The sequence below is a fragment of the Pleurodeles waltl genome, chromosome 7 (genome assembly GCF_031143425.1).
Source record: "Pleurodeles waltl isolate 20211129_DDA chromosome 7, aPleWal1.hap1.20221129, whole genome shotgun sequence".
NCBI lineage: Eukaryota > Metazoa > Chordata > Amphibia > Caudata > Salamandridae > Pleurodeles > Pleurodeles waltl.
The window spans coordinates 203,494,879-203,639,057 of record NC_090446.1 but is presented as its reverse complement, the minus strand read 5'-3'; the positions used below and the strand labels follow the sequence as shown (position 1 = coordinate 203,639,057).

Here is a 144,179-nt window from a genome sequence, read left to right as displayed (position 1 = left end):
AGAATGGGAAATTGTCACTTCTTTGAAGACGAAAATTAAATTTGGATGTTTTCACTTTTTGGAAGATAAAGGTTGACATTTTTTATAAGTCCCCATTAGGAATGGGACTTTGTGACTTTTTTGAAGAAATGTATTGAATTTGGATTTTTTTCACTTTTTGGATGAAAAAAGTAGAAATTTTTTCTAAGTGCCAACTCAGAATGGGACTTTGTGACTTTTTTGAAGAAAAAAATTGAAATTTGTTTTTTTACACTTTTGGGACTAAAAGGATGAAATTTTGATTTTTTCACTTTTTGGATGAAAAAAGTTGATTTTTTTTTCCAAGTGCCCACTCAGAATGGAACTTTTTCACTTTTTTGAAAAAAAAAATCGAAATATGATTTTTTTCTCTTTTGGGACAAAAAAAGATGAAATTTGGATTTTTTCACTTTTTGGATGAAAAAAGTTGACATTTTTTCCAAGTGCCCACTCAGAATGGGACTTTGTCACTTTTTTCACAAAAACTATGAATTTGCACTTTTCACTATTTGGATCAAAAAAGGTTATCTTTCCATCCAATAAGTCAAAATGTCTCATTCTGATATGGGAAGCGGCACGTATGTCAACTTAGAAAAAAGTTGAATATTTTTCTAAGTCCCATCTCATAATGAGATGGGACTTAGAAAAAAATTCAACTTTTGAGAAAAGTCAAAAGAGCTTCCAAGCCCCGTGTCAGAATGGGAATTGTTACTTCTTTGAAGAGGAAAATAAAATTTGGATGTTTCACTTTTTGGACGATAAAGGTTGAAATTTTTTATAAGACCCCATTAAGAATGGGACTTTGTGACTTTTTTTGAAGAAATGTATTGAATTTGGATTTTTTCACTTTTTGGATGAAGAAAGTAGAATTTTTTTCTAAGTGCCCACTCAGAATGGAACTTTGTCACTTTTTTAACAAAAACTATGAATTTGCACTTTTTCACTATTTGGATCAAAAAAGTTTATCTTTCCATCCAATAAGTCAAAATGTCCCATTCTGACATGGGAAGTGACACATATGTCAAATTAGACAAAAGTTGAATATTTTTCTAAGTCCCATCTCATAATGAGATGGGACATGGAAAAAAATTCAACTTTTGAGAAAAGTCAAAAGAGCTTCCTAGTCCCTTGTCAGAATGGGAATTGTTACTTCTTTGAAGAAGAAAATTCAATTTGGATGTTTTCACTTTTTGGACGATAAAGGTTGACATTTATTCTAAGTCCCCATTCAGAATGGGACTTTGTGACTTTTTTGAAGAAATGTATTGAATTTGGATTTTTTCACTTTTTGGATGAAAAAAGTAGAATTTTTTTCTAAGTGCCAACTCAGAATGGGACTTTGTCACTTTTTTGAAGAAAAAAATTAAAATTTCATTTTTTCACTTTTGGGACTAAAAAAGATGAAATTTTGAATTTTTCACTTTTTGGATGAAAAAAGTTGAAATATATTCTAAGTGACCGCACAGAACCGGACTTTGTCGCTTTTTTGAAGAAAAAAATTGAAATTTGAATTTTTCACTTTTGGGACTAAAAAGATGAAATTTGGATTTTTTCACTTTTTAGATGAAAAAAGTTGAAAGTTTTTCCAAGTGCCCACTCAGAATGCAATTATTTTCACTTTTTTGAAGAAAAAAATTAGAATTAGAGTTTTTCACTTTTGGGACTAAAAAAGATGAAATTTTGATTTTTTCACTTTTAGGATGAAAAAAGTTGAATTTTTTTCCAAGATCCCAATCAGAATGGAAGTTTTTCACTTTTTTGAAGAAAAATAAAGAAATTTGATTTTTTCACTTTTGGGACTAAAAAGGATGAAATTTGGATTTTTTCACTTTTTGGATGAGAAAAGTTGATTTTTTTTCCAAGTGCCCACTCAGAATGGGACTTTGTCACTCTTTTGACAAAAACTATGAATTTGCACTTTTTCACTATTTGGATCAAAAAAGTTTATCTTTCCATCCACTAAGTCAAAATGTCCCATTCTGACATGGGAAGCGGCACACATGCCAACTTATACAAAAGTTGAATATTTTTCTAAGTCCCATCTCATAATGAAATGGGACTTAGAAAAACAATCAACTTTTGAAAAAACTCAAAAGAGCTTCCAAGTCCCTTGTCAGAATGGGAAATTGTCACTTCTTTGAAGAGGAAAATTAAATTTGGATGTTTCACTTTTTGGACGATAAAGGTTGAAATTTTTTATAAGACCCCATTAAGAATAGGACTTTGTGACTTTTTTGAAGAAATGTATTGAATTTGGATTTTTTCACTTTTTGGATGAAGAAGGTAGAAAATTTTTCTAAGTGCCCACTCAGAATGGGACTTTGTCACTTTTTTAACAAAAACTATGAATTTGCACTTTTTCACTATTCGGATCAAAAAAGTTTATCTTTCCATCCAATAAGTCAAAATGTCCCATTCTGACATGGGAAGCGGCACATATGTCAACTTAGACAAAAGTTGAATATTTTTCTAAGTCCCATCTCAGAATGAGTTGGGACTTAGAAAAAAATTCAACTTTTGAAAAAACTCAAAAGAGCTTCCAAGTCCCTTGTCAGAATGGGAAATTGTCACTTCTTTGAAGACGAAAATTAAATTTGGATGTTTTCACTTTTTGGAAGATAAAGGTTGACATTTTTTATAAGTCCCCATTAGGAATGGGACTTTGTGACTTTTTTGAAGAAATGTATTGAATTTGGATTTTTTTCACTTTTTGGATGAAAAAAGTAGAAATTTTTTCTAAGTGCCAACTCAGAATGGGACTTTGTGACTTTTTTGAAGAAAAAAATTGAAATTTGTTTTTTTACACTTTTGGGACTAAAAGGATGAAATTTTGATTTTTTCACTTTTTGGATGAAAAAAGTTGATTTTTTTTCCAAGTGCCCACTCAGAATGGAACTTTTTCACTTTTTTGAAAAAAAAAATCGAAATATGATTTTTTTCTCTTTTGGGACAAAAAAAGATGAAATTTTGATTTTTTCACTTTTTGGATGAAAAAAGTTGACATTTTTTCCAAGTGCCCACTCAGAATGGGACTTTGTCACTTTTTTCACAAAAACTATGAATTTGCACTTTTTCACTATTTGGATCAAAAAAGGTTATCTTTCCATCCAATAAGTCAAAATGTCTCATTCTGACATGGGAAGCGGCACACATGTCAACTTAGACAAAAGTTGAATATTTTTCTAAGTCCCATCTCATAATGAAATGGGACTTAGAAAAACATTCAACTTTTGAAAAAACTCAAAAGAGCTTCCAAGTCCCTTGTCAGAATGGGAAATTGTCACTTCTTTGAAGAGGAAAATTAAATTTGGATGTTTCACTTTTTGGACGATAAAGGTTGAAATTTTTTATAAGACCCCATTAAGAATGGGACTTTGTGACTTTTTTTGAAGAAATGTATTGAATTTGGATTTTTTCACTTTTTGGATGAAGAAAGTAGAATTTTTTTCTAAGTGCCCACTCAGAATGGAACTTAGTCACTTTTTTAACAAAAACTATGAATTTGCACTTTTTCACTATTTGGATCAAAAAAGTTTATCTTTCCATCCAATAAGTCAAAATGTCCCATTCTGACATGGGAAGTGACACATATGTCAAATTAGACAAAAGTTGAATATTTTTCGAAGTCCCATCTCATAATGAGATGGGACTTGGAAAAAAATTCAACTTTTGAGAAAAGTCAAAAGAGCTTCCAAGTCCCTTGTCAGAATGGGAATTGTTACTTCTTTGAAGAAGAAAATTCAATTTGGATGTTTTCACTTTTTGGACGATAAAGGTTGACATTTATTCTAAGTCCCCATTCAGAATGGGACTTTGTGACTTTTTTGAAGAAATGTATTGAATTTGGATTTTTTCACTTTTTGGATGAAAAAAGTAGAATTTTTTTCTAAGTGCCAACTCAGAATGGGACTTTGTCACTTTTTTGAAGAAAAAAATTAAAATTTCATTTTTTCACTTTTGGGACTAAAAAAGATGAAATTTTGAATTTTTCACTTTTTGGATGAAAAAAGTTGAAATATATTCTAAGTGACCGCACAGAACCGGACTTTGTCGCTTTTTTGAAGAAAAAAATTGAAATTTGAATTTTTCACTTTTGGGACTAAAAAGATGAAATTTGGATTTTTTCACTTTTTAGATGAAAAAAGTTGAAAGTTTTTCCAAGTGCCCACTCAGAATGCAATTATTTTCACTTTTTTGAAGAAAAAAATTAGAATTAGAGTTTTTCACTTTTGGGACTAAAAAAGATGAAATTTTGATTTTTTCACTTTTAGGATGAAAAAAGTTGAATTTTTTTCCAAGATCCCAATCAGAATGGAAGTTTTTCACTTTTTTGAAGAAAAATAAAGAAATTTGATTTTTTCACTTTTGGGACTAAAAAGGATGAAATTTGGATTTTTTCACTTTTTGGATGAGAAAAGTTGATTTTTTTTCCAAGTGCCCACTCAGAATGGGACTTTGTCACTTTTTTGACAAAAACTATGAATTTGCACTTTTTCACTATTTGGATCAAAAAAGTTTATCTTTCCATCCACTAAGTCAAAATGTCCCATTCTGACATGGGAAGCGGCACACATGCCAACTTATACAAAAGTTGAATATTTTTCTAAGTCCCATCTCATAATGAAATGGGACTTAGAAAAACAATCAACTTTTGAAAAAACTCAAAAGAGCTTCCAAGTCCCTTGTCAGAATGGGAAATTGTCACTTCTTTGAAGAGGAAAATTAAATTTGGATGTTTCACTTTTTGGACGATAAAGGTTGAAATTTTTTATAAGACCCCATTAAGAATGGGACTTTGTGACTTTTTTGAAGAAATTTATTGAATTTGGATTTTTTCACTTTTTGGATGAAGAAGGTAGAAATTTTTTCTAAGTGCCCACTCAGAATGGGACTTTGTCACTTTTTTAACAAAAACTATGAATTTGCACTTTTTCACTATTTGGATCAAAAAAGTTTATCTTTCCATCCAATAAGTCAAAATGTCCCATTCAGACATGGGAAGCGGCACATATGTCAACTTAGACAAAAGTTGAATATTTTTCTAAGTCCCATCTCATAATGAGGTGGGACTTAGAAAAAAATTAAACTTTTGAGAAAAGTCAAAAGAGCTTCCAAGTCCCTTGTCAGAATTGGAATTGTTACTTCTTTGAAGAAGAAAATTAAATTTGGATGTTTTCACTGTTTGGACGATAAAGGTTGAATTTTATTTTAAGTCCCCATTCAGAATGGGACTTTGTGACTTTTTTGAAGAAATGTATTGAATTTGGATTTTTTCACTTTTTGGACGATAAAGGTTGACATTTTTTCTAAGTCCCCATTCAGAATGGGACTTTGTCACTTTTTTGAAGAAAAAAATTGAAATTTGAATTTTTCACTTTTGGGACTAAAAAGATGAAATTTTGATTTTTTCACTTTTTGGATGAAAAAAGTTGAAATTTTTTCCAAGTGCCCACTCAGAATGGAACTTTTTTCACTTTTTTGAAGAAAAAAAAATAAATTTGATTTTTTCACTTTTAGGATTAAAAAAGATGACATTTTGATTTTTTCACTTTTTTGGTGAAAAAAGTTGAATTTTTTTCCAAGTGCCCAATTAGAATGGGATTTTATCACTTTTTTGAAGAAAAAAATTGGAACTTGATTTTTTCACTTTTGGGACTAAAAAGATGAAATTTGGATTTTTTTATTTTTTGGATGAAAAAAGTTGACATTTTTTCCAAGTGCCCACTCAGAATGGGACTTTGTCACTTTTTTGACAAAAACTATGAGTTTGCAGTTTTTCACTATTTGGATCAAAAAAGTTTATCTTTCCATCCACTAAGTCAAAATGTCCCATTCTGACATGGGAAGCTGCACACATGTCAACTTAGACAAAAGTTGAATATTTTTCTAAGTCCCATCTCAGAATGAGATGGGACTTAGAAAAAAAATCAACTTTTGAAAAAACTCAAAAGAGCTTCCAAGTCCTTTGTCAGAATGGGAAATTGTCACTTCTTTGAAGAAGAAAATTAAATTTGGATGTTTTCACTTTTTGGACGATAAAGGTTGACATTTTTTATAAGTCCCCATTAGGAATGGGACTTGGTGACTTTTTTGAAGAAATGTATTGAATTTGGATTTTTTCACTTTTTGGATCAAGAAAGTAGAAATTTTTTCTAAGTGCCAACTCAGAATGGGACTTTGTCACTTTTTTGAAGAAAAAAATTGAAATTTGTTTTTTTTCACTTTTGAGACTAAAAGGATGAAATTTTGATTTTTTCACTTTTTGGATTAAAAAAGATGAATTTTTTTCCAAGTGCCCACTCAGAATGGAACTTTTTCGATTTTTTGAAGAAAAAAATTTAAATTTGATTTTTTCACTTTTGGTACTAAAAAAGATGAAATTTGGATTTTTTCACTTTTTCGATGAAAAAAGTTGAATTTTTTTCCAAGTGCCCACTCAGAATGGGACTTTGTCACTTTTTTGACAAAAACTTTGAATTTGCACTTTTTCACTATTTGGATCAAAAAAAGTTTATCTTTCCATCCACTAAGTCAAAATGTCCCATTCTGACATGGGAAGTGACACATATGTCAAATTAGACAAAAGTTGAATATTTTTCTAAGTCCCATCTCATAATGAGATGGGACTTAGAAAAAAATTCAACTTTTGAGAAAAGTCAAAAGAGCTTCCAAGTCCCTTGTCAGAATGGGAATTGTTACTTCTTTGAAGAAGAAAATTAAATTTGGATGTTTTCACTTTTTGGACGATAAAGGTTGACATTTTTTCTAAGTCCCCTTTCAGAATGGGACTTTGTGACTTTTTTGAAGAAATGTATTGAATTTGGATTTTTTCACTTTTTGGATGAAAAAAGTAGAAATTTTTTCTAAGTGCCAACTCAGAATAGGACTTTGTCACTTTTTTGAAGAAAAAAATTAAAAGTTGATTTTTTCACTTTTGGGACAAAAAAAAATGAAATTTGGATTTTTTCACTTTTTGGATGAAAAAAGTTGAAATATTTTCTAAGTGACCACTCAGAACCGGACTTTGTCACTTTTTTGAAGAAAAAAATTGAAATTTGATTTTTTCACTTTTGGGACTAAAAAAGATGAAATTTGGATTTTTTCACTTTTTGGATGAATAAAGTTGAAATTTTTTCCAGGTGCCCACTTAGAATGATTTTGTTTTCACTTTTTTGAAGAAAAAAATTGAAATTAGATTTTTTCACTTTTGGGACTAAAAAAGATGAAATTTGGATTTTTTCACTTTTTGGATGAAAAAAGTTGAATTTTTTTCCAAGTGCCCACTCAGAATGGGATTTTGTCACTTTTTTGAAGAAAAAAATTGAAATATGATTTTTTCACTTTTGGCACTAAAAAAGATGAAATTTGGATTTTTTCATTTTTTGGAGGAAAAAAGTTGACATTTTTTTCAAGAGCCCAATCAGAATGGAAGTTCTTCACTTTTTTGAAGAAAAAAAATTACATTTGATATTTTCACTTTTGGGACTAAAAAAGATGACATTTTGATTTTTTCACTTTTTAGATGAAAAAAGTTGAAATTTTTTTCAAGTGCCCACTCAGAATGGGACTTTGTTACTTTTTTGACAAAAACTATGAATTTGCACTTTTTCACTATTTGGATCAAAAAAGTTTATCTTTGCATCCACTAAGTCAAAATGTCCCATTCTGACATGGGAAGCGGCACACATGTCAACTTAGACAAAAGTTGAATCTTTTTCTAAGTCCCATCTCATAATGAGATGGGACTTGGAAAAAAATTCAACTTTTGAGAAAAGTCAAAAGAGCTTCCAACTCCCTTGTCAGAATGGGAATTGTTATTCTTTGAAGAAGAAAATTAAATTTGGATGTTTTCACTTTTTGGAGGATAAAGGTTGACATTTTTTCTAAGTCCCCATTCAGAATGGACTTTGTCACTTTTTTGAAGAAATGTATAGAATTTGGATTTTTTCACTTTTTGATGCAAAAAGTTGAAATGTTTTCCAAGTGCCCACACAGAATGGGACTTTGTCACTTTTTTGAAGAAAAAAATTGAAATTTGAATTTTTCACTTTTGGGACTAAAAAGATGAAATTTGGATTTTTTCACTTTTTGGATTAAAAAAGTAGAATTTTTTTCCAAGTGCCCACTCAGAATGGAACTTTTTTCACTTTTTTGAAGAAAAAAAATTAAATTTGATTTTTTCACTTTTGGGATTAAAAAAGATGACATTTTGATTTTTTCACTTTTTTGGTGAAAAAAGTTGAAATTTTTTCCAAGTGCCCAATTAGAATGGGATTTTATCACTTTTTTTAAGAAAAAAATTGAAATGAGTTTTTTTCACTTTTGGGACTAAAAAAGAGGAAATTTGGATTTTTTCATATTTTGGATGAAAAAAGTTGACATTTTTTCCAAGTGCCCACTCAGAATGCAACTTTTTCACTTTTTTGAAGAAAAAAATTGAAATTCGATTTTTTCACTTTTGGGACTAAAAAAGATGAAATTTGGATTTCACTTTTTGGATAAAAAAAGTTGAAATTTTTTCCAAGTGCCCACTCAGAATTGGAGTTTATCACTTTTTTGAAGAAAAAAATTGAAATTAGATTTTTTCACTTTTGGGACTAAAAAAGATGACATTTGGATTTTTTCACTTTTTGGATGAAAAAAGTTGATTTTTTTTCCAAGTGCCCACTCAGAATGGGATTTTGTCACTTTTGTGAAGAAAAAAATTGAAATTTGATTTGTTCACTTTTGGGATTAAAAAAGATGAAATTTGGATGTTTTCATTTTTTGGATGAAAAAAGTTGAAACTTTTTCCAACTGCCCAATCAGAATGGAACTTTTTCACTTTTTTGAAGAAAAAAAATGAAATTTGATTTTTCCACTTTTGGGACTAAAAAAGATGAAATTTGGATTTTTTCACTTTTTGGATGAAAAAAGTTGAAATTTTTTCCAAGTGCCCACTCAGAATGGGACTTTGTCACTTTTTTGACAAAAACTATGAATTTGCACTTTTTCACTATTTGGATAAAAAAAGTTTATCGTTCCATCCAATAAGTCAAAATGGACTTTGTCACTTGCGAGAGAGAAAGGGGCAACAGGTCCCCATGAAGTGGGTCTCCGGAAGTAGCAGTATATCAGGGACATGGCGGTGGGCAAATGCAAAGACGGTGGTGTGCTTTACATGGTCCAACAGACCATTAAAGTTCCAGGGCATTATATTAAAAACCATCTGGATTTGTGGTTGCTATGCCTGATAGATATCATAGAGAGGGGCCCACCAGGGACCCCAGTTCAGGGATAGGGCTCATTGTCCCCATGCTGCATGACAACAGAGATCTTAAATCGCACCTCAGGTGAGTATTGGAGTGTGTGTCACAACTTGAAGTAGAAGAAAACTGCAAAATATGCATCAGGTGCATAATACATCCAAAAATAAACATCAACACGTACGCAAATCCCCACCCCCCCAACTCTCACCCCACCCTATACTTCTACCCCAGAAGCATTTGTCGCCCGGTAACAAAAGAGGTTAAAACAGGTAATTGATACTTCATTACAGAAACGTCAGATTAGGGGGGAGCACCCCTTCAGAACTAAGCAAACTTATCAAGGCACTTCATATACCACCGCTAGTTTCGGGATACCACTTGTTGTGGAAGACTCACAACGGCCCATTTTGTTATACTTAGGTTAGTCCCAGGGATAAGGATGTTCTCTGTGGTGATGGGGGGTTTGCAAAATTACAGAGTCTGGGAGGTATTGAGTTCAGGAGACCGGGCTGTGTGAAAGATCTGTGTCCTCATGGGGGTCTACCATAATTGATGATGGAGAGTTTCTGCATCCAACCGCAGCCATATCCTTGCTTTCTCTGTCCGAGACCAGCCTCGGTTCAGAGCGGTGCGGCGGAGATGTCTGACCCTGAGTAGACCGAGGTAGGGACTCTGACCGGACGCTTCTTTGTCTCCTCTGAGACTGGTTGTGTTTCCTACTTTGGTTGGGTGGTAGTGTCAGTTTTTTTGGCTCGTTTGCGACCAATTGATTTGGTGGAAAGACGGACAATCCCCGGAGCGGGCAGTCCTCAGTGAGCCATAGACAGGCCTCCTTTGGGTCATCCGAAAAGTGGGACTTGTTGGCATGGACGACCCACAGCTGGCCCAGAAATAACTGTCGGCATTGAAGCCCCATGGCTCTAAGCTTTTGCTTAACGTCTGTGTACGATTTGCGCGGCACCTCTCAGGTGTAATCAGGAAATAGAACTTTGGTGCTGCCATAGCATAGGTCTGGCTGTTGCGGTTCTCCCCCAGGAGCGTGTCTCGATCTCTATAATTGAGGATGCGTGCAATGATGGGTCTAGGAGGGGCACCAGGAGGAGGACTTGGGTTCAATGCTCGATTATCTTTTTCCACCGCAAACCAGGGTGACATGTGGTCCGGGAGCATCCAGGACCTGATCCATTTTTTCACAAAATCTGCTGACCTCCATGTGTCGGCGCCCTCGACCCCCCCTAGAGGGCCCATCACACACAGGTTATTGCGCTGGGATCAATTCTTAGCATCTTCAGTCCACCTGTGAAGTTCAGCAGTGTGGGTAAGTAGCAAGGATACCTGAGATTTAAGGGTCGAGACATCATCTTCCACCATTGAAATGTGGGATTCTGTTTCAGCAATGCGTGCAGTGGCGTTTCGGAGATCTTGATGTAACATTGCCACATCTAAGCTCACTTTTCTGATCTTCATTTCCACCACAGCCTGTGATGACTGGATGGCCTGGAGTAGGGCAGTGAGGTCACTGGAGTGGGAGGCCATTGTGTCCCTTGTAGTCAGGGCAGGGGGCAACAGGTAGAGCCGGTGGTGTACTGATCAATGCATGTTTAGGACGTGGTGGAATGGGTATGTCTGTCCTTGCACATTGCAGTGAAGGCCCTGAGCTCACATTATGACCCTCAGAATGGGGGAGGGTCCACTAGCACAATCCCGGATAGGGTCACCTAGTCCAACAGTCCCTCCCATGACCGCACAACGACTCTAGGGTGGCATGGATCACATTCCCGGAGACTTAGGCTCCAGGTCTATACTTGGGGAGCCCAAGCCCCCTTCGGCACTCAACCCAGTCATCGATGAGCAGTGGGCCCTGTCCACAGGGGCAGAGCATTGACTGGTGTGAAGCAATTTTCACTCCTCCCTTGTATCACACTATGGGGGAAAAAGGGGGAGACCCCCTTCAAAGCCAGAAGCATTATGTGGTAGAAGGAACTCAGAGGTCTAAACAGAGGTAAAGTCTAGCTGTTGTAGATCTTGGGAGGTGTGCACACGGGACCCCTGCAGTGCACGGTCAGTGCTTCTCCCTCTCCAACGTGAAGAGTCGCCAGGACCTCATGATCGGGGGTCCCCCTGCTCACACCACCAACAGTCAAGCGCACTCTCAGGCAATTGTGGGGTCCACCGAGATCTCTAGCACTCAGCGTGGGACCCTGCTGCAGCTGCTTCCGTCCTACCGGGTGCAGGAGAAAGGCAGGCTCAAGAGACTGATCCACCACTAGGCCTTGGGTGCTGCAGGTTGCCACCCACTGGACACACCGCAGGACCCAGGCTGCAATCAACCAGTATGTTAAAGCAAGACAATGTCATCTGGGCTCGCGGTTGGCGGGGAGGGGGAGGGCAGCACACTGCCAAGCACTCACCCGGTCCAACAGGGAAGGCCACGGAGCATGTCCAGGCCACGGACAGCAGGCGCTCACTGCCTCACCTCCAACGGGGAGAGGAGGCTCTGCTCATGTGTCTCCTCACTCACAGCTTGGTCTCCGCAGCTGTGGGCTACCACCCGGCGCTTCTAGCAAGAGCCCCTGTCCTCCAGCCACATTCGGGGCAGGCCGCCGAACAGGAGCAAGGCCGCCCCATGCCTCTCGGGTGCAGCCGTCACCTGCCCTCGACACACGCCTCAGGCCCTCCCGCGGCGGTCAAGGGCACCATTCTAGGGCATCTCGAGGGACGGAAGCAGCTTCAGAGAGGTCCGTAAACACTTTCCGAGCCTCAATAGCAGTTATCATACCGGATATATGATTTGGGATTACAGGAGGTTCCCAAGCGGAGCTCTAACAAACTGCGTCTGCCATGTTGGCCTCTTAAGCCACGCCCCTTATTGATTATGTTAAATGCAAAAAGAAAGAATTTGATAAACAACCCACATCCTTATTGAAGGAGATTACAACTCTGGAATACAATTATTATCATGCCAAATCTCAGATTGTTTTTCTTAACTTTATTCACGTATTATTTAGACGTAATAAATTGTCTACTGAACAAGCTTCTTCTAACCTTTGTCGTCAAAATTATAGATATTATGGGTTCAGAACTGGACGGGGAAACTTTTGGCTAATGATTTAAAAGTCAAAAAATAAAGAAAGGAAAAAGATTGAATCTGTTACAACCCCATTTCACCAAAGATGAAGATATTTGTCAACTTTCTTAAATCATCATACACTCCTGAACATACTCCTTCAAATGCACAAATTACTGCTTATTTAAATTCTACTCTAAAACCTAATATTGAGCATGTTAGCATTACCCAACTCAAAAATGAACTCTCTCTAAAAAATATCATAGATGCAGTTGAAAAACTGAAATTTGGAAAGGCACCAGGACCGGATGAATTCACATCCGAATTTTATTCCTATTTTTCTGCTCTTTTATTTCCATGACTTCTTAAACTTTATAATTACCTTACTCAGTCCCAAGGTGCATCAGGTACTTTTCAATGAGCAATTATCTGCTTCATACCCAAGGTAAATCAAAACTTACAATTATGCAGAAATACTGCCCTATATCCCTGGTGAATTATAAAGTAGTATATCTGTGCCAAATTTCTAACAGTTTGCATAGGACCTGTTTTTCCTCGTTTTACTGGGCCAGTCCAAGTTGGATCTATAAAAGGTTGTTTTCCCTCTGACAATACTGGATGTCTTTTTAATGTAATGAGTAAGGCATTGAAACTATCCCATGAATTTGCTACCATCGTTTAGATGCTGAAAAAGCATTTGACCACAATTGAATGGCAGTTTATGTTTGAATCCTTAAAAGGGTTTGGTCTGTGGTCACAAAATCTTGAATCTGATTTCTCTTCTTTATGATTCCCACAAAGAAGCTATCTTTGCTAATTGAATGAGCTCTGATTACTTTTTATTACAAAGAGGAGTAAGACAGGGATGACCACTTTCACCACTCATTTATTCTCACCTTGGAACTTTATCTAAAATGAAATGGAATATTTATATATCTGTTTTTTCATAAAATGATTCCTAAATAAAACTATCCATACATGCCAACAAGATTCTTTTCTACCTCTCCAACCCAACCAAAGTTACGGGGGACCTAGTCTGTGACAGAAAGCACTGTAAATATGTAAATCATGATTTTAAACTTGCATTATACTCAGTATTAAGAAAGGCTGCTACAAAATGTGAAAAAAGGTTTAAGGTAGGTAAAAAGGGCTTCCAAAATATAGATTTTAGTAATACCTAGACTGTACGTAGTACAATTTCTATAACTGTTCTTTAAAAGCACACACTTCACAGTTCAACTGGTAAATCCATTGCAATCCCACTCAAAAATAATGTGTTTAATTAGGAAGCTTCAAGTGATTCCATCAATTAAAGCCAATATCGGCATCCAAGCACCCTTTACATTTGCAGATTGACAATGTGTGCACAGTTACATTTCTGTCAGGCAAGCAGGCATTCGCGCAGGAAGGCTTGTTTAACTGTCTGCCCCGCCCCCTTGGTTTCACAGCACAGGAGATTCCGGGCCTTACTTTTCAGATTAATCATTTTGACTTTCAGAAGGACCTGTCCTGGGAAAGTTGCCTTTTCACAAAAAGAAGGGGAACAGTTTTTCTTAAGTAAAAAGGAATTAGCACGTCGTTCCCCACAGATACTGGCTACTTTGACCACTGATCTTTTTCTATAATGCTCCTTCCCCTCTCTCTCTCTCCTCTTCCTCATACTCCAATGCTGTGCTTTATTGAAACAATTTATTCTGACAGTTATTCTACCTTTACTTACTAAAATCAGTACATACTTGTTAATGAAAATGTGTTTATATATCTTTTGCTCATCTTCTATTTGACATTTTCATTTTGTTAATATGGTTATATTTCCTGTTTCATTTTTCCATAAAACATACTTTAACCAAAAGAAAGGTCATCCTCCTACCTTCAAAAAATACTTCAAGAACCAAGGAAGTAAAAACTTTAGTTTTTTCTTGCTCTTCCCTTGATCAAATTCCTTGATCAGGTCCATCATACAAAGGTATTTACCTCTCAATGCCTTAATGCCTGCCCCATGTCAAACAGGATTCCTTTAGAAGTCATCTCAGGTCATTTGATGATGAGGCAGCTACTGTAGAAGTCATGTTTACATCATCAGACATCATCAAGCTCTTGAAGTCATCAGCAGAGTTTAGAAACTTGAGCCTGATGACTTGAGGATGACTTAAAAATGAGTATCTGATTCCTCCACAATATGTTATTGTTCCTGATGATAAGAGGATGAGCAATTGCTTACTTCTCAAGATGAGGTGCTTTCTGATGATTTGAGAATGATTTAAACATGACTATCTGATTACTTCATAGGCACTAACAAGATTACTGGCCCTGTAGGTTTGAAGTGGACTTATACAGTACTTCAAAAGCCTTTCTCTATTTTGGTTTCATTTTTGTTAGAAACTATAGGAAATTGGGTTATTAGTTGTTTTTAAAGTGCCATCAGGGGCCCTAACTTGGGACCCCCTGCATGGTACAGGGTGCAATGGTCATGCCCAGGGGACACATGTACCCTGTGCTGGCCATTGGGGTGGTCGGCATGACTCCTGTCTTTCTGAAGACAGGAGTCATGTTTTTGGTGGTTGTGTGCCAGGAAATGGCGCTAGTCTCTTTAGAGCCATTTACTTTGCCTCTAACCAGGCTAGCGTAATTTTCTTCCCCCTCCTTCCCTACCGCCACCCACACCCAGCTAGCATCTTCCCTAAGATGCTAGCCCAAGTTTAGCGCTGGCTTGCGCCATTCAATAAAGACGGCACCTGGCTGGCATTGTTGAATGACGCGCTGGCGCTAAACTTTTTGCCGCAAAACTGTCTTTTAGCTAGTGTTGTTCTTCTGTGTGTGTGGGTACTCCTTTAACCCTTTATAGGCTTAACTCGCTACCTTTGGTTGTTCGTTGTATCCTGCCTTCCAGCCGGCCTAAGCTGTGTTCTGTGTTGTATGTACTCCCTTCAGTGACTGTCTTACCTGCCATTTAGCATCCCAAGGTAAACAGCCTGGTCTGTCACCCTGCTGTGTTCGGGAGTGGCCTTTCCATCATCCTTAAGCTCATCTCCTTTCCCCCCATGCAGCCTGGGGGCTCACGCCCGAAAGCAGTTCTCCTCAAATGTTCGGTCACTTCACTTGCAACCTGCTAGCACCTTGGCTGCCCATAGGTTGGCACAGAACACCCCCGTTCATATGCACGAAAGGTGCACCTCCCCCTGTTAAAGTATTACGTGATCAGGCAGTTCCCGATGCCCTCCCACCCGTTTGTTCTGCAGAATTTGATAAAAGCCTCATTCAATTTTTTACGATTTATCCAGGACCCCGCAAGAGCGGGCGTCCCTACTTTTCTGCAAGGGTACAGTCTATGGCCATACCAGCGTGGTGTACCTTCTTGAGCTTGGTTCTTGTTTGAGTGGTGTTGCCAAACAACCTGGCTGCCTCCGCCAGGTCGCTCCTTATGTTATCTAGCAGCTCTTTCATGCCCCACTGTGCCAGATGTTTCCCTCCAGGTGTATAACTAACAGATATGGCCTGTGATCCTGACTCTCGTGTAGTTACTTGAAGGTGGCCGCTAGTTAGTCTGAATGCATTCCAGGCAAACCAAACCATTTGATGCCCTTCTGTTGTGGGCATGCACCTGTTGTGCCCCGCCCTGTCTCCAGTTTGCCTGGAGCTTCTGGAAAAACAAGTGGTCTACCACCTAGCCCTTCTTGAGCTTGGTTTCAGCTTGCGTTAAGGACAGAAAAATATCTGCTTTGTGTTGTCTGGGACTGGGCAGGCGGGGGCAGGGAACGTGGCCTGCCTTACATTGGGTGTGCCTGGCTTACCCTCACTTAACTTCTGCATGCATTGGAGCGCCATCTGCCCACTGCCTTGATCCCTTCCACTGTGACCCTAAGCCGAGCAGTTTATGTTGCTGCCCCAACGCAAGAATGTGTGCCGAAACGGGCTGCTGGTAAGCCTGCTTTGGTCAGGGGCTTCTGTAGCCCTGCCTTAAACTGAAATGCGGTAAGGCATTCTCGGGAGCTATGTTTAAACAGTCCCCCCTCCCCAGGTGGCCTCAGTGCTCAGTATTTTTTCAGGGAGCACACCCAGAAGAAGCCAGGGTCAGAGAGGCAGTGCACCCACACTTTCGCCTCTTTCACCAGCTGGTTAATTTTAGACATCCTCAGCAGCACCTCTACCTGTGCCTAAATTTGTTGAATGTCCCACCCCGTAGGCAGGCCTCAGCCACCTCTTGCTTCAATGGGGCCACTATTTCACTGATCCTGAAGGTCCCAAAGAATGCCAGTGTGAAGGCTGCGTTGAACAGAGTAGCCTCAAAATTGCTGGAGCAGACCCAATCTAGGACTCCCCCCCATCTGCGCTAGTGTGTAAAATTCAATCAGCAGCCTTGTCTCGGGCTAAGACCCTTCCAGCCTTTGCCACCCATAGTCGTCCTTATGTAGTATGAGTTTGAGGGGTCGCCTTCTGGTGGCAAGCTTGGAGAAGTGGGCAATTGCTGCTAAGAGCACTTGAGCCCAGGATTTTGACTTCCGTTTTTCAAAGGCCCACTTTATGAACTGCTCTGCTGTCCTCGCTGCCATCTCAGGATTGTTAAAAGAAAGCCAACCCTTTTGCCCTCTTCACTGTTCCTGCATATGCTGCATACCGCTTTGATGTTTTGGGGTGCTAACACATATTCAATTAGGTGGGACAGGTCGCATCTGCCAGATGCTACAGCCTGACTGGAAATAAGGTCATCCTCTGCTCCATCTCTGGTGCAAGTTTCTTGAATTTGTCCACCTGGAAGAGATAGAGTACATCTGCTTGAACGTTATTCACCCCAAGGCATGCCTTGCCTTTAAGTCAAGGTTGCTTGCCAGAATCATTTTTACTAAGTACCTGAGCAGTTTCAACACTTGAGAACACTTTGAGGCCCCACTGCCTGGTTATCTGACCAGAGGGCCAGCTTCATATCCCTCAGCTGTTCCTTCCAGATTGTCAAAGCTACTGTTATGTGGAAGAGTTCCAGGAATGTAATGTTCTTGGTGATGCCTGCCCTGGCCCACTCCTGGGGCCATCTCCTTGCACACCACCTGTTTCCCAGGATGGCCCAAATGTCCACGCTGCCTCATGCATCAGTGTACGATGCTATCTGCGTGTCTGATACCCAGCTCTCTCTCTACATAAGGACCCATTGAACTCTAAGAAGGTCAGCCACATTCTGAGGTCGTGTTTCACCCCTGCCCCAACCCTTGCATGGTGGTGCTTCTTCTGTAGACCCTTCATCAAATGGGCGAGCCTTCTCGCTAACACCCTCCCCGCGGGGATGACCCGGGCAGCAACATTTAATTTCTGAATGATCTCCTGGTGCTCACCCAGTGTGGCTTTCTCCTTCCTTACTAGTGCCATAATGTAATTCTTCATGTCCTGTACCTTTCCCTCAGGCATGTGGGACATGCCTTCTTTGAGTCTAGCTCAATGACAGTGAAAATCAGTTTTGCCCAGGGCCCATCTTCTTGTCTAAGGGAACACCCAGCTCCACTGCCAGCTGATGAAAAGCTCTAAGTATGTACATGCACTCTGTCCACCCGGGCCGCCCAATGAACAGGAAATCGTCCAGGTAATAGAGCTTCCCCCTTTTTGGGCACCTCTTGTGTAGTGTCCATTCTAGGAAGTTGTTGAAACAGCTTTGGCAAGGCTTTATTAGAATAGGTGTCCCTTTAAGATTTGAAGCCCAGGAGGTAATAGCTGTCTGGGTGTACTGGGAGCAGACTATCTGCTGACTCTATGTTTGCATTTGCCATCTTACTCACTTTCCTGTTGTGTGCACTAGATTGATAGTGTCCTCAATAGATGCATATCTTACTACACAGTCTTCTGGGTTGATCCCGTGGTTCACTGATATCCCCCAAAGGAAATGAGAGGTGGTGGATCAACCAGAACTGGCCTTCTCTTTCTTAGGTGCTAAGTCAAGTAGTAAAATGACCAGGCCTTTTGGGTTTGTAGGGGGGCTTCCACAGTCCACTGGAGCCCCTCAGGGTGCTCAAATGCTGAATGAAGATTTTTGGGTGCCTGTGATTTGATGGATCCTTTGAGTGGAATCCTAAAACCTTGTTTGAAACCTTTTCTCAGTAACTGTGCATCCTCCTTATTGTCAAAGTCACGGGTTAGCTGCCTCATTCTATGGCTGTTTATAGGGGACTTTGCCAACGTGAAATTCCACCACGGACATTTTGCCTTGATACTCTCTGGGCTACTTCCTCTTCTCTCTCTCTTTTTTGTGGCTGGATCTTTTGCAATCTGCTACCAGGTACGCCCCTCACAAATAGAGCACACATGTCTGAACTTGCAATATGGACCTCTTGTGCATTTATCTTTGTAATAGTTATAGCAGATCACCGATGAGTCTTTCCTGCCACTGGTCCCTTCCAGGTTGTGTATGATTCTGTTTGTAGAAGGGCTTGTGGATCTCTTGCTTCCCCTTTGGGTAATTCCAGATCAAAAGGCTGCTCACCCTTGCCTGACTAGCTCCAGGTTTCCCTGGCTATCACCATCTTGTGCAGGTACTCAGACACATCTTCCTCATGGAATAGAATAGAATATAAAGTATATTTATAAAGCACAACTTACACTGCTATGGGAGCATCCGGGCACTAAGCAGGAGGCCTGACAAGAGTATGTGGAAGGGGAACATACTTAGGAAAGACAGAAAATATCAGTACTATGATCTGAAAACAAGCTTCTAAGTTACAGAAACAGAATTAATGTAAATGTGAATGGCAAAGAGCATCAGAGGCATTGAAAATCCAGGTCTTAACTGTTTTCTGTAACAAGTTTCATAATCAATAAGTCTGAGCTGCAAGGTGAGTTGGCTCCAGGCTTTGGCCCCTACAACAGCAAAGGACTTACTGCCTCTAGTTTTAAGTTTAAACTTATGAAGTTTGAGGAGATTAAAATAGGAAGATCTTAGTGCCCAAGTAGTGGTATAGTGCATACAACTCACAGTAAGATACTTAGGAACTCAGGCTCTGAAAGCTATAATAGTAAGCAAATAAAGTACCCTCTATTGGACAGGCAGCCAATGGAGAGTTTTCAGGGCAGCTGATGCGGAGGAGTGATGGGGAAGTTTCAGCATAAGCCTGGCAGCAGCATTTTGTACCACCTTTAATTTCTGAATCATTAGTTTGGTGACCCCAGCTTATACGCTGTTGCAGTAATCAAGCCTAGACGTTGTCATTGCTACTGCCAAGGTCATTCTGGCAGAAAACAGCAAACAATCCAAAGGCAGACACACAGGTTTGTCTCTGCCACCTTAAATAACTACATTTTCATTTTGTGGGCTTGATGAGCATCCTCTTCACTTACCCACCTCTTCACTTTATCAGGTGGGCCCTCGCATGCTTGTTGTTCTGGTTTACCCAGGGGCCTGTTGCCTTAAATCTCCCTAGCTTGTGCGTTGCTTGCTTGTAGAATGTGGTCTGTGGTGGGGCTTGCAGCCGCCTTAGACAACTGAGCTCTCTCTCTCCTGGGGTGTCTTCTCGCTTCTCAGTGGCCTTGGCGATGTCTTCCACCGGGTTGAACTTCTTCTTTGCCTCGTGGACCACAACAGTGCCTCTGCTAGTGTACTTGGGCACACAAATGTCCTGATTTCTATTTAAGGGTTTTATTCCAGTTTTGATCTTGATACCCCAGCATTTGAACAATATGCACTACTAAGAGGAAGGATCCTGTTTATTTATTATTCCTAGTTGGAACTAATTGGTCCACATAAGATTGAAAATTGGCCCTTCTTTATACTCTTGTCGTGATAGGTAATGTGTCAGATGGAATTTTTGTCCAGAGGAGACCCTAAAAACCCTTTAACAGGGTTGAAACACAGACAATTATATATGGGATTGTCTGTTGCACAAAGAAATGGGAAACAAGCATCTGTGAAAAATTAATGGATTGTTCTTGGAATTTCTAGACATCCCGTTTGTATATAGGCGTCACTCTACATATTGCACAATATCACATACTTGAGCACTGGGCCATCTATTTTGTATTGCATTTTATGATTGATACCTATTGTCAGAAAATAAACTCTGATTAATGATTGGTATGAAGAGGCTGAGCTATATTGACCATAAAATTTAAAAGGTCCCACTGAACCATCTTTGTCTTTCTAGTGTATGCCCTGAACCCTGGTACGGTTAAGAGGGTTAAGACCTGTATTTTTAGTATATATAGGTTTCTGAACTCTGTGCATTTTACCACTGATGACTAGTGATAGAGTGCTTGTGCTTACTCCCTAAACATGGTTTGATTGGCAGACACTAATTGGCATATTTAATGTATTTATAAGTCTCTTGTAAAGTGCTATAGCATATACACAGGGCTTGTAAATGAAATGCTACTAGTTGGCCTTCAGCACTCATTGTGCGAATAGCACTTCAAAACATGTCACAGGCCTGCCATTGCAGCCTGAATGCAGTTGTAAACTGCTGTGTTGACTTACCATTTAAACCCCCTTTGCCAAGCCTTAACCTCCCCCTTTATTACATATGTCCCTACTAAGGTAGACCCTAAGGAGCCCATAGGGCAAGGTGCTGAGTAGTTAAAAGGCTGGACATGTACTTTTAGGTTTCACATATCTTGATAGGGAAAAACTCCCAAATGTGTTTTTTACTTCTGCGAGGCCTACCCCTTCCATAGGATAATAGTGAGGATTTATTATTGCATTTAATATGGTATAGTTCCAATTAAGAGAAGCTAGATATGTCAAGTTTGGTACCTATGAAATTGGAATTTTTAACCCTCTTTAATGGTAAAGTCTGATTTTTCATAAAAATTTTGAACATGTATAAATGTGGTATTTTCCTGCACTACGCTCTTTGTGCCTGCAGCCTATCTAGGATCACATGACTGGGAGTAGCTGCCAGTCAGAATTTGCCAATTCCTCCCAGACAGTCACACAATAGAGGGATTAGGTCTGCCTCAATGGGCTATCTGCTGAGCACAGTCGCACTTACACCTGAATAGCCTGTACATTGCCTTCTCACAAAAGGCCTAAAGACTCTGTATTGCCAGGGCTTCATCCACCATCCACCTTCCAGAAAAGAAGGTGCCAGAGTATAAAAAAAAGACCTTCAGACCCACTCTTCAGGACACTTTTGGACGTGTGAATACTCTGCCAGGAAGAAGAACTGCTGTGCGGCTGAAATGACTGCCACTCTGGTGGACTGCTACTCTGAAGGGGCTACTGCTCTACTGATCTGCTGTTGGTTGCCCTCTTGCTGGGGGAAGGAAAACTGTGCCTGCAACTTCATCTTGAAATCAGAATCTCAGAGTGACTCCAAGGCTAGTCGGCTGGCTTACTGATTTGAGCCTCAGAGAAATAACAGGCTCCTAAAACAGCTCCTGGAAACTAGCTGCAGCAAGTTCCTGACCACCAAGTGGTGCCTATCAGGTCCTTGACCCTTGGTGTGGCTCAGGTTTTTGGGTTCTGTCAATGATCTCCTTGCTCCTCGTGGCCCTCACCAATAGGAATGGGACTCTTGGCACAAAACCTGAGAAGGTAAATGTCACACCTGCCAATACTTGGAACCATTCTCTGAGAGTGATAAGGGTGGAGCTCACAGAGGATGAAAACAATACCAAAGAGCAGGAAGCTGCTTGGTGTTCTAGTTGTTTTTTGGCCTGCAGTGTCCTGCTGTCACTTTCCTTTCATGCACTTCCGGTTCTTCCCTTCTGAATCTTAGCATTCCCCATTGCTGCTCCTCGATTGGACCCCTCAGCTTTTCTCTTCAATCATGGGGAATTCTTCACAAATGTACCTGAAAAAGAAAACAGAAAGATAAGAATCAAGTCATTATTTCATGGTTTTGGTAACGAGCTATCGCGCTATGCATGCATAGTAAAGACTGCCTTAATGGAGGATACTTATCTGATTATGAACTTCTGGTCCGTTACTACAAAGTAAGCATATGCTTTTCCTATTCCCTAGAAGAATCTTTGAGAAATAAACATTATTATAGATCACATGGGTTTTGATCAGTCTGAATACCAAATTAAACTTTTTCATTACCTTTTTTGGGCTTTATATTTTTTCTTTTCATTATTTTGTGTTTTTTTGACATTATTAAAATGGCTAACTACTAGGCACATGTAGTAAGCCATTGAAACAGTATTTGTGTATGCTGTTTCTCCATACATATTTTATTTTTCCATCCATTTCTCACGAGCCCATATTGTGTAGTCAGTTTTAAATATATGAGGGTTGCAGAGCTTAATGTATATGTCATATTTAGGAAACTCATTTGTGTCACCTGAGTCTTACCCACCAGATACTCTTACCTTTAGATATGTGGTATTACCAGTTGATCTTGTTATTCCAGTACTAAGACAGAAGAGGGGATTTACAGAGGTTCTGGATTCTTATGTTGTGTGTATATTCCACAGGAAGGTTAAAGGTACATCATAAATAGTTTCCTGATGCACTTTTATTCACATAGGGGGAATCCTAGATGGGTCTTGATAGTCACACCTACAACAGTTGAAGCATCGCTGAACATTCTCTTTTCTCCTTTCTTCCACTCTTTTCCATTGGTGGGACTTGACTTTGACTTCTGTTGGGTCATTTTGATAGTTGGGGAGGCTGAGACCTTACATTGTGACCACATCCTGCTCCTGTGGAAATCTCAGGTGAGATTCTGACAGTAAACTCTTGACTTTGACCCGGTCCAGGGTCACCAGATATCCCAAATTGGTACTTTGTGCTTTAAAAAATCATAACTCTGGTTCTACTGATTGGTGTTCTGACATTTTGGTGTCAAATGGTTTATCAACATTTACTCTATTTCTCTAACTTGGTATGGGATTTTTCTTGTGCTGTGTTTTCACTTTTGACTGTTTATGTACAGCATAAATATTTTACACATTGCCTCTAAACTAAGCCTGATTGTTTTTGCACCAATTTACCCAGATTTGAGCAAAGGTTAATTTAGTGACTCTTTGTGATTCACCCTGCAAGGGATGGTTGGTGTTGCTTGACAAGGGTTCACACTCTAGTCAACCAACATCCCACTTTCCCATATTGACCCATTAACAAGGTCAATAACTCAAGAATGTTTGAGATAAATAATCTGCCAGGTAAAGAGTCAACAGTCCCTAGCATAATGTCCTTATGCCATCCTGTTCCTAATTTGAATGTTTTATCAAACCTGTTATGTTTTCCAGGAGAGGTACAGGAGACCCATATCACCATTCTCCTGAACAGAGCTCTATACGATTAGGGTATGTTGAATAACCAAAAAATGCTAGACTCTTTTGGAGATTTAGCATCGAACCAAGTGTTTCTTTTAGTGTGGTTATGTACCATGGACATGCCAAAGCTGTGACATTGCTGAAGACAGGTGACAAAAATACTGGAACTTCTTTGGAAAGCATTACTAGTTTCCCAGGTACATCCATGTAGTAGGCCATAAGTGAAATCCTTGGTATCTCCTCCATGAATATTGCAGGTGCATGTAAATGTATGGGTATGTATGAGGCTATAAGTTGATCCATAACAGTAGAGACAGCCACAGATACCTATCACCTGTTTCTGGCATGACTGCTGATCTTTTCCTTTATATTTCCCTTTCCATATGGATTTTGCTGTGAAGCCAAGTCCACTGTTCGGTTCTGAATACATCTTATAATTATGGATTAATTTTTTAGTTACATACAGACCATCATAATTAGTTGCCAGATCATTACAGGATTGGTCACATACAAATGCGGACACCACTTCTCCTCTTCCGCACCTGAGATGTTGAATTCTGGAAAGAGGAACAATCCTTCAGTGAAATATAGGTGGACATTATGAACATGGCGGTAAACACCTCGTCGCCGGCAGTAGCGGTAACTACCGCCAACAGGCTGGCGGTCCGGACCGCCAAATAATGAATCATATGAAAAACAAATAGTTTCCATCCACACACCGCCATCTTTGTAGTCCCGACGAGGATGGAGGAGGCTGCCCACAGGCCGGCGGAAAGGTCCTACCCGCCCACCAAATAATGAAACACCAGACCGCCATCAGTTCTGAGGCGGGAACCACCACCAGGCAAAGTGTGGTGGAAACAAACAATATAAAAGGAAACACTCACCGGAGGCACACAGAAAACACTGATGCCGAAATGGAGCGGGAGTTGGAAATAACCCCAGTTCTGCTCCTTGCCATATTCCTCCAGGACTGTGACCGTCGACGAAAACGACGAGGGTAAGTACCGCAGCCTAGTACACATGGGAAGAAAGGGCACAGTTACACACCAACCCCACCCACCCTGCAACGCACTCCCAACCCCTCCGACATCCCAAGCCAGACATACCATAACAAAATGTACTTACCAGGCACAAGCCAACAAAGACCTGCACCAAAGTACACACATGTGCACACCACCCCCCACGCTGAACAACGTCACTATATTGTGCCAACAGCACTACTGGGCACTGAAATTTATTTACATGGAAAAAACATAGGGGGTGATTCTCACCCTGGCGGGCGGCGGAGGCCGCCCGCCAGAGTTCCCCCCTCCAAAATACCGCTCCGCGGTCGAAAGACCGCTGAGGGTATTTTGGGTTTTGCACTGGGCTGGCGGGCGACCGCCAAAAGGCCGCCCGCCAGCCCAGTGCAAAACACCCTTCCCACGAGGACGCCGGCTCAGAATTGAGCCGGCGGAGTGGGAAGGTGCGACGGGTGCAGTTGCACCCGTCGCGAATTTCAGTGTCTGCAAAGCAGACACTGAAATTCTTTTTGGGGCCCTCTTACAGGGGCCCCAGCAGTGCCCATGCCATTGGCATGGGCACTGCAGGGGCCCCCAGGGGCCCCACGACACCCCATACCGCCATCCTGTTCCTGGCGGGAGAACCGCCAGGAACAGGATGGCGGTATGGGGTGTCAGAATCCTCCATGGCGGCGCAGCTTGCTGCGCCGCCATGGAGGATTCATTTGGGCAGCGGAAAACCGGCAGGAGACCGCCGGTTTTCCACTTCTGACCGCGGCCGAACCGCCGCGGTCAGAATGCCCAGTGGGGCACCGCCAGCCTGTTGGCGGTGCCCCCGTCATTTTAGCCCTGGCGGTCTTGGACCGCCAGGGTTAGAATGACCCCCATAATGTCCAAATAAGGCTAATGGCCAGTCCATTCAAAAATCCCAGAAGGGCCAATATAGGCCGAACTTGACTCCCACATGTGCAAAGGGTACTCCACTCAAAAGGGACATCAATGGGGCAGCCAGGCACCTCAGAGAACTGGGGCAGGGGGTGACGTCGGTGGGGACTTACGTGTGGAACGGGGGGCTTGGGCTTAGGTTTGGGAGGTGGAGGCGGTTTTGGCTTGCCCTTGGAAGGAGGGGGAGTGGGCTTGGACTGTGAGGTGGCAGAAGGACCTGGGGCAACAAGGGGCCCCTTCCTCCCTGGGGAAGGGGCTCAGGAATGGGAAGGGCAGACTGGCGTGGACTTGGACAAGGAAAGAGTACACTGTGCAATGACACATTTAGGGACACGATGGGGTGGGCCAGTGGGTTCCAACAGGTCAACACATGATAGGAAAAGCTTCTTTGGTGAAGTTGGAGTGGATTTGGAGGCAGGTCTGGGAGTGGAGGTTGAGGGAGTGCTCATATCAGGTGTATGTGTGCCAGACGTGGATGCAGGTGCCTGTAAAGTATGCTTATGTGTGATGGATGTGTGTGGGGTGGATGTGTGCGAATGTTTGAGTGTTTTGGGAGGAGGGGGTGGAAACAGTGGGGAAATACAGGCTGCCAGTGTGCATGGATGTTGTCTGTGTGTCTGCAGGTCTGGTGAGTGTGCAGCAGGTGTCTGTCAATGTAGTCGTGGTGAGTGCAGGTGTGGTGCCTGGGGTGCATGTCTGGATGTCAGATGTTGTGGTTAATGCATGAATAGGGGTAGCAGCAGTGACTGAGGGTGGAGTGCATGTGGGTGTGCATGGTGAGGTGACAGACAGGGTGGTGGGGGACGTCGACACTCTGGGGGAAGTGGATGTTGTTGTGTGTGCTTTTGTATGTTGGGTGTGTGCATGTGTGTGGTGGGAAGTGTGGTGCTTGTGTTTTTCAGTGTGCTTCTTGTGTGTTGATCTGTGTGCATGGCTGTCTGTATGTGTGCTTGGGCTGGGTGAAGGGATTGGGATGCTGGAAGAGGAAGAGATGGTGGGGGGGACGGAAAGACCAGGGACACTGGCTGCCATCAAAGAGGAGGCCAGAGCCTGAAAAGATCTCTGTAGGTCAGACATGGCACAATGAATACCTTCCAGGTATGCATTGCATTGCTGCATCTGGGATGTTAGCCCCTGGATGGCATTCACAATGCTGTCTGCCCTACAGAGATGGTTCTCAGGAGGTCAATAACCTCCTCCATGAGGGCAGCAGGGCTGACTGGGGCAGGGGATGAGGTGCCTGGGGCGAAGGAGACGCCCACCCTCCTGGGTGAGCGGGCACGGGCAACTCAGTGGGGAGCAACTGGGAGGGCGACGATAGTATGGGGTGGCGGAAGATGGCAAAGAATCGGTGGGCCCAGTAGGATCTGCCACCACCAGGGGGCTGCCATCTGAGGAGGTATGAGAGTCACTACCTCCAGCAGTAGTTGCCTCCCCTGTGGTATTTCCCTCACCCTCCAACCTACTGGTCCCCTTGGCATCGCTCGACTCTGCCTCCCTGGAACCGTGGGCTGCTGCATCCCCACTCGCTGGTGCCTCAGCTCCCTCGCCAGATTATGCTAATGTACAGAAAGGACACAAGAGCACAGGGGTGGGGAAACAAAACAATGGAGAACTATGTCAAATCCTGAATATATGTGCATTTTGGCTCACACACACTCCCATCCAGGTCACGCATGCACCCTCACCACGGACAACATACGTAATGAATGTGCCCCTGACTAGTGGGCATGACCCCAGAATATACCACATAACCCTCATGATGCACGAACCTGATAAACTGTGTGGAGTACACCCATGAGAGACCATACCCAGACAATGCACTTACAAAGTCCATAAGACCACAATGAATACCAGATTATAAAAGGGTAACCCTCATAGTCCTATAGAAACTGCCAAAACTAGCCCTTACACCATCCCAAGGACTTGGAGGGGGCAAGACTGCAGGAACACACCTGTCCAAGTGCCTGGCACTACAATGCATACATACCACAGCACCCAAATACATCCATCAAAGCGTTATCACAACAGTGTTGCTACTCACCGCCTTGTGGCTGCTGTGCTGCCCTCAAGCGCCCATCCAGTCCCAGATAGGCCACCGCCAGAATGCGGGCCATCAGGGGGGTCAGGGTCTGACGGGCATCCCTTCCTCTTTGGGAGGCCTTCCCCAGCTGGGCCACTCTGGTCTTCCTGGCCCAGTGTCTCAGGTCCTACCACTGCTTCGTGAAGTGGGTGCTCTGCCGGTTGTAGACCCCCAGGGTCCGCACCTCCTTGGCGATAGCTTGCCAGAGGCCTTTCTTTTGATGAGCGCTGACCTGCATGGGACACACAGAGCAAAGAAACAGACGTCAGTATGTGAGCACCGAATACAAATGCAATGTTGTTCCATATGGAACGGCCATTGTTGACAGGCATGTTTTCAACTCATAGGCAGAACGTGTCAGACAATCTGCGGCTGGGCAGTCACACATCCAACCCACATGGATACAGGCATCAGCCACAATCGCACACATCTAAGGATGACAGATTCCAACTCACCTGCTCTTCTGGTCGACCATACAACTTTGCATACAGGGGTAGGACCCCGTCCACCGGCGTCTCCAGCTCCTCCGTGGTGAAGGCTGCAGCCTGTTCCCCTGTAACATGCGCCATCTCAGGGACCAGAGTCAGGACACAGCAGCACACGCAGTGGAGTACTATCCTTCATGGGAATCAGGAGTCAAGTGTCAAGACAAAATGGCATAGGTACAGCGGCGGTGTGCTCGGTCAATCGGCGGTGATCATGATTGGCCCAGCTTCCCCATTGACAACCATGTCATCCAATGATCAGGTGCATGGCGGTAAACACTGCCTTCCGCCATGACGACTAACACCAGCGGAATGAAGTCACTTCCACTCTGTCATACCTGGATGGCAGGAGGCTGCCATTTTGCTAACACCGCATCTACATAGCCTGGCCAGGGGCCTCATCCAGGGTCCCAATCTCTCTTCCCTTCGTCACTTGCTGACATCATTCTATAATCCTCACACGTACCCATCTTTGGAAGTGTGTACACACTGTAATGGCATTATGACAGAGTTAACTCAGCACACATTTGCCTGACGGTGTACCTCATACTTTCCATTTGTGTGTGTTACCTACGTGTCGCATTTTGAAAAATACAGTGACATCAGGGGATGCAAGTGTAAGTTGACACTCAGAATGTGTTCTCTCCTCCCCCATAGGTACAGACCCATGTGGCGAGGGAGGGCCCCATCTGTATACAGACCCCTGGTAGATCTGGAAACTATGCAGGAACGCCACATCATTATCACCTACAGACTCAATAGAGTTATAATCCATGACCTCTGTGCATTAATGGCTCCTGTTCTGAAACCGGCAAATCGAAATCAGCATGCCGTCCTAACAACTGTGCAAGTGCTATCTTTGTTCTATTTTTTGGCCACAGGCTCATTTCAGGTGACAGTGGGCATGGCTGCAGAGGTCTCATAGCCAATGGTCAACTACATCCTGTCCAAATTTCTTGATGCCTACGTTCAACACTTGCAAACATATGTCCAGTTTTCCCAAAGGTCTGAACTTCCGCCATCAAATCTGGAGTTTATGCCTTCGCTAATATCCCCCATGTCATAGGTGCCATTGATGGAACCCACATAGCTCTCATGCCCCAAGGATTGAATGAACGGGTGTGTAGGAATCGGAAGAACTATCAATCCATGAATGTACAATTGGTGTGTACTGCTGATCAGTACATATCACATGTCAATGCCAGGTTCCCAGGATCAGTACATGATTCATTTGTCCTGAGAAACAGCAGTGTGCCACACATGATTGAACAACTACAAGGGGACAGAGGTTGGCTCATGGGTGAGTGTGTATGACACTAAGGGCCAGATGTAGCAAAGGGTTTTACCCATTCTGTGTCTATGGGAAAATTTGTTGGTACATATGGCCCTAGATCAGTACATGGCTGACAGCCAGGCTGTATGCAAGTAAGCGCAGTTTGTTAAAGTCCTCTTTCGCCCACTTTTGGAAGTGATTCTGGCTACCCCAACTTGCAATGGCTCCTGACACCTGTGAGGAGTCCCATGACAGATGCAAAGAGGAATTATAATAGGCCCATGGACATACTAGAAAGTTGATTGAACGCACTATAGGTCTCCTGAAGCTAGATTTAATTGCCTCCATCTCTCTGGGGGATCCCTGTTTTATGTCCCTGACATGGTGTGTAGGATAGTGGTGGCCTGCTGCATGCTGCATGCTGCACAACTTGGCTGTGAGGAAAGCTATCCCACTTCTGGAACAGGATGGTGCTGTCCAACCAGCCCTGCAACCTCAGAGAAGGGATGAGAGTGATGGTGAGGAAGAAGAGGGAGAAGATCTCAACTCCAGGGCCCAGCTAATCCGCCTATACTTCCAGTGACTTTATGGTACTGTTCAATGATGCTAATGTATTCACTGCATAGTTTCAGTCTGACTCATGTAATAGGTACAGTAGGTACAGTGGTGTCTATTGTCAGTGACAATGCTAAATGTTGAGTGAAGTGGCATGTGCCAGGAAACCCAATATTATGTACAGTGTGACATAATTCAGACACTACAGTCCGTGGGATTCCCCTCCTGCAATAAAAGTGTGATTATGATATTAACTGGCTAATGTATATACACTCACAATTCATATCTCATGTTGACGAGGGGCATACAATTTGAGTGCATAGGTGTATTTATTGAATGGCAAAATATACATAGGTGTTGGGACAGTGAAAGGAAATGGGCACATGGTGCAAATACATACTCAGGTACATATGCTCAGCAGTTGGAAGCACTGGGTTTTGGTCCATGTGGCCATTGGAAGTTGGTGTGATGGCATGTCAACAAGGTAGCTCAGTGGCACACAAGGGAGACAGTTCAGAGCAGAGTCACTTCCTGGCGCTGGGCTTGGTCTTGGCCGGTGTTTCAGTGGCATATCTGGGTCTGAGGGCATGTTTGCAAAGGTGCAGTTGGGTTGCAGGAGTAGGGGTTCTGGTTTCCTGCGTGTCCTCTGCCAGTGCCACCAGTCCAGTAGCTGCTGCAGATGTAGATGGCAGGGCAGTGTCCTGGCTAGTAGTAGGGGCTTGCAGGTGGGTGGAGGTCTCGGACTGGTTGTGGTACTGGTGCTGCAGCACCCCTGCAATGGAAGCCATGAAGGCATTAATTTGTTTACATTGCTCCATGGCCTCCTGGTGTTGTGCTATCTGCAGCCTTTGATTCTGCTCCTGGGTGGCCAAGATCTGGCCCATCCTGTCCTGGGTATGGTGGTATGCTCCCAGGACCTCAGAAATCACCTCCTGGGCTGCTGCATCTATCCTTTGGCCACCCCCCTGGGCCACTGATGCCCTCCCACCGGCCCTAGCCCCCTGTGCCTGTGCCCCATGCACAGGTCTGGCAGTCCCACTTGCAGTTGGCCCTTCATCATCCTGCCTGTTGGTGGGTGGAGACTCTGGTCTGTGTACATGTGGGTTGCCAGTCCGAGGCCGGGAGACACTGGTGTGGGGTTGTTTGGCCAGAGCTGATGATGGTGGCCGGGTGCTAGGGGTGTCAGTGGTATCCTGGGTGGGGCTGCTGGAGGGTGACAGTCCAGGACTGTGTGATGGGCCAGGGAGTTCCTCTATTTCCAGACAACCCTCTGCACTACCCTGAGTGGGGCCTCTGTCTTCAGGTGGAGCGCTGGCACTCCTTGACATCTCCGTCCGGGTGGCATGGGTGGTGGTGCCTGTGTATGGGGAAATAGACAGGTGGGTGTCAGGTACTTTATTGGAAATTGCTGCACTGCTCAGCACTATTTGATGGTTATATTTCCCTGTTTTGGCATGCAAGGTCCCTTTGTGTACATTTAGTTGCATTTTATGTGGGGGTGGAGGTGCATCGTGGGTGCTGTAGTGTCACTGGTAATGCATGCAGGGGTAGGGGACTGTGCACAGGGGGCTGGATGGAGGTCTGTTTGTGGGATTGTGGGCATGCAGGGAACTTGGATGTGGGTGTTGTGGGCTGGGTAGGGGATGGGGTCCTGGTGGTAGTGAGAGGGGTGGGGTGATACATGCATTATAGGTGTGGTGACTGTTAAGGTATTGGAGTTGACCTACCTGAGTCCAGTCCTCCAGTGAGGCCCTCCAGGAGCCAGGACCTTCTCCTCGCATCGGTGTATTCGGGGGGAGTAGGTGGGGGACCACCACCAGTCTTCTGTACAGCGATGTTGTGCCTGGATGCCATTGAACGAACCTTCCCGCTCAGGTCATTCCACCTCTTTCGGATGTCTTCCCTTGTGTGTGGATGGTTTCCCACTGCGTTGACCTTGTTGACTTTTCCCTGCCATAGCTCCATCTTCCTGGCCACGGATGTCTGCTGCACCTATGCCCCGAATAGTTGTGGCTCGACCCTGATTATTTCGGCCACCATGGTCCTTAGCTCCCTGTCTGTGAAGCGGGGGTGCTTAGGGGGTGCCATGGTGTGTGTTGTGGGTGTATTGGTGAGGGTGCTGTTGTGTGGTTGTGTGTGTGGCTTGTAATGGTGTTTGGGGTGTTAAAATATTTTGGTGGTGTATTTGTGTGTGTGACTTGTGTGATGCTGTGTTCAGTGTATGCGTGTTGTGTTGTCAATATCTGTTGTGCTATTGGTGACGTAAAGGACTGTGGGGTGTGTATGTGTTTTATAGTGTTGTGGGTGTGTGTCAGGTGTCTGGGTTTCAAACTTGCCAATGTGTGCATTTGTTGTTAGTAGGTCTCATTGCTGGCCGCGGCGGCCCGCACCGCCAATGGTCATTTGGCATTCACTATCCACCACGCTGATTTGTGCATCATTATTTGGTGGGCGGAGGATTTGTCTGCATGGCATTATTATTCGGCGGTGTGCAGTCTACCACCACTGGCGGTCTTCTGTTCACCGTCGCCACAGCGTTCGTCGGTGATTACCGCCAAGTTCATAATGAGGGCCGTAGTCTATGTTGTTCCTCTATTGCTATGATTCTTACCTCAGTGTTACCACCACATTGTAATAGTAAGAACAAATCTTCAGTATGGTTCATCAATGACAAACTCACAGATTTTAAAGAAAGTCTTGTAATCTTCTGTAAGAGTTTGGAGAGACTCCTATGATCCGCTTAAACAAGCCAAATATAAAACAACTATTAGCCAATATCAAAACTTTTTGAAAGTCCGCTATTTCTGTGAAAGAATTCTAAATTCTTCCAACTTGCAGAAAGAACTGCAAAAAACTGACACGGGACCATCCAGCTATTACTCCCCCAAGTGTTTTTTGGATAAGAGCTCAGAGACATTTTTATCAGTAAAGTGGACAATATTAGGCAGTTTATCTCTAATTCTACCTTTTCTAGGAATTATGACATTGGCAATTTAACAGCTACCAATTGGTCAAAGTCTGCTCTCATTCCCAGTGAGGATATGGCATTGCTTATCCTACTATGTAGATCAGGGCCTAATGCAGAGGTGCTAATGGTTAACCAAATATATGATTTTGTGACGAGACTTTAACACTATCTTTGACCTGAGCAAGTCTAGATCCACAAAAATGTCCCCCTCCCCTTGTGAGTGAGGCTCACCACAAAATTAAGAATCGTCAAGCACTCTTGGATGTTTGGCATCACAAAAGACCTGTAAGTACAGACTACACATTTTACTCAACAGGCATGCATTGACTTTTTTCTTTTGGTGACAAAAGATGTCTGTACTAGATGCACAGGTATGGCTATTTTGCCTTAGATGCTGTCAAACCATTCCCTTGTCATTATCTTTCTGGTGGTGAACTCTGTTTCCAGAGGGTATCACTCAAGGGTGTTTCCCTCCAAAGCACTATTGTACAGGTTAGTTAAAGACGAGATCAGGCACAGAATAAGGTATTACTTTTTCTTAAATTATGGCGAGTGCAGTGATTCTTCTGGTGGGAATTGAAGGCCTTAGAAGTGAGGCCTTATTGAGGTCTTAGAATGTAGAGTTACAAAGACTGGTGGAGGACTATTCAAAGAATTGAGATTTTTCTAGCCTTGGCATCAGAAAGGGTAGATTTTATTAAAGACACGGAGGCAAGTATTATGCTCTTCTTTTCTTGTACTTATTACACAGCAGCCTAGAAAGACAAAAACTACATTACCTAGAAACCCTGGAAAAAGAACTACCAACATTACATCATAATGGAATAACCAATAGGACAGAGTACACCATAATAATTATCCTGGCTGACAGCAACAACTCCTCTTTTCTTGCAAGAGTCATCAAGATGAGATTCAGAGAGCAAAATTAGACAAGAACCCAAAGTTAGTATAACAGTCACCATATCCTTGTAGATATCCATGAGGAGAAGAGGAAGCATGTTCTGAAATCCTGGAATGGGGAAGGAAATCCTCAAGGAGGAATAGAGAGGAGGAGAAGCTCTGGGTGAGCTAAGTTGATTTAGTAGTACTGGTTAAAGGCATTGGGACTCCAGAAAAATAGAACCAAGGAGGGTTAATGAAGCTGTAGTGGGATAATACTTGTCTCTGTGTCTTTAATAAAATCTAGCCTTTGTGACACCAAGGCTAAATGTAATTTTTATTACAAGCCGGAGGCTCTTATTATGCTTGTTCAAAGTAATGGTATAACAGATTCAGGCGGATGAGAAATTAGTTTACAGTAAAAGGTGCTAACATTTGACCAATCAGCAGATCTGTGAATGTCATGTAAATCCACACCTTCCCAGAAAGCCCTAAAGGCCCTTGCCCCTATGGCTGAATGGGCGCCAAAGGAATGGGTTTTATTGCCAACCAAGGACACGATTCATCTAACACATTAGACCAAAGTGGGAGCAGAAACAGGCATGTGGGTTTTTGAAAGGAAATGAGATGTTGGGGCATGGAGGGAGTTCTGAGATCTGCAGTTCATGAAACGTTATTTAAACAATTACCAAAACATTACTTATGTTGAGAAGGGAAAAACGGATAATGTACTGACATTAAGTTAGTTTCAGTGTGTCTAGTAACTTGAGAATAAACACCTAGTGAAAAGTAATGAAAAGAAGATACATCTAATGCTTTAACATCAGAAACTCATTTGAACGAAACCAAACACAAAAGCATAATTAACTTTGCAGATAAATGGTTGAGCGAGAGATCAGCATTGTTTAGCCAGAAAATAAACAAATGTACAACCAAATTAACATCCTACATGGTATTATACTTGGGAACAGAAGGTTTAACAAAACATACTTCCTTTAAATGTCTACAGGCCAGAGAATGTTCTCTGCTAGGGCTTCTATCCACTCTGATCCGTAGGTTTTAATGGTAAGTTAGGCTTTTCCTTGTTAAGCCAATGAAGCTAGGAAATTAACCAGCAAACTAACATTTGCTTAAAGGGGATATGAATCCGTGTCAAACACCAGCTACAACCGACCAACCAGGCTGACTTGTAGACTTTTGCTCTGCCAGGGGACCAGGATTGTTGAATGAGCTGGATAGCACCCTCTGAAACTCCTGGGCTTCTCAAGGAAGCCCTGAAATCCTCCATGCAATGAGGAGAAGGGAACCCTCTAGAATGAGGTTGTGATGAAGACCCTGAGGGTTAAGAGGCAAATCTATAAAGGGAGGAATCCAAGCTAAAAAAAATCTGAAGTTAGCTCCAACAGTGTTGGATACCAAGCTTGAGCCTGCCAATGGGGGTAATCAGAACTAGAGATGATTTTTTTCTGTGCAGCTGTGCGAGGACTTGGGTGATGAAAAGGAAGGGGGTGAAGGCATTGAGAGGGACTGGAGAAACGCATCTGTAACAAGAGCTAAGGGATCTGGTCTACAACTGAAGAAAGAAGGCAGTTGGGATTTGAGACGGGAGGCAAAAAGGTCTACTGGCATAGTGAAGACAATTGAATACTGAAGGATGAAGCCTCCAGTTGCTTGAATCGTGAAGTTGTCTGGAAAACCAGTCGGCCATCAAATGCAACATTCTTTTGGAGACAGAATTCCCAAAGACTCTTGGTAAGAACTGCCAGAGGTTTGCAGCTTGTACCTTCTGCTTCCAAGATGGTTTATATACCTGACCGTCGACAGGTTGTCCATCCGTAAGAGGACTGTGCTTTTTGCTCTATCTTTTACAAAGGTCTGGATGGCAAAGGAACCTGCAAGCATCTCTAAACTGTTGAAGTGCAATGATGATTCCTAAATAGACCAAGTACCTCCAGTCGAGAGTTGATCATATCTTGCACCCTATCCTCTCTGACTTGCATCTGATTCTAAGACAAAATGTGTAAGCCTGGTGATGGAGAGGACTGGTAAAGATAGCCTGAATAGAGGAAGCTAGCAGACCCACCAACTGAGCTAGAGATCTGAGGGAACAGCGGGATAGAGACAGGGTGTGCTGTATCTCTCTCTTGATTGAATCAACCTTTTGTTGTGGGAGTTGGAGAACTGATAGATAGGTATCTATCATGAAACCCACAAATGACATACATTTTGAATGAATAAGGGAAGATTTTTGAAAACTGATGAGGAAACCTAGTCTTGACAGAAGGTCTTGACACAGATGCAAATGAGAAAGGAGACAGGTTTTGTCTTGATCCATGGTCAAGAAATCGTCAAGGTAAATTATGGGTCTACTCCTTGCACTCTGAGGGAAGTTACCACTGATTTGAGAAGCTTGGTAAAACACCAAGGAGCTGAATAGAAGCTGAAAGGGAGTGTTTTGAAACGGAAAAGGAATTGAAACTGAAGCTGGTGCGGAGGAAACCTGTAGGAATGAACATAGTTTGTTCAATAGCTTGCTTTGAAAGAAGCAACTTCACTTATTCTTGAACTAGAAAAAACTGTTCCTGTGAAAAATTAAGAGGGTCAGGCAGATGACGCAACCCAAAATCTGGTATAGATCTGTGCAATACCCTGATTGGTCTAAATCACCCAAGGATCTGACATGGGACACAGCGATGCATTTATACAAAAAGCCAATCTGCCTCCTACTGCTCTTACCCGGGTACTGATCACATTTGGCTCTGTATACCCTGTTCCAGAAACCTCGGGAAAGGTGGGGGTTGAAATTGGGTTTGTAGTCTTGATAATATTCTAGCTGGGAGCCTTGAATGTAGGAGCCTCTTTGAAGGGATAGACCCCTTGAGGGGTAACGGCTTGCAAAGCGTCTCCTTCCTTTGCAGGCCCTGCCAAAACCCTGAAAAGAAAATATATTTTCCAAAGAAAAATAGGCCTTGTCTATAGATGCAAAGGTAAGGACATATTTGCTCATTTCCTTGATTTTGGAGTGCCCAAATAGAAAGCCATTGGCTTGTTGACCCTCTACTTTAGTTGGAAGGCTACTCAGTTTAGGGTTTTTCTTTAGTAAAAGGCTCTTGAATCTTTCTTGAAAGATGCAACCATTAGTATTACCCAGCGTACATATTGCATGCTGTGCCCAATTAGATTGGGTGTCAGGATCAGCATATTCACCCTCCATTTTTGCCTCTTTGGCCAAATCTGGGATTCCGGTCAAGAGACCAACTAGATACAAAACTCTGTCTTGGCAATTTGACCAGGCTCTATTAATGCAACACTTTTTTGGGATATTTGCCAAATTTGGTGAAAAATAATAAGATATTAGGTTCTATAACAGGGGTATAAGCCACTTTATTGGGAAGGGACAAACAAGGACATTGAGATTTTAGTTTATTTCTAGATGTATCCAGGGCATGTCTTAAATTTTAAAAAACATAATCTGAAACATGTTCAGATGGGACCACTCCATGGAATAGGGGTGATTAATTCAGGCAAACATAGGTTCACCTGAATGATCTACTAGATCATCAGACACTGGGTGAGAAACACCATCAGAAGTAGACATTTTATGCCTTTTCTCAGAGGCCCATTAGAAGAAAGGTCAGAAATTACATCAAAATTAGACATATCATATTCCAAGACATCGTCATCATCTTTATTATCAGTGTCCTGTAAATTAATGATGAGGGAAACCCCAAAAAAGAAACCTCCTGGTGGGAAGACCAGCTTTGTTAGAAACTATTTTAGAGAGCACACTCTGAGGTGCCGCACATTTCTTTCCTTTTTTAGAAAGAACGGCAGGATGGCCAAGCAACATTTAGGAAAAGGAAGTCTCCAATGTCATTGAAACATCTATCATAGAGACAGAAACTGCCTGTTGCAATAAATCTTTAATGAAGTATTATAAATGTCCATTCATAGTCTGAGATTCATCATCCTCAGACATTGTAACCAGTGAAAACATAGAAAAACTTGTTGAAAAGGGGGGCTACAAAAGGTTAACACAGAAGAAAACGGAGCTGAAAGATTAAACTAAACCCAAAGGAGAAAGACTCTTCAGGGGGGAGATCTGACAGGAAGTAGAGGCATGTCAGGAGGCAGGCTGCAAGTTGTGGAAAACCTCACAGGCACAAATAGACTGCAGAGAGTGGAGCAACATGCTCAGATGTGGCTACAATGCAAGGGAAATCCCTGCGGGCAAGAGCAGGAAGTGCGGCCTGCAACGCTGAGGTAAAATGAAAAGGAACATGCAGAGGAGAGGAAAACCATTCAGAAACGAGCACTCGCTCAACAATGCTGTATGTTACGACAATAAATAATAAAATAACAACCAACTATAACAACAATATTTTTATAATGAACTTAATAATAATGACATACAGAGAACTTACCTTGACTGCAAGCAGCAAGAAAGAAGAATTGTTGCTTTCCGTCAGGATAATTATTATGGTGTACGACGTTCCATTGTTTGTTTCTTTATGATGTAATGTTGGTAGTTTTTTTCCCAAAGTTTCTGGGTAATGCAGTTTTTTCTTTCTTCGCTGCTGTATAGTAAATGCAAGAAATGACAAGCATTCTGTAATAGAATCAAGAGCCCCACACACTAAAGGCAATTCATAATGCATAACTACAATTTTGGGAAGAGGCTGACAGGAAGATTCAGTATGTGGGGAAATATACTAGCCCCAAACAATATTGTTAAGGTGAACACCCTTGGTGTAGCCTGGTGAGATTGTTGAATCTCTGGTGGGCTTCTCAAGACATCCTGAACATAACAAATCAAGTTTGGGACAGGTGTAATACTACACCTCTCATTTTGGATACCTTTGCAGATTTCTACATGGTTCTGTACCAGTCGGGGGAGGAGGGTCCACTAGATCAAACTTGGAGTACCAATCTGCAGCTAGAATGGCGTGGCTTGCTTGCTGGGTGGGAGGGTGGCCTCTGTATTGGATTCCTCACTGTCAAATTCTATATATATTATGCAGAGCTGTTGGTCCTTTGTTTATTAGCTGTATATGGTTAGTCTAGTCTAGAGAGAAGGGATCATTATCCCTCACACTAAGACAGCCATTATTGCAATCTTACTGAAGCTGGGCAAATCAGCGTAGTACTGTTTGTCATACCCCCCACTATCTTTAATAAATACTGTCACTGAGTACTGGCAAAAATTACCATAACTAGACTGCAGTCTATGTGAGTGGGGTGGTGCCTTCTGAACAATCAGGCTTTGTTCCTGGGAGGCTCACCAGGAATAAGTTGCACATTATTTTTTGCTTACCCATCTGTTTGACTTATACATATTCATAGTAGTGATTTTATTGGATGCCAATAAGCCCTTTGATTGCCAGTCAAGCAAATACCTGTTTGTTGTTCTAAGGCATATGGGTTTGGGCAAGGGCCTGGATGGATAGATTGAACTCCTATATTAGGATCTGAGTGCCCAATTACAGAATAATGGTTGTATTTCCCGCCCACGAACCTCTCTGATAGAGAGAGGCACTCGAAAGAGCTGTACTCTCTTGCCTCTATTGTTTGTGCTTGCCACAGAAACACTAACCAGTACCTCAAGGAGAAATATTCTTATGGAGAGCTGTGGATAGCTAGAAGAAGTTATCTAGTGCCCCTCTATCTAGTGCCCCTCTATGAGAACTATGTGCTGCTGTCTGTAAAGTACTCATCAATTAATCTGTCCTAGATAGGAAATGTATAAGGTTTGGTTGTTTTTTGGGGTTGTAATAAATCCCAGGTGATACCTATTACTCTGAACACATACAAGCTGAATATGGACTTCCTGGAGTAATGGTGCAATCATCTGGTAAGAATCAAAATATACAGATGCCTGGAAGTGGTCCTGCAAGAAAACTATGACTAAGTTATTCAGGTAATTCACAAACCGAAAGGCAGGTGGATAGAGCTTCCTCTGTCAATGGCTGTCCACAAGCACTTGTTAAGATGTTTTTCTGCCTTACCTGCTATACTTATTTAATAATATACAGCTGCTCCATACTAATACTTTTTTGATGCGCTGAGTTTTGTGTGGGCAGGTGGGTGCTGCAGGGTGTGCTGGGATGCTCTAAAGTTCCCATCCTTTTGGGGTGGGACTGGCTGTTCCCAATATGGAATTTTGAGGTGGCACAGGCTGAATATCTGTTTCATTGGCTACGACCCTAGTATAGGGTCCCACTCGGGACTGCACATGATATGTAAAGGGACGCCCAGTTAGATATCATAGCAGCCTGAAGAGTGCCGAAACCATGGTTGTGGTCTGGGTCGCTGGTGTGTATGGTCTTTGCTTGGTGTAGACAGGTCAAACTATCAGGATTGGAGAATCTGTATTTACCCATGTTTCCTCTCATTAATAATCCTCTGATGCCAGCTACATTTGAGCCAAGAGCTCAGCAGCATGTTAACTGCCAAGGACTACGGGAGACCAATTTGAGGAAGGAGAATATGTTTTCTTAGAAAGCCACAAGGGGAGAAACATCACCACCTGACACTTTCTATATTACAGACTGCAGCATACATTGAGAGAATATGTTGCTAATTTTCTGTCCATGCCCCTTCTTTTTATACTTTGGTTGTAATGCAGTTCTTTAGTTGTTTGTAAACTCTTGATAATCCTCGGTCCCATATTCTTGCTTCTCTTCTCTACCAGACCTTTTTCAGAGTCTCGAGGGGTAAAAAGGAGTTAAAATCACACATTAAGTCCAAGAGACAAGAATAAAGTTTGAATGGTTTATTACAAATTGAGAGCCAAGCTTACGTGGATGAATCTCAGAAACATACTAAATAAGTACAGAATTACCAAATGTGAAGTAAAGCTTCCAACAAAGTTGAATCTAACAAGAATAAGGCATACAAGGATCTCTGTTGATGCAATACAAAACATAAGGAACTTATCTAATGGTCAGTGTATAAATTGCAGTCATCTGGTTTAATCACTGGAAAGCTAAGTTAATCTAAATACCCTAAAGTAAGCTAAACCAAAACTTTGTAAAGTTTCAGGGAATATAGGAAATCATAGGAAAGTGTCAACATAACAGAAACCTCAGTAGAAGTTCCGATAGAGAGGTGATACTTAGTATAAAGTCACACAAGAATAAAGTAGAGAGATTTGTACCACTCCAAGATCATAGGAGAGCTGATTTCATCAAAGGCTAACGAGAATCTGCTCTCCTATAACTAGGTGAATAACAATTAAATCCACACCAGTAGTTTTCCACCTTCCTTGCACAGTCTTCCTCTTCTCAGTTCATTAGCGCTCCACTGTCCTTGCCAAAATATCCTCCCATACTTCACTATCTCAAATACACAATATGCGTTTCATTAAAAATAGACTCGGATGGGTGCACCTGCAAATAAAGAATATTGCAACACGAGCAAAATTCAGCATTGAAGGTTAGACATACAAATGAACATTTCAGGCCCTTAGTTAAGCTAACTTAATATGATACTTCAATGGAGATTTGTAACACATGATTATATGTGCATCTTTAATTATTATTTCAACAAATTATGAATAAACATAATAATATGTAAGTTCACCATAATACCATATTAAAAGTACATGAATATACATGTGCACATGTTACAATCCACCATGTTATGCAAAAAACAATCATATATGAATTAATAATCTTTTACTGTGAATGTACCTTCAATAATATGTTTAGATGCTCTACTTTTACGTTAGTAACATTAAGACACACAATATATATACTGTTGATAACATTTTTGTTTCATTCCTGAAACACATAACGGCAAAGCCAAAGGTATGCGTTCTCACCCTAATGCCTAAACTCCACATGATGGCTGCTAAATCGAGCAAACCAGGGGAGATTGGTGTACGGAAATGCTGGGATTGGGACTTGGGTGTGGAAATTGCTGAGCCACAATCAATCAATCAATCAATCACTGCATTTGTAAAGCGCGCTACATACCCGCGAGGGTCTCATGGCGCTGGGGAGGGGGGGTGCTACTGGTCGAAGAGCCAGGTCTTGAGGAGTCTTCTGAAGGCCAGCAGGTCCTGGATCAGTCGTAGGATGGTGGGGAGAGTGTTCCAGGTCTTTGCGGCGAGGTAGGAGAAGGATCTGCCGCCTGTGGTTTTTCAGATGTGGGGGACTGTGGCGAGGGCGAGGTTGGCTGAGCGGAGGCTTCGGGTGGGGGTGTGGAAGCTGAGTCGGTTGTTGAGGTAGGTGGGTCCGGTGTTGTGCAGTGCTTTGTGTGCGTGGATCAGGAGCTTGAAGGAGATCCTTTTGTTGACGGGGAGCCAGTGCAGGCCTCTCAGGTGGAGTGTGATGTGGCTGCGGCGGGGGACATCGAGGATGAGTCGGGCTGAGGCGTTCTGGATGTGTTGGAGTCGTCTCAGGAGCTTGTTTGTAGTTCCTGAGTAGAGTGCGTTCCCGTAGTCGAGTCTGTTGGTGATGAGGGCCTGGGTAACGTTTTTTCTTGTGTCGAGGGGGATCCATTTGAAGATCCTGCAGAGCATATGGAGTATGGTGAAGCAGGACGCGGAGACGACGTTGACTTGCCTGGTCATGGAGAGAGTGGAGTCGAGGATGACCCCCAGGTTGCGTGCGTGGTCCTTGGGTTCCGGGGCTGTGCCTAGTGACGTGGGCCACCAAGAGTCGTCCCAGGCTGATGGGGTGGGTCTGAGAATGAGGACCTCCATCTTGTCTGAGTTCAGCTTCAGTTTGCTGTCCTTCATCCAGTCGGCTACGGCCTTCATTCCTCTGTGGAGGTTAGCTTTGGCGGTTTGGGGATCTTCGGTGAGGGATATGATCAGCTGGGTGTCATTGGCGTAGGAGATGATGTTGAGGTTGTGTTGTCATGCGACGTGAGCGAGGGGGGCCATGTAGATGTTGAACAGTGTTGGGCTGAGGGAGGATCCCTGTGGGACGCCGCACATGATCTCGGTGGTTTTGGACCGGAAGGTTGGGAGGCGGACGCTCTGGGTTCTGCCGGAGAGGAAGGATGTGGTCCAGGCCAGGGCCTTCTCTTGGATACCGGCGTCATGGAGGCGTGCTGATAGGGTGTGGTGGCAGACCATGTCAAAGGCTGCTGATAGGTCCAGGAGGATGAGGGCGGCTGTTTCTCCTTTGTCCATCAGGGTCCGGATGTCGTCAGTGGCGGCGATGAGGGTGGTCTCAGTGCCTTGGTTCCTGCGAAAACCGGATTGGGAAGGGTCCAGGATGTTGTTGACTTCGAGGTAGCTGGTCAGCTGTTTGTTGACAATCTTCTCGGTCACTTTTGCCGGGAAAGGGAGCAGGGAGATGGGCCGGAAGTTCTTGAAGTCCTTGGGGTCCGCCTTGGGCTTCTTCAGAAGGGCGTTGATCTCGGCGTGCTTCCAGCTTTCTGGGAAGGTTGCTGTCTCGAAGGAACAGTTGATTGTTTTCCGGAGATGGGGTGCGATGGCTGCGCTGGCTTTGTTGAAGACGTGGTGAGCGCAGGGGTCCGATGGGGATCCGGAGTGGATGGAGTTCATGGTTTTGATGGTGTCTTCGTCACTGACGCTGGACCAGACGGTCAGGCGAGTGGTGCGAGTGGTAGTCGCAGGGGTGGTGGACTCGGTGGTGGGTGCGGGGGGGTCGGGGTTGAAGCTGTTGTGGATGTCGGTGATCTTGCGGTGGAAGAAGGTGGCCAAGGAGTCGCACAGGTCTTGAGATGGCGGGATGTCGTTGGTGATGGAGCTGGGGTTGGAGAGTTCTTTCACGATGCTGAAGAGCTCTTTGGTGTTGTGTGCGTTGTTGTCTAGGCTGTCCTTGAAGGTGGTCTTCTTGGCGGTCCTGATGAGTTGGGGATGTCTGCGGGTGGGGCTCTTGAGAGCTGTGTGGTTGTCTGGTGTTCAGTCGTGGAGCCATTTCTTCACCAGCTTCCGACAGGTGTGCTTGGAGATCCGGAGGTCCTCGTTGAACCAGGCGGCTTTCTTGTTGGTGTGGTTGGTTGTAGAGGTCTTGAGAGGGGCGAGGGTGTTGGCGCAGTCGTTGATCTACTGTGTGAGGTTGGTCGCGGCAGTGTCTGGGTCGGTGGGGTCGGTGGGTGGTCTCAGGATGAGGGCGTTAGTCAGTTGGTCCTTGGTGACCTTGCCCCAGAAGCGGCGTGGTAGCTGTTGGGTGCGGTGGTGTGTGGTGGGTTTTCTGAAGGTGAAGTGGACGCATCTGTGGTCGGTCCAGTGTGGTTCGGTAGTGTGGTTGAAGGAGACGTGGGGGCTTGCGGAGAAGATGGGGTCGAGCATGTGTCCAGCGGCGTGAGTGGGTGTCGTTACGAAATGTTTGAGTCCGAGGTTGGCGAGGTTGGCGATCAGGGCGGTGGAGTTGGCGTCGTTGTTGTTCTCGAAGTGGAAGTTCAGGTCCCCGAGGAGGATGTAGTCCGTGGAAGCGAGGGCGTGGGTGCTGATGAGGTCGGCGATGGTGTCACTGAACTGTGGGCGGGGTCTGGGAGGTCTGTAGATGAGAGTTCCTCTGAGGGTGGTGTTGGGGTCGGTGTGAATCTGGAAGTGCATGTGCTCGGCGGTGGTGAGGGTGTCATCGGTGTTCGTTGAGATTTTGATGGAGTCTTTGTGGATGATGGCGATTCCTCCTCCCACTCTGTTGGTGCGGTCTCTGCGGGAGATCTTGTAGCCCTGTGGGATGGCTATGGCCACTCATGCCCGATGTCAACATTCCGTGGTGGATTATTTCCATTTGTTGTGGTCCTGTCAGCAGATATAGGAGTTTTGGGGCAGGTGTTCAAGATACGATCTAGGATGGTAGCTTGCCAGATGAACCCTTCACCACTGGTGCCACTGTTGGGTAATGTGAATAGTATCCCTAAAAGCATTCACAGGTTTGTGGCTATAACTTGCATCAGGCTAAAAGGAGGGTAGCCATTTGATGGGACAGGAGTCCTGTATCTGCCATGTAGGTACAGGATGTGGATCTAATGTACATAACTGCAAGTTTCCCAGGTCAATGCGCCATGTGGTACTCGAGACAAGGTTTTCTTTTCTTTAAATTCTGTGACATGTAGTCCAGCTTCCTAATGGAGTAAACATGACTACAACATGCATGCCAACAGACCCAATTAAGACAGAAGACTCATGATTTTTTCAGCAAAAAATAACTTTATTTTGGCAGCCTTCTACAACTCCCAGAATTCAAAGAAAAAATTTGGATTGAAGCAACATATCACGCACATCCCTGGGAATCTCGGTTATTTATATTGTGATGACTCCGTTGAGGTCTGTTCCTTTGTTTTGTCTTGTACTTCCCGAACCAGAAATATTTGTGCACCAATAAGAGGGCATTTATTAGAATTGAAACGGAATTGATAAGGACAAATATTGGGGCAACAGAACCTCAAACAGAACCTGCAATGTGGGAAGGACCTTTCTGGGGCCCCTTATGTCAATAAGAAAGAGACAAGGTCAATCTGACTACCTATGTTGGCTGAGCCTGGATGAAGTACTTTAATAATGACATAGGCCTAGAGGTCTTTTGCATTTGAAAAGAGTAAATGATTGTGCTTAAGTTCACCTGCCTTTTTTAGGGAGTTTGTCATTCTTTTTTTGTATTGCCATTTTGCGTTTATGGTACTAATTTGTTAAAAAAGTAAAAATAAATAAATCAAAAAGAGACCTCTATTTAGTGCCTGAATTTCAAAGTGTGAAACTTGAAAATCTAGGATGGGTCCTAGTTTCGCTTCTTGCTCAAATTGTGTGAGCCTAAGAAAATACTTTATTTTTCAGGGCCTCCTTTTTGTTCATTATTGCATACCTTGCAATAGCTGAGTTCATTATGTGTGATGTATCTCTTGTGTTACATTTAAAAGCCTGTAATGATTCAACCTATAATATGAATCCAGCCACAAAAAGGGTATGCATGAGCTTTGACTTGCCTCTTAGTTCAGTAAAATCAATATCATCAAAGTGGGAGCAGGAAGGTTTCCCAGTTCATGCTTAGTAATGTTCACTTTTATTAGATAGTAAATATTCTGATTTACTCAAGTGAAAAGGTTCAGCATTTTAAGGAAATACATTTTCTTGCATTTTGAAGACACCTTATTTTATTCAAACATGGTCTTTGTTGCATACTAACATGCCAAATATTCAAGACTCGGCTCATGCACGGGCTCTTACAGCCTGAGCCAACCCGTAACTCAGCTCTCTGTGTTAATTTGTTGGTTGACTCTCCTCTACATTCTATGAGGCAACAAGACACTGATTGTGATTGCCAGTGCTTGATGGCCACCATGTCACTCGGTACATTTTACAGTACATTTTCCATTTCTTGTATCACACAGTATTGTCCTCGTATCGGATCAGAAGCAGAAGCTGAGTTGAACTTGCAGTGTAACCAAGGGGAGAAGAGAAGTTTTGCTGCATCGGACTCTGTGTATATTCATGCTGAGCTTACTAGAAAGGAAGAGAAATAAACATTGTTCCATTTCATCTGTTTTTTGTGGATGGCCATACAGGTGGAAGAGACCCCCAGTATGTCCGATGTGATTTTTGCCACCTCCTCACCCGCCACTTTTCGATATGCAGTGCTAAAATGTAGTACTTAATGTGGGAGAGGTGGATAGAGGACTCTGCCTCTCCTCTGTGATCTTTTAAAAATGTGTCTTTCTTCATAGAGAGGTGGAAAAAACAACCTGTGAGTTAGATTGTATGAATGTGGGGGTTTATTTGGGACAATGCTAGGGTTGCCACCTTTCAAAGACCAAGAGTAAAATAATAGCTCTTTGTTGTTCTTTTAAGAGTCTAAAAAGACCCACACGTGATACTAAATAGGACTTTAAACAATATTGTATTCATTCATTTGCAACCTGCCACTGTCTTTTATTACTCTGATTATTTGCCTCACAGTGTGACCCAATCGCTCAGCTTTTCTTTCACATCTAAGATCCCAACCTGCCCTCACTCAGAGCTCAGCCACTTGCCACACTCATTTACTGCTTCAAATGAATTCCAGTCTATGCCACTTATTATTTATAAAAGTCCTCCACAACACAACTCAATACTCATCCCCAGCAATTTATGCACTAACCCACAATCATTCAGCAACACTGGCCCTCCAAATTTCCATTCACACCCCCACCAACAATAAAGTTCACAGTTACTTGCAATAGTTCTTGAAACATTCTTGCAATCATTCACAGCACACTCACACTGCACCCAGACCCATTACACATTCACATTCCTAACGCCCTAGTCACTCACTCAGAGCATAACTGACCACCAAAAAATGCTTGCCTTCACCGTATTGAGGCTATGGCTATCATTCATGCACATCTTCATGTATTCGACCTCCCTGACACCACATACTAAGTGAAGCCACTCAAATTGTCTCGGAGCCACACAAAACACGTATTTCTCCACTCACAAGATTCATGGCCACCCACATCATTTGATTAAACTTCGCTCCCTCAGCTGCTTGTACAGCTCACAACCACAAGACCTATCACCCATCACTGCATTCTCCCTAGCCTGTCATAGAAACCCTCATTCACCACTGAACTGCAACACTTACTTCACCACTCACAAGACCACTTAGAGGCTCACTTACAGACACTCAACCACCACATACTTCTTGTGCAGTCTTCTAAATGTACAACGACTCGTTCAAGACTAGTCCTGCACTGATGATACTAACCTCTACACTTAGTCATTGTTTTAAATCTGCTGTCAACAAAATGACTTGACTGCAATGACAATGATCAAAATGAAGGAACAAGGGTGAGACAAAATTATAAAGAGTGCAATATTATTATTAGTGGGTGCCTGCTTAATGCAATAGCTTAACACGCCAGTGTTATCAGTTGCAATAGTAAAAGTGGTAATCATAGAAAACTTGTAAAGAAGTAATTGTGGAATTGTCTTGGAGTAACGTGAACATAACCTGAAGTCCTTACAGGTAGAACTGGGTATATTTCCATGGTAAGCTAAAGTATATTCCAAGCCCTCCAGGTATACCCTTTTCGGTTTCATCTTCTGCTTTCTGTGCACATGCAAAATAGTGAGAGATTTTCTTGTGTGGAACCCCTCTTTTTTGTAGGCCACCCCTGAAACAATTATTAGTGTTTTTGTAGCATTGATCTGCTCTGCCAACGACCTAATACAACTGTGGATTTCTTCACTTCCTGTGTATTTCAAACAAAGTTTACACATACGTCTTGAGATCATCCGAGAATAATACATCTGCAAATTGTAATTGGCATGCAGTAACACAGTCAGAACTCACTCTAGGGTAATGCATGTACGTTGTGAAGTTATCATTTACTAGTATAGTTCCATTCAAAAGATATTTTGGGATCATCCTTGAGTAATACAGCCTCATTCAGAATTAATCACAAAATAATTCTGTAATAATACAGCTGAACCCTGAAATACCCATAAGATCATCCTGGAGTAATATTAACCTAATCCTAAAGTCACCATGGTGTCATCCTGCAATAGGAAATGATCCTCACAAGTCTTCCATTGAAGTAATCAGGAACACATCTTGGAGGGATCATCCTGTAGAAGAAAAAGATCATCACATGTTGTATACTGAAGCAATCCTGGAGTAGTTTGTGTGCTGACTCTAGAGTCATCTCATTTGAATGTTTCCTCCTATACATATACTTTAGGATGGCTTGGGATGATTTCCTAAGATAATTACTGGAATGACTCAGCTGAAGTCATCGGATGACTTTAGAATGACTCTAAATGATATTACTTTTTGGCTTGTGTGGTGAACAAACATGCTAACAATGTGTGAATGAAATGAGAGATTTTGAAAAAGAGGGGAATTTATGTTCTTCATCGACTTACACTGACGCAGAGGATTTTAGCCAGGATACTAAAGTAAAGCCTTTTGCATTCATGCCAATTGACCTGTATCAGGCGGGAGATTCTTGATTTCATCAACCTGAAAATGTCTTAGTTTTAGCTGTCTCCTGTCCAAAATTGCCTGTGTCTCAATATAAATCAATGGGGAAATTATGTTTCCCCAGAAATTTTTTTTCAAAATGTTCCACTTTCTAGCATTAAGATGTGGGCATGTATGCTTTTGGGCTTAAACAATTGTGTATCCTGCCTGTTTCGGTTCTGTCGACATGCATTTTAAAGAATGGAACAAGTCTTGTACAGAAGTGCGTTAATTTTTATTTTCTTGGACTTAGGACTTAAAAGTCCCTGCATCTCACTTCGATCAGGCAAGCTACTGGAAGAAAAAATATATACTAACTGTACGCCTCATATGATACACAGACAAAATAGATCTTAAAATAAGTAAGAAGAAAGCCCCAGCTCCAGTGGTCAAGACTTCCTTCGGCTCCACCCAGTGAACACCACCTCTCTCCATATTAAACATTGGCGTGGAGTGGAGATTTTGTTTGCATATATAAAATTACTATTTGGATAATTACAAAGTCGTATTTCCACTTTTGTCCATTTCTTACAGGCCAACATTTTAGAAGAGGTAAGGATTAAAAAAAATAATCGGGAGAACGTATTTCTCCCGTTGATTTCTATTGGAGCACATGCAATGTCATGCTAGAGACGTTCAAATAAAAACCATTTTGAACTTAAAAAAACTCGGAGGACTCCGCCTGAATCGGGTCTATTGACATGTTATGCAATTTTGGTAGTCTTTAGTTTATTCATAAACTTTCAAGATGGCGGACACTGTAACACGTTTGTTGACTTCGCCTCAGCCTTGTCCTTCTTTTATATTAATAATTTCCTTTCAGAGTTATAAAATGGTAAAGTGAACGTTCGATTTTTCTTGGTAACGTAGACAGGGTAGCCATCTTTAAAAACACATTTATTTTAGCATTGAACGAACAATCTTGAACACAAACAGAAAACAAAGATAATAGTGTAAATCTTACATCTGAAATGAAAAGCATCGCCGGTACTGACTACGCTGATCATTAATAACATTCATTTTAAGTTGATCCTATATTGTTATGTTCAGCAAAAAGCATACTCGACTTCAAACATTCAATAATCTGAGAAGTAATCGAGAAGTCTTGAAAGGTATTGTACAATTTTTTTCAGTAAGTACCGAGTTAAGAAACGAAAACATCTATATTCCAAGGTGGCGGCTCCTCGTACTGTTGATTATAGCACGTCCTCTGCGGAAAAAGCCCTAACATCTTTGCTTGAGTTCACAGCGCAGGGCCCAGCGACGAGCGTTCACCTTCCGCCCCCGTAATGTACTCTCCTCGATAGGTACCGTTAAGTTTTTAAATACTGAAAACATGGAATAAGTATTTTTTTGTGTGCTAAACGTGGAGCTGGTCAGCTTGAGGTTGGGAATTACTTAACAAAATTAGCATACTTCTGAATTAGAAGACGTGTGCCGAGTAACATTAGCACGAGCATGCCTTCGTACTAATGAAGCATGCACGCATTTTACAGTTTGGAAAGGGAATTTAAGAACTGCTTATTTTTACATAAAAATGCGCTGGGTCACTTCGGGTTCTGCCCTCGAATAGAGTGCCATTAGATATAGAAGTAGATATACAGGCAGCACTGTGTTAAGAAAACGTCAGTGTTAAAAACAAAAACACAAACCAAGGGAGTGCTTAGTTTTATTACCACTACAACAGTGACCCCTAGTGGAAAGGAGAGAACTGGTTCTAATCTGTTTACTCGGAGGAGAGCGCCAGTTTTGAATGGTGTGGAGGGTAGCTCAGCGGCAGAGTCTCCCCCCCTTCATCCACGAGGTTGGGAGTTCGAGCATGCAAGACGTCCAAGCATGGCAGGCTGACCAGGTGCCTTCCGTGTATTACACGCTTGCTAGATCATGTAATGGATCAAGTGCTCGATTTCTGGTTTGTAGGAATTGTGGTTCCACCGGTCCATTTACATATTTTGTTATCTTGCTCTAGCATTTTTCTGAAAGACCATCGCAGCACTAATTCAAATTACAATTCATAAACATTACAAATAGGTCCGTCTGGATCCATATGCTAACATTGGGCTTTGAACACAACATGAGCTGCTTCGGAGAAAATAACAGCTACTTGTGAAATTAATCATTTGGTTTCACTTAGTATTTCTATTGCGCTAGTATAACGCATACGTTTCAACATATGGACTCTATTATGGGGTAAAAAAATAAATCTGCTTCATTATAATCACAAACTAATTCTTTCGGAGATATCATGTGTATCTACTTAAGCATTTAATAATCCGCTACAGCCAGTCATTAGCCCGGTTCTTATCTAGGTTAGCTAGTTTCAATTCCAGCCTAGCCTCTTTTTTTAACTTCTTTATTGCAAAGTGTGAGTCTGGGTACATATATAGATTTGAAGTGGCTGGCAATTTCGCATTTCACCACTCTGGTTAAAAGCATTACGATTTAGGATTTCCTGGGAGAAATCTTTAATAGATTAATTAATTATAAATAACGGAACCATGTCCTCTAGCTCTAAATCTGGGTCAACTCGTAATACTTAACTTCACCCAAAATCTTCCCTAGTTTTGTTACTGTACCGACATATGATAATGATCAGCTAAAACTGACCAACAATTGAGGGCTGTCATTCTTCTAAAATATCGCATTAATTTAAGAAGCATCATGATGAGTGGTGGAACAACCGGAAAAGTATTTTTCTATGCGTCACTGTTAAGAAAATATTATGATTTAGCAATAAACATCCTCCCAGGAGAATTGGACCATGTAAATAATGTTCTTAATCAATCTCTTAATCAGATCACTTTCTAAAGAGGTTCTTGTGCAGCTCGAGAATCATCGAATTTACTACAGAACTGTGAGTTGACTTCTGTAGACTAACTTCTTTGGAAACAAGCTTTGCTAAAGCCAATAGGTCTCTCCTATGCAAGAGCTATTGGCTTTGCCAATGTGTTTAAGGCATGTTGTACACCAATGTGACTGCTGATCAGCATGGCTAAAAGTTAATGGTGTAGAGTAGAGTGGCATGTAGTGTCGTAGAGAAGAATGGCAAAGAGTGGAGGGGCATAGAGTGTCGTCTATTGGAGCGGCACAGAGTGGAGTTGGATAGAGTAGCGTACAGTGGAGTGGCATAGAGTGGACTGATGTAGAGTGCATTGGCATAGAGTTTTGAAGAGTATAGTGGTGTAGAGTGCAGTAGCGTAGAGTACATTGGCTTAAAAGCAGTAATGGAGAGTAAATTGGTGTAAAGTTCAGTGGCGCAGAGTGCAATGCTGCAGAGTAGAGTTTTGTAGAGTGTAGTAGCGAACAGTAGAGAGGCGCAGAATGCAGTGGTGCAGAGTAGAGTGCAGTGGTATAGAGTGGTGCAGAGTGGAGTTATGCACCTTGGAGTGAAGTGGCATGGAGTGGAGCAGTGTAAAGTACATTGACGTAAAGTGGTGCACATTATAGTGACATAGAGTGCAGCGGCATAGAATTCAGCGGCCTACGATGCAGCAACGTAGATTGCAGTGGCATAGATTAGAGTGGTGCATAGTAGAGTGGAGTGGTGCAGAGCGAAGTGGCATAACATGCATTGGTGTAGACTACAATCTAGTAGAGTTCAGTAGTGCAGATTAGACTAGAGTGGCATAGAGTAGTGCAGAGTAGAGTATAGTGGCATAGAGGAGTGCTATACAGTGCTGTGGCATGATGCATAGTAGAGTGCCTTACAGTACGTACAGTAAAGTAGCATAGTGAGCAGTGGCATAGACTACAGTGGTGCATAGTAGAGTGCAGTGATGTAAAGTAATTTAGAGTGTCTTGGTGTAGAGTAGATTGCTTCAGAGTAGAGTGAAGTGGCATAGAGTGGGTGGTGCAGGATAGAGTGCAGTGGCATAGAGTAAAATGCATAAAGTAAAGTGATATAGAGTGCAGTGGTGCAGAGCTAATTAGAATGGTGTTCAATGAATTGGCGTAGAGTGCAGGGGCATAGAGTGGGTTGGGATGGAATAGAGTATAGTGTTGTTGAGTGGCATAGAGAGCATTTGTAGACTGGAGAGCAGAGTAGACTGGAGCGGACTAGACTGTAGTAATGTAGTGGCGAAGTGTGCAGTGGTGCAGAGTAGAGTAGTGTTGAGCACACTGGAATAGAGTAGATTGGTGCAGAGTAAAGGTGTAGAGTGAAGTGGTGTACAGTGAAGAGATGCAGATTAGAGTAGAGTCTAGTGGCCTGGAGTAATGTAAAGTGGAATGGTGGTAGAGTAGAATGCAGCAGCATTAAGGGTTTCAGAGTAGAGTTGAGTGGCGTAGAGTGGAGTATGCATGGTGTGGTAGCACACTGCCATTACCTACAACACATTTTCAATTGAAATGAACATTACAATTGCACAGACATAGAGTTATACTAATAAAACTATACAGCACACAAACAATAATGTGTGGAAATAGCATTACCTAGTAGATCGATTTGTTTTGATCACATTGAAATATTAGCTTCCAGCACACTTCAGAATGAACAAAAATATGCTGCATTTGTGCTTTTCTAATCCTGATACATTCTGAAATACTTGCACAGTTCATTTAAATGTTGTTGTGCTAGAAAAAACCCTTTCTTGCCTACAGTATCCAGCAATTTGTCACTTAACTCCTCACTTTGAAGTCAGAGAAAGAAAACACCAAGCGCCCTAAGAAGACAGAGCTTGACATTTGACTTCTGTTTTTGAATGCACAGCAAATGTGACAAGATAAGAACAAGATTTACAGTCCTGTTTACAGAAAGGTGCACTTGTGGAAGAATACAAGGAGAGGTAGCCGGAAAAGGCTTTGATCCATGAGAATGATGAAATTAAGCTGGGCAGCCTAAAACAAACAAAGCCAGCAAATAAAAAGGCAGAAAATGTGAGTTACAAAGCCAATGGTAAGCATCTGAATGCATCTGAGGTAAACTTTCTGAATGGCCCCAAGAATTCTTCGGCAAACCAGACTGCTGCATTGTCTGGTAGGCTTCGACCTAAGCACCGGTATGGAGGTTAAGACAGATTCTTCCCACACCCCTCTTTGGATATTATTAGTTATTTCTTTACAAAAAGCAGATGCAACTTCTTTACACAGTTACATAACAAGTGTTTTGAATTCTGTTGAATATAGATATTATTCTTTTTACGTTTTTTTGTTTTGGCAATCCTTATTTTCAAATCAAAGTCAAGTCTGTGTGCTTAATACTTTCTCCTCATTCCAAGTCCCTATTGACCAGTTTTCCTACTGCAAGGTGTTAGAAATCGGGTCTCTAGTTGGTAGTCGGTTCAAGTGGGGACCCTCACTCTAGTCAGCATAAGGGAGATACCCCGCTCAGACAACCCCTTCTAACCCCCTTGGTAGCTTGGCACAAGCAGTCAGGCTTATCTCAGAAGCCATGTGTAAAGCATTTGCTCATATCGCACAGTAATACAATGAAAACACTACAAAAGGACACCACACCAGTTTTAGAAAAATGGCCAATATTTATTTGTGTAAAACAAGACCAAACCAAGAGAAATCCATCATACAGTAGTAAAGATATTAATTTTGCAAGAATTAACTTAAAAATACAGTTTCTTGAAATCGAAATCTCCGCCTGGGGCTATCACGGTGTCGTGATCAACAAATCCAACAGTTCAGGCCGGCCACGGTGTCGCGGGCAAGCTATGGTGTCAGGAAGAACCGTAAACAGTACTTTGGAATCTAGGGCATCATTATCCTCACAATTAGATTGGGAGTGTGGCGTCGCTGGCGTCGGTTCCGGAGGTCAGTGCCAGGGTCGTCAGGCCCTTCAAGTCACATGCATTGCAGATCGAGCTCTGGGCTGATGACGAAGTCAGGAACACTGGCATGGATGGCATCGGGGCTGTTGCGAAGCGGGATGATGCAACATGCGGATCCCATAAGTCACGGTGCAGGCAGAGGCTCGGTGACGGCTTCCTATGGCGTCACTGAGACCAAGTTTGTGGTGTGAAGTGGGACGGTGTGACGTGCGGTGTCTCCAGCTTACAGTGCAGGCAGTGGCGTCATTGTTGCTGAAGCGCTGTTGTCGTAGGCCCAAGCTGGCGGTTCGGGCTCTGTGCAGTGCCCACGGGTAGCAGTGCAGACAGGGGAATCTGTTGACAACTCTGGAGCCGATATCGCTGGTGTCGGTGGACTGGGGCTGCGGTGCGGGACGGTACTTCATGAGCCTCATGAGTCGTGTTCACAGGCCACAGTGCAGCCAGCGCGTTGGTGTCAGCGTGGAGCGTTGTCAGGGATACCAGGGGCTGCGGTGTGAGCAAGGCGAGGTGAAGTGCGGGGCCCACAGATCACAGTGCAAGCAGCACCTCGGTGACGGCGTCAGGTGGCTGTGTTGGTGAGACCAGGGTTGCGGTGCGAATTGTGACGCAGCTCCTTGTTGCATCGTCAGGTCATGGTGCAGACTGCGGCGTCGTTGACGGCGCTGCAGTGGTTTTTATTCTATTGCAACACAAAGCACACAGTTCCCAGTGCAGTAGGCAGATAAAGGTGAAATCGTTGATATCCCTGAGACTTTCAACAGGAGGCAAGCTCTACTCTAAGCCCTTGGTGAAATTTCATAAGCAGGATACACAGCAAAGTCCAGACTTGCTCTCTTTAAGGCAAAAGCAGCAACTTCAGGCCAGCCCAGCAAAGCACACATAGAAAAGGGGCAGTACTCTTCCTCCAGCTCTTCTCTTTGGCAGAGGTTCCTCTTGATCCAGAAGTGTACTACAAGTCTGGGATGTTGGGTCCACTACTTATACCCAGTTCTGCCTTTGAAGTAGGCATACATCAAAGGAAAGTCTCTGTTGTTGACAAGATCTTGCCTTGCCCAGGCCTGGCCCCAATCACACACCAGGAGGTTGGAGAGTGCATTGTGTGAGGACTGGCACAGCCCTTTCAGGTGTAAGTGTCGGATCCTCCCTCCCACTATTGCCCAGGAGACTCATCAGGGTATGGAAGCTACACCTTACTCCCTTTGTGACACTGTCTAGAGGGAATTCACAACAGCCCAACTGTCAGTCTGACCCAGACATCGAGTACACAAGCAGACAGAGGCAAATAATGGCTTAAGCAAGAAAATGCCCACTTTCTAAAATTGGCATTTTCAAACTTGCAATCTAAAAACCAACTTCACCAAAAGTTAAATTGTGAGTTCAGAGACTCCAAACTCCATTTCTCTATCTGCTCCCAATGGGGTAGTGCACTTAACAGAAATTTAAAGGCAGTCCCCATGTTAACCTATGATAGAGATAGGCCTTGCAACAATTAAAACCAAATTTGGCAGTACTTCACTGACTGTTAGGACATGTAAAACACATCAGTACATGTCCTACCTTTAACATCCAGAGCACCCTGCCCATGGGGCTATGTAGGGCCTACCTTAGGGATGACTTACATGTAGTAAAAGGGAAGGGTTGGGCATGACAAGCGGGTACACTTGCCAGGTCGAATTGGCAGTTTAAAACTGCACACAGAGACACTGCAGTTTCAGTTTTGAGACATGTTCATAGGGCCACTCATGTGGGTGGTAAAGTCATTGCTGCAGGCCCTCTAGTAGCATTTGATTTACAGGCCCTGGGCATGCATAGTGCACTTTACCAGGGACTTATGAGTAAATCAAATATGCCAATCATGGATAAACCAATCACTAATACAATTTACATAGGGAGCACTTGCACTTTAGCACTGATCAGCAGTGGTAAAGTGTGCAGAGACAATAAATCAGCAAAAACAGGAGGTCAGAAGGCAAAAAAACAGGGGAAGCAGGTGAAAAGATGCCAGGTCTAACACATGTCCCCTCCAGCTGAGAGTAGAAATAACTGCCCATCCCCTTGGGAGTTCTCACTAAGGCGGAGAAACCTGGACAGACCATCAGCACTGATGTGTTCTGTGCCAAGACAGTGTTCCAACATAAAGGCCATCCCCTGTAGGGATATGGACCACCTAAATCTGCATTAACCATCTGAGGGGCCTGAGGTCGGTCTGAACCCGGAAGTGAGACCCAAACAAGTAGGGTCTTAGCTTCTTCAGCACCCAAACCACAGCAAAAGCTTCCCTTTCAATTGCACTCCACTTCTGTTCCCTGGTGAATAGTTTCCTGCTAAGGAAGACTACAGGATGGTCCAGGCCCTCTTCGTTCAGCTGTGAAAGTACCACTCCCACACCATGCTCTGAAGCATCTGCCTGTACCGCAAACTCCTTGGAGAAGTCAGGGAACAGCAGCACGGGCGCAGTGCACATGGCCTCCTTCAGGGTGTCAAATGCAGTTTGGCACGCCTCAGTCCAGATCACCTGTCTAGGCTGCTTCTTGGAAGTCAGCTCTGTCAAGGGGGCAACAATGGCGCCATACCCCTTGACAAATCTCCTGTAGTAAGTACCTGGTGAGGCCCAAGAAGGCTCTCACCTCTGCCTGGGTCTTGGGGGGTGCCCAAGCCCGAATGGCATCAATCTTGGTATGTAGGGATGCCACCAGGTGCTTCCTACCTGGTATCCCAAGTACACCACTGACCCCTGCCCTATCTGGCACTTTCCGGCCTTGGTAGTGAGGCCTGTGGCTTGCAGCGCCTTCAACACTTCCCAGAGGTGGTGCAAGTGGTCCTCCCAACTGGAGCTGAAAACAGCAATGCCGTCAAGGTACGTGGCACTGATGTTTTCAGTCCCAGCCAGGACCTGCTTGACCAACCTCTGGAAGGTGGCAGGCACGTTCTTCAACCTAAAGCGCATGACCCGGAACTGGAAGTGCCCCTCTGGCGTTGAGAATGCTGACTTGTCCTTGGCACATCGGTTAAGGCAATCTGCCAGTACCTAGACGTTAAATCAAACATGCTAAGGAACTTGGCAGCCCCCAACCGATCAATGAGCTCATCAGATCTTGGTGAAAGCCTGCAGCCCACGGTAGTCCACACAGAACGGAAGTTCTGGTGTGGCACCAGGTGCCGCAGCCTTAGTTACTAAAACCACTGGGCTGGACCAAGGGCTGCAGGAGTAGTCAGTTACCCCTAAAGTCAACATATTGGAAACCTCATCCTTAAGGCTTCACTCTGTCAGCTATCCTGTAAACTTTGTGTTTCAGAAGCAGGCTGTCCCCAGTGTCAACATCATGCATGCATATATAGGTGACACCTGGAGTGAGTGAGAACAGATGTGAAAATTGTCCCAGTAACTGGCGACAGTTCCTCTGCTGCTCTAGAGTCAGAGAAGGGGCGAGGACTACACCTTCTACTGACCCATCCTGCTCCCTGGCAGAAAGGAGGTCAGGGAGAGGTTCACTCACCTCTTCCACCTCATCTGTAACCAGAAGCATGGTTAACTTGGACCTCAATGTGGGGTTTGAGGCGGTTCACATGTAGAACCTTCAAGGAGTTCCTTGGAGTCTGCAAGTCCACCAAGTAGGTGACATCATGGTTAACTTGGAACTCAATGTGGGGTTTGAGGCGGTTCACATGTAGAACCTTCAAGGAGTTCCTTGGAGTCTGCAAGTCCACCAAGTAGGTGACATCACTCCTGTACTCCTTTACCTCAAATGGCCCTGTCCACTTGTCCTGTAGAGTACAAGGCTCTAGTGGGGTCATTAAGTACACTTTCTGGCCAGGCTGAAATAACCAGAGTGCTATTCTGGTTCGTACCAGCATTTCATGTCCTCCTGTCTTGCCTCTAGGTTCTCTTGAGCAAGCTTCCTGAAGTGGGCAGTCTGGTTTCTGAAGGCCAGCATGTAACTAAATACACCCTGGGGTAACTTTCTAGGAGTTTGCTCCCAGGCCTCTTTCACCATGCTCAGAGGTCCTATGACCGGGCGCCCATAATACAGCTCAAAAGGGCTAAAGCCAACCCCCTTCTGTGGTACTTTCCAGTAGGCAAAAAGAAGGCATGGCAAGAGGTCGTCCCACTAACGCCTAATGGAGTCTGACAGACTCCCCAATCATACATTTCAGGGTCCAGTTGAACCTCTCAACCAACCTGTTACTTTGGGAGTGGTAAGGAGTGGTGAACTTGTAGTTGACCCCACATTCCTTTCACATGGCATTTATTTACATGGGCATAAAGTTGGTACCCCAGTCAGATACCTCAGGGCCCGGGCCACAATGGGTGCCGTCACTGTCCTCAGAGGGATAGCTTCAGGGTACCTGGTGGCATGGTCCACCAATACCAGGATGAACCTGTTGCCCAGGGCTGTCTTGGGGTCCAGAGGCCCTACTATGTTAATGCCTACCCACTCAAAGGGGGTGCCGAGGACAGGAAATGGAGGGGAACTTTACAATTCCCTCCACTTTTTCCATTTGCCTGGCAATTCTGGCAGGTCCTAAAAAAAGCATCTTATGTTTTCTCATTTGGGGCCAATAGAAGTGGGAAACAAGCCTGTCAAAGGCCTTGCCCTGCTCCAAATGTCCTGCCAGAGGCACATCTTGAGCCAAACCCAGTAGGAAGGCTCTGAAGCGCTGTGGTACCACCAGCACATGGGCTGCCCCAGCAGCCTTAGGCTTTCTATCCAGGAAACCATTCTCCCAATAGATCAGGTAATCCTTGGGCCAAGCGCCAGCTGCCTAGTTCTGGGCCTGCAGCCTAAGACCTATGAGAGTAGGGCACACCTTCTGCTCTGCACTGAACTCCTCTCTTGGTGGGACCCTCTTCTTGCTGCCAATGGGTCAGCTCAGGTAGATCTCCCAGTTCGGCCACTCGTTCCCCTGTAGGTGCCGGGCATCCCCCTCGAGGTTAGCCTCCTCCTGGACCGTGGGAACTTAAGGGGCGGGTTTCCCACGCCCCTTGCCCTTTCTCTTGGCAGGCACCTGGGCCACTGTTTCAGGCCCCAGGTCACTTCTGATCACCCTGACTGGTTGCCATTGACCGAGTGGGCACACACGCCCACTCTGGCAACCCTAACATCCCCAAGTGTGACCTGAGTTCCATTTTCTTCCAGGTTCCAGGTGGAAATCTCCAGGTCGTTGCCCAGCAACAGTCAAAAGGCATGGTACGATTCACAGGTACCCTCAAGTAACCTGAGACCCCCGACCCCTGCTCAAAAGGAACCTGCACCACCTTACACTGGCGCTCTGAGTTGTCCACTGTAACTACTTGGTGGAATACACCAGGGATTATTTACTCTTCAGAGAGCTACTCATGTGGATGGCCCAATCAGTGCTGCAGGCCCACTAGTAGCATTTGATTTACAGACCCTTGGCACGCATAGTGCACTTTACTAGGGATGTATGAGTAAATCATTTATGCCAATCATGGACAAACCATTCACCAATACAGTTTACATAGGGAGCACTTGCACTTTAGTACTATCAGCAGTGGTAAAGTGCGCAGCCACAATAAACCAGCAAAACAGAGTCCAGCACATCATAAAAACAGGAGGTCAGAAGGCAAAGAGGCAGGGGAAACACACCCAAAATGCCAGGTCCAACAGAAGGCATTTAATTTCTGTAAATTTGCATACATGCCCGTATTTTCTCATTAGCTATATATAAGTAACTTCACCAATGATTCCTGCACATTTGGCACATACAGTCTTTACCTTAATGGTTAATCTTGGTTAAATACCATCCCCATTCCACTAAGCAAATCAGTTATGCAGGGTGTGCGATAAAAACAAAAAGAACTTACACAGCAAACTGCCTAATATTTTTAAATGAATAAAACATTTTTTGGAGGTTTCAAACTTTAAAAGATATAGCTCTTGAACACTGAGTGCTACAGTGATGATCCTACCTAATATTGCCTCATAAGCAGTTTATGATTCCCCTATAGTGGTTCCACATTTCTGTTTGGGGAGATAGGAATGTAGTGAAAAATCGGAACTTAAAACAAGTTGTGGTACATATAAATGATTCCAAGTATGTAGAAATCTGAAAAAGTCATGTATATAAAAAAAAAACCTATTAATTTATTTAAATATTAAAAAATTAATCATCGTATATGTATGCACTATACTAACTCTACTGAGTACTCTTCTTGCTAACACTAACATAAACGATCGTTCTAGGTGGAAGCAAGGACTTGAGAGTGATGAGGAAGACAAGCATAGGGGATGGAGAGGCTTGGACTCCATCGTCCACGAGCATCCTAATATGAGATCTGTTAAAAATGGGTTTTTTGGTTGGCAGTCAGGTTGCCCTCTGTCCAAGCAAGAACCCTCACTCTAGTCAGGGTAAGTCACACACAATCCAAAATCAGCCTGTGCCCACCCTCTGGTAGCTTGGCACGAGCAGTCAGGCTTAACTTAGAAGGCAATGTGTAAAGCATTTGTGCAATAAATCATACAATACCATAATATAGCACCACAAAAATACACCACACCGTGCTTAGAAAAATATATAATATTTACCAGGGTATTTGCAGGTCAAAACGATCAAAGATGCAATATGAATTTGTAAAGATATCACTGAAAAGTGATATAAAGTGTCTTAAGTCTTTAAAAAGCAAACAAAGTCTCTTTCAAGCACAAAGTACCTGGTTTCTGGTGAAAAATCTCCGCAAAGGGCCGCAGAAGAAGAGATACGAGGAAAAATGGTGTGTGCGTCGATTTCTCCCCAGCACACACGGACTTGTCATTATTTTTCACGCGGGGAAGTCGTGCGTCGTTTTCCGGCGCACGAACAGTCTCTTTCTATGGGTCGCGGGGATTACCAGATGTCCTGGGTCTGTGCGTGGATTCTCCTGCTTTTTTTCCGGCTGTGCGTCGTTCCTCGGGGCTGTGCGTCGAAGTTTCGATCTCACGGCAGGCGTCGCGTCAATTTCTCTTCTGGAAGTCTGGCGGCGTTGTCCTTGCGTCGAAGTTCCGGTCGTCCCGAAGGCGTCGCATCGGTGTGTGGCGTTTTTCTTGCCGCGGAACAAGCTGTGCATCGAAAATTTTGACGCACGAAGCGTCCAAGTGAAAAGAGAAGTCTTTTTGGTCCTGAGACTTCAGGGAACAGGAGGCAAGCTCTATCCAAGCCCTTGGAGAGCACATTTACAGCCAGACAAGAGTTCAGCAAGGCATCAGGCCAACAGCAAGGCAGCAGTCCTTTGGAGAAAGCAGACAGGTGAGTCCTTTGAGCAGCCAGGCAGTCCTTGGCAGGATATAGTTTCTGGTTTAGGTTTCTTCTCCAGCAAGTATCTGATGAGGTAGGGCAGAGGCCCTGTTTTATACTAAATTGTGCCTTTGAAGTGTTGGGAGGGGGGGACTTCAAAGAGTGTCTAAGAAATGCACCAGGTCCCCTTTCAGTTCAATCCTGTCTGCCAGGGTCCCAGTAGGGGGTGTGGCAGTCCTTTGTGTGAGGGCAGGCCCTCCACCCTCCCAGCCCAGGAAGACCCATTCAAAATGCAGATGTATGCAAGTGAGGCTACCCTGTGTTTGGGGTGTGTCTGAGTGAATGCACAAGGATCTGTCAACTAAACCTAGCCAGACGTGGATTGAAGGGCACAGAAAGATTTAAGTGCAAAGAAATGCTCACTTTCTAAAAGTGGCATTTCTAGAATAGTAATATTAAATCCGACTTCACCAGTCAGCAGGATTTTGTATTACCATTCTGGCCATAGTAAATATGACCTTCCTGCTCCTTTCAGATCAGGAGCTGCCACTTCAACAATGTATGAGGGCAGCCCCAATGTTAGCCTATGAAGAGAGCAGGCCTCACAGTAGTGTAAAACGAATTTAGGAGTTTTACACTACCAGGACATATAACTACACAGGTAGATGTCTTGCCTTTTACCCACATAGCACCCTGCTCTAGGGGTTACCTAGGGCACACATTAGGGGTGACTTATATGTAGAAAAAAGGGGAGTTTAGGCTTGGCAAGTACTTTTAAATGCCAAGTTGAAGTGGCAGTGAAACTGCACACACAGGCCTGGCAATGGCAGGCCTGAGACAAGGTTAAGGGGCTACTGAAGTGGGTGGCACAACCAGTGCTGCAGGTCCACTAGTAGCATTTAATCTACAGGCCCTAGGCACATATAGTGCCCTCTACTGTGGACTTACAAGTAAATTAAATAGCCAATCATGGATAAACCAATCAATAGTACAATTTACACAGAGAGCATATGCACTTTAGCACTGGTTAGCAGTGGTAAAGTGCCCAGAGGTCAAAAGCCAACAACAACAGGTCAGAAAAAATAGGAGGAAGGAGGCAAACAGTTTGGGGATGACCCTGTCAAAAAGCCAGGTCCAACAAGATCTATGTGTGGTAGTGAACAGGTAATGCTCAAAAGTTTAATTAGTCTGGACACAAGAAGGAGAGTAAGTAGAAGGAGGGACAATTAGGGGAATACCAGCAGGGCGGTGATAATCAGAGCATGACCAGGGACCCCTCATGTGGCCTTCCTTTCCTATTACATATTCAGCATTTCTACACTAAATAACCCTGCCTCTCAACCGAGTTGCTTCCAGTTCAGGCTATCTGATGGATGGGCTTCTTGACCGCAGTCTTGTTTCTGTCTTTAAAAATACTGCAACATGCAGACATATTTGAGTGGATGTCTGTTGCAAAGTGTGACTGTGAACAGCATCTCTACTCTCAATTTTTTTCTGAATCCATTTAGGAGCAACTAAATCCAAAACATGAATTCAGGAGGCTGTCTGGAACTGGTGAGCCCAATAAGGCGGCATTGGCCTTCACACTTTCTGACTTGAGTTTGTCATGGGTTCTGTGGCTTTCCTGCTCAATGTTAAGGCCGGGGAAGGCAGGGCCCAGCAGGGGAGGGTGAACCCCAGCAGAGTCTGTCATGTTTTAGAGGCCTGCCAAGGCGCTATGCACTCAAAGAAGATACACTGCTACAGTTGATTCTAATTTTGTGCGCAAAAGTATTTTTGAGCCTCTGCAGTGAGATCATCAGAGGTTCAACCATAGGTATTTTCTGTTATCCTAAGCTCTGAAAAAATGGAGTGTGCATAATTCCCAGTTTTCTAAAATGAGTAGTGGTGCTCAGCACCGACAAACAGCAGACTGAAATCTGGTTTACTATGTTGGGCCTGACTCGCATGATTTTACGTCTTTACAGCTTCCTGGTGCAGAGACAGACACTACCAAACAGAAATATATATTGCGAACATTTTGGCCCCATTGTAAAACGATGGACATTAACTGTGTAGAACATTGCCAGCCATCCTGAAAATCCACAATTTCAGGTCATTTTTCACCTCCACCATGCCTTGTTTTTATACCACAGTGGTGACTTAACATATCTTCCTGAATGGATGTAAAACTCTCAAAATGTTTGAATGAACCCGTTAGAAAATATTTTTGGCACGCTTTGCAAGACAAAAGAGGTGTAGGGTATCGGAAGGATGCTGGAAAGTGTGATGGTATAAGACAGTGAGTTGCTTATGTTTGCCGTGTCACCCAACTCTTCATTTTGGTTGGGGGCTTGCTCTGAAAATGTGTGTCCTGTTTTTTAGGCCGTCTTCACATCACTGATGGCGGGAGAGATAGAAAAGTGTTCTCTACACAGGACTGCCAGTTTTCTGAAAACTTTAAACCTTGTTAAGCAAGGAGCTGAAGCTCGTATCTACAAGGGGACCTTCCTGGGAAAAGCGACTGTTGTGAAAGAAAGGTTCACAAAAGCTTACCGACACCCTGTTTTGGATGAGAAGTTGACACACCGAAGGACAGCCCAAGAGGTCCGCTCTCTCCTTAGATGCAGGAAAGCAGGTGGGCCAGTGATTTCTAGGTGCACTAAAATGTAATTTATTTTTTTGTTACAGAGTGAAGAGTGCAAATCTCCTTACTTTACCTTAGTAGAACACACTGACCGAAGAAACATTCTCTTTAATATTTCAAAAGTGCTGCAGGAATTGATGTGCGTTAGATGCAAATAGCTGGAGTTAAAAAACAATTGTGTCTTGTATTGTGATTGTTGATTTTGCTGTCAGGCAATTCATGATTCTGTTAGGGATGCTAGTGGCATGGACTAGGCTTAAATGATATTTATTTAGTCTTACTGTTACTCTTTACTCTTACAGCAGCCTTTACCCAAACAACCTTAGCCAGAAAACTGCATGAGGTTAAGAGCTTCAGTAAGACCAACATACGACATTACCAAACCAATCATAACTGGTCATCCCTTTAATATTTACCTCGTTTCACCTCTTTCTTTCCGTTGATAACACTTTATGGCCCTGCAGCCTTCCAAATATTCCAATATACCGGACTTGATTGCCATCTTCCTTAAGAAGTCATTATTAAACTTGAAGGACACAGAAAAGACTGTGCTTATTTTAAAGCTTACTCATGTACGAGTCCAACCCTAATAATCATTTGAACCCAGTATTTTGGCTTCTGAAATCCTTGATTGATCTAGCAGTTAGCGACTGCACTCCTCATCATTGATACAATATTTTAGCAAAGTTAAATGGAATGCATTATGTGCATAAAGGACTGGGTTCTAGATCAAAAATAGACAAAAGAGCTTTTACCACAGAAAAATTTAAGGGTAATACGATTGAGCATAAGCAAATATCGCCATTAAAAGGGTAGAGAAGTAGTACAGGGAAATAATGCAAAATCACACAACATTGTTACACTTTATTCTAAACAGAAAATGTAAGTGTCTGACTCATAAGAGTAAGAGTAAGAGTACTGACAACTCACCAGAACATCTGAAAATGGCAAAGTATCCCCATCTGTGACAAAAAAAGAATAGCACATGGCCAAAATAATGATAATTTCCCCCCAAACACAAGAACTCAGAAGGTTTTATAGCAAAACCACACATTCTGTTAATTAATAGCTGCTGCAAATTCAGCAGAGCATGATCATGGTTAGGGCTGCATTTGACAAATCAGAAACAACAACGTAATTCTTAAAAATATGCAATTATTTAAACACTAACTCATTTCTTCAGGTACGAGAAATCTTCCATTGCTTCCTTAGCAGCTGCACTCTGAGAAGGATAACAAAAATGAAACATTTCTTGAACAATGGCTCATAGAAGTCACACATCTGCGGCACTTAAAGCGGAATCCCTTGATCATGATACTTTGGGTGCATCATGGAAGCCTCATTCAAAGTGCACACTTTCTAACAATACGAATCCATTTACGTCTTCTGCTTGACTCTCAGTGGAACAAGAGGAGAGATGGCTTTGCAGCGGGTCACTGATTGGGAGGGGGGAATGAGCAGGAAAACAGCATCCAGCTGTGGTCCTACTATTCATAGCATGATCTAGACTCCTGTATGACATAAACATTTCGTTTCAGTAGCAATCGCATCAATTCTTTAATTACTACACTATGCATCATTAAACCTAATGCATTACAAAAACGAATTTTCTCACAATATTTACACTTTTGACATTTTTTGAAAAATGCTATTACCCTCACTGCCAAGACGATGCCATTAATTGCTCTGAAATAAACATTTGTGAATGTTAATAACCCTGACCAGTCAGCCACCTTCAGAATATACTGCCATAACTTTGATGCCATAGTGAACTTTGAATGATGAGCGTCAAATATCTGACTGTGGGGGCAATAAGAATGTTCAAATAGTGTTCAAAGGTAGAACATCGGCTACTCTTGATTCTTACCTCTGGTAATCTTGCTTTCCTACCTCTGGTAATCTTGCTTTCTGTTAATGTTTCAGTGCATTATAATATGTGTGCCTTTAGCTCATTTGGAAAAGCCTAATAAAATTGCGCAGTGTTGTGCTCTACGTGTAAATATTGAATATGGATTAAAGACCTCGTGTGAAAATTAAATGCCTTCACATCTGGGATGGTTTAATTGAAATGAAAAACAGAAGCATGCTTTTAGCTGTTTTTCTTTAATAGGTTGTCATGTTTACGGTCTACATTTGTGAGTTTTGCTGGTAGGATTTCTGGTCAGACAGACTGTGTTAATTTTTCTGCAGACCATCTGTTTGCCCTCAGTTGTGTTATGAACCTCTGAAATTGCCGAGCTAAAATTGTTTACTGACCTGTGCATCTTACACACAGCCACCAGGTTGGCCAGAAGGTTAAGGCTTGCACTAGATCTAATGATGAGGCACAGAATATTTGACATAAAAGTTAGCACCGCCAGGTACTGAGTAGGTGTGGCCCTCACACTCCCATCCAATGAGGACCTGGACATTCCCCCTTAAGGTGACTCTTTATGTTAATGATAAGTTAGTTATTTTAAGATTCAATCAATTAATCAATCAATCAATGCATTTATAGAGCGCGCTACTCACCCGAGAGGGTCTCAAGGCGCTCGGGGGGGGGATTGGGGGGTAGGTTACTGTTGCTCGAAAAGCCATGTCTTGAGGCGCTTCCTGAAGGCGAGATGGTCCTGGGTAGTTCTTAGGTGTGTGTGGAGGGAGTTCCATGTTTTAGCTGCCAGGTAGGTGAAGGATTTTCCTCCTGCGGTGGTTCTGCGGATACGTGGGACGGTGGCGAGGGTGAGGCTGGCTGAGCAAAGCTGGCGGGTGGGTGTGTAGAACGAGAGGCGGCTGTTGAGGTATTCGGGGCCCATGTTGTGGAGAGCTTTGTGTGTGTGGGTGAGGAGCCTAAAGGTGATCCCCTTGTTGACGGGAAGCCAGTGCCGGTGTTTCAGGTGGGCGGATATGTGGCTGTGGCGCAGGATGTCGAGGATGAGGCGTGCGGAGGCATTCTGTATGCGTTGGAGACGTTTCTGTAGTTTTGCATTGGTCCCTGCGTATAGGGTGTTTCCGTAGTCCAAACGGCTTGTGACGAGGGCATGTGTAACTGTCTTTCTGGTTTTGGCGGGGATCCATCGGAAGATTTTTGGGAGCATGCGAAGGGTGTTGAAGCATGATGACGAGACGGCGTTGACTTGCTTGGTCATAGTGAGGAGGGGGTCCAGGATGAATCTGAGGTTGCGTGCGTGGTCTGAAGGGGTAGGTGAGGTGCCCAGCGCCGTGGGCCACCAGGAGTCGTCCCAGGTGGATGGGGATTGTCCGAGGATGAGGACCTCCGTCTTGTCTGAGTTCAGTTTTAGGCGGCTGAGCTTCATCCATTCCGCGACGTCTTTCATTCCTTCCTGTAGGTTGATTTTTGGCGGTGGTTGGGTCTTTGGTGAGGGAGAGTATCAGCTGGGTGTCATCGGCGTAGGAGATGATGTTGATGTTGTGTTTGCGTGCGATGGCGGCGAGGGGGCTCATGTAGATATTGAAGAGGGTTGGGCTGAGCGAGGAGCCTTGGGGTACGCCGCAGATGATCTCGGTGGGTTCTGAGCGGAAGGGCGGGAGGTAGACTCTTTGGGTTCTGTCAGAGAGGAACGAGATGATCCAGTCAAGAGCCTGTCCTAGGATTCCAGTGGAGCGGAGGCGGGTAATTAGGGTGCGATGGTACATGGTGTCGAAGGCAGCCGAGAGGTCCAGGAGGATGAGGGCAGTTGTTTCTCTGTTGTCCATCAGAGTTCTGATGTCGTCGGTGACTGCGATGAGGGCGGTTTCCGTGCTGTGGTTTGCCGAAATCCTGATTGGGAAGGGTCGAGCGAGTTGTTAGCTTCAAGAAAGTTGGTCAGCTGCTTGTTGACGGTCTTCTCGATGACCTTGGCCGGGAAGGGGAGAAGAGAGATGGGGCGGAAGGTCTTCAGGTTGTTGGGGTCAGCCGTGGGTTTTTTCAGGAGGGCGTTGACTTCCGCGTGTTTCCAGCTCTCGGGGAAGGTGGCAGATGAGAACAAGCTGTTGATGATGCTCCGGAGATAGGGGGCAATGATGGAGTCGGCTTTGTTGAAGATGTGGTGGGGGCACGGGTCCGAGGGGGAGCCGGAGTGAATGGTGTTCATGGTGATTCTGGTCTCCTCAGAGCTGATGGGGGTCCAGGCGTTGAGTGTAGTGGTGGGGGCTGTAGGTTCGGTGGTGGGCGGCGGTGTCTGGGGTCCGAAGCTGTTGTGTAGGTCTGCGATCTTCCGGTGGAAGAACGTAGCGAGGGAGTTGCAGAGTTCTTGTGAGGGCGTGCTGATGTTGGAACTGGCGTGGGTGTTTTTGTCTAGTCGCTCTTTGAATGATGGTGGAGCGGATCAGCTGGTGGTGTTCACAGGTGGCGATCTTGAGGGCTGACGTTTTCTGTGGTGCGTTCTCTGCGCCAGGTTTTTTCGAGTGTACGGCAGGATTTATTGGATTCTTTGAGGGCGTCCGTGAACCACGGGGGTTTCCTGATGCTGGTCCCGCTTGGGTGGCTTTTAAGTGGAGCGAGGTTTTCGGCACAGTTGGTGATCCACTGTGTGAGGCTGTGGGCTGCGTTGTTGGCGTCCGTGGTGATGGCTGGTGGGTTTTGGTTCAGTGTTGAGAGGACTTGCTCTGTGAAGATTTTGCTCCAGTGTCTGCGGGGGATTTGTTGTGTGCGATGGTGGTGGGTCTCCCGTTTGAAGGTGAAGTGGATGCATCTGTGGTCGGTCCATTGTAGTTCAGAGGAGTGGCTGAAGGATATGTGGTTGCTGGCGGAGAAGATGGGGTCGAGCGTGTGGCCAGCGGTGTGGGTGGGGGTGTTCACCAGTTGCTTGAGTCCGAGGTTGTCGAGCAGGGTGGCGGTGTTGTTGTCGTTTTTCTCCAGGTGGAAGTTCAAGTCCCCGAGGAGGATGTAGTCTGGTGAGGCTAGGGTGTGTGGGCTGATGGTTTCGCTGAATTGGGCGCGTGGGCCCGGGGGCCTGTAGACGAGAGTTCCTCTGAGGGTGGTTCTGGGGTCAGTGTGGATCTGGAAGTGTACGTGTTCGGCGGCGAGGGGGGTGTCTTTGGTGGTGGTCGTGATGTTGATGGAGTTCCTGTAGATGATGGTGATTCCTCCACCGGTTTGGTTGATGCGGTCCTTCCGGGTGATCTTGTAGCCGTCTGGGATGGCTATGGCGATGTCAGGAGCCGAGGAGGCGTTCATCCAGGTTTCTATGATGAAGGCGACGTCTGGTGCTGTTGTGTCTAGGAGGTCCCATAGTTCGATGGCGTGCTTGTAGACGGAGCGTGTGTTGAGAAGGATGCACTTGAGGTGGTTGTTGGTGCGAGTGCCGGTAGGAGGTCTGCAGGCTCGGTGGAATGTGTACTTGCAGGCTTGACAGGTGAAGGGTCCATGAGTACGTTTAGGGCTGGCTTGGTAGCAGGTGGCTGTTCGTCTGGGGTTGAGGGCGTTGAGGGAGGCGGCGTCGTATCTTAGTCGGGTGTTTTGAGTGCGGTGGGGGCCAGGCGTTCTGGCGCTGGGCGCGGTCCAGGCGCGGATGGGCGCAGACAGGCTTGCCTTTGGCGCGGCCGCACAGCGCCTGCCATAAGAGAGGAGGGGGGGAGGAGGGGTCAGCTGGGAGGTGGGAGGCAGGAGGGAGGACAACGAATGGGAGCAGGGGGGGTGGGGCCCACACGGGAGGCAGCAGCGGGAAAGCCGGAGGCGGGAAAGCAGGAAGCGGGAAAGCTGGAAAAGCGCAACAGGAGAGAAAAAGAAAAAGAAATTCACAATAGAAAGCGCAACAGGAAAGAAGAAGAAATTCACAATAGAAAGCGCAACAGGAAAGAAGAAAAGCGCAACAGGCAAGAAAAGGAAGTTCAGAAGAAAAGCGCAACAGACAAGAAAAGGGAAATTCACAGAAGAAAAGCGCAACAGGAGAGAAAAAGAAAAAGAAATTTGCAATAGAAAGCGCAACATGAAAGAAGAAGAGATTCACAGAAGAAAAGCGCAAAGGTAAACCTAAGACCTTCAAGAAGAGGCAGGGGCCTGGGCAGGTGGAGATGCAGCGGTGGGGAAGCGACCTACCTGAGGGTCAAGGGTCGCTGTCTCTGCCGCGCAGCGCCCGCCATAAGAGAGGAGGGGGGAGGAGGGGTCAGCTGGGAGGCAGGAGGGAGGACAACGAATGGGAGCAGGGGGAGGCGGGGCCGCACAGGAGGCAGCGGCGGGAAAGCAGGAGGCGGGAAAGCAGGAAAGCTGGAAAAGCACAACAGGAGAGAAAAAGAAAAAGAAATTCACAAAAGAAAGCGCAACAGGAAAGAAGAAGAAATTCACAATAGAAAGCGCAACAGGCAAGAAAAGGAAGTTCAGAAGAAAAGCGCAACAGGCAAGAAAAGGGAAATTCACAGAAGAAAAGCGCAACAGGAGAGATTTCCTCAGCCTGTCATTTATGTACTCTGCTACCCTGGGAATCGGGGTCCACTAGGATGATCTTGAGTGACGTCGTTTATTGAAGTTAATCACAGGTTCTCTTAAAGAGCCACCAACCTGTCTTGCACTATTTCATCGTTCTCCTTCATTGTCGTACTTTAGCCTGTTATGGCTAATAGAATGGCCAATCGCCAAGACATTGCTATAGTCTGAGATGCCGATAGGCATCTGCCTTGCCCAGTACACAAAAGTCACCCTTCTGGCTCATTTACCTTACTGCCCTTTACATGTGACTTGATGTTTTTTGTCTGAGGCGTTGCGGCTTTTTTCTTCAAAGGTATTTACCGTATTTATCGGCGTATAACACGCACTTTTTCTCCCTGAAAATAGGGGGCAAATGATGTGTGCGTGTTATACGCCGCTAAAATGTAATGTTTTTTTTTTCTGAAATTTCCTTTTAAAATGAGGTGCGTGTTATACACCGGTGCGTGTTATACGCCGATAAATACGGTACATTTTTTTTTAAGGAAGTCAGAAAGAGATTGATGACTGTTTTTTCTATATAATTTCTTCTGTCTTAGTTTAGTAACATTTGTCCCCATGGTACAATTCAATGTAAAATGTAAATTTTTTGGTGACCATTAAGCTCCCCAAGATAGGGCTGATTTTCTTAGGACTAAATGAAGGTCTGTTTATTATGGTCATCATGTTTGTATAATATCAGTGCCCTTCTTGCTAATTCTGTCTGTGGGCTGGTGCCTGTGTCTTCATTGTGAGTAAAGTAATCAAAATACGGCAGTAAGCTCTCTAGGACTTGAAATGCTGTCACGTAATACTTTCCTTCTCTGCTCATAGAATTGCCCTGCTCCTCTGCCTGAATCTTTAGCAGCCTTATGTCTTCATATATATCTCCTGCCTGCTTCTCTGCCTCTAGGATTGTACAGTAAAATGGTGGTTTCACCCTAGGTGTGAATGAAGAGCAGACCAGAACATATGCGGGATTGGGATGGTACATACGGTCTTACGCAATACTTAACTGTCCTTGAGTCTGCTGTTTTCCATTCTAACAAGGTCTATTACACATTCAGAAGAGGACTGCTTAATTCTGAGCCTGGTTTGTTCCTTGAATGATGATTGTGACCCACAGCTGTCATTTGAGCTCATTGTACAGTTATCACAGTATTTGGCTCTATCCATCCAGCCACCAGAGTCTGTCAGACTTTCTTGATCAGCTCTTAGATATCATCACTTAGCCATGAAGGTCAACTCAGCCAGCCTGCAGATCATCCCTCCAATTCAGATATCCACAAAGCACCTTTGCTAGGTCTCAGGCACTAGCCATACCCTGTAAAAGGCCCTCATTCCCTCTTTTCTGACTTTCAGAGCCCTTTAGAAACCCTCAATTAGCCACAGTTGCCTCTTTCCCACATAGCCCACCTATGATTACTGGGCAGCCAAGCCCACTAACCTGCAGCTGCTGTGGGCGCATGAACATACATTTGTGCTGAATTTCTTAAATGCCATTTTTTGTCATTGTCTTGGCGTTTAATAGCTATTTACTATTGTATGCATTCTGAACAGCACTGGCTTGTGTATAACAGGTAACGCGGTCAAATACTAAGAGGAAAAATCTATAGTGGGCCAATACATATATTTCATAGATCCAGGTTTAAACATGCAGGTCACAAGTTCTAATCCCCAGACATAGTTCAGTGGGGTAAGCCCCATCTATTTTAATCCTTTGTTCAGACTTTAATAAGATGTTGCTATGGAGTTAGAAAGTAATATCAATAAGTGCCAGAAACAACTGAGTTTCCATTGTGTGCTGTATAATTCTTGATCAACAGTATATATTTATTTATGACACAGTGCATATTCTTAGCTTGGCCCAGGTCCTTTTGCAGGTTATCATCCTGAATATTGCTTAGCTGGTGCATTCTGTGTCAGCATAGGTGCGAATCATAAGACTGACCAAACATAAACAACAGAGAAGAACAAGTCACTTATCCAGCAACACAAGTCATGATGGTAATGGTGGCTGATACTGAAGTGGCCCCAGGCACACTCAGCACAGTTTGTTGTTTTATTGTTTTCAGTGTGCTCTGTGATCATTAAATTAAAGATCAATAATTAAGCCATTTCTTAAGGTTTCCTTTATATAACTCCTTGAATTAATTATTGCATTGTAACAAATCAATTTACTTTGGGTGCCACACATTTGCTATGTATATAAACACACTGTGTTTCTGTGTTCACTAGCTCTGATGTTATATTGATGTCTGACAATAATGTCTGTAACGCCTGCATTTACTCTGAATAAGTGGTGCAAAGGTGATTTTCTTGTTGTACATTTTCGGAATCTTTCAGTATAAAATTTTACAGACCTCTAATAAAGGAAAAAGCATTACCCTCCCTCGCCTTCTTTGTTAACCAATGAAGCTCCCTTGCCTCCAATAGACCCCTCCCTCCTCTAAATAAAAACGCCCCCTTCTCGTCCTGTTATGTTTTTTGTCTCCTATGAGACTTACCTTCTTTATCTCTTCACGGTGTGCCCTGGGGGCTTCGTTTTTTAGATTTCCAATGAACGTAGCTTTGGGTGGCGGTGTTTCGTGTTTTTCACCATGGCTGTGGACAGAGTGCGGCCTGCAGACACCATGACAGAGTCTAGCGATCTTGCTGTGGCTGGGGCTGCAATTCTGGCTGGGCGCGTATCACAGGCGAGTTGAGTGAGCAGTAGGAACGGGTTTGAGCCTGGGTTTTCTGATATTGTGGACTCGTGGCGGACTGTGTTTGGTCCTCATACTTGCTCATGAAGGGAATCCCGTGCTTCACACGGTATTTTACTCAGAAGTATTTGAGTCTCTTTCTATGAGTTTTCTATTCAGTCCTGTCAAATTACAACAAACATGCGCCTACAACAACACTGACATACAGGCTTTTCCATTAGTAGTTGGCGTTTTCCTTCATTTCCGGTGCTCTAATAGTTTTTGTGGCATTCGGATTGGGCTGGGGCAGGGGTCGCCTAGTGGTTAAGGTCCCAGGCCCTTGCGCTGCAGATTGCGAGTTCCTGTCTCAGTGTGTCAGTGATCAGTTCCCTGCTTTTCAGTAGCACGTACTGTCACCTACTTCTGGCTCAGAGGATGTCCTTCTTCCCCACAACACGTCTTGTGACACTGAGTTTTGGAGGAGTGCGCCTCTTCTGTCTGGGGAGGAGTTGCGCTCATGATTGTTGTGGAAGTAGCCATTAGGCTTCCTGCATGGCCTGTTGCGATGGCCCTGACCAAGACAGTGGTGGCTGTATGTGATTCTTTAGGCGCTCCCTATTTCTTTTGTGGGGTGTTGTATTTCCCATGCGGAGTAGTGGAATATTCTGGCCCCTGTGAGGTCCTCTTGGGGTGTTCTGTGTTCTCAGGTGGCCAAGCTTGTGGGTGCGCTTGTTAACGCGCCTGGCCCTTAGTAAGTAAACTTACAAGGGGACACGTATAGGCCGATGAACCTTTTGATTCACATTGAGTATCATAGTTATGTAGTAACCAATTTTCATCAATAATCAATAAACAAATCAATAACCACAAAGAAAAACATTAATCATTAGTCAATAGTGTCCACTATTCACGAAAAACCACAACTCACTATACGTTTTAACAGTTTTTATTTCGCTATTAGTTACAATACTAATCCATGAGGTTAATTCAAACTTTATTCAATCAACTCAAAATGAATCCATTAGTATCCACCAATAACATAATCTAACAAGAACTTGAGTGACCCTTGACCCAAGGGTAAGTCGCTCCCCCTGCCGCTCCACCAGCCCAGGCTCCTGAGACCTCCTAGCAAGCCCAGCGAACTCACAGTAAGTACCCCCACCGCCCTGCCCCTCGCCCTACCCCACGCTACTCACCTCCTCTCCTGCTTCTTTTCTTCATCTCTGTTCTTCCTCTGTGCTCTTCTTCTGTAGTCTTCATCTGTACTCTTCCTTCTCTATTGCTCCCCGTCTTCTGTCTTCATCTGTGTTCTTCTTCTGTGTGCTTCTCTCTCTCTCTCCTTTGCACCGCGACCTGCGTGTGCTTTCTTCTTCTCTGTCCCTCTTCTTGGCTCTTCCCTCTGCTGCTCGTCGCTCCTCTTCTTCTTTACCTTCTTCTGTATTCTTCTGTCTACTGCGCTCCTCTTCTTCTTCTTTACCTTCTTCTGTGTTCCTCTGTCTCCTGCGCTCCTCTTCTTCTTTACCTTCTTCTGTCTTCTGTTCTGTCTTCTGTTCTTCGGCTCCTCTTCTTCTTTACCTTCTTCTGTATTCTTCTGTATTCTTCTGCGCTCCTCTTCTTCTTTACCTTCTTCTGTGTTCCTCTGTCTCCTGCGCTCCTCTTCTTCTTCTTTACCTTCTTCTGTCTTCTGTTCTTCGGCTCCTCTTCTTCTTTACCTTCTTCTGTGTTCTTCTGTCTTCTGATCTTCGGCTCCTCTTCTGCTCCTCTTCTTCTTTTACCTGCTTCTTGGTTCTTCCCGCGCCTGTCCTCCTGCTCCTGTCTCATCTCTCTGACCTCCCTCACTCGCCTCCCCCTCTGTAACACCCCTATCTACCTATCTCTCTATCTCTCTATCTTTCCCCCTCACTCGCCACCTCCTCTGTAACCCCCCCTATCTTCCTATCCTTTCATTCTACCTCTCACCCTCACTCACCTCCACCTCTACAACCCCCCCTCCCCTATCTTCCTAACCTTCCTCCTAACTCTCTTCCTAAACTCTTCCTAAACTCACCCCCCACCATCCTTAACCCCCCCTCCCCCATCTCTTCTCCCCTCTACCTGTCCCCCCTCCCTCCGCTTTCCTGCGCCACCTCCTGCACGCCCCCGCCCCCCCTGCTCCCATTCGTGGCCCCACTCCCGTCCCCCGCCCCCAGCTGACCCCTCCCCCCCTCCCTCTTATGGCGGCCGCTGCGCGACAGTGGTAGCGACCCTTGACCCAAGGGTAGGTCGCTCCACCTGCCGCTCCACCAGCCCTGGCTCCTGAGTCCTCCTAGCAAGCCCAGTGAACTCACAGTAAGTACGCACCCCCCTACCGCCCAGCCCCTCGCCCTACCCCACGCTACTCACCTCCTCTCCTGCTTCTTTTCTTCATCTCTGTTCTTCCTCTGTGCTCTTCTTCTGTAGTCTTCATCTGTACTCTTCTTTCTCTCCTGCTCCCCGTCTTCTGTCTTCATCTGTGTTCTTCTTCTGTGTGCTTCTCTCTCTCTCCTTTGCACCGCGACCTGCGTGTGCTTTCTTCTTCTCTATCCCTCTTCTTGGCTCTTCCCTCTGCTGCTCGTCGCTCCTCTTCTTCCTTACCTTCTTCTGTATTCTTCTGTCTTCTGCGCTCCTCTTCTTCTTTACCTTCTTCTGTCTTCTGTTCTGTCTTCTGTTCTTCGGCTCCTCTTCTTCTTTACCTTCTTCTGTATTCTTCTGTGCTCCTCTTCTTCTTTACCTTCTTCTGTGTTCTTCTGTCTCCTGCGCTCCTCTTCTTCTTTACTTTCTTCTGTTCTTCGGCTCCTCTTCTTCTTTACCTTCTTCTGTGTTCTTCTGTCTTCTGATCTTCGGCTCCTCTTCTGCTCCTCTTCTTCTTTTACCTGCTTCTTGGTTCTTCCCGCGCCTGTCCTCCTGCTCCTGTCTTGTCTCTCTGACCTCCCTCACTCGCCTCCCCCTCTGTAACACCCCTATCTACCTATCTCTCTATCTTTCCCCCTCACTCGCCACCTCCTCTGTAACCCCCCCTATCTTCCTATCCTTTCACTCTACCTCTCACCCTCACTCACCTCCACCTCTACAACCCCCACTCCCCTATCTTCCTAACTCTCTTCCTAAACTCACCCCCCACCACCCTTAACCCCCCTCCCCATCTCTTCTCCCCTCTACCTGTCCCCCCTCCCTCCGCTTTCCCGCGCCACCTCCTGCATGCCCCTGCCCCCCTGCTCCCATTCGTCGCCCCACTCCCGTCCCCCGCCCCCAGCTGACCCCTCCCCCCCTCCCTCTTATGGCGGCCGCTGCGCGACAGTGGTAGCGTCCCTTGACCCAAGGGTAGGTCGCTCCCCCTGCCGCTGCAGCTCCACCAGCCCAGGCTCCTGAGACCTCCTAGCAAGCCCAGCAAACTCACAGTAAGTTTCCCCCCCCCCACCGCCCAGCCCCTCGCCCTACCCCGCGCTACTCAGCTCCTCTCCTGCTTCTTTTCTTCATCTCTGTTCTTCCTCTGTGCTCTTCTTCTGTAGTCTTCATCTGTACTCTTCTTTCTCTCCTGCTCCCCGTCTTCTGTCTTCATCTGTGTTCTTCTTCTGTGTGCTTCTCTCTCTCTCCTTTGCACCGCGACCTGCGTCTGCTTTCTTCTTCTCTGTCCCTCTTCTTGGCTCTTCCCTCTGCTGCTCGTCGCTCCTCTTCTTCTTTACCTTCTTCTGTATTCTTCTGTCTTCTGTGCTCCTCTTCTTCTTTACCTTCTTCTGTCTTCTGTTCTGTCTTCTGTTCTTCGGCTCCTCTTCTTCTTTACCTTCTTCTGTATTCTTCTGCGCTCCTCTTCTTCTTTACCTTCTTCTGTGTTCCTCTGTCTCCTGCGCTCCTCTTCTTTTTTACCTTCTTCTGTCTTCTGTTCTGTCTTCTGATCTTCGGCTCCTCTTCTGCTCCTCTTCTTCTTTTACCTGCTTCTTGGTTCCTCCCGCGCCTGTCCTCCTGCTCCTGTCTCGTCTCTCTGACCTCGCTCATTCGCCTCCCCCTCTGTAACACCCCTATCTACCTATCTACCTATCTCTCTATCTTTCCCCCTCACTCACCACCTCCTCTGTAACCCCCCTATCTTCCTATCCTTTCACTCTACCTCTCACCCTCACTCACCTCCACCTCTACAACCCCCCTCCCCTATCTTCCTAACCTTTCTCCAAACTCTCTTCCTAAACTCTTCCTAAACTCACCCCCACCACCTTAACCCCCCCTCCCCCATCTCCTCCCCTCTACCTGTCCCCCCTCCCTCCGCTTTCCCGCCCCACCTCCTGCACGCCCCGCCCCCCCTGCTCCCATTCGTCGCCCCACTCCCGTCCCCCGCCCCGAGCTCCCAGCTGACCCCTCCCCCCCTCCTCCCTCTTATAGCGCCCGCTGCGCGACAGTGGTAGCGACCCTTGACCCAAGGGTAGGTCGCCCCCCCTGCCGCTGCAGCTCCACCAGCCCAGGCTCCTGGACCTCCTAGCAAGCCCAGCGAACTCACAGTAAGTACCCATCCCCACCACCCAGCCCCTCGCCCTACCCCGCCCTACTCACCTCCTCTCCTGCTTCTTTTCTTCATCTCTGTTCTTCCTCTGTGCTCTTCTTCTGTAGTCTTCATCTGTACTCATCTTTCTCTCCTGCTCCCCGTCTTCTGTCTTCATCTCTGTTCTTCTTCTGTGTGCTTCTCTCTCTCTCCTTTGCACCGCGACCTGCGTATGCTTTCTTCTTCTCTTTCCCTCTTCTTGGCTCTTCCCTCTGAGGCTCGTCGCTCCTCTTCTTCTTTACCTTCTTCTGTATTCTTCTGTCTTCTGCGCTCCTCTTCTTTTTTACCTTCTTCTGTGTTCCTCTGTCTCCTGCGCTCCTCTTCTTCTTTACTTTCTTCTGTTCTGTCTTCTGTTCTTCGGCTCCTCTTCTTCTTTACCTTCTTCTGTGTTCTTCTGTCTTCTGATCTTCGGCTCCTCTTCTGCTCCTCTTCTTCTTTTACCTGCTTCTTGGTTCTTCCCGCGCCTGTTCTCCTGCTCCTGTCTCGTCTCTCTGACCTCCCTCACTCGCCTCCCCCTCTGTAACACCCCTATCTACCTATCTTTCCCCCCTCACTCGCCACCTCCTCTGTAACCCCTCCTATCTTCCTATCCTTTCACTCTACCTCTCACCCTCACTCACCTCCACCTCTACAACCCCCTCTCCCCTATCTTCCTAACCTACCTCCTAACTCTCTTTCCTAAACTCTTCCTAAACTCACCCCCCACCACCCTTAACCCCCCCTCCCCCATCTCTTCTCCCCTCTACCTGTCCCCCCTCCCTCAGCTTTCCCGCGCCACCTCCTGCACGCCCCCGCCCCCCCTGCTCCCATTCGTCGCCCCACTCCCGTCCCCCGCCCCCAGCTGACCCCTCCCCCCGCCTCCCTCTTATGGCGCCCGCTGCGTGACTGCGCAGCGGGCGGGCGCGCCGAAGGCGCACCAAAGGCAAGCCCGTCTGCACCCGTCCGCGCCTGGCCCGCGCCCAGCGCCACGACCCCTGGCCCTCAGCACTCCCAAACCCTGCTGCACCGCTACGACCCCATCACCCTCCCCGCCCTCAACCCAGGGCGCTCCAGCACCTGCTTCCAAGCTAACCCGAAACGGACCCACGGACCTTTCACATGTCACACCTCCAAACTTACCTTCCACCATGAAACTACCACGACCACCAGCCCACGCGCCATCAACCACCTCAAATGCATCCTGATCAACGCTCGATCCGTCCACAAGCACGCCGTTGAACTCTGGGACCTCCTGGACTCCACCGCACCAGTTGTCGCCTTCATCACTGAGACCTGGATGAACGCCTCTTCGGCCCCCGACATCGCCATAGCCATCCCCAAAGGCTACAAGATTTCCAGGAAAGAACGCACCAACCAAGTAGGAGGAGGAATCGCCATTGTCTTCAAAGACTCCATCAGCGTCACCACCTCCACCGAAGACACCCCCCTCGCCGCCGAGCACCTGCACTTCCAGATCCGCACAGACCCCAGGACCACCCTCAGAGGATCCCTCATCTACCGTCCCCCCGGACCGCGCGCCCTCTTCAGCGACTCCATCACCGACTTCATCTCCCCGCACGCCCTCGCCAGACTACATCCTCCTCGGCGACCTCAACTTCCATCTAGAACAGAACAACGACCCCAACACCACCGCCCTGCTCGACAACCTCGGCCTCAAGCAACTGGTGAACACCCCCACCCACATCGCCGGCCACACGCTTGACCCCATCTTCTCCGCCAGCAAACACGTTTCCTTCAGCCACGCCTCCGCTCTACACTGGACCGACCACAGTTGTGTCCACTTCACCTTCCGACGCGAGACCCGCCACCTCCGCACTCAATCCATCCCTCGTCGGCAATGGAACAAAATCCCCGAAGAACAGCTTTTCTCCACGCTCATCGACAACCAACCCACCTTCACCGCCGACCCCAACGACGCAGCCCTCAGCCTCATGAACTGGATCACCAACTGCGCAGACAACCTCGCTCCCCTCAGACTCCCTCCAAGACAGGCCAACACCAAAAAAACCTCTCTGGTTCTCTGACACGCTTAAGGAATCAAAGAAAACCTGTTGCACCCTCGAGAAAGCCTGGCATAAGGACCACACCGCAGACAACATGACCGCCCTCAAGAACGCTACCCGCGAACACCACTACCTGATCCACGCAGCCAAAAAGAATTTCTACACAGACAGACTGGACAAAAACAGCCACAACAGCAGAGAACTCTTCAGCATCGTAAAGGAGTTCTCCAACCCCAACGCCATCACGCCCTCACAAGACCTGTGCAACTCCCTCGCCACCTTCTTCCATCGTAAGATTACTGACCTACACGACGGCTTCGGACACCAGACCCAGCCGACCAACACTGAACCCACACCCCCAGCCATCACCCTCAACGCCTGGCCCCACATCAACACAGAAGAGACCAAAACCACCATGAACTCAATCCACTCCGGTGCCCCCTCGGACCCCTGCCCACACTTCATCTTCAGTAAAGCCGACGACATCATCGCCCCGCACCTCCAGACCATCATCAACTCCTCGTTTTCGTCTGCCACCTTCCCCGAAAGCTGGAAACACGCTGAAGTCAACGCCCTACTGAAGAAACCTACGGCTGACCCAAGCGACCTGAAGAACTTCCGCCCCATCTCGCTCCTCCCCTTCCCTGTCAGAGTCATAGAGAAGACCGTCAACAAGCAGCTTACCAACTTCCTTGAAGACAACAACCTTCTCGACACCTCTCAATCCGGATTCCGAGCCAACCACAGCACTGAAACCGCCCTCATCTCAGTCACAGACGACATCAGAACCCTGATGGACAACGGTGAAACAGTCGCCCTCATCCTCCTCGACCTCTCGTCTGCCTTCGACTCCGTCTGCCACCGCACCCTAATAACCCGCCTCCGCTCCACCGGGATCCAAGGCCAGGCCCTGGACTGGATCGCCTCCTTCGCCTCCAACCGCTCTCAAAGAGTCTACCTCCCACCTTTTCGCTCAGACCCCACCGAGATCATCTGCGGCGTCCCACAAGGCTCCTCGCTCAGCCCGACACTCTTCAATGTCTACATGAGCCCCCTCGCCGACATCGTACGCAAGCACAGCATCATCATCACCTCCTACGCCGACGACACTCAACTGATACTCTCCCTCACCAAGGACCCCACCAGCGCAAAGACCAACCTGCAAGATGGTATGAAGGACGTCGCAGATTGGATGAGACTCAGCCGTCTGAAACTGAACTCAGACAAAACGGAAGTCCTCATCCTCTGTAACACCCCGACCGCCTGGGACGACTCCTGGTGGCCCACGGCCCTTGGCACCGCACCGACCCCCTCAGACCACGCTCGCAACCTCGGCTTCATCTTGTACCCACTTCTCACCATGACCAAACAAGTCAACGCCGTGTCCTCCTCCTGCTTCCTCACCCTCCGCATGCTCCGGAAGATCTTCCGCTGGATCCCCGCCGACACCAGAAAGACCGTGACCCACGCCCTCGTCACGAGCCGCCTGGACTACGGCAACACCCTTTATGCTGGGACCACCGCAAAACTCCAGAAACGTCTGCAACGAATTCAAAACGCCTCCGCCCACCTCATCCTCGACATACCCCGCAACAGCCACATCTCCGCCCACCTGAGACACCTGCATTGGCTTCCCGTCAGCAAAAGGATCACCTTCCGACTCCTCACCCACGCACACAAAGCCCTCCACAACAAGGGACCAGAATACCTCAACCGCCGCCTCAACTTCTACGCTCCCACCCGTCTTCTCTGCTCCACCAGCCTTGCTCTCGCCGCCGTCCCTCGCATCCGCCGCTCCACAGCGGGTGGGAGGTCCTTCTCCTACCTGGCGGCCAAGACTTGGAACACCCTCCCCACCATCCTCAGGACCACCCAGGACCACTCCGTATTCCGGAGACTCCTCAAGACCTGGCTCTTCCAGCAGCAGTAACCCCTTCCCCCTAGCGCCTTGAGACCCGCACGGGTGAGTAGCGCGCTGTATAAATGTTAATGTTTTTTGTTTTTTTTGAGAGAGAACATACGTTCTAATGCTTTAACATAAGCCAACAAAGATGAATATGTCAACATTAATAGCAGACTTCAGCAAATCAGTCCGTCAATCATTTGTCACTATATGTCAATGTCTCACTTACAGGAAAACTTAACTATCCCAGATTAGCATTAGCATGTGGGACTTCATGCAAAAAAGAGTTTGGAACATGAATTTGGAAAACATCTAGCTAAAAGAAAAACTATTTAGACAGCGCAGTTGGTACCTATAAAGAAAAGGCACAAAAGTTAATTCAGTCACATTGTCAGAGCTATCTATCCACGGAATGGATCAGCAACAAAGTCAGTCTTCGCCTTCAGGTCATCAATCGATCAGCAATGCATCAGGCTCTCAGGAGCATGAGCCCAATGACAGAATCTCTTCGAATATCCACGCCTAAAATCCGACATCTGGCATCCACATCAGTTCTGAAGTTTTTCCACTTTGTCACAACATTATATCAAAGTTGCCAAGTCCATCCCCTAATTCCTAATTGGTCAGTTGATCACCAGTTATTTCCCTAACCAATAACTTACGCCGTTCTCAGGTTGTCGATTGGTTCACTGTACGATGTCCTCATAATCCGGCTCATCAGGTATCGAAAATGTTGCATCTTCTTCTCCAGTCAGAGTCTCTATTGTTCGAGTCCTGGGAAAGTACATCTCGTCTGCTCTACGCAGTCCTTGTTGCAAAAAATTCTAGCTAAGCAGACTTTATTAACACAAGCAGTTCAGGGTCAGTTCAGCAGGGTAGGTTCTCTACATTGTATGATTATTCTGCTTCTGCATGAGGCCTGGCAAAACTAGGCCACAACTTCGGCTAAGTTAGCTCTACTATATAATGTAAAACATATGTTATACATCTCAATATGACATATTACTACATTATTATTATGTATTTTCAACATTTCACATATTTTAGTCATTTTTAGTATAATTCATGAATACTGATGGCCACTCTTCGTGGGCACATTTTCAAACGTGCACATAAATTTTCTATGTTTATTTTTTTCTATCATGTTTTTGTTAATCAAAATGCATAAGCACTCATTAATATTTGTAATTAAAACGTCTGCGTCAGGAATACCTCCTATGATGACCAACTATGTAATCACACTACTTTTACCATCATGGTGTTCATAGTTCAATCTCCTCAGTGTTTTGTCTCCTTCTCAAATCGTCTCTATAGATTCTTTCCCTGTTTCGTTCTTCCCTCCTCTGATTATTTTTAGACCTTTTCAATTTAATCATTTGACACAATTTACATAAACCCCATAATCCTAATAAGCAAGCAATCACAATTAATATTCCCTGTATGATTTTTAATAATACCCCATTCCAAATGATACTAAGCCAATTTCCCACTGAAGCAAGTCCCTTTCCATCCTTTTCCCAAACACCTGGTTTCTTCAATTCTTTTAAATCCTTGCTTGAGTTAGTCAGGTTAGTGAGTAAGGGCCAGATGTAGCAAAGTGTTTTTCCCATTCTGTGTCAGTGAGAAAATGTGTTCATACATATGGCCCCAAGTCTCTTATCTCCTTACTATTGTTAGGGATATATGAGCAGCAATGCCTAGAGTTAATCATTTTACAGACTCCGCTGTTCTTCGCTAGAAGGATGTCTTAAAGCAAGGCAATTTTGAAGCGTCATAACTCTATCCGCAGCTAATTCAGTATCTATCAGGAGTATTGCCCCTGTAAAATTTGTCAGCATGTTATCCACAATAGTAGACAACTTTTGTATCTTGATCAAATTCAGGATGACTCCCAGTGAAGGAATCACCACCCCAAAGATATCTCCCACAGCTGCAGAAGAGGTTTCCCTCCTCTGTTGCTTATGATGTAATTCAGTCAATTTCAGAAACTTCTTTAAGTCATCTATCTGATAAATCTTTGGGAAAACTATCCCCAAATAACATGTCCGATACTATCCTCTTGGAAGATGGTAATAAGCATCAAGTCCACAAATGTAATAGATACCAGGAATCGCAGGGTCCTGACCATTCAACATAAAGGTCCACTTACTCTGAAACAAAAACACATGCCTACATTCACTTGTTCCCACAATAAAGTGTCAGTGCGTGATTTTGTCCTATATTTACAAAGCTTCCCTACATGTAATGCATCTAATGCTAATTTCCCTTGCGTTTTAATTGCAGTGTAAGCATAATCATTCTTATAAGTCCTTTTCTCTAAACCTATTTCTAATTTTTCTTTTAATGCTTTTCTCCTATCATCATTATGCCCTATGAAGCTCTTTTCTAAAGGTGTAAGCAAGCAAGTGAGGTTATTTCTGTGTGCGTATGCAGTTCCAAATGTTAGTGTAGGCTCAAAGAATTCTCTAACTAATACCATATCATGATCTTTAGCTACTCTACTCAGATACCTAATAATAGGAACAAACAAACAAAAACACTACATCGTAATTAGAGTAAAAATATTGTATATATTCTTGATTATAGAACCTTAGTTAGTAGCAAACTACAGCTTATTCCGTAGGTTAGCGCAAGACTGTGGTACGTAACTCCTTCCTCTTCTTACGAAGGAATTTGTGTACACACAAGACAATCCCTTTCATCCATCGTCTCAACATACTCACTCAACAAGCGATAAAAAACATTAGAAGAAAGCTCTCCTTGAGCATTAGTATAATCGTGCAAATACTTGTCATCTAACTTAAACCTTTCTAAAGCCGTTACTGTAGTAGTCTGAGGAGCAGAAGTATGAGTGGCTCCTTTCACATCAAGAACAGACATTCCCACAGTCACTACTGTAAACAAGTTCCCACACATAATCGCCAATCTAACACTTCTATATCTACAGCGCCTAGCATTTTTACCTTGATTATTTAACTCAGCCATGATCTATAAAGAATCAGAAAGCAGAAGTAACTCCTATATAAAGTGCAGTAAAAATAAAGAATATTTCTTCTCTCACAGTTCAGTCTTACATTCAGGAACCCTTTTCATTTTTCAAATCGATTAGCAGCTTGTCACATCCGGTTTTTAATGTCACATCAGATTATCAATGTCTATTTGAGTTTATTTTCGACAGTCTCTTTACGGCTTTTCAGATTGATTCAACAATTCAGCTTCTTGTTCCCCTTTAGGTTACATCAAAGTACTGACTCGGAACTTCCCTACCAAAACAAAAGGACATAAACTCGTGTTGCCATTCATTTGTAGTTGCATACTCCCATTCAGGACCTGCGTAACTCCGACTTTCTATACTCTTTCTTTTCAACTTTCGGTCACCACTTAGGGCCAGATGTAGGAAGCCGTTTGCATGGTGCAAACTGCGAAAATCGCAGTTTGCGCCATGCAAACGGCATAATGCGATGCACATTCACAAATAGGAAGGGGTGTTCCCTTCCTATTTGCGACTCTCATCGCAATTCAGAATTGCTTTGTGACCGCCAATGCGGTCGCAAAGCAACTCGGAGTTACCACCAGTGTCACACTGGTGGTAACTCATTCGCAAATGGGAAGGGGTGCCCACGGGACCCCTTCCCCTTTGTGAATGGTGCCCAGAATGTTTTTTCAGAGCAGGCAGTGGTCCAATGGACCACTGCCTTCACTGAAAAAACGAAACCAAATGGTTTCGGTATTTTTTTCATTTTGCAACTCGTTTTCCTTTAAGGAAAATGGGCTGCAAAATGAAAAAAAAACTGCTTTATTTAAAAAGCAGTCACAGACACGGAGGTCTGCTGACTTCAGCAGGCCACCATCCCTGTGAGTGCAGGGACTCGCTATGGGGTCGCAAAATGCGACCCACCTCATTAATATTGATGAGGTGGGTCTTTGCGACCCCATAGCTAGTCGCAGACTGTGTCTGAGACACCATTCTGCATCCGAGATTGCGACTCGGAAATTGCGAGACGGACAGACTTGCAATTTTCGAGTCGCAATCTCTGAGTTTGCTACATGTGGCCCTAAGTTCTCCTTCACTCAATTCTTCTTTTCTCGTAGTATCTACTTCTTCCTCTATTGTTTAATTTATGACCAATTCCTTTCTCTTCCCTATCTGCGACTCAGGGCAATTATCTCCTTTTCTTGATCCTTCTGTCAAAATTCTTCTCAGGATTGGACTCTTCTCTTTTTCCTTCTCTATGGTGTTTTCTGTTGATGGACCTGCAACAGGATCAGGAGGAGTCGGATCACTTTGAGTTTGATCCGTCTCAACTCTTTCCCCCTCTTGGTCTGGCACTTGCTCTGTCTGCTTCTCAGCACTGTCTGCTTCTGTGAGAACCCCTGCTGCGCTAGGCTCTCCTGCTGTCTCCGTTAAGATTGATTCTTCCGCACCCTCCTGTACTTCTTCACTTTCGTCTTTCACAGGGGTAATAGAGCCATCTTCCTCAAGCTCTGGTTCAAGTTCAGGCCCTCTTGGTTCCTTTTCTGGTTCAGGTGCAGAAACCTGTTTTGTTGGTGCTCTCAACAACACTTCTTCATGATCCTGTGGACATACCACTTTCTTGGTATGACTTGCGTGTATCCAGTTCGGGATTCCAACACACTTCACAGCTGTCGTAGTCATTAGGACAACCCGGTAAGGCTCTCTCCTGCGTGGCTCTGAACACGTCTTGCAAACATGTTTTCAGACATCGACCCAGTCACCAGCTCTCAGATTGTGCCCTGGATTGTGGATTGGTGGTGGCCTGCACCTGCTGAGAGAAAGAGCGAACTACATCAGCCAAACCCTTGCAGTAGTCCAACACCATATCATCTGTAAAATTTACAAGTGCATTGGCTAGAACTGCTGGTAATCTCATTGCTCTGCCCATGAGGATCTCATAGGGCGACAGCCCTTTCTTCCTGTCAGGTGTATTTCTCATGACATCAACACCAAAGGCAATGCATCTGGCCATTTCCGATTCATAGCTGACCACATCTTTGCAATTCTTGATTTCAAGGTACCATTCATCTGTTCCACTAGTCCTGATGCTTCAGGGCGATTACTATAGTGCAACCTTTGCTTGATGTTTAGTGCTGCACATTTAATCCCCTCGTTGAAGTGAGTTCCCCTATCCGATTCTAAAGAGATCGGAAACCTGAAACGTGGTATCAACTCCCTATGTAACAACTTTGCTACTGTAAGACTGTCATTCCTTCTTGTAGGGTGTGCTTCAATGCAGTGACTAAAAATGCATACAATCACCAACACCTACTTCAAACCTCCACACGCAGGCATCTCAATAAAATCCAATTGCATTCTGCTGAATGGACCTCCTGCTTTTCCAATGTGGCTCAAATTCACCACTGTCCCTTTTCCCACATTTAGTTACTGACAGATTATACAACGATGACATATTATCTCTGCTGCCTGCCTAAACGTGGGATTGAACTAGTCACTCTTGAACAAATGAACCATGGCATCCCTCCCAATGTGTGCTTCGCCATGGTAATACCTGCCGATCTGTGACAGTAAACTATTTGGCAGGACCATCTGACCCTCCTCAGAAACCCAGATCTCATCAGGTCTTTGAACACATTTTAATTTGGACCAAAGTCATTTCTCTTCTTTGTCAATATTACTTTGCAATGTTTTCAATTCTTCCAAAGTATCGATCACTTTCAATGCAAAACTTGTACATGTGTTATCTTCCTATGACATCAGTTCCCACTTGTCTTTGAACGATATACAGTTCAATGCGCAAAGTCTAGTGACTTGATCTGCATATTCATTTCCTAGTGAGATGTAGTCCTGTGTCTTTTGATGTGCACTGCATTTCAACACTGCAATTTCTTCAGGCAACTGTATTGCATATAGCAATTCTTTTATTCTGTCGCCATTTCTTACTGGTGAACCAGTAGAGGTCAGGAAACCTCCTTGCAACCACAATTGACCAAAATCATGAACAATTTCAAATCCATACTGGCTATCTGTATAGATAGTGAGTCTTAGTCTAGAAAATAGAAAAAACATGACACGCTCTAGTAAGAGCTACTAATTCTGCTACTTGTGCAGAATATACACCTCGAAGCCAAGAAGCTTCTAATGTACCTGTAATCGTGCACACAGCATATCCTGCTCTCAATGTTCCTGTACCATCTCTGAGACATGAGCCATCAACAAAGACAATTTGTTCACTTTCTTCCAATCAGGTATCTCTGATATCTGGTCTTGGTTTTGTGCATAGCTCAGTTACCTCGAGACAATCATGCTCAATGTCTTCTTCTTTTTCGACAGTTTCACTTGCCGGGTTCAGCATTGTACATCTTTTCAATGTTACATTTGGAGTACCTAGAATGCCCGTCTCATACCTTGTCAGTCTAGCACCAGTCAAATACTGCATTTTTGTCCTTGTCAGTAAAATCTCAACAGAGTGAGGTACCGTCACCGTCAGAGGACATCCCATCACTACTCCCTCACATTGAGAAAGGCTTTGACCAACTGCGGCAACTGCATGCAAACATCCTGGTAAGACTGCTGCGACTGAGTCCAAGGTAGCTGAAAATAGCCTACTGGGCGATAAGCACCTCCATGGACCTGTGTCAAGACAGACAAAGAACAAGCATCATGTTCATGACAAAACAATATTAATGGTTTCGTGTAATTAGACATTCCCAACGCTGGAGCCCTGCACAAACTATCTCTCAACTCAGTGAACGCTTTCATCTGATACTGGGCTAGTGTAATGGGATCTGTAACATCCTTATGTGTCAGCTGCTGCAATGGTTTGGCAATCCCAGCAACATTTGGAATCCACTAGCGACTATAACCTACCATTCCCAGAAACATTCTGATATCTCTCTGTGAAGTTGGGGGACTTCTCTGCAATATCATTGTATTCCTTTCTCTGGAAATTCTCCTTGACCCTTTCTCAATTAGATATCCAGGTATTTCACTGATTTCTGACAGTACTGCAATTTCAAAGGTGACACTTTATGTTCAAATTTTCCCAAATGATTCAACAGGGCAATCGAGTCGTACTTGCACTTGTCCCTCGTTTTGGACGCAATCAGTAAGTCATCAATGTATTGCACTAGAGTCGATTGATACAGTAGTTCCAACGACTCCAGATTCTTTTTCAAGATTTGATTGAACAGAGACGGTGACTCCATGTACCCTTGAGGAAGCCTGCACCAGCTGTAGACTGTTTAAGAATTTGAAACTAAAGAGAAACTGACTATCATGATGAAGAGGCACAGAAAAGAAAGCTTGTGACAAATCAACCACTGTGAACCACTCTGCATCGCATGGAATTTGAAACAATATTACTGCTGGGTTCGGCACTACAGGACAACACCTGACCACCATGTCAAGTCTTGCACAATGCACACTTTCCCACAAGGCTTCTTTAAGCCCATTATCGGTGAATAACATGGACTGCTCAACACTTCTTTCAAAACCCCTTGTTTCAGAAAATCTCAAATTATTTGCTCTACTTTCATCAGAACATCTTGTGCCATGTTATACTGTGGAAGCTGCGGGAACTCTACATTCGGTTTCAAAGTGACCTTAATCGGTTCCACTCCCTTGATCAGTTCCACTTCTCTACCTGTCAGCTCCCACACATTCTCTTGTCCTGCTCCCTGCAAGTCTGCATGCAGTTCTTTCACAGTGAACATTGGGAAAAACTCAATCAACAGGTATTCTTCATTAATGGTTTGTTCTCAGTTTCAGGAGTTTGTTCTTCCTCATCATCGCTAATTGTCTGGACCGCTATTCCAGTAGTTGAGCAAATAATAGAACATCTGGTCTTGCACAATAAGTCCCTTCCCAGTAGGGATACTGGACTCGAGTCACAGACTACAAACGTATGCATTCCCTGGTAGTTGCCAGTCTCAACTTGTACTGGATCCGTGATCATATTTATCAATTGTCTATTCGCTACCCCCACAACCTGAACTGTTCTGCCTGAAAGAAGTAAGTTCAGAACTTCTGCACTTCTCACTGTAGAGCATGTAGCTCCTGTGTCCACTAGGAATAAAACCCTATGACCCATCACCTTTCCTTTCACAAAGGGTCCTCGTTGATCTACTTCTAATGAGGCTGAAAGCATACATGGCTCCTCATCCGAAATATTACTCATCCATTCATCGTTTATTTCATTCTCACTATGTAATGGGAATTGGTGCACTGTATCACTACTTCTGTCTTACCTCTGACCTGCTGAGTAAGCATCATCTGTTGCTGTTCTATCGTGGCTTGAGGTATCTGCATTTGCTCTCTAGCTACCTTAGAAACCTGCTGCTGCATTGGTTGTAACTTTGTGCCCATTGTGCACAAGGCATTTGCAACTGCTGAATGGGTTGAAAATTCTGCACTTGATTCATGTTATTCTGAAAATTCGGATTAAGTCCTCTCGTCTTAGGGACTTTCACAGTTTGAAATGTATTGACATCACCATTTTGCTGAACAACACCATCCTGCACTCCTGTTTCCAGTGTACCACGTTTCCGCAAAGATGACACAGTAACATCTTTTTCATCCCTTGTACATCATTCTGCACCACTACAGTACTCAAATCCGGACCTCGATTCATATTGGCTCCGCAACCTCTACCTCTCATCTGAGGCTGGAACATGGTAGTTCCCTGCTGCTGCGGTATCTTTTGCACTAAAGCTCCCTGCACGCCTGTTTGAGCTGCCTTAATTTGCATCACCATCGCTTTCGCTTTCAACTTCTTCTACTCAGTCTCATCACTACAGTATTTTGCATACTGCAATACTTCATCAATTGGCTTTGCTTGCCAACAAATACAATTACTCTTAATCATCTGACCTACTTCAGGTCTCAATCCTTCCACAAACCTGAACACAAAGTGCAACATGCCTTTCGGCTCGATCGCTTCATTACCACTGTACTCATTGAACGCTTTCAGCAATCTCTCATAGTAGGTATGTATCAACTCCTTTACTTCCTGCACTGTCCTGTCAGTCCTCTGCCAATCAATATTTTTAGGTGAAATTCTAGTCTTCAGGAACTTAATCACCTTATAATAATGTTTCATCACTTCAGGTGATGGTGCACCTGTAACTCTTATCTCTTTCTGGTTCACTCGTCGGCGAATCCACTGCCCTTTTGCACTCAACCCACAAATCAGCTGGAACCACTATCTCCAACAGAGTATTCAAGTCTTCCCACAGAGATTTCAAAAGCTTCACAAATCTAGCTGTCTGCTAGTACCCCTCATCCGGTTTCTCTCTTAGTTTTGGATAATCATTTGTGGATGACAAAATATCACTCCTGTGCCTGGGAACATGAACAAATTGCCCTCCTGGATTTTCCCTCATTGATAAAATTTTGACGGGATCCTTTTCTTTCTGAACACTTTCAGACCCTTCTTGTGAATCTCGTTTCCGTTTATCCTTCTTTTTTGCCTATCTACTTTCCCACTTTTCTAATGCTCCCCAAATCTGAGCACTCTGCAATAACTCTTTGAGATGCGCTTTCATCCCTGCTGTTCTCGTGTTCAAAATCTTTCGCCTCAAAGTCTAGTCTGTAACTCCTTTTCAAGTGCTTTGTCTTCTCAATCTTTGTGTCATGTTTATCTGCCAGACCTGCCAATTTCTGATGTATCTTGCCCACTTCTTTCGTAATTCTCGGACACAAATATCTCAGCTCTTCTCCTGTATATAATTCTAATCTATTCACTCTCATCGATCTCTCGACTAGTTCAGTTATTTCCGAAGCCAGTCTTACACGATCAATCTGCTCTTCACTCTTGGATGTATTTCGTGGGGTATTCAGACTGTCTAACCACTCATGTAACTGCTGTGCTGTCAACCCCTGCAATGAAATATTACTTGCATTCGGCAATGGCACCTGTTGTACCACTGCACCTGGAGTCTGCGGCGTCAAAAGCTTCAAGCTCTGAATTATACTCGAGCAATTTACGGCATCTGGAAGAGCAACAAGTGGACTAAGATCCATTAGTAGCCTAGATCCATCAAAGGTCTGCCCCCATAGATGATATTACCTGCATGTGATCTCTCACCCCCCCTCCTCACGAGGCTCTGTGACATTTCACCCTCTTCTCCTGTAATCGGCTTCTTTTGCGCATATAATTGTACCGCGGGACCAACAGTAATTGGCAACGATATTGCATCTGGTGCTGCTCTGACACCCACATTTTGTGGAAGGGCTACTCCCATACTCTGATTCTTCACTGGTGTCACATCTGACTGTGTCCCTGCCATTGGTGTGAACTTCGGCAAGCCCTGTGGCTGTGCCTGAGGCAACAACATTAGAGTCGGCTCAGTCTGAACTAGCATCGGCCTTGGAGTCACATGCTCCGTAGGATCCACTAAGTTCGAAGTTGTCTCAAGAATTGGCACCTCTGGATAAATTCTCTGTACCGGTGGTTGGGTGCATCTGCACTTGGACCATCGAAGTAGTCACTGTATTAGGAGTACTCTGCACTACCCCTTGCACCTGTCCATTTTCTGTTTGCACTGGTCCCACTGTCCCCGACCGTGGGCTGGGGCAGTTGGAGCAGAACTAGTACTTGGACCCCCTTCATTGCACTGCATATTGTGGAGGTCGGTCTCTCAACACCTGAGTAATAAGATCCTCGATCTTCTTCTTCCACATAAGTCTTTTTCTTCTTACCCCCTGACGAACTGTTATCACTCTTGCTAGTATCCTCTTTCCCTTCTGACTCATCTTCCTCTGTGATAGCAGGAAACAACTTAACACCCTACTATGTCGCCATTCTTCACTTCTTATGTTCCCAATCCCATATCGCCTCTGCTAAAGACTTCTCTACCTTCCCTATTCTCCTCTGGAATTTCATTTCTTGCTGCTGTCTTGCTACGAGCTCCCAAACCGCTAATGCCTCAAACTGTGCTGGTCTCGGAAGTGGCTTCATCTCATACAGTGTGATTCGCTACTGTTCCAAAATTCTCAAATTAAACGTTCCATGCTCTGGAAACGCCAAAGCTCCCTGTTTCTCTGTTAATTTGCACCACTGCTTTAACCAAAGACATGGCGCAACATCTCGCTCCTCCATCACAACAAATGCCGGAGAATTTTCCGGTGAGGTAGGCTCCCCCACTGTCACCTTAATGTATGTATCGCCCTTCATGGCACTCCTAAACGCTTTAAAAATCGTCATCTTTTCTACCTTTTTTGTATTCGATTCAATAAGGAAATGACTTTTACTCCCAAGATTCCCTTCACCTGCTTTCTCAACCAATTGCCTCTTATGGACGGCTGCCATCCGCTCGTGACTCTTCTCACTAACAAACCTATCCCAGCGTGGCTCACTCTGCCGTCACACTTACACACTGCGGCTGACAAAATCTTGCAGCTTGTCCTCCTAAACTTCAACTCACACAAAACTAATGCAGAATTATTGCAAGCATTAACCAATAACCAAAACAACCTGCTGGTTTACTACAGGAAGGTACACAATCGCTTCAGAGACCTTACGGATTTCCACTGATGGCCCTTCCGCGCATGCAGCTATTCCTTCTTCTCAGTCCCCCACATTCGCAAGCACAATTCGACCCGCAAATTTCACTCTCAACTGATGAATGGGTCTGTCCTGATGCACATAGGACTCGCCAAATCTCAGTCGAAAATTTATCTTACTCACTTAACTTACGACTGTTGACCATGCCCGATCAACCTACTAAACCAGACAGACGTATAACTAAGTGTCTCCTACACTTGTCATGATACTCCGGAGTCTTAGACCATGCAGGGTCCGTACATCTCTAACAACCATGTGGACAATTTATGAGCACAAAGCGCCACACACATGAAGTTCGACAACTTCCCTACTCCTACTGCAGAGTACATGCACTCCTACTAGACCTCAACTGGAGTACGCAGACTCCCTACTTTCCCTCACATACGTCACAATTCACCTGTGATCTTGCAAGCTCAACCTACCACTTTCACACTATCAATAGAACGCTGAGAACATACCCAACTCTACTAGCGGGATCTAGGACCTGGGAAAGTAATTTCTTAGCTTAAGGGGACATCATTCTTGCTACAATTGCCATCACGAAAAATAAAATCCAAATCACAATAATAATGAACAACTAACCCTAACTCAAACTACCACTATAACCATCAGTCACCACATAACTAGTTCTCCAAGGAAACTAACCATCAAACTCCTACCAAAAACTGTTAACGCGCCTGGTCCTTAGTAAGTAAACTTACAAGGGAACGCGTATAGGCAGTTGAACCTTTTGATTCGCATGGAGTATCCTAGTTATGTAGTAACCAATGTTCATCAATAATCAATATACAAATCAATAACCACTAAGAGAAACATTAATCATTAGTCAATAGTGTCAACTATTCATGAATAACCACAACTCAATATGTGTTTTAACAATTTTTATTTCTCTATTAGTTACAATACTAATCCATGAGGTTAATTCAAACTTTATTCAATCAACTCAAAATTAATCCATTAGTTTCCACCAATAACATAATCTAATCAGAACTTTAGAGAACATACGTTCTAATGCTTTAGCATAAGCCAACAAAGATGAATATGTCAACATTAATTGCAGAGTTCAGCAAATCAGTCCGGCAATAATTTGTCACTATATGTCAACGTCTCACTTATAGGAAACCTTAACTATCCCAGATTAGCATTAGAATGTGGGACTTCATGCGAAAAACAGTTTGGAAAATAAATATGGAAAACATCTAGCTAGAAGAAAAACTATTTAGACAGTGCAGTTGGTACCTAGAAAGAAAAGGCACAAAAGTTAATTCAGTCACATTGCCATAGCTACCTATCCATGGAATGGATCAGCAACAAAGTCAGTCTTCGTCTTCAGGTCATCAATCCATCAGCAAAGCATCAGGCTCTCAGGAGCATGAGCCCAATGACAGAATCTCGAATCTCTTCGAATATCCACGCCTAACCTCTGACATCTGACATCCGCATTAGTTCTGAAGTTTATCCCCTTTGTCACGACATTATATCAAAGTTGCCCAGTCCATCCCCTAATTCCTAATTGGTCAGTTGATCACCAGTTATTTCCCTAACCAATAACTTTAATTTTACAAATCTATGAATTCTAATATTACGCCGTTCTCAGGTTGTCTATTGGTTCACTGTACGATGTCCTCATCATCCGGCTCATCAGGTATCGGAAATATTGCATCTTCTTCTCCATCCGTGTCTCTATTGTCTGAGTCCTGGGAAAGTACATCTCGTCTGCTCTACACAGTCCTTGCTGCAAATTTGATTCCCTCATCTCCTGTTCGTCGGTTCATTGCAGAAAATTCTAGCTAAGCAGACTTTATTAACATGAGCAGTTCAGGGTCAGTTCCGCACGTTAGGTTCTCTACATTGTATGATTATTCTGCTTCTGCATGAGGCCTGGCAAAACTAGGCCACTACTTCGGCTAAGTTAGCTCTACAATATAATGTAAAACATACGTTATACATCTCAATATGACATATTACTACATTATTATTATTACGTATTTTCACATATGTTTAGTCATTTTTAGTATAATTTGTGAATACTGGTGGCCAGTCTTCGTGGGCACATTTTCAAACGTACACATTGATTTTCTCTGTTTAATTATTTCCATCATTTTCTGGTTAATCAAAATGCATAAACACTCATTAATATATTTAATTAAAACATCTGCTTCAGCACCCTGTTTCCCCATTAGGTTCAGCCTTTGGGGTTTACCATGCCCTTTCCAGTTCCTGTTGGGATATGGTTATGAAGGTATGGCAGGATGTTGCTATGTTTCAGGTCTCTCGATTTCTACAGTTATTGTACCTTTTTGCGGGGTTGAGTTCACGCTTCCTACTTATGTTTGTCTGGACTCTGTTTTTGTCTACCCTGCTTGGTTTGCAGCCTTTCGTCTGGAGTGCTGTACTCTCTATGCTGCCACAGATATACCGGTGTGCTCTGGTTGTAAGAGCGTGTACTGCTGGGATATTGGCTTTGTTGGCTGGTCTTTTCTTGGCGCGCTCCTTTGTACAGATCTTTGATAAGCTGGCTGTGGCCGTTTGGGATGGTGCAGAATGCTCTTATCTGTTAGCTGCTATGAAGCAGTGAGAGGGTTTGTTTGCAGCCGTTTCGTTGGACTTATATATTCTTCGCTGGGGCTCTGGCTGCTGCCAGGAGTGCTCTTTTGGGTTGATGGAAGGCAGACCCTGGGAAGATGCTGCCTTGATGTATGTTCTGTTTGTGGATCAATGGGACCTGGATTTTGTGGTCCAAGGCTTCGCTGTAGACTTTGAGCACATTCCCCCTTATGCTGCCATCCTTCTGCCTCCAGTTCCAGTGGCCATGGGGGAATGGTTGCCTCTCGGGTTGGAATCTGAGGCTTGTTGGCATTTGGGCCAGATGCTAGCTACTTGTTGCTGGTCTCTGGGTCAGGACCTCTTCTATTGTGTTTCTGATTCTGTTGGTATCAGGGCATTTTTGCCAGTCCTGATTGTCCATGGTTCTGTTCCTGGATGCACTCTGGTAGTTTTTGCCTGTTAATGGCTCAGGCGGTTCTTCTTTTGATATGTCCAGGTGACTTGTGACATTTGTGGTTCTCTGTGGCCTATCTGCCTGTTCCCGTCACAGTTCCCTCTCTGCAGGTTCTCTGGTTTGAAATGGGGGAGATCATTTCCAGTTTGTCCTCTTCCCTGTGGTCTTAAGTCGTCCATGCATTTACAACGGTTCTGGCTTTTCTTTACTTGGAGGGAGTCTTCATTCTTCCCTGTTTCAGCGGTCTGTTGGTGCCCTCCCCTAAAGAGTTCCTGTTGGTGGTTCCTGTGGAAAGGGTGTTGCTGGTCCTGCAGGTGCTCGTTTTTTTTTATGACTTGAGGAACTGTCTACTTTGCTCCCGATACATGAGGTGGTGTTCTTTGGGGCAAGTTTTCGGTCACACTTTAGTGGTTATTGGTGCAGGGTCTTTTGACATTGACTATATTTCTGGTGCCTTGGACTGAGTTTTGTGTGAACAGACTGATTCACAGGATTCTCTCCCTGTGGTGGCCGGAGGCTCAAGATCTTCTGGTCCATTTCTGGATGTTGGCACCGGTCGGCGGGATTCTATTGTGATGGCTGGTAGGGGATACTATAGTGAATGGAATTGCTCTTTGTCCGCCAGATCCGGTGGTGGTGTCGACAGACGCCAATCTCTCCCGGTGGAGGGCTTGGCTGGTGTCAATGTAGGTCCTGGGGCTCTGGGCACTTCAGGCCTCTCGGAGGTCTTCGACCGGGTGGGGGTTTGTGACTCTTCTGCAGGCTCTGGTTCTTTTGCAGGTTGGCCTGAAGGGTTCGGTGATGGTGGTTCAGAAGAATGGTCTGGTGGCGAAGTCTTTTGACCTCCGTGCCGTACCGGGTTAAAGTCCCTGAGCGTGCTCGCTCTGGACATTTGTGTCTGGGCTCTGGACCCGGTTCTGCCTCTGATTGTTGTGTACTTAAGGAGGGTGGTAAATGTCCATATGGGTCTTTTAAGTTGGGCTTTTATGCCTTCCAAGTATTTCTTCCTGCAACCCCGCCTGTTCGATATGTTTGTTCGGAGGTGGGGTGTTTCGGTGTTATACCTGTTTATTTCGCCTGAGAAAGCCCAGAGACATGTATTTTATTCAGGGGGAAGTTGTTCTCAGGTTTGGGCGATGGGTAGGTTGCCTTTTCATTTGCCTCGGGGTCTGATGTACACTTTTCCGCCTTTCCAGTTGTTCAGGGCATTTCTGATGTGGGCAGCAATGTGGGATTCAGTGATTTTGATTGCTCCACAGTGGCCCCGTGCAACTTTATTCCCTCTTCTGGCATTGATGGGGTGCAGTCTGAAATGGGCTGTTCTACTTGTCCCGTCTTCTCTGTTCTCTCCGGCTCTTCCTCTAAGACCATACGGGTACTTGCACTTTGCGGCTTGGTGGTTGGAAGGTGTGATTTTCTTTTTTTTCTGGTCAGGGGTCCTTGCGTGGTTGGCACTGCCTTTCCACACTTCGAGGCGGTCTTTTCCTCTGCATTCTAATGTCTGGCATTGCACAGTATTTTCGGTCTGGTTATCTGGGAGACCAGTGGATCAGACTTTGGCCATTCTTTTTCTGATTTTGCAGTTCTTGATGGATGTTGCCCACATGGGTCTGTCAGTTGGTACTTTGAGGGTGCACTGTGCGGCGATTCAGGTGTTTCGTGGCTCTTGGCGTATTCTGGATGATGTGGTTGGGCTTCTGCCTAGGTTTTTCCTAGGGTTGTTGCCTTAGTTTCCTGGAACAGTGCATTCTTCCCTTTGTTGGAATTTGGTGCTGGCTGCCTTGCCTAGTCCTCTATTTTATCCCTTTGTGCAGGTGGTTTGGATACTCTTGGCTTTTCATTCTTGTTTTCGGGTGACCACTGTGGTGGCTGACTTGAAGGGACCTCAGTGGTGGGGATTTGTTGGACTGTGCTTTGGGCTACCCCTTCCACCTTTGTCTGTCCCTTTTCGGATGAATGAGTAGGAACATCTGGATTTTGTGTTGGGTCACAGAGTGTTGTCCTCTACGAGGGTATAGGGGTATCTCTGTGTATGTTTTGGGCATTCTCTTTCAGTTGGGTGTTTCTGGCTCAGTTGTCCATTTCTGTTTTACTTGCTGTGTCTCATTGGTTAAGAAGGAAGTCGAGGGAGGTAATGCGTCCATTACTTAAAGATAATTGCATTACTCCGAGTCCTACTCCCTTACCTTCCTTCAAGGTACCTCCCAGCCTCCCACTATGGAACAACTGAGTGTCTGGGTTGGCTTGGTTACGGACAGGACGAGGAGGGGGCGAGGGGCATTTTTATTTAGAGGAGGGAGGGGTCTGTTGGAGGCAGGGGAGCCTCACTGGTTAAGAAGGAAGGCGAGGAACTATGACTAGGAGTAATGCCAATATAGGTAAGTAATGGACAGATTCCAGTTGCATTTACTGTTTATACTGAATAATGTGTTAATATTGATCTCAATTCGGTAGTAGATTTGGTTGTAGTCAGAATGAGGTAGTATAACCCAGTTTACAGAGGCCTCTTTGGATCCTGAAGACATTGAGCATCAAAGATCACAAAATTATTTTCTTGTATAGGTGTGCTGCAATTATGAATATGTCTTTACCGAGAGGCAATGGCTTTAAAGTAAGTAAAGCATTGATTCCAGGTAATGACAAAGCTTTTATCCTACAAAGAAACTGAGCCAGCCGTTTCAAAAAGCTCCCTTCCTATTGAAGGGTTCTTAAACTGGAGCAGTGAAGCAGGCTCTTGGAAACATCAGGCCATCAAGCAGGATCATTAGAGAAGTACATTGTTGGTTTCTTAAAGGAGACCAGCGACAGATAAATCCATTAGATTCAAGTGAATTAATGAATACGTTTTATTTGTCTCAATTAATTAAAATTGATACAGCTGATCACAGTAAATCGAGTAAGAAAATAAAACCAGAAGAGCCCCAATGTAGTGCAAGTCTATATAAAAAGACTCTAGACCAAGAAAGCAGTAAAAGCAAAATGAATTGCAATATAAAATAGCCATCATGCTGCAGTGACAACGGTTAAGGTGTTTGGGTCCTTTGCAGGCTCCTTATGGCAGTTGAAATTAAATGGACTAATTTACCAAAGCGTGCCAAATACATGGTAATGGTGGTAGTCAATCAAAATTGCAGCACATCATTACAGATGGAGACCCCGTTCAGCATGAACATTGTTTTTAATAAAGTGCAGAATGCAGTTAAAAACTCTGGGCAGCAAACTAGCAAGTGAAACATGGACAGTCTTCTGTAAATGCAGAATCGACAGGGCCTGCTGCCCTATGTTGATGCCTAGTCAGAGTGAAACTCGTTGATTGGAAGGCCCATGAGTCGTGGTATAAGAATAAAGTGTCTAGTCTTACTACTTAGAGCAGTCTTTGAATACAGATACAGTCGTATTTCCTAGTATGATTTTATAATTGGGGCAGCGTATATGATGGTATGCACAGTTGCTACAGCCATTCTTAAAATCATCCTGTTTCCTCAGAAGTGCCTTTATGCTTGAATAGGGAACAGTGAGGGGCCCCAGCATGTTGATGCCTCGATCCAAGGCCACCTTTCTAGAAAATAAAGACCATAGGCTAGTCGGGATGGTAAAGATTACTTGAGGAGGCGTTTTGAGGTGTCTGGTGTAGCTTGTTGAATGGGAATACATATTTAAGGAAGAAGTCAGCCTTGCATTCAAAGTCCTGTCCGTTCAGTCCAAACAACCTTCTGTAGGCATTGCACTGAGACTAGTCTGGTATAGGGGGAAATGCCCCCAGATATGCACTTTGGCTGCAAGAAAGGTGTGTAGTTTCCTCTTGTTCTTGTACGATACAAGGACGGTAACTGTGGATTCAAACTATCTCCCAAACATCCGCTTACAATTACCTTGAGGTCTGGTTCAGGGACATAGGCAAACCCAGCGCTCGTCGTAATTACATCAGCAAAAAGGCCCAGGCAGTCACATTGGTTTGCCAAGCATTTACCTGAGCCTAATCGGTGTACAGTGTACGTTGGACAGTCCTATATTTGTACTTTTCGTCTCCCTAAGCATTTTCTCAGTCTGTATTCAGTTGGTGACAATTGAAGATTTCTCTCTTGTCACCATTGTTCAGCCAGTACAGGTGGATACTTGCCCATGCAGAGATTAACTTAGAATTGTCAAATAATAAGCAAAATAAGAATAACAAAATGGGCACTGCACGACATACAGTCAAAGGCTTAAAAAGTACATGAAAAGGGCAAAATATATTTGAGCTTAAGTACAAAGTCAAAATACTCTTGGAAAAACAAATCAACATAAGACGCTATACATTTTTTCTTATAGTGTCTCCGGTTAAAAAAGAAACTGTTTCATTTGAAAAGTACATTGATGCAAGCAGATTATTTGTAAATGTTGAGCAGCCGAGCAGAGACAAATAACTGCCTAGGTAGCCAATAAAGTTGTATACCTCTTATTTGATATTGCACTCTTTAAGTGTTGAGCGCTATGTTTTGAAACAGTTGAAAATGCTTAATTAGAAAATGCTTTCTCAAGTAACACTGATGTGTATTTCTTCTCAGGTATTTCGGTTCCAGTGGTGTACTTTGTAGACTATGTTTCCAACTGTATATACCTCGAGGATATTGTACAGTCAACCACTGTCCGGGATCATGTTACTAGCCTGCAACACTCTGAAAATAATACTGCAAAACTCTACCCCCTCGCTGAGAAGATAGGCCAGATTTTGGCACGAATGCATGATGAAGATGTTGTTCATGGAGACCTAACAACATCTAATATGCTATTGCGATTACCAGCAGATGACCTGGACTTAGTGTTAATAGATTTTGGACTGAGTTTCATCTCTGCCCTTGCGGAAGATAAAGGTGTTGACCTGTACGTCTTAGAGAAAGCGTTTCTCAGTACTCATCCCAACACAGAGTATCTTTTTGAAGCTCTTCTTAAAAGCTACACATCTACATCTAAAAAATCTGGGCCAGTAATTAAGAAATTGGATGAAGTACGCCTAAGAGGGAGAAAAAGGTCAATGGTTGGGTAGCAAGCCAGGAAACCTACCTCTCAAAACAGGTTTCTGGTATCCTCTTGTGTTCATTATAAGATGTAAAGCCAACTTTTGACATCCTTTTCTGCAATGCTTAAATATTTCAGGTCTGATATAATATCTATCAGAATTGTAGTTCTTCTTTCTGACAACATTGTTCAAAAGTACTGCTGAGATCATAATATTATGTTTCATCTTTTCTTTGGGGGATAGCCACATATAATGGGCCTATGTAATACCACACTGTCTTCCACTATTACTGCATACTGCAGCTTCTCCTTTAAACAGTGCAAATGTATCTTGCAAGCAGGTGGAGGTCACAGAATATCCAATACAGCATGCAAGAAACATCGGAATATAGTTTGTGATTGATCCATCTAGTGAAACATTTCACTTGACTTGGATATTGTTTTAATTGTATCCCTTGCTTTGCCAGACTTTTGCTTCCAGATTTCGAAGTGGGTTACTTATTATTGACGTTGTATGTTCAGTACTAGGGGATTTCACCTTGAAGGCCTTTACCTTACGTTCGCATTTGAGAAAATACTCAAAGCAAGTGATGTGCCAAGGAATATTGTTTCTTACATGACTAAAGACCCCATATTTGGAAAGACGCCTATTCGGGGGTCTGAATTATGAAATGTAATCTCGTTGAGTGTTTTTGTACTTATCCTTTTGTGTATGTTTACTTTAAAAAAAAAATCAAACTAATAAATGATTGGACATATTATCAACATGCCTATATTTAAGAAACTGAGATAAACATTTTCAACAATTACAAAAGGAATGTAAAAACTCCACCCCATCTCACCTGCATTCGATTATTTGCTCTTCATCATTATTTTGTGAATTGAATACACTTCAGAATACTCCAGTGACAAGATATGATATTTATTCTCATGCAATTGCCACCCCTGGCTAAAAGGACAACCAATCGCCTTTCCATCATCAGTGCACTTCTTAACGTCACATTGTGGCAGTATCACACACGGAGAGAAAATAAAGGGGCTTAGTTAGTTTTTTTGAAGACCCAGTTTGTCAAGCTGGAGAGAAATTTTATTGGGAAAATGTACATATTCCATTAAATAAAATCTGTACGTGATTTCAATAATGCCAGTTACCGCTTATGGTTGTAGGTCTTTCCAGTTTGTGTTTTCAGACTTAATAGAAGACCGTTTTCAAAGGCTTTACTCTAGCAATATGTAAATTGTTTTATTATTTTGTTATGGTGAAACTGGTATCTCTTATGCGTTGTGCCCAAAGAGATCATGGTTTCCGAAGTGCCCTTCCCATTTAATTTCTGTCCATAACAATGCTAATGCTTATGGTGTTTTCTTACTACATGGATTGTAGCCACCTGCCCTTCAGGTTATTTTGTGCTGTCTCGCCAAGCAGCCAAAAGCTGAAGGGCCTCAAAGAAAGTCCGGTGGTGTTGCCAGGCTTTCCGAAAAAGTATAACATAAGGCAGATGTACGTAATTCTATAGACGCTCTCTCACATCCATTTCCTGAAATGGAGGAAACGTAAGTAGCAAGCCGAGGAACCACTGAAAAGCAAGGGCGGGATGCAAGGCCCTTTTAAGATTTATATTAAATACAAAATATATTTCACCAGCACAACGCAAGTGCTGTGTAGCCGAAACCTAAAAAGGAAGCGTTCAAGTAATGCGTTATTTGCAGCTGTAATCCTGTTTGTAATTTAAACCCTATTTCATAGTAAAGTCGATTTTAAGTCACAATTTTAAAAAATGCCACTTTTAAAACATTGGCATTTTCTTGTTCTAATCATTTGTTGCCTGCAGCTAGTATCATGGGTCACATGGCTAGGTGTAGCTGGCAGTTGGGCTTTGTTTATTGCTTACAGACAGTGAGACAAAGGAGGAAAAGGTGTTAACAGAATGGGCCATCTCCGACTTGGTAGCCGAAAGGAACAGTCACCTACCACACTTTTACATCACAAATCCCCTACCTGAATACACTCATAATGTATTTGACACTAGTCCTTTGCGCCCCCAGATAAGCTGGGGCCAGGACAGAGAGGCAGAAAATTCCAAACACCTGGGGGTTGAAACCTCCTGAACCTTTTCCTAGTTCAAAGCTGGAACCTTTTATAAACATTGGTCCATCACACCTAACTCTTCAGTACACCTCTAGACCTGTGGAAGACCTCGACGTTTTGCTTTGCTACTCTGCTGCAAGATGGACTGCTACTCTGCTGCCCTGCTGCTTGAGTGAAAAGGACTGCATCTACATCTTGAACCTAGGACCACCAGAGTGACTCCAAGGGCTACTTGGCTTGCCACCTGCTTTAGGGACAAGAAAAGGCTCCAACCACCTTAAACTCCGTTGTGGGACCAATCGCCCCCCTCCCTCACCCCAAGTGGCTCCAGCCCTATTTCGGACCCTTGGAAGTGGGCCTGAAGGTGCTCTGCCAGCCCTCCCGTGGTCCGACCACAACTGTGCTATGCATCCTCCACTTGGGACATTGCAGTGCTCCTCTAGCTGGATTTAGGGTACTTGATTCAGTGAGCCTAACTGGATCACCGTATCCCACACATGCTCCATCGCGGTCCGCCCAAACTTGTGACTTTGCCCCAGTCCGGCGTGACCAGATAACCCCATAGGTGCTTTGTGCTCTTAATCAATGTTTTTCAATTAAATCTTTAAAATTGTATATCTTCAGTTCTCCTAATTGGATTTGTGTTGTTTTGGCCTCAAATATTTTTTTTTAATTTTTCTCTCTTTTCCTAAATTTGGTATGGCATTTTTCTTGTGTTGTGCTTTCACCTTACTACTGTTTGAAGTGCTGAATTAATACTTTACACATTGCCTTTATGTTAAGCCTGACTGCTTATATGCCATGCTGCCAGAGGGTTAAGCACAGCTTAATTTTCGTTTTGCTTGTTTATTCACCCTGACAAGAATGGTGGTGTCAGTTCTAGCTGGGTTTCAGCCAGTAATCCCTATTTCTTACAGGCATGATGCTGTCTGGTTTCACTCACTAAGGATGTGTGAGTGGTCGTGGGGAGATGGAGCTGAGGGTAAGAGACTCGGTTAGTGGTGCCTTAGTCAGTAGAAATAGTTTGCATGGTATCAATATGAATGTCACTGTTCATGGTAGACACTTTTAGGGCCTTGGGTATATCAAGCAATGTGGTCAAGATAAGGATATTGATACCAGAACACTGCCTCACGACCTTCTCATTTTCAGGTAATATGTAGCTCACATTTCTGCTAGAAGAACCGGTATAGCATATCGGTCAGAGAGGATATGTCCTTAGTAAAAATTAAAAACACGGAAGAGGTTAGCTTTAATGGAACCTCCTCAGAGCGTACAGAATTCATCATTGATTAAGTAAGTAATCCTTATTTGCGTGATTAATTAAAACCATTGCAATAAAAGTTAAAAGAAGTCTAATTACACATATTAGACAGCCCTAAAAAACATTTGTTTTGCAGAAAGTTCCAATCAAATTTGCTTTTATCAGCCACTTAGCTACAGGTAAAATTCCAGATACCTATAGTGACCTCTGTAATGCATAAAATCCAATAACAGACTAATAATGTTAATTTAATTGTACAATTAACAGACCTGGAGGTGTGCAATCAGTTTCTAGTCTGATAAACCACTAGTAGAGTCTTGTGAAATGCGTTGATACTGGCCTAGCAAGCTCTTGATAGTCCGATTATTACCCTTATTATTTATCCCCTCAGTCTTGCAGGGCTGTATGGCAGAGGGAGCCCTCCTACAAAGTTTTTCAGTTCTTTAATATTGCCGTTGCATTGAATATACCTGTTGAGTGAAAGCTAACCCCTTGTGTGGTTTAATTAGTAGCAGACAGTGTGCTTGATGACTGTATTCTCTGTTCGAAAATGGTTAAAAAAATGGACAAGTTGGCAGGCTAGTTGTATGCCTTCACTGGCAAAACATGCTTTCACTGCCTGTTTGCATGTTCTTATTCCTTTTTTATTAAATAGCAGTTTTAGCAGCAATTTACGTTCGTGCTTGAGATCCTTGCACATACAAATTAAGTGCACCATGTCCGCTTTCGCTACCTTACACAGTCGACTGGTGATGAGTGCCTGAGGTTGTTTCCATGGGGGTGCATGAGGCAGAGCAGAGAGGATGCCGAGCCGATACCGGAGATATTTATCCTTGAGTCTTTTTGTGAATGATACACCCAAGTAGGGTTGCGGTGTACCACTGAGGTAGCTCTGCAGAGTGAGCCATCCATGGGCTTTTCCTGAAAGTTCTTCTTTATTTTTCAGCAATGAGACCCTTTTGACTGCTTTAGTTCCGAGTTTTTTAAAGTATTCTATATCCCTGGGGTTTCCCACAGATCATCGTGTCTCACTAGCTCTATTGACACTTGCAGGTATCTTTTTGCTGCACCTGCATCTTTGGTCATTAGTTTGTTCCACAAGTGAGCTTTTAGGAACCCTGGCTCTGCACTCTTGATCTTATACTAGCTTTTTACATAGGCGCCTCTCTTCTTTGATTAAGCTTTTACGGGTTTGGTGTTCGTGGTAGTTGAGGGTTATTATGGTGTTATTATATATAATTTACTTAATTGACTCTTAGGGTTGATAGCCTCTCTTTATCTTAATGCACAACCCCCTCATTGTTATAAATACTTTTGTTGCAGGTAATATTGGGGTTAACAGGGGAACGAGAACATGTGCTTTTTATCATACAAGTTTGCGTTGTTTCTTGAGCTCCTTCCAATTTCAATTATTAATGCAGAAAAAGTGCCACCCACATAAAGAAAAGAACTTCAGTTCAGCTACATAGTTTTTTTTTCTTCTTTTTTTTTAAATGGATATTAATTGAAATTGGCAGTGACCATTTGCCATAACCAAGAACTTTACAAGTTGTGAAGAATATAAAGTTAACCATAAAAAATATGAGATTATGGTTATTAACGTGACTATTTCTGTGATCATCCATCATTTAGGTCTGCAGTATGACAGATGTCCTAAAAGGTTTTTAGGACTCAACTTTCCCGAGAATCCAACAGATTATTACTATCTTATTTACACTCCTTTTGTGAAAAAAGTAAATAATTTGCTCACACATTTGGAGTGTTGGTATTTAAACAAGTAGAAGTGAAAAGAACGTCTATCTTACGTCTTTTCTAATTTTTTCTCTTGCTCTGACCCTTGTTTTTGACAGTTGGTTTCTTAAGTAAAATTGAAAGGAAATTTGAGGCGTTTCATATAAGTGGCCAGACCACCTGGTATTACCTTAGAGTTACTGAAAAAGCTAGTTGTGGATGGCAATCTGAGATTTCCTGAGATCCACTAACATCATGTGGCTATCTTCCTATTGCAGTTCAGTTCGCACATTTTACAGTCACAGAGGATTCAAACATTTTAATGATGCATCAATATTGGATGTGATGCAGGTTGTATCTATTGCACACCTCCCATTTGTTTATGGATACCCTGTAGCCCGAAACTGTATGTTTCAATTCTTTTCTCAGTATAAAAAACAATGAGCTGTATTCCTTGTGCAACCCTGTAGTTATGTCTAATCGTTAGGAGCCGAGTATTGTCATTTCCAGTCAGGTAAAGAGCATGGAGGACTTGCCCTGATAGGGCAAGTGTATTAGTTTGAACATGCCAGTCATCTCCCTCGAGGGGGTGGAGGCCTGACAGTTATTCCGGGTTTCGTGTCTCTTCTCCTTCCTCGTTTGACACCTTCTCTGTCCCAGTCAGTGACACTCCAGTTGTGCTTTTGTGGGAAGGGAGTACTCCTCTTTGAGTGTGGTAATTGTTAGAAATTGGGTCTCCAGTTGGCAGAGGTATGCACCCTGTCCAGATAGGGACCACAATCCTAGTCAGGGTAAGTCCCAACACAACATAAATGATCCTGTGCTTACCCTCTGGTAGCTTGGCACAGAGCAGGTAGGCTTAACTTAGAAGGCAATGCATTATGTATTTGTGCAATAACTCATACCGTAACACACGGAAAACACCACGTAAAATACTCCACACCAGTTTAGGAAAATAGATGAAATTTATCTGAATAAAATAAGACCAAAACAACAAAATCCAATATGCACAAGTCAAACTATTACTTTTTGAAGGTCTAAATAAGTCTCAATCCTTAAGAATGAGTGGTTGTATCCTTTTAACACATTACCTGGGATGTGTCAAAAATGACAACAAAGAGGGGTTGCAGAGGAGGAGATGCTTCAAAAAGTAAAAGTGATGTGGCAGTTTTCTGGCTCGGCAAAGTGTGCGTTGTTTCTTCCATGCTGCAAGTCGATACGTCGGTTTCCCAGAGTGCAGCCTTGGTTCGTCACTGTGATGCAGGGATATATTGCCATCCAGGGACGATGTGCAGAAAACCCAGAACGTGTTAAGCTGAGGCAACTGGCACTGCGTCAATCCAGCAGGCGATGCAGTGCTTTTTCAACCGCAGAGCATGTGCTGCATCGATCCGGCAGGAGTTACTCCAATTTTCTGATGCACTGGATATTCACGTCTTAGGTGAAGTCTTTGATAGCCCTGAGACCTCAGAACAGGAGACAAGCTCAATCGAAGCCCTTGGAGAGCACTTGAGGAGGAAGGCAGAGTCCTTCCAGCAGAGCCAGGGGTCGGCAGTCAGCAGGGCAACAAGAAGGCCAGTAGTCGTTCTAGCAAAGCAGTCCAGATGAGTGCTTTTAGCAGCCAAGCAGTCCCTGTGATAGAGTCCAGTTGTAGGTCCAGAAGTGTCTTGATTTGGTTGGGTCACAGACCCAGTACATATACCCAAAAGTACCTTAGAAGTGGAGGAAAACTCAGAGTGTTTTTTAAGTGCACAAGTTCTCCTTTCAACCCAGTTCTGTCTGCCAGGAGCTCTGCGGGGGGGGGTTATCAGTCCTTTGTTTAAGGGTAGGCTGTCTGGGTGGAATGCACACGGGGAGCTGTTAACCAGCACAGACCAGACATGGAGTGGAGACAGGCTGTAAGGCACAGATGGCAGCAAGTGCAGAGAAATGGCAACTTTCCAAAAGTGACATTTCTGGAATAGTGATGTAGAACCCAAATTCACCAGTAAGTAGGATTTCTCACTACTACTCAAACCATACCAAATATGAAAAGTCCATTCCTCTCAGATCAGAAATTACCACTTAAAAGCATATAATCACTAATGCTGGCCTGTAAGAGGTGCAGGCCTCACAGTAGTGAAGTACGGCTTTGGGAGTTTTTCACTCCAGTGACATGTAAAACTTAAAAGTACATGTCCTGCCTTTTATTTACATAGCACGCTGCCCCATGGGTTACCTAGGGCCTACCTTGGGGATGACATATGGAAGAAAAGGGGAATTCAAGGCTTGGCAAGTAGTTTTAAATGCCATGTCGAAGTGGCAGTGAAACTGCACACACAGGCCTAGCAATGGCAGACCTGAGACATGGCTAAGGGGATACTTACGTGGTGGAGCAATCAGTGCTGCAGGCCCACTTGTAGCATATAAATTACAGGCCCTGGGCACATCTAGTGCACTTTACTAGGGACTTACAGGTAAATTAAATATGCCAATTGTGTATGAGCCAATGTTACCATGTTTAGGGGAGAGAGCACAAGCACTTTAGCACTGCTAAGCGGTGGTAAAGTGTGCAGAGTCCTAAATCCAGCAAAAAGTAGATCAAAAGAATGAAGGGAGGCAGGCAGGCAAAAAAAGTCTGTCAGGTCTAACAGAAATGGTACCTGTTTTTTCCTCATAGCGAAACAACTGGCACGTTGAGAACCCCCAGTGATATGGGATCTTATGGTCTCTGTGGAGATTTTCTTTTAGCCAGTTGCCTTCAAGTTCATTGTGATCTCCAGTTTAGGTAATACTAGGGTTAAATATGTAAACCGGTAAGTACGGCTAGTGAGTCTATGGTATCCTCCCATTAAGCATGTCAGGGGTGCACACAGAATCCTTCTCTAGGTCACCTCATTGATATAATTCACAACCTCCCTCCAGTAATTTGTCGAGACCAGGCAAGACCACACCATATGAAACATTTCTACTCCATGGGATCCACATTGAGGGCAGGCCTTACTGGCCGCTGGAAAGAACCAATTGACTTTACCAGATTTGAGGTATGTTCTGTGTAAGAAATAAAAACAAATTAGCTTAAATCAGGCGTTACTGGAGACTCTGTGTGTGCGCATGCAAGTATCTTGATCCATTTGTCATATCCAGAACGCAACACCTACATGGAAATTCTGAACTGCTGCCCTCACATTCCATTCTACTAGATTGTCTGAATCATGATAGATTTGAACTCCAAGATACTTGAGGCAGTTCCTTCCCAGGTAAGTCTGCAGAAGTCTCAAGTCCTGCCCAGAGAGAACAAATTGGACTTTTGCTAGTTAATACACGGGGCAGAGACCCGTCCAAGGCACTCTAGAAGTCTAATCACCCGTGTTAGGTCCTCATCTTTATATCTCAGAAATAGCAGCATTTCGGAACCATGCAAAGCAGGATAGAGCGTGATTCTCTATATCTCTATTCCTCAATAGCTTGTGCCAGAGTGCACTCCACAAGCCATTGGTTCAGCTGCTATGGCAAATAGCAATGGGGAGATGGGGCACCCCTGCTGGATTCCCCGTCCTACTGTGTATACTTCTGAAATACTTCGTCCTGTCCAGACTCTAGCTGTGGGCAAGGAGTATAGTAGTTTAGTTCACTGACCAAACCCACCGCTGAGTTCCATTTTCGCCAGTACCTGGTAGAGCAAATCCCATCTCAAACAGTCAAAAGCCTTTTCTATGTCTATGGCTACAATCACTGCATAATCTCTATCCACTATTTCAGCATTAATGATTGTGAGAAGCCTATGGATAGTCTGCGAGGTGTTACGCCCTGGGATAAATCCAGCCTAATCCTTGTGTATCAAGGTAGGCATCAAGGTGCGTTACTAATATCCTAGTAAGAATATTGTAATCCATGTTAAGCATGGATAGTGGGCAATATGCCCACACATCCTGTGGGGGACAGCCCGACTTCAACAGCGGGATCACCAGCGCCCCACCCATTGAGGCAGGCAATCATCCCGCTTCTCGAGAAGCTGCATATAGTGCGACAAGTTGTGGTGGCAGTTTTTCGATGTAGGTGGCGTAAAATTCTAACAGTAGCCCGTCAGTCCCTGCTGTCTTTCTCCGTGCCATGTGTTTAATTGCTGCCTGCACTTCTGGGAATGTGATTTCTCCTTCAAGTGCTTCCACTTCTGTTTGAGAAACCAATGGAAGATCTATTAGGTATAGGAAGTGCTGCACTGCTTTAGGAGCCAATTCTGGAGGGGGAGCATATAGCACCTTGTAGTATTCCCCATTTCTACTTTTGATTCTCTCCTGCGTGTAAAGACGCTCCCCAACTCTGAAACTATCTCTAATATTAACAAGCGTCTAGTTGTAGGATTTGTAAGCCAAGCCAGTAGGGTGCCCGCTGCGTCTTTTTTCATGGGCTCGCGTTAAGTATTCCTGATTTTCAATTTTTCAGTATGCACCGCTTCTTGTTCTCTAGTCTCCAGTAGCTGTTGCTTCAACCCCGGGTTCCCAGGCCTCGAAGTCCTGCAGTGCTTTTTCGTGTGTCTCCACCTCCCTTAGGAGTGTGCATCACACTCCCACAGCCTCCGCTATGCAGCGCCCCCTAATAAATACTTTAAATGCACCGCTCTCAAATTTAGAGGGACCCGGCCATATCCACATTTTATAAAACATAATTACGTACTGCCTCTCCAATGGTATGGGAGAATGCAGGATCCTCTAGTTTTTCCAAATGCAAGTGCCAGTCTGGTATTCTGGAGTGCTCCCTGTGCCAGTCCAGGGACAACAACACTGGATTGTGGTCCGAATTCATTCTGCTAAGATATTACACATTCCTGATTGCCCCCTGTACTGCAGATGAGCACAGAAAGGTTCCCAGGTGCATGTGCAAGCCATGCATCCCTGAAAAGAATGAGTTTTCTCTGGTCCCTGGGTGTGTGTGTCTCCAAGAGCTTACCAGTCCCCAACTGTTCTTACATTGCAAAAATGTCCTTTCTATCCTACATATTGGTAGTGGAGGGTGAAATCTGTCAGGCTGTAGATCCGCCACACATTTAAAATCACCCCCATATAATGGGTTGCGTCATGCATGTTGCAACGTGTCTGGATAGGCAATCTATGAACTATCCCTGATATATATGGTGAGATTCCTACCCACTAGTATACCCGTTACCACTATATATCTCCCAGCAGGGTCGACTAATTTGCTTGATTTCTGAAAGGCACTGTAGGAAAATGGCTCCCTGTTGCAGTTACCCCCCATGTTTTGCCTTATATTGATGCTGACTTGACTGAGAAGTGTGCTGGGACCCTGCTAACCATGCCCCAGCACCATTGTTTTTTCACTGAAAATGTACCATTGTTTCCACAATTAGCACACCGCTGGCTCACAGGTAAGTCCCTTGCAAAAGGTACCAGTGGTACCAATGCCCTGTGACCAGGGAAGGTCCCTAAGGGCTGCAGGATGTGTTGTGCCACCCTAAGTGACCCCTCACCTATCACATGCACACTGCCATTGCAGATTGTATGTGTTGGTGGGGAGAAAAAGGCAAAGTTAACATGGCATCCCCCTCAGGATGCCATGCCCACAAAATACTGCCTATGGCATAGGTAAGTCACCACTTTAGCAGGCCTTATAGCCCTAAGGCAGAGTGCACTATACCACAGGTGAGGGCATAGCTGCATGAGCAATATGCCCCTACAGTGTCTAAGTCTATTCTTAGACATTGTAAGTACAGTGTGGCCATATTAAGTATATGGTCTGGGAGTTTGTCAAAAACAAACTCCACAATGGCTACACTGAATACTGGGAAGTCTGGTATCAAACTTCTCAGAATAATAAACCCACACTGATGCCAGTGTTGAATTTATTAAAAAATGCTCACATGGGGCATCTTAGAGATGCCCCCTGTATTTTACCCAATCCTTCAGTGCAGGACTGACTGGTCTGTGCCAGACTGCTGCTGAGAGATGAGTTTCTGACCCCCTGGGGTGAGGGCTTTTGTGCCCTCTGAGGCCAGAAACAAAGCCTGCTCTGGGTGGAGGTACTTCAAACCTCCACCCTGCAGGAACTGTAGCACCTAGCAGTGAGCCTTAGAGGCTCAGGCTTCGTGTTACAAGTAGAGGGGTACCATGAATCAGGGGCAGCTGCTCTCTGTAGGTTTTCTCTGGGCTTCGGATTTTACCCTGATCACTCATGCGGGCCCCCTTCAGCGACGCCCCAACCATGCTCCTCTTGGGACTGCTTGCTTATCGTTGCCTGGGTGTGGCCATTTTGCTTTGTGGCTACGCTAGAAGCCTAGGGAGAAGCCTTTCTGTCAACTACAACTCTCCTTCACCCTGAACTGTTCTCACTGTGAGGGTTTCCGGTTCCCTCCACTGTTCCGCTTATTAGTGGAGGTTCATATGGCCTCTTACATCAGGTTTGGGCAGTCTAATGCACCGGCATCCTCGGAGCTCGGCGGGGACCCAACCGCATGGGTCCTCGTCATGCCCACGCCGCAGCAAACATTTTTTTTTTTATTGGAATTTATATGGTAAATTTTTGGAAATAGGATAAACTTTCCATCATTGTCCTGGAAATAGTTACATTATCATTTAGCAATATGAACTGTAGATTAAATGAGTTAGGAATTGAGGTAAATTGTATAGTGCGCTCACTCATGCAATTGGGTTGGGGTCAACCACCCTAACCATCTGCGCAATCCTCTCCTCCCCCACAAAGGCAACAGACTCAACTTCTTGGGATAGGACATAGCAAATTTACTTCACATAAAACAAGGTGGTATAACAACCACCTCCATCAATAACATTACGGAATAGAAAATATAACACAATACACAGCAAACATGAACACAGAATTTCACGTATACTATTTACATCCCCATTTGGGGGCAGCATAGTGCAGAAAGACCATTTGAGATAAAGTGACACATCAAACATTAATGACAGCTCCAGAGACCGGATAGTGCATTGGTCCCTGTCGGGCATCCTGTGACTCTTGGTCACACCCTACATAACGTAATATAATCTCCAGGGTTCCCGAGGTAGGGCCAGAAGTGTAGGGCCACCAGCAGGCCAGCCCCCCTTTCAACCAGCCTCAGACCTGCAAGGCTTCTCCCGAAGGAGGCAGCCAACTGGACAATTTAGTGTCCTCAAGAATCAGTGCGGTTATTCGGCTAGAATGGGCACAGGGCGGAGAGGCCAATGGCGAATCTGCCCTCCCCCCACCAAGATCCCTCTGTTTTTTCTGCGATTGCCCCAAAGCTTGTTTGAAGGAAAGCCTGAAGCCCAGCCCCTGACAGGTGAATGCCTTCTTCATCAAAGAATTCAAGATTATCCATGGGTAGCAGCCCATGCCTGATTGTGTCTATGGATGCCATTCTTAGAACAGCCTTCACTGAATGGTTTAGCTTACTCACTGACTTGTTAATACTCGCATGGTTAGCATCACCAGGCCATCGTCCCTGAGGGATGACCTCTGACCACAATAATATGGTGCACTTTACAAACATCGATATGAGCCCTTTACGGATTCCCCGCCTCCCCATTGGGATCATGTCATTCCCACTGACATGAACAAGGAGAATGTCCGGCTTGGAAAGCCAGCCAACCTCAAGAGCTTCACTCAACAGGACTGCCAACTGTATTAAATGAAGGCTGGCCACACCCAACCAATGGTGCTCTGTTTCTGGACTCTTCTCCCAGCAGATGTTATGGAATCTACTGCTGACTACTGAATCCCCAAGCCAACACACCTTGATGTTTTTTTCTTGTAACAAAACAAACGGAGTCTGCAACTCACTGTCCTTCAAAGCAGTGGTGAGGGAACAAGGGAGGTAGGACGGGGGAGAATTCTACCCACTCCCCCTCTGCCAAATGAGGTCAGACTTAGCGTTCAAAGATATTGGACTTCCATCTTTCAATAGCCTTAATTCCCTCTGGAAACATTCCCATTCCTACCGCAATTGTAGCTGCACCAATCCTACAAGAGTGTTACATAAAACCTACAGTGGGCACCCCCAACACTCCTAGGGCCTTCTGGCAGATCCGTGCGAACTGTACCCTAGCCATGGGGGCCCAATTTGCATGTTCCAGGAAATTGGGGTGTCCCTCCTGTGGTCTGGCCCACAGGTAATCTCTAGCCAGAGAAACCGCAGTCAAAACTGAGTGGTGCCTCACCTAGCTGTACCCATAAGCTTTTACCCCCAGCATCGGTTTTGGAGCGTCTGACTAACAAGCTCAGTGAATGCAGCCCAAGTACCACATCCTGTCGCTTAATCCCTGCTTGCGTGTCAGCCTGTGACCTAGCTACCAATTCTGAAATTCGGAAAGCTCCAAAGAAGGCCAGGGAATAAGCCAAGGTGAAAAGCCTGACCTCAAAGGGGGAAGAACATACGTTGGGTAAGACTCCTAAAAGCATGAGTAGTCTAGTTACATGAATCGATATCCTGTTGCCCTGACTGGTGTCCACTAGACTCTCCCACCTCTTAATGGCCTTTTTTACTCTAAAGTCCTTAGTGGGGTTTGCCACCCCCATAGACCAGCAAAGAAGGCAATTGCTGACAGCTGACGCCATACTGCTCCACTGACTTACCCGCCTTATGTTGCACACCCAAAAAAGATAATATGCTGCCCAGTTGAAAAAGACCCTCTTTGCTACACTCGGGCATGGCAGCCCGATATGCCCACCATGCAACTTCATATGCTTGCTTAGTTCCAGGTGCCAATGCCGCTGTTATCAGGTCCGGGACTAGGTTACACTAAGCTTCCATAGGCTCGCAGGGAAAGGCGACATCTCCTTATCTGCTTCTGGTAGTGGAGTTCTGAAATCTGTCAACTTAAAATGAGACAGGGCATTGGCTACTGTGTTCTTGACCCCCGCCACATGCTTTGCTGTGAAGTGCACATTCTCAGTGAGGCAGACGTGAATCATAGCTTTGAGAAGGCGTAGGACGAGTTGGCACTGTGCTCTTTGATCATTAATGGCAGAGACGACTGACATGTTATCTGACCAAATAATTATTCTGCTGCTAGAGAGCTGAGACCTCCATATATGCAATGCCACAATAATAGGAAAGAGCTCCAGGAATGTTAGGGTCTTGGTCAAGCCTCTCTCGAACCAATCCTCTGCCCAGTGTTGCATGCACCACTTGTTCTCCAGGATGGCTCTGAAACCCACTCTCCCTGCCGCATCTGTGTACAGGTCTAGTTCAACATTGCTCAGTGCCGGCTGTGGCCAAATCACTGATCCATTAAAATCCTGCAAGAACTCCACCCAGATGTGAAGATCCTCTCTAACATCTCTTGAGAGACGGCTGTGATGATGCTTGGCTTTCAAACCAGTCATGGCCCTGGCGATGTTCCTGGAAAAGACCCGCCCCATGGGAATGATCCTGAGTGCGAAGTTAAGCTGCCCCACCAACCTCTGTAACTGATGGAGGGTCACCCTGGTTGAGCTTAGGCAATTCAATAAGGTTGTCTGGAATTCCTGAACTTTAGTAGGTGGGAGCCTGCATACTCCCTCCTCTGAATCATTCTCAATGCCTAGAAAAGTCAGCCAAGTCATGGGGCCCTCTGTTTTCACTGCTGCTTGTGGGTCCCCCACTACTTTAGCTAGTTCTTGGAAACCTTGTAGGGCACGTTTGCAAGCCTCAGACCCTGGTGGACCCATGAAGAGGAAGTCATCCAGGTAATGAACAATGTTCTCTGACATCACCAGATCTCGAAAGTGCCCATTCCAGAAAATTACTAAATGTCTCAAAATGTGCACATGCAACTGCACAGCCCATGGACATGCACTTGTCTACGTAGTACTTGCCCTCAAATGTCAAACCTAAGAGGTGAAAATCTTGTGGATGCACTGGCAATAGCCTGAATGCTGACTGGATATCTGACTTGGTCCATAAGGGCCCCTCTACCCAGAGCTCGCAGCTTGTTAAGAGCTTCATCAAAAGACATGTAATGGACCGCACACACGCTGACGTCTAGCCCATCATTAAGTGAATGTTTTGGGGGAGAGGAAAAGTTGTGGATGAGTCTGTATTTGCCAAACTCTTTCTTAGCTACCAGACCCAGTGGGGAGCAGACTAGATTGTCTAATGGTGGCTTGAGGAAAGGTCCAGCCACCCTACCTTCCTACAGCTCTTTCCAAATCTTTTCTTTGGCAATATCAGGCTGCTGTAAGACAGACTTTTAATTTTTAGGAGAGATAGGGTTGTGAATTACACTGGCTGGTATGCGAAACCCATCTCTGAAGCCATCGTAAAGAATACGTACCTCCTCAGTCTTGTATCTCCCCAGCAGGTGAGCCAGGACATGCAAATGCATATGGGATAATGCTTTGTTTAATGAATGTTGCACCCAAATCTGGTTTTGGAGATTATTTCTGAGGACAGGCCTGACAGGCCTGTCTCCTGAACACTTTACCTGGCTATTCTGTCTGTGATCATGACAGAGAAGAAAGTCTTTCTGTGTTGCTTGAGTCAGACTAATGAGGTTTAGTTGCCTGGTCCCTGGGTGCCCATGCCCATCACAGAAGGAGCAGATGTGCTTGAATTTACAAGCAACCCCCTTTGCACATTCTTTCTGATTGAAATGCCAACAAGCGTTTCTCTTTCCCCTCACTTGTCTACTGGCCCGACAGGAGTGGTTCACCTTAGCCGTATTGTGCGCCACTTCGAATTCGGCATGTCAGATTAATTTCCCTCTGATCCCATGCAATTTTGGGGTGGAAAGCCTTCATCTGCCTTAACTTCATGTCGTACTGCATCCAGGTTGTCCCAGGGAAGTGTGATGCTGCTCTATGAATGAGAGAAATATAACCCATGATACGAGGAGCCATGGAGGGAAACCTTTCAGTAAGGATAGCTGCAAAAATGGCAAAGCCTGTCACCCAGTTCCTCAGTGATCTCCACCCAAATTTTCTTGGGACGAAAATCTCCCTACTTTGCCTCCCCTTCTCTGGCAGCACCCATGCATTGATAAGGTCAAAAACATCACAAAACTCTCCTTTACATATTCTTCCTTTCATTTCAGCTGGTACATGCCACACTATGGACCCAGGTGGGCAGACAGTTGGATTAGCACTTCTGACAACTAGTGTGGACAAATGGGAAATCTGGGCAGCTTGCGGGACAGTTAAGCCCCCTCCCTGCCCATATACCAGCACCTGCTGCATGCTTGACTGCTCAGGCACTATATTGGTGGAAGGATTCCCCTGAACTATGACCTGCCCCTAAACATCTTGGCCACCACCGAGACAACTGCTCTAGTTGGGTTGTCACACTGGGTACTGTAGTCCCTCCCCATACTATAGCCACTGGGTTGTCATGGCCCTTCACTGTATCCGCAGGATTTGTAATTCTGAGCACAGGCTATTGAGGCCCGAGGAAACCTGCTGGCAGGGAGGGTTCCGGTTGGGACACTGTCAACATGTTAGTTACCCCCTGAATCTGCCCCATAGGTGGTGGTGACACCTGTCCCCTGGGGTCAAGCGATTGAGATGGTTGCCCCGCCTTCCCCTAAGTTGTCCTGGCATGTTCAGTAGGCGAAATAACCATTGGTTGCTGTCCTACCACCCCTAGTTGGTGTTGCCAATTCTGCTACCCCCCAGGGAATCAAAGCTTGTGTACCCACATTGCACCCCCCTCTGAAACTGGATGCTGGCAACTCACACTCTGCGCTTGTTACTGCTACACTTGGAGACGTTGCTGTTAACATGGTCTCTCCTGACCCCGCAGCAGCATCTCTGAACCTAGCTGGTGCCCGCCTTGCCCTCTTTGGTGGCTTCTTGAAACTGTTGGCCCCTTCGGCTGATCCTGGACCATCTTGGACTCTCCTGAGGACCCAGTCCATTCCATGCCGTTGTGCTGCTGCCCATATTTGCATGAACTGCCTCTGTGCTGTAGGGCCGACCCCATCTTGGACCTCTTGAGTTGCCTCAGTGAGACGTTTTGCTGTTTAGCGTGTTCTCTTAGGTGCCATCCTAGAAGGTAACAAAACCACTATTATTGATGGTACTTAGTGTGTGTACAAAGTACCAACCCCTTATTAATCCTGGTGCAGAGAATCTGGGCAAGCAAGAGTCCTTAGAAGTCTTATATCTCATATTACCCCATAGATACACACCCTGAACATGATTAATGACCTTCTGTCTGTCTCCCCCTGTCCAAGTCAAGATAAAATCCATCTAAGCCCCTCCTCATTTCTGCACCACTAAATTTGCCCCCAGGCCCCTAATGAGTCCAAAGGCACTCACATGCAATCTGAGCTCAGCCAACTTTGACCCCTAGCCATGGCTGCACATTTTTCCTAGCCTTAGTGACCTGTACACCTTACCTTAGGGAAATGGTCCTGGCCCCATAAAGAATGTTAACCTTCGGGTAGATTAGATGCTATAGGTGTTACTAGAATACAACAATAAAACAGTTAGTAGCTTGAATAAAATCATCACAGCCCCGTAAAAATCAACTACCTCACCTTTTTGGTCTCCAGCAAGATAACCTGCGTTGCACTTTTGTAATAACCTGGCCCTAATTCAGGGCCAGCAGCAAGCCACATTAACTATAATATAGCTGGCCATTGCTCGTTGTGGCCACTAAATGGCGCCAACGCACCATTTCTCTATGCCCCTATGTCGAAGTCAGATACGATATAACCAGCATACAAGATACCAGCACTTGAATAAACCTCGTTGTTAAATATTCGATGGCTGATGACAAGCCTAAAAAATTGTAATTGCACTCGCTGCCCCTTAAACTAAAGAAACTGGTCACCATTGCTAATAATTTTGTATTAATCTTGTATGTACGGCACCTCTAACAAAGAGCATTCTTCATATGAATACACGTTGTCTTCATTCATTTATTTTTGGTCCTCCACCGTGACTCTGCGCCGGAGTAGGAACATGAGCCCCTGTATAAGTGCCAGAGAAACTATAATAGCGCAAATCCGCTCCAACTTTATACCCAATCCCCATGAGTTAATTGTAATGCAAATCCAAGTGCTACGGCAAGCCCCCCCTCCGTGTTGCACACTTACCTGGTAGGCCGTAAAACACAGTAAGTGACCTCTGTGTTCCAGCACATCAGGGGTCAAAGAGGGGGCCATCCGGCGCTCGCCCATATTTAAGCAGGGGATAATCCTTTACCCCCTCCCCTCCGTTGCATACCCCATGACCACTTCCGGTCATAACCCATCTCAGGCCCCCCACTCCCTCCATGGTGGAGCGACTAATGACGCCCACCAGTAAATGGCAATGGGCTCTTAGCATTACGATGACCTAGAAGTCGCTTCGTTTCATATACATAATAACTCTACTATTTAGGAGCGTTATTTTATTATTATTATTGATGAATTTTAAGAATTATTTACTCTAGTTAGAATATGTGTTTCTATTGTAATCTGCATGCAAAGAAAATGAAAAAAAAACATCTGTTAAAGGCTATTGAACTTGGAAAGCAGATTCAGTGTAAGGCTTCCACGTTATGCTGTCCTGGGTTTTACTCAGTAAAGAGAGAAAATGCGGTTGTATGATGTCACATTGTGTGTGAAAATGTGCATTAGTTCGACCCCACATTTGATCGACAGCACATTGCTCTGCCAAATCACTAGTTGTGCACATCAACATGAGTGGCGGGTAACATAACAACTAAGCACTTTTAATTGCAAAATTATTTGGCGGGGAAAAGCTCTTGGTGCACCGTCAGTAGGAGTAGAGAAATGCTAGGAACACAATCATATTTAAGAGGGAAATCACATTTAGGTAAAAAAAATACATGTAGGTGCAAAGTCAGAGTGCAAACACTTTTAGGTACGCAAATCACATTTACCAAAACAAATTTAGTAGAAAATCATCCTTGGTGCTACATAGACAGGCGTGAGAAAACACATGTGGAGGAGAGGTCACAGTTAAGTTTAGAAACATGTTTCAGTGCAAAATCACTCTATCATCAGCATCAGCAGGAGATTCGAAACACCTTTGGGTGCACAAACTCATTTTAGTTTGAAATGTGCTGAGTCAAACACCCTTTCTCCAGCTTTACTGCCAGAATTAGCTGATGCATAGGTAGTGACAGGAAGGCCTTAAATTCTTAAGCGGTAAATATAGTTAGGTCTCTATGGAAACCCTTCGTTTGACTTGCTGAATACCATCACCACCTACTCCTCCTGTGCTGTTTATCATCTTTACTCACCCTGGATAAACGTTAACCTTTAACCACTGCATTGATAAAGACAGAGCAGCTGGCACCCCATTTTTGGTAACCCTGCAACACATGCTCCAGTGCAACCCCTCACGCCTACTAGGAACCAACCCAGGTGACTAACCTACCTTAACTCTGAGAAAGCAGTATCCAGAACTAAGCTGAAAGCCCATGGCCAAACTCCACCAGGCAGCACATGGAGGGCTGATGTCTCCAAACTGGAGTTATTCAGCATTCTCTAACCTTCACAGCTGTCCTCTGCAACAACAGATACCAGGCTCTCTTGTTCTGAGACTAGTAAGCCCCACCAGGTCATTGTGAGATTCCTTTGGGCACCGTGCAGGCGTCACCTGGCACACCACAACCTCCAGCAACCTCCCTGTCTCCAAGCAGTCACGATGTAGACCAGCTAGTGACTCTAAAGATAACTTTGTGGAGTTCACTCTGCAGAAACACACTGTCTCCTTCCAATACAGTCAGCCTAAGGTCTTCTGACTCATTGCTGGCACACCCACAATGTGCTAATCTGTTAGAGCAGAGTCCTCTGTAGCCTGCCCCTCGGAGATCTTAGAGAACTCAGAGCGACACAGTGTAGCACATTTTCAGTGTCCTTTTAGGGTCCTTTATCTCTACTGTAGGCACCACCTGGCTAACTCAAGCTCCATCTGCCTCCTACACCACCAACGTTTCAGTGGCCATACCCCCTTGTCTTTCAGGTCTGACTGCTTATGATTTACGCCAGTGGCCACTAAACTGGGCAGCACCACAGCTGCCACTTAAAGGGTTTGGCAAGTCATGCCAAGGATGACAGCCTTCAATTCCTACATGTAGTGTTAAAAACTGCTGCCTTAGATCACTTAGAATGTTGAGACCGGATTCTCTTTAATGTACTTTTCCAGAAATTCTTAACATTTATTTGGAATGATCCTTTTCTAATTCCGATTAAAAGTAAGAATTAATGGTATTTTTGTTGCACGGTAGACATAGAGCAAACCCCAGATATGATAAGAAAATTATCTGATCAACAGTTTGAAGCATATTCCACTTCCTGATGTAACCAGGCAAGTGAAAACTCAAATTTAAGGTATTCTGCCCTGAGTGGTGCCAGTCATACCCCAAACTCAAATGAGTACATTCATGTTATGTATTAGCCCTTCAACAATGGGATCATTAAGTATTTCTGCCCATTTAATAAAATCCCCTAGGATCATTATTTCCTCAATTAGTGAGGCAGGAGCCGCTAATTTATTTAGCCATTTAAAATGTTTTGCAAAATCTAGTAAGAGGCAGGTTAAAGTACATCCCAAGGGTTTATCTTTAGATCTCTGAAGAGACAGAAAACAAATTAGACAACCTTGCCCACTGGATACAGTTTTTCTTGACAACCTTTATAGCGATACTGAAGCCTTTCCTGTTTTTTCTATTTTGTTGCAGAGTGTTAAAATTGGTAGTAACAGGAAAAGCGATTGCCTAATTGCGAATGCCTGCAAATCGCAATTAGGTAATTGCTGTTCCTGATGTCTGAAACTCATAGAGTTTTATTCAGCTATTCCTAGTGGGTAGCAAATCGACCTACCTCATGAATATTAATGAGGTAGGTCGCAATTTGAGACCAATTAGGAATTTAAAAAATCACTGGGATGGTGGCCTGCTAGGGTCAGCAGATCACCATGTCTGTGATTGCTTTTATATAAAGCATTTTTTTTTTTTTTTTTTTTTTTTTTTTTTAAATGTAGCCCTTTTTCCTCAAAGGAAAATGGGATGCGTTTAAAAAGGAAAATGAAAAGTTTTCTTTTCGTTCTTTAGGATTAGGCAGTGTTCTTAGATATGTTTGTAGAAACATTCATAAGTGGGAAGGGGTCTCTTTGGGACCCCTTCCCTTTTGCGAATGGCTTACCACCTACTTGAAGTAGGTGGTAAAATAAAAAATTTTTGCGACTGCATTTCAGTCCCAAAACATTCTCACATATTGCTGCAATTCAGTATTATGAAGGGACGCCCTAAGTACGCCCCTGCCTATTACCGAATCTTTTTGTATTTGCAATTCCAAACTGCAATTTGATAACATCCTACTGAATCGCAATATGGAATTAATAAATATCAAAATGCTTTTTCTGTTAATCAGGCCATTTGTGACCTGAAAAATTCTTGATACATCCGGCTCTAAGAGCCTTTTTTATGATTTGGTGGACAGGGACTCCATCACATTGTGGCAGATGTCACATCTGCCTTTTCATAAGTGACACCTGACTGTAATGGATTTGTTATACGGTGATGTGACGTCTGCCAGTTTTGTAATGAAGTACCCTGTCTGGCAAACACTTAATAAAGCCCTCAGTCTTCTATTAAAGTTACAAAGCCCTTAGTCAAGCTTTTAAGATCTTCTCAGGAAATGGCAGTATCAAAGCAAACCCTGTAGAAACTTTCTTTAAAGGAATTTATTGATAAAGGTTTTCTTGCTCCCTGTGCTGAATGATCCAAGGCATAGTCTGATAAGAAATAGGTAAAAGGCCTTGACTGTCATTAATGTAGAGGGTACCATGCCTTGGCATAAGAGGAGGGTAGACCATAGCACTGGATGCTAGGTGGTGTCAGGTGTAGACAGGTGCATTAGCACTCATTTAGCACAACACAGACATTTCAACATTTTGCAATTTGCAAAAAAATTGCAATTTTGTGATTTTGTAACAATACCTCGATTTTTACAAAAGCCTCTGCAAAATATATTTAAAAAACTTGGAAACTTGGTTTGATCCTCCTTTTGGTGACCCTGAGCTAATGTATAGTCAATAAAAGGTCGATGGGGCAGAATGAGGTGCTTTCATTCTCTCTTTCCTGTTGTGATTGGCCTGTGACGCCAGTACAAACCTTTTGGAGGCGCAGCCACCTCCAAAAAGCTTAACATAAGTCGCCAAGCCAACATATCCTTGAGTAAAAGACTGCTGCAGACCATCATGTAGCAGGTATTGGAGCAACTCAGCTTCTTTTGGCAGTCTTTCATCTGGCCTCCACAGCCGATATTGAGTCTCCCCCTTGTGTTAGTCGTCCTCCATCCCTTTTTTTGCCCCAGAGCCCCTCAGCAGTTGTCCTCCTGCTCTCTTCTCCTCCCTGTCAGTTGTTTATTGTCCCCTGCCCACCAATGCTGGTAGTCATCCTCCTACACTAGCCCACCTGTCTTTTTTTCCAGTCCTCACCTTCTACCCTGCTTTGTAGTTTCTTTCCCACAATGTCCGGTCACCTTTTTATTCCATTCACCTCTGCTGTGACATTTAAACTCTTCCTTCACCTCCCCCTCTCACCTCTTTTACACCCCACGCCCACTTCTCCCCTGCACCAGCCCCACAATTCATTAAGAAGCGTGAAATAAATGTTGCTGGATGGAGCTGCTACAGAAACCACCTCTATACTCCCTACACCTTACTTAAAGATGGGTGAAGGTGGCCACAGTAACAGCTCTCTACAGGACCATATATTTCAAGCTGGGAAGCTGCACACGATGATAGTGCTTACTTCAGAATGAAATTTGCACTCACTCTGACATCAGGCGTCCCGTTTCTCATCACATGGTTGCTCCACAGTTCTAGTTTGCTGGCTGGAACACAGTATTTTTGTGAAAGGTGCATTTTGTGGCAGTTGTAAAACTCCTGCAAATGTTGCTTTTTCGGCCTTCGTTTTATTGTTTTGCAGCTGCAAAATCTGAAAATTGGAAGATGCTACTGCTATGTTGTAGGTAGTCTGACAGCAGCATAGCTGTGCAAAGATTGTCTTTTATGACATCTCCTAGTCTTTCCCTCAAGTGCATGAAGTGACCGGTTAAGTCCTACCTTTGGTTAGAAGTCTAAAAATGGGCTAATAGAAGATGTACTGGTGAGTTAAAGAAAGCTAAATTAATAAGGACCTGGCAGGCTACAAAATATTTTAAAATATTCAGTTGAGGTTGCATATTTGATTACCAATTTAGTGTTCTGCCATTGCCTAATTCAGGTGTGGCTGAGTAAGTCAAAGAGAGTAATTTAAAATACAAATAATTTCAACTATTTATGAATCAGTAGGAGGAGCTGCCTCTCCCGGTAGTGCAATGGTATCTTACTGCATAATAAACATGGGGAGAATGAAAACCATCTTCCTACTTGTCAAATGAGTGGAGTGAAGGTAACAAACCATAGTCTATGGACCACATGTTCCAGCTAGACCAGCGTGTAGGAGGCTGGCCTGGCTTATAGTGGGTACCTCAGGGTACTTACACCTTGTGCCTGGTCCAGTTATCCCTTATTAGTAGATTAGAAGTGTTCTAGCAGGTTAGACTGATAGAGGTAGATATAGCAGAGCAGCTTAGGCTGAACTAGGAGATATGCAAAGCTCCTACTATACCACTTATATCATATAGCACTATATCATAAGAATCACAATACTCAGAGTTACTAAAAATAAAGATACTTTATTCTAGTGACAATATGGCAAAAATATCTCAGAGGATATACTCCCTTAGGAGGTAAGTAAAATACACAAAATATACACACAAACCAAAATCAGGTGAGAAAACAGTTAGAAAAATAGTGCAAACACTGTAGAATACAATAGGATGCAATAGGCCTAGGGGCAACACAGACCATATACTATGAAAGTGGAATGTGAACCACTTAGGGACCCCTGGCCTAGCGTAGTGTGTAGAGGGTCGCTGGGCGTGTCAGAAAACTCTAAGGGTGTCCAAGATACCCCACCCCAAGACCCTGAAAAGTAGGAGTAAAGTGACCCTACTTCCCCAGGAACACACTAAAGTCGTGATAGGAGATTCTACAAAGGCCACAACTGACTACAAAGCACTGAAGATGGATTCCTGGATCTGAGGACCTCTAAAGGAAGGGGACCAAGTCCAAGAGTCACAAAAGTGTCTGGGGGGCAGGAGCCCACTAAACCCTGGATGAAGGTGCAAAATGGCTGCCTCCAGGTGAAAGAAGCTGAAGATTCTGCAACAACGGAAGGTGCCAGGAACTTCTCCTTTGCACATAAGATGTCCCACAGAATGCTGGAGGATGCACAGTTGTTTCTTTGAAGAAAGACCGCAAACAAACCTTGCTAGCTGCAAAGGTTGAAGAAAAAGGGTGCTGCGAGGGGCCCAGAAATGACCAGGAGGTCGCCACTTGGAAGAGGAGACAGAGGGGGCCCTCAGCAACACAGAGAGCCCACGCACAAGAAGGCAGCACCCGTAGAAGTAACGGAGCATGGTGGTCGTCTCAACACTACAAAAGAGGGTCCCACGAAGTCAGTGATCAACTCAGTGAGTTGAGCAATGCAGGACAGAGTGCTGGGGACCTGTGCTGTGCACAAAGTATTTCTTGCAAAAGTGCACAGAAGCCCTAGCAGCTGCAGTTCATGCAGTACACAGGATTACTGTCTGGCGAGGGGAGGCAAGGACTTACCTCCGCCAAATTTGGACAGATGGACCACTGGACTGTCGGGGTCACTTGGATCCACCACCTGTGTTCCAGGGACCACGCTCGTCATGATGAGAGGGGACCCAGAGGACCGGTGAAGCTGAAGTTTGGTGCCTGCGTTAGCAGGGGGAAGACTCCGTCAACCCACTGGAGATTTCTTCTTGGCTTCCACTGCAGGGTGAAGGCAGACAGCCCCCAGCGCATGCACCACCATGAAACAGTTGAGAAAGCTGTCAGGATTAGGCGCTACAATGACGCTGGTAGCTACTTTGTTGCAGTTTTGCAGGCGTGCTGGAGCAGTCAGCGGTCGATCCTTGGCAGAACGCGAAGAGGGAGATGCAGAGGAACTCTGGTGAATTCTTGAACATCGTTATCTGTGGAAAAGCCCACAGGAGAGACCCTAAATAGCCCTCAGAGGAGGATTGGCCACCTGGTCAGGTAAGCACCTATCAGGAGGGGTCTCTGACATCACATGCTGGCACTGGCCTCTAAGAGGCCTCCATTGTGCCCTCACACCTCTGTGTTCAAGATGGCCGAGGTCTGGGACACACTAGAGGAGCTCTGGGCACCACCCCTGGGGGGGTGATGAACAGGGGAGTGGTCACTCCCCTTTCCTTTGTCCAGTTTCACGCCAGAGCAGGGACTGGGGGTTCCCTGAACCGGTGTAGACTGGCTTATGAAAGGAGGGCACCATCTGTGCCCTTCAAATCATTTCCAGAGGCTGGGGGAGGCTACTCCTCCCCAGCCCTTAACACCTATTTTCAAAGCGAGAGGGTGTAACACCCTCTCTCAGAGGAAATTCGTTGTTCTCCCTTGTTGTTCACCCCAGGAGGGCAGAAGCCTGTCTGTGGGTTGGCAGCAGCGGTAGCTGCAGAGAAAACCTCAGAGAGCTGGTTTGGCAGTACTCGGGGTACATAGTGGAGCCCCGGGGATGCATGGGATTGGCACCCCAATACCAGATTTGGCACTATGATCTTAGACATGTTACATGGCCATATTCAGAGTTACCATTGTGAAGTTACATATAGGTATTGACCTATATGTAGTACACATGTTTAATGGTGTCCTCGCACTCACAAAGTCCGGGGAAATTGCCCTGAACTATGTGGGGGCACCTTGACTAGTGCCAGGGTGCCCTCAAACTTAGTAACTTTGCACCTAACCTTCACTAAGTGAGGGTTAGACATATAGGTGACATATAAGTTACTTAAGTACAGTGTAAAATGGCTGTGAAATAACGTGCACATTATTTTACTCAGGCTGCAGTGGCAGTCCTATGTAAGATTTGTCTGAGCTCCCCATGGGTGGCAAAAGAAATGCTGCAGCCCATAGGGATCTCCTGGGTACCTAGGTACTATATATTAGGGAATTATAAGGGTGTTCCAGTGTGCCAATTAGAATTGGTAAAAATGGTCACTAGCCTATAGTGACAATTTTAAAGGCAGAGAGAGCATAAGCACTGAGATCTGGTTAGCAGAGCCTCAGTGACACATTTAGGCACTACACAGGGATACACATACAGGCAACAAACTATAAGCACTGGGGCCCTGGCTAGCAGGGTCCCAGTGAGACATATAAAACACACTGACAAATAGGGTTTTCACTATAAGCACTGGGGTCCTGGCTAGCAGGATCCCAGTGAGCCAGTAAAAACACCCTGACACATATTCACAAACAGGCCAAAAGTGGGGGTAACAATGCTAGAAAGAGGCTACCTTCCTACACAGTGTCTCTAACGTGTAAAAGCTGTAGAGCAGTTTTGAGCAGGCTTTTAATCACTTAATATGTGAATATAAAACAATTGTAATTTTAAATATTGAGTGTGAAATCTCGAGTAACCAGAATATTGAGCACCATAATATAGAGGATGTAGCTGCATATAGGCAATGTGAGACATTAGGTCATTGGTTGAAAAGGGGGCTGACCTCCTTTCAAGCAACAGCCACAATCCGTGTCAGGGTGAACTACAAAAGTCACTAAATTAGCCTATGCTTAATCCTCTGGTAGCTTTGCACAAAAGAAGTGATGGTTAACTTAGAGTTCACTTATGGAACACACAAACAGCTATAAAGTGAAAACATAACACAAGAAAAATCCTACACCAATTTAGAACAAGCATTTGCAATGCAAAAGGTCTCACATTTTCTTGAGTAAGAGCTATTGCATTGTAAATTCATAACTGGGCTTTTCTTGCTACATAAATTGGTCAAACCTGAAACATAATTTTGTCTTTTCCTGCAGTATATTTCCAGTGGCCCTGCATATGACTAAAGCACTTCCATTTACCTTCTTCCGCTATCTTAAAACATACAAATATCATATGAACCTTTATCAGAAAGAATCTATTGGCATTAGAGTGTAATGCGCAAAACACAATAACAAAAATATCACTTGGGATGGATTGGAGGGTGAAAGGAATGAGCGAATTTGGGAGTAAAGATGGAGAGGACAAGTGGCGTAGTAACGGTGTCATGGGCCCAGGAGTACGAAAGGAAAATGGTTGACGGGAATTTCAGTAGGAAAACACAGCAGTAATTAGAGTTGAGTGATGTCCGTAGGTCTTTGGGCCTCAGTGCCACTGCACCTGTTGCTCCAGTGATAACTATGCCTCAGGAGAGAAAGCAGATGGGGCACAAAAAGCAAAGTGAAAGGAATACACCAGACAAAAGGAAGAAAGAGAAGGATCTCGCAAGGAAATAAATAAAGAAGGGAAAGAAAGAACAAGAAAATGATAACACAACTAAGAGAAGAAATAGAGCAAACGTATGAGACAAAAGTAAAAAGGGAAGGATGCTAGCGAACGAAATATACAGGAATAAATAATGAAAGAAGTGAAAAGAAAGAGAAAAATGAACATTAGAGAAAAAAGAGAGATGGTGGGAAAAACAAGCAGCGAAGGAACCAGGGCATGTATATACTGACACATTTCCTACAGACACAGAATGGGAAAACCACTTTGACACTTCCTGTCCCGACAAGTAACTTGAGGCTTCCACATACAGACGAGAAAAAGGGGAATTTATAGTGAAATGTGAATTGACAGATAAAGATAAGAAAAACACCAGAGAAAGGAAGGAAGAATGATCTGAAAAAAAGTGAAAGGACGCATACTGAGTCAAAGGAAAAAGCAAATAAAAAAGACAAAGAAAGAATGAAGGGAAGAGAAAAACATTTTGATAGAATGAACGCCTGATGGAAAAAAAAGAGGAACAAAACAAAGAAAGAGTTTGAAAGAAGAGGTAGCAAGAGGAAGAGGGAAATAAAAAAAAGAGAGAAGTAGAAATAAACAGTTGAAAGAAAGAGCGAAACTGTTAATGTGGATTTTAGGAGCTGGAAATAGAAAAGTCAGGGAGAAAGAAAACATTTAGAGTAAACAGAGTAAAGGAAAGAACGGCGTGAGATAGGTGAAACAGACCATCTCAAACAAAGATGGAAGCTAATAATAGATTTAATTGGCTTCCCCATGTCCTCATACAGAAGCCCAGGGGTAGAAGAGCAGGGTGCACTGCAGAACAGAAGGAGGTGCATAAGCAGAGTTGTATGTGAACCCCAATACAGCAATAATGGGGCTCTTCAGATCAGGATTGGAGATATAGACAGAGCTGTGTCCCGGCCCAGTGTGGGAATAACAGAAAGGCAGCGGGTGAGGAATGAGAAATGGAGCGCCATGTAATTCCTGGTATTGGAATAATGGAGCGCTGCAGTACTGGAATAGTAAGGACACAAAAGGTCAGAAATTAAGTATGTTAATTGAGCTATGTGTGGAATCTAGTATTGGAGTGCCAGCGTTGCAGAGTGTTAGCCTGGAGGTGCCCTGGTGAAGCTGCGAGTGGGACCCATTGTGGGAGTGGCATTGTCTCTGAACCACAGAAGTGAGGAGTCCTGAAGGGCGTGTGTGTGAGCCTTAGAACTGAGAAAAAATTTACACTGAATGTTAGAATTGATGGATTCTGGCGGAGCTGTGGTGGTTCCGATCAGCAGTGGCATTGGATTGTAGGCTTGAGGTGCACTGGCTGAGCTGTGTTTTGCTCTTTGGGGTCCAGTATTGGCTTGGCAGCGTGACTGAATATTAGAATTGAGATGCTATAAGGGAACTGTATGTGAGCAGGAGTCCTAGTACAAGAAAGGAAGTGACCTCGCCGGGGTAAAACAATTAATGAATTGCAACACTAAGTTCACTGTATACTGCATCATCTGCACATGCAAAAAAATCTATGTCGGTAGCACCATCAGACCATTCAAAGAAAGATTACAGGAACACATTAGGGCAATCAAAAACAATAACAACGAGTATCCCTTTGCAGTGCATTACAACTTGGAACATCCTTTGCAAGAAAGACTGGGCATACACACACATGGAATTGCCACCGTGGGTAGTTGCCCAAGGGGTGGAAATAAGACTCTCCGACTTTGACAACTTGAGAGCAGATGGATAATCAGACTACGGGCAGTTGAGGAGGGTCTCAATTCAGACAAAGACCTGCATGTCATCTTATAGTTGATTTACTCCTAAAAATATATTCTTTGTAGAATCGTGAACACCATCATGACATGTGGATCTTTCTGTTGGAAACTGCCACATATTAGACTGTAACCTCTGTGGCTTTCAATTGATGCTGTTTAGGCCACAATTTATGTTTTAATGTACATACGTAATCACTTGTGTGTATCTCCTTTATAGACTATGGAAATGATTGCCATTTATACGTATCCTGATTGGTGCATTGACACACATTTGATGTTTAATTCTCAGGATGTGACGCTATATTTACATATATATATACAATGTATGTATATATAATTGGTGTATTGACACACATTTGGTATTCAATTCTCAGGATGTGACGCTGCATTTACATATATTTATATTCTTTCAACTGCATGGCACTCTTTTTCTCAGATAACGGGCACACGTATCACCTTTCCTATGCATGCTTTCACTCTGGGCTCCTTTTCCAAGATGGTGGACAGTCGAACAAACTGTGTCCGAGTCCGCACTCCATTTCTGTGTTCCTTCCAAGCACAAATAGCAGCTGTTCTCCGGCGCGCATTTTAGATGCGACGCCGCTAACAGTCTGAAGTGATACTCGCGGCCTCACTGCCGAGGTAAGACTTATCAAGTTCGATTTCATTGAAATCGTGGTGGAGACATTTTCTCTTTACATTATTCTTCTCGTTTTTCTTGACACGGCGCATGCGCCTACGCGCGACCGTGTGTTTTTGTTTGTTTGCTGCCCCTGCAAGTTACGTGCAACTACACCATTTCGATAACTAATTATCTTTACGCACGAGTACCCCTTTTACTTTAAAATGTATTTCTTTTCTAACGGCCTATGCCTTGGTGTGCGGGCCGGTTTTGTTTACTTTCACTCATGACCATCAGACATCCAATGGTCGTTTTTACGAATTTAATACTCAATTTACACCATTGGAGTTTCTTTAGATTTTAACCCATTGAGGGACCATCACACTTGATCCCCTTTTTGGCACATTACCTTTTCAGTTACCTTCAGAACTGGCAACAATTAACTAACACTTATAAGCGAGACAGGCACACCTGATATTTTATCTTATTAAATACACACTTTTTTCAACTCATTCATTCGCTTTTGATTCTATCAATTTGTCAGTTAGATCTTAATTTACAAATCATAAATATTTTCCGCATGGCTCTTCATCCCCTTTTTTCTATATTTTAGGCTTATCATGGTCGTTGGCTATTCTCTGTAGTACATGCTATGCAATTTTCCAATCATCATTGACCTTTGAACTTAACAGTACAACTTGATACTTCCACAAGTTGGAGGTATGTCTGTCTCCTCTTTCGTGCATGCATATGTATCTATACTGATGACATCAAATTTTGTAATCTATTTCACTACTATTCCGAATGAAACGTGTTTGGACTTTCTAAACGTGGTACACGAATTGAAGTTTCTTCCCTTAACCTTATACTTGTCATTGTTTTTCTGCCTGCCACCACACACATCTATCTGGTGGCATTGACATCTTTATTGCTAAGAAATACCATATATCACTCTTTGGAATGCTCTCACTGGTACTGGTGCTATAGAAGGGCTATATTTATATTTATGGTTTAATATAAGACACATCATCGGTTAGCGGCACTGGGTCTCTCTCTTTATTCACAAAAGTCGTGTCTACTCCAGTTCACCTTAGACATTATGGCATTTGATCATATCAGCAATCTCTGTGACTCATGTTTTCCATCTGTATATTGTCCACAGCCTTGAAAAAGTCAATTCTGACGAAACACGTGTCGGCTGTTTGTCTTCTTTGAACATGAGATTGATATTGGCCTTTGACACCATGCCCACTGTGTATTACTGGTACTGGCAATGTGTTTCCTGAGATAATACAGAGAAATAAATTGAAATTCTCACATATCTGCGATGTGCTGTGGTTCTTCTTCTCTTTACATATATGTATATATATATATATACACACACACACCTTGGGATATATAAGGTGTATACCTTGAAGGTGTATACTTAGCTCTGCACTTATGCAGAGCTAAGTATAGTAAATCTGCACATACTTACCTGTTGATAATTCGGTCCTTGATAATTTTTCTTCGATGTTTTTGTTACTGAAGATTTCACACCGTACCGCACACTTATTAAACATATCTGCTCTTTAACTGCCAGCTGAAGCTGTCAAGAGACAATAGATACTGGGATTTCACTCTAGATACCAGCTTAAGCAACTGACGCTGGTGCGGATACTACTCAGTAATACAGTTAGTGGTCTTTAACTACACTTCTGCCAACTTCAGGAACTTTTGGAAAAATTGTTAAAAAATACTACAAAAAGTTTGTGTTAGAGTGAAAAAAATCTACAAAACCTATTTTTGGCAGGGAAAATCCCTCCTCAGAAAAGCTTCTGTGTAAACGATCTCCCACAAATTTTTACTAGGACATTTTATCCATAGTTGAAGCCGTAATAAGTAAAGAAACTTCGCAACATTGCAGAGTTGTTCACTTTGGACTACTACTCTATCGGAAGTAAAATTTCAGTCCCCCACTGCCCCTCTAATGTGATAATCACAACAGCTCCCCTCACTATAGTTTTGTATTTTACAAGACACATAGCAGATTGGGGGGGCCTGGTCTGGCCACGAACAGAGATGGCAGCCTAGGAGTCGAGCTTCGCTAGGCGGTGGGCCGTGAGCCGGGGGTGGCAGCGCCGGGGGTGGAAGGGCCGGGGGCGCACCGAAGACCCCCCAACCAGCAATAAAGTGAGCGCCGAGCATCGGCGACACGCGGACGGTGCGACACACGCAAAGGGCACACGCTCCCCCCTCCGGGCGCGCGGGGAGGGTGGACGACGACACAGAGGCCTGCGGCAGGATGCTTAGCCGCGGCCTCGAGTAGGTTGAAGACCCGGCCCGGGAGACGCGCCTCCCTTCCCTGCCCATCGGGGGAGGCGGGTGCCTGGAGGCTTCCCCACTTGCCCTTGCTCCTCTCCTCCCCCTCCTCGCTCAGAGTTCGAAGGATCTCCGCCCCCGCAGGTGCACCGGTGTGGCTCAGACGGCCCACGAGGAGTGGCGACAACGCCATGGGACCCATCCCCCCACCCGAACAGTGACCGGGACCCCTGGAGCCCCTCCGCTGGGGTTTTCAGACACGCCGCTGCCTTTGGGTGAGTGGGGGCATCGCTGGTGCCTCCCCGCTTGCCCTCCCCCACATCAACATCAACAACTGCAACTATACCAAAACTCTTAAAAATAAAACAAAACAAAAAAAGGGGGAAAAAACAACAAAAAACATAAAACTGAAATCCTGTCCAAGTCGATCACTCTTAAGACTCATGGACTGCCAGGGGACAGGTGGTAGAGGCTCTTTTGGACAGGCATGTAAAGAAGGGAACACTGCATAAGTCCTACAATAGAGCGATGCAACATGGCTGTCCTTCCAATAAGACATTTGTTTCTCCACCTACATCTCGCACTACCACTGAGGCCTGCAGCGAGAGGGGCAGCCGCAGCTTCAAGTATCCAGGAGCACCGACCCAGGAGACGTGCCTCACTTCTTTTTGGACGTTGGGGGCGGTGAGTGCTTGCAAAACTTCTTGCTCACCCCTACTCCCCCCCCTCGCTCGGTGCCAGGTGAACCCCTTTCCTGGCGGCCACAATGTTGACACTCGGACGGCCCACGGGGAGCGGTGACAGCGCCGCGGATCCCCCTCTCTCCCAGCTTGGAACAGAGACCCACGGAGCTCCCCTCCTCCGGGGACCCCAGGCGTGCCACAACCCCCGGGTGAGTGGGGAAGCCGCCAGTGCCTACGCGGGGAACCTCTCTGGCCCCCACATCTCCAATTAACGCCCGTCTGGACTTATTACCGCGTTGACCTCCTCCATCCCTTGGAAAAGCGGGGGAGTGCCTGAGACCGTACTTGTGCCCGGATCTACGCTCTGCCCGGGCGCCCAGAGGCCTGTTCCCTGAGATCTTGCCGTGAGCTAAAAAAGCACTCACCCAAAACTGTTGATCACCTACCTTCCTCCCCACCCCCTCCCTTTTGCAACATTCTCTGCATCTGCTGTGTCAAAGTCAGGCACCCTTTGGATCCCTACCTGTACGGGGGAACCCGCAATGCCCAGGGGCAAGACGACGGGCAAAACAACGGGTAAACCAGCCCGCCAACTACTATTCTCTTAAGCCCTCCGTCAGCAGAAACATTCCTCGGCAGAGGACCCTCCACCCCTCCCTCGTACCAGCATGGCAGATGGCACACAAGGTGCGACAATGGACCGTATATTACAGGAGATATCGGCGGTGAGCCGTAAATTGGAGGGTATGGACAGCGCCATGGTGGCGCTGACAGTGGAGACAAGATCTATGCGCCTGGATATAGCGGGTTTTCAGTCGCAGATATCCGGGCTCGACCAAAGTGTGGCAACAGTGGAAACTCAAGTAACCCTCTGGACCGATAGAGACCAAGAACTCTTACACCTTCGTAGCAAGCTGACAGATTTGGAGGGCAGGAGCCGCAGGAACAACGTTCGCCTCCTTGGGTTTCCAGAGGGTGTTGAAGGCACAGACATATTCTCCTACTTGCGGGATATACTACCCAAACTAACGGACATAACATTTGATCCCCCTTTGGAATTCCAGAGAGCGCACAGACTGGGCCCCAAGAGACAAGACGGAAATGGCCGCCCCCGTCCAATTATAGTCTGTATGCTGTGACATATGCAGGCCCGCCAACAGCTGCAGGCAGCCCGAACACAAGGACCGCTCCGATCAGGTAACCTGGAAATCTGACTGATTTTTCCAAGGAGACTGCAGAACGAAGGAAAGCCTTCCTATCTTTCCGTCCCCAACTCCGTCGCCTAGATGTGAAATTTGGCCTATTCGAGCCGGCCAGGATGTGGATCACTAAAAACGGGGAATCACAGAACTTTTACGACTCGGAGGACCTAAGAGCATTCTTAGAAGGACTTCACGACTAGACCCAATCCATGGAAATGACTGTCCAGACCCTCCAGGACATACGGTGCCTACCCTCGGGAGCCGGCCATCCAGAACCCGCATCTGAACCTGAAGGGAGATTCACCATAGACCCCCAAACCAGGGGAAGAGACCTAGAGAGACTCACAAAAAGCTATGACGACAGGGGCCAAGTACTCCAAGCTGTGGTGATATACACACAGCTATCGGGCAGAGACAAATCCCGCTCCCCTTTGAAGCCCACAATGGACCCCACCTGAGGACGAGAAAACACTGTGCCCCTAAGGACACTCGCTATTGTCGACCACAGGTGCCAAAAGGATCTTGCTACGGAGAAGACGAAACAGAGAGATGAGTACCTGATTTTGTGAACTCATAGACTTACTATCATTGGGGGCCATCGCCTCTGATTGTTTTTGATAGTGTTTGAATGTTCCTGCTTATTATCACGTGTTTTAGTACACTCTTCTCTGTTTCGCCTTTTTTTAGAGACTTAGAAATATGCCTTCTTTCAGTAGCCTGACTCCCGTTTGACTAATAAAAAGATATTAAGCATCTCCTTAGAACTGTTACACTGTTCCCATCCGTTAACAATTTGTTTTAATTTTGATTGTTCTCAACCATGTTTGGTAAATGTCCGCTACGGACGACAACGTATTATTGCATCTGACTAACATACAATAGCAGTGTAGTATTTACCTCTCCCTTACTGCAGCCCATCCCCCCCTCCGCACCCCCTCCCTCTGGCTTTGATAAAATTGACACACGTTGTCCCTGTGGCTCCACCCTCCTGGATGCAACCAGGGTACTGATGCTACCTCCCAAAATCCTTGCAGACCCACGTAGCACTGTCCCCCTGTTCCCCTACCTGTCTTCTGCCTTCTCTTCTCCCTATTCGTCCTCCCGACTCTAGAGTCCGTGCCAAGTCCCTACTCTTCCTCCCCTTAACCCCCAATCCTCTCCCCTCTGCCCTGCCCCAAGTGCCCCCACGCCCAGGTAGGTCTTCATAAGGCGCAGGGATGTCTGATCCGAACAGAGTACCAGCAGTGCCTCTGCGGATCATATTATGGAACGTAAATGGCCTCACCCACTTAATAAAGGGGAAAAAAAGTTCTATCCTATCTCAATTCCAAACAGGCTGACATTGCCCTATTACAAGAGACGCATCTAGACAGAACGGAATCCGATAAATTGCGACGTGACTGGGTGGGCACCGCCCTCTTTAGTTGTAACCCACCCTCCCCCAGTACGCAGACTACCCCAAGAAAATGCGGAGTGGCGCTATTGCTGCATAAAACCCTCCCCCATACCGTTCTTAAATCATGGACTGACCCCGAGGGTCGCTACGTATTTGCTAAATTAAAGATAGGTGACTCCTCACTATGTGTGGGCTCGGTCAACGCACAAACTGGCCCAAAACACCTCTTTTTCCTACAAATCAACCAACTCCTGAACAAGATAGGGGCATCTCGCTATGCAATAGGAGGGGACTGGAACATAGTCAGCGACGCAGTACTGGACAGATCTTGTCCCTTGGACATCAGTAATAATGCAGACAGAGCCCTACAGACCGACATATTATCGGGCAACGGCCTAGTGGACCACCACGGCTGACCCACCCAACAGAACGAGAATTTACTTTTCTCTCACCGGTGCATGGCACCCAATCCCGACTTGACTATTTTCTCCTATCCCACAGCTTCGTGGCCCGTACCCATGATGACCGCATATTGGAAGGCGGCCTCTCAAGCCATTCTCCGATTAGCATAGCCATCCACCTGGGCCTAGTATCCCCAGGCCGCAAACCTTGCAGATTTGCAGTCCATCGCTATCGTTCCCCCCAGGGTAAGTTACAGTTACAGGACCACGCAACCACCTTCGCCCAAGATAACCTGGGCACTGTTGATTCTAGCCGAATTATGTGGGCTGAAGCCAAGGCTTCGGTGCAAGGACAGCTTATGCGGGATGCGGCACTGGCGAACAGAAACAGAAAAGAGCAACAGGCGGCACTGGAACTTGACATTCGTCTGCTCACTAGACAATATACCACACACCCCTCTCTCTCAGGGCGCCGAAACTTAGAGCGTGCCCAAATGGCCCTCAACGAGCTATGTACCTCCCAGGCAGAGTAAGCCCTACAGAGGCTACAAGGAAGACATTACGAACAGGGAGAGAAGGCAGGGCGTCTGCTGGCAGCCCAGCTTCGCCAGAGGACAGCTGCCCTTGCTATCCCAGCTATACGTGCCTCCTCCAGAGAAATAATAACACACCGCAAGCTATTGCAAACAAATTTGTGTCTTTTTACAGATGCCGTTACACACCAGAGACAACATCCAGTCCTGCCAGGAGTACAGCTTTCCTAGAGGGCTTTGACCTACCCTCCCTCTCAGAAGAGGGACGCAGCCTCCCAGAAGGGGAAATAAGCAGGCAGGAAATAGAAAGAGTCATCTCCGACCTCCCCTATCACAAATCGCCCGGGGAAGACGGATTCCCTGCGGAATTGTACAAATGGATAGGGAGAGAGGCAATTGACATCCTGCACGCGGCCCTGAATGAAGCCTATTCAGTTCCGTATCCAATAATGCCACGATAGCCATCATACCAAAACCCGGGAGAGATCCCCTGCTTTGTGGCAGTTATCGACCCATATCTCTCCTAAACGGTGACATCAAAATCCTAGCAAGTATCCTGGCAAACAGGCTACGCAGAGACATACCGTCCCTGATCCACCACACACAAGTGGGGTTTGTACCGGGCCGCGCCTCTAGGAACCACTTGCTCACCCTATGCCATACCCTATGGACCTCAAGGGACTTTCAGGAGGCGGCGCTGGCCCTGTCCCTGGACGCCGAAAAGGCATTCGATTGCATAGAGTGGCCTTACCTTTTTATGACACTGGAGAGATTTGGTCTGGGAGACAGCTTCATCTCAATGGTGCGGCTACTCTATGATCAGCCCGCAGCAAGAGTTAACTGTGGAGGATTCCTCTCAGACCCCTTTCCTATCCGCAGAGGTACACGACAGGATTGCCCCCTCTCGCCACTCTTGTTCCTGCTAGCAATGGAGCCCCTTGCTGCAGCTATCCGCACTTCCCCTTCCATCACAGGCCTTACGCTACAGGTAGATATTTCTAAAATCTGTTTATATGCCAATGACGTCCTATTAACTCTCACGGATCTAGAACGATCCATACCAGCTCTGCTGGAGGTCATCGATGGATTTGCAACCCTTTCCGGCTACCGTATCAACTGGGATAAGAGCGAGGCGCTCCCCCTCTCACGGATGACTACAAGAGCAGCACTCCTAGGCTTCCCATTTCGCTGGACACCGAAACATCTCAAATACTTGGGAGTGCTAGTCAATCCGGGCCTAGTGCATATGGTGGCGGACAACATTGATCCCCTCATTGCACGGACGAAACTTGATTTTGCAAAATGGAATCAACTGGGCCTTTCTATGTGGGGTCGAGTACAAGTGGTCAGGATGGTCAATGTACCCCGCTTCACTTATATTCTGGGGCTCCTTCCCCTACAGGTGTCTCTTCATGCGCTACGAAGCATAGATGCACTCATCAGATCATTTGTATGGGGCTCAATGCGACCACGCTTATCGCCCGCTAAACTCCTAGCCCGCCGCTCCCATGGGGGCATGGGGCTTCCGTCGGTAGAGCATTATTCACTAGCACTACACCTGTCCCAATTGTCCCACACTTTGTCCAAAGTGCCAGATGCGCCTCAGTGGATTGATGTGGAAAGGCTACTGCTATCTGCGAGTGAGAGACTCTGAGGGCCTTACCACGACGACCTCCCATCCGCCAACTCGGTGAACCCTATCTTGAAGGTGACTCAGGCAGCCTGGTGAAGGGCCCGCCACCTGCTCGGGGTCCATCCTCTCCTTCACGCCCAAGCACCTCTGTGGCGTAACAGCGGACTTCGGATAGGCGGTGAAGTTCTAAATTGGCCACAGTGGAAGAGGGCTGGCATTCATACTCTTTCTCAGATCCTGGAAAATGACACGTTCAAATCTTTCCTCAGGCTACGGGAAGAATTTGATCTTCAACCAAGCCAAGAGTGGAGATACTTGCAACTCAAGCACTGCATCTGTCAGAGCTCCGATACTATCCGACGGGGATCCCAGTCTTCACCCGTAGTGGGCTACTTGCAGCAGTGGGGGCAACATAGGGGAGTTATGGCGGGTCTTTATGACCTAATTACCCGACAGCTCTATTCCCAACCTCTCCTAGATAAGCTATGCTAACAATGGCAAACCCGATTACAACAGACACTAGACCCAGACGACTGGGAAGGCATCCTAGAGGCCCTGGACAGAGGTACCCGGGAGGCACGTTTAAAGTTTTGCCTCTTTAAGGTCCTACACAACTGGCACTGGTCCCCAGCGAAACTGCACAGGACAGGACTCCTCCCACATGCGAAGTGCTGGCGATGTCCAGAGACATGTCCAGAGACATGCTGTGACCTAAAACATATCCTAACTGATTGTCCAACGGTCCGACCACTGTGGGACGCGGTGGGCTCCACCCTGGCTGAATCCGTGTTACTCCTGGCACCACTCCCCCCCTCTCTCATACTTTTACATGGCACGAACACTCTCCCAGACCTATCTAGACCGCACAAGAGATTGATACACACAGCACTAGCCACTGCAAAAATCTGTTTCCTCCGTCACTGGCGATCAGCTGTCTCCCCAACCCCGGAAGAATGGATCATAGCTATGACCCGTATCGCCATGCATGAAAGAATCATCTATAACCTGCAAGACCAAGCTCAATTATTCAATCAAGTATGGGCCCCCTTCCTCACCGGGGGACCATCGTAGGCTGCCCGAAACCACCTGCCCTCCCCTTTTTACCCACTTTCTCTCCTTCTCCCCCCTCCCCTCTCCCCCTTTTTTGTTTTTTTTCTTTTCTTTGTTGTTGTTCCTCTTCCCCCCTTTATCAGTTTTTCCTTTCTTTTTCTCTTTTCTTTTTTTTTTTTTTCCTCTTTTCTCTTTCCTCCCAGCTCCATAAGGGACTCGATCCTAGTCTCTTCTATTCCTACTAGAAAGCTGTTTCAGGCCATTGACCCCTCCCCATTCTAAAGTAACCATTGCCATGGGATGTACTTTTCTCTGATTGTCAGCGTTGGTGACTGTGTAAGTTTTTCCAGTCAGGTATTGGCCAGGGGAAACCAGTTTCTCTGTCACCATGGTGACACTGGCACCTGTATCCCTCAGGCCCTCTATTCTAGTCCCATTAATTAAGAGTTGCTGTCTGTATTTTTGCATGTTAGGCGGCCAGACAGCTAGTGTGGCTAAATCCACCCCACCCTCAGAAACTAGAGTAGCTTCAGTGTGGACCCTGATTTGCTCTGGGCACACTGTTGATCCCACTTGGAGACTAGCCATACCAGTGTTACCTGGATGGGAGTTTGGAGTGGAACCTTTCTTGGGACAGGCCTTGTCTCCAGTTTGGTGTCCATGCTGTTTACAGCTATGACACCAGGCCTTTTTGGGATCAAAGTTTTTACCCTTGTACCCATTGTTTTGTGAAGAGGCTCTGGGCCCACCCTCCTGTGCAGGTTTTTGGGGGCCTGTAGAAGACTCTTTACTATTTTTAGTTTTGGTTGTCTCATCACCCTTCTGCTGGGGAGTCTTTGTGACCCCTTTCTTTTGGTCACCCCCTGTTGAAGTCTTGGACACCCTTGTCTTGACCCAATGGTCCGCCTTCTTTCCCAATTCTTGGGGAGAAATTGGTCCTAGGTCTACCAGATGCTGATGCAGTTTATCATTGAAACAATTACTTAACAGGTGTTCTTTCACAAATAAATTGTACAGCCCATCATAATTACTTACACCACTGCCTTGAATCCAACCATCTAGTGTTTTCACTGAGTAGTCAACAAAGTCAACCCAGGTCTGGCTCGAGGATTTTTGAGCCCCCCTGAACCTAATCCTGTACTCCTCAGTGGAGAATCCAAAGCCCTCAATCAGGGTACCCTTCATGAGGTCATAAGATTCTGCATCTTGTCCAGAGAGTGTGAGGAGTCTATCCCTACACTTTCCTGTGAACATTTCCCAAAGGAGAGCACCCCAGTGAGATCTGTTCACTTTTCTGGTTACACAAGCCCTCTCAAAAGCTGTGAACCATTTGGTGATGTCATCACCATCTTCATATTTAGTTACAATCCCTTTAGGGATTTTCAACATGTCAGGAGAATCTCTGACCCTATTTATGTTGCTGCCACCATTGATGGGTCCTAGGCCCATCTCTTGTCTTTCCCTCTCTATGGCTAGGATCTGTCTTTCCAAAGCCAATCTTTTGGCCATCCTGGCTAACTGGATGTCCTCTTCACTGGGGCTATCCTCAGTGATTTCAGAGGTGTTGGTCTCTCCTGTGAGGGAACCAGCATCTCTGACTATTATTTTAGGAGTCAGGGTTTGAGGGACCCTGTTCTCCCTAGATAGGACTGGTAGGGGGGAATTGTCCTCCAAGTCACTATCCTCTTCCTCTGAGTTGCCACCCTCAGAGGGGTTGGCCTTTTCAAACTCTGCCAAAAGCTCCTGGAGCTGTATTTTGGTAGGTTTGGGGCCCATTGTTATTTTCTTTATCTTACAGAGTGACCTTAGCTCCCTCATCTTAAGATGGAGGTAAGGTGTGGTGTCGAGTTCCACCACAGTCACATCTGTGCTAGACATTTTGCTTCTAAAAGTTGGAATACTTTTTAAGAATCTACAACTGGTTCTAGAATCTAATTCAAACTTTTACAAACTTTTAAACTTTAAAAGAAATGCTAAACAGGATCTAACACAAGGCCCTAGCAGGTCTTTTAAGAATTTAGAAAACTTTTCAAATTGCAAAAATCAATTTCTAATGACAATTTTGGAATTTGTCGTGTGATCAGGTATTGGCTGAGTAGTCCAGCAAATGCAAAGTCTTGTACCCCACCGCTGATCCACCAATGTAGGAAGTTGGCTCTGTATGTGCTATTTCAAAGTAAGGAATAGCATGCACAGAGTCCAAGGGTTCCCCTTAGAGGTAAAATAGTGGTAAAAATAGATAATACTAATGCTCTATTTTGTGGTAGTGTGGTCGAGCAGTAGGCTTATCCAAGGAGTAGTGTTAAGCATTTGTTGTACATACACATAGACAATAAATGAGGTACACACACTCAGAGACAAATCCAGCCAATAGGTTTTTATATAGAAAAATATATTTTCTTAGTTTATTTTAAGAACCACAGGTTCAAATTCTACATGTAATATCTCATTCGAAAGGTATTGCAGGTAAGTACTTTAGGAACTTCAAATCATCAAAATTGCATGTATACTTTTCAAGTTATTGACAAATAGCTGTTTTAAAAGTGGACACTTAGTGCAATTTTCACAGTTCCTGGGGGAGGTAAGTTTTTGTTAGTTTTACCAGGTAAGTAGGACACTTACAGGGTTCAGTTCTTGGTCCAAGGTAGCCCACCGTTGGGGGTTCAGAGCAACCCCAAAGTCACCACACCAGCAGCTCAGGGCCGGTCAGGTGCAGAGTTCAAAGTGGTGCCCAAAACACCTAGGCTAGAATGGAGAGAAGGGGGTGCCCCGGTTCCGGTCTGTTTGCAGGTAAGTACCCGCGTCTTCGGAGGGCAGACCAGGGGGGTTTTGTAGGGCACCGGGGGGGACACAAGTCCACACAGAAATTTCACCCTCAGCAGCGCGGGGGCGGCCGGGTGCAGTGTAGAAACAAGCGTCGGGTTTGTAATGGAAGTCAATGAGAGATCTCGGGATCTCTTTAGCGCTGCAGGCAGGCAAGGGGGGGATTCCTCGGGGAAACCTCCACTTGGGCAAGGGAGAGGGACTCCTGGGGGTCACTTCTCCAGTGAAAGTCCGGTCCTTCAGGTCCTGGGGGCTGCGGGTGCAGGGTCTCTCCCAGGTGTCGGGACTTAGGATTCAAAGAGTCGCGGTCAGGGGAAGCCTCGGGATTCCCTCTGCAGGCGGCGCTGTGGGGGCTCAGGGGGGACAGGTTTTGGTACTCACAGTATCAGAGTAGTCCTGGGGTCCCTCCTGAGGTGTCGGGTCTCCACCAGCCGAGTCGGGGTCGCCGGGTGCAGTGTTGCAAGTCTCACGCTTCTTGCGGGGAGCTTGCAGGGTTCTTTAAAGCTGCTGGAAACAAAGTTGCAGCTTTTCTTGGAGCAGGTCCGCTGTCCTCGGGAGTTTCTTGTCTTTTCGAAGCAGGGGCAGTCCTCAGAGGATGTCGAGGTCGCTGGTCCCTTTGGAAGGCGTCGCTGGAGCAGGATCTTTGGAAGGCAGGAGACAGGCCGGTGAGTTTCTGGAGCCAAGGCAGTTGTCGTCTTCTGGTCTTCCTCTGCAGGGGTTTTCAGCTAGGCAGTCCTTCTTCTTGTAGTTGCAGGAATCTAATTTTCTAGGGTTCAGGGTAGCCCTTAAATACTAAATTTAAGGGCGTGTTTAGGTCTGGGGGGTTAGTAGCCAATGGCTACTAGCCCTGAGGGTGGGTACACCCTCTTTGTGCCTCCTCCCAAGGGGAGGGGGTCACAATCCTAACCCTATTGGGGGAATCCTCCATCTGCAAGATGGAGGATTTCTAAAAGTTAGAGTCACCTCAGCTCAGGACACCTTAGGGGCTGTCCTGACTGGCCAGTGACTCCTCCTTGTTGCTTTCTTTGTTCCCTCCAG

The 144,179-nt window shown here is 44.9% G+C and overlaps 1 protein-coding gene across 3 annotated transcripts; it reads left to right on the top strand.

Moving 5' to 3' along the window:
- Nucleotides 1-49,855: 49,855 nt before the first annotated feature.
- Nucleotides 49,856-102,485, top strand: TP53RK (TP53 regulating kinase). Of its 3 annotated transcripts, XM_069243576.1 has the most exons (4): nucleotides 49,890-49,949; nucleotides 51,439-51,496; nucleotides 64,017-64,269; nucleotides 100,888-102,485. In XM_069243576.1, exons 3-4 carry the CDS (start codon nucleotides 64,035-64,037, stop codon nucleotides 101,364-101,366), a joined length of 714 nt encoding a protein of 237 aa, XP_069099677.1. In that variant the 5' UTR covers nucleotides 49,890-49,949; nucleotides 51,439-51,496; nucleotides 64,017-64,034; the 3' UTR covers nucleotides 101,367-102,485. The 3 variants fall into 3 exon arrangements, with proteins under 3 accessions (XP_069099676.1, XP_069099677.1, XP_069099675.1); XM_069243575.1 differs by lacking the exon at nucleotides 51,439-51,496 and having other exon boundaries at nucleotides 49,856-49,949; XM_069243574.1 differs by lacking the exons at nucleotides 49,890-49,949; nucleotides 51,439-51,496 and adding an exon at nucleotides 50,447-50,494.
- The last annotated feature ends 41,694 nt before the right edge of the window (nucleotides 102,486-144,179 follow it).

Excerpts from the sequence above, each read along its gene's own strand:
- TP53RK (XM_069243574.1), top strand. The coding sequence starts at position 50,462 with ATGCAAGACGTCCAAGCATGGCAGGCTGACCAG. Across the intron at positions 50,495-64,016 it reads AAGCATGGCAGGCTGACCAG|GCCGTCTTCACATCACTGAT; the intron begins GTGCCTTCCGTG and ends CCTGTTTTTTAG. Across the intron at positions 64,270-100,887 it reads CCTTAGATGCAGGAAAGCAG|GTATTTCGGTTCCAGTGGTG; the intron begins GTGGGCCAGTGA and ends ATTTCTTCTCAG.